Raw genomic sequence first — 121,896 nt, forward strand, 5'->3', positions numbered from 1 at the left:
TTGATAGTCTCAGGTATGTGTGTTTGTGTCCATGATACATGTTCTTTTAACCTCATAATTTTTCTTTCAAACCACTGACCTTTTTTTCAGCTTTATTGAGGTATAATTAGCGAACATTGTTGTGTATTTGAGGTGTACTGAGTGATGGTTTGATATTTGTACACATCTTGAAATAATTACCTCAATCAAGCTAATTAACATGTCACTCACATAGTGTGTGTTTCCGGGGGTGGGGGGGTGAGATCACTTAAGATCTAAGATCACTTAGAGGAAGGATTTCAAGTATGAGATACAGTATCCTTAACTAAACTTACCTTGCTGTACATTAAAGCTCCAGAACTTAATTCATCCTGCATGATTGAAACTTTGAAGAGTTTTCTTGGTTTATAGTTTCTCGTATCAATACGTGTTTCATTTCCTTGCATTGGTTTTCCTGCTACAAGAAACTTTTATCCATATTGCATCTTTGCTTTAAATAAGTACATAGTATTTGCCACTATCTTGCAAGCTTTATCTCATTTCTCTCTGTTACGTGTTTACTAATTCTTCACATTGCCTCATTTGTAAATTTTCTAATTTAGACTACTTTGTCATTTTCTTAATATAATTATCCTATATTATAATAGGATATGATTTTGATTGGCTTTCTGGGCATGTCTTCCAGCACTTTCATTGTGTTAATACATTATACTGTTCCTTGTTCACTGAAAGGTTTTTCTTAAGTTTTTAGGAGGAAGTGTTGTTTAGGATAACGCCTTAAATCTTCAACTCCTATTGGACACAATTAACCTTTTTCACATTCATTTTCGCATGGTACTTGCTTTTTTATCACAGCAACCACCCTGAAACAGCTTGGCGAAGGTGATGTCATCAAAAGGATGCAGAGCAGTCCTGTTAAAACTGAACAGCTTCAAGCTGCTCATTTGCCTGGAGCCTGACAGATGTCAGATATTGGAGCCCTTGTGAGTTTGCCATGATGCCCTGACAGATTGGTCTACTGTTAGGCTATTACTGATGCTGGAAACCATGCTTGGGAAAACAGTAGAACTTTTTACCGCTTTTTGCTGAACTAGAAGTACAGAAGAAAGATTTTCAAAGTTGTACTGCCAGCCAGGAAGAAAATTTCTTTGGACCCATGTACTCAGATAGGCAAGCAAATTGATTAAAAAAGAATATATTCAAGTCAGACATCCAGGAAACAAGTGTATGCGCGTGTTCATGCATGTGCCTTTGTGAGCACAGGCTTGCAGGCAGTTGCACATACACAGAAATGTGTGCTGGGAAAACTGGAGTCTCTTTGCCTCACTTTCTCACTGGGGAGTCCTTGAAAAGGAGTGATAGAGCATGCTTGCATCTTGATCTTGATGTTTAAGGATAGGTCCTGGGGGTGAACACTTGAATTGGCCTTTGTGACCTGCTGTGTAAGGTGAATTCAATGGCTTGCTAATTTCACGTGCAATCAGCTTGCCAAACAATGTGTTTTGTAAAGAAAACTTTGTGTCCTTCAAGAGAAGGCAAGGACTTGGATGAGGTCAGGAAATCCAGGTTCCTCCAAACCAGGAATCTTAGACATGATTCCAAGCAGAATCTGGCCTAATTTATACTGTAATGAAGAGAAAACAAGGTTGACCTTTAAAAGAGCAATCCACTGCCTCCTAGTGAGGTGACAGATGCCTCTCCCTTCATGTTAGCTTGTTGAAGATTGTGCTCTGTTGTCTTTAGTTATTATCCAGTTAGGTAAGAATCAGAAGCCTCAGGAAACGGACCTAGACAATGCTTCCTGCACCACCATATCCTCCCCTCCCCACCCCATCTCTCCCCTCCCCACCGCCAACCTCTCTTCTGATTTTTAAAAAATCTGGCAGTTAAGATTAGATTGCAGACTGTACTGCTCAGTGATGTTCTCAGAATCCTATAGAAAGCCAGAGCCTGGATTTAATCCAGCTGATTCTTTAATCCAGCGTAATAGGGATCCGAGTAGCTGACACACTAAGAGCCTGCTCTAATGCCATCTCGGAGTAATCAGGCTTTCTGACATCTGGCTCTTTAAAACTGGCCTTCAAGTTCTCGTTTAAAATACATAGAAAAAGGAATATGGATTTTGTTTAGCCATGCTTTCCTAAGACTGTGTCTACAAATTATAAAGACAAGTTTCAGGTTAGAATAAGCCATAAAGATCAAGGTATTTCAGCTGTAGTATTTCAAGTAGTTGTCCTCCTAGAAAGCTAGAACCTGGGCGCTCCTGTAATCCACCCCGTAGACCATGAACGTGGCAACATCGGCCCCAGCTTCTGTGGACACTAACTGCTTTATCTTGTGGTCGCTCTGAGTGAGAACTGGAGAAAGGCAGGAGAAGGCTGAGTGTGTAACACGTGTCTCCTTCCCCGCAGTGTATCCCATGGGAAACGGCACGAGCAGGCTCTACAGTGCTCTCGCCAAGACACTCAACAGCAGCGCGGCGTCCCAGCACCCAGAGTACCTGGTGGCCCCTGACCCAGAGCACCTGGAGCCCATCGACCCCAAAGAGCTCCTGGAGGAATGCAGGGCTGTCCTGCACACCCGGCCCCCACGGTTCCAGAGGGATTTTGTGGCTCTGCCAGCCGATGGCCCCAGTAGCCACCCTCCCATTAGGGTCATGCAGTGGAACATCCTTGCCCAAGGTAGGCCTGCTGCGTCTCTGCCCGAACCGCCACCGCCTCCCTGCTTCTGCGCATGCCCGATGCACCTCCGCATGTGCGCACATGTGCGGGGGCGGGGTGTCAGACGAGGGGTGCCGGCGGCTTCGCCCAGGGAGCTCTCCCAAGGGGAGGTGGGGAAAGGGAGTCATCTGGTTTTCACTGATAAATCCAGCGACTCCAGAGGTATTTCTTACTCACGTGTTGGTAAGTTGCATATTCAGTGACAGCTTCTGTCTCCCAGCACATCCAGATTTCAAGGCCCCGGTCTCTTATTAGCCTGAAACTTTGTGTTGTCTCCAGCTTTCAGTCCACAGCACTAAGATAACATTTGCCAGGGAGAAACTGAGTCTGCTGAGTGGGCGATGTAGAATCTTCTGCAGGAAATGGGGAGGGGGCGGAGTTGGTCTGGGTACTCTGGCCAGATTCTCTTCCAAACGCACCTTTATAATTTGAGATGTTGCCTCTCTTCTCTATGCTTTGAGATATTTGTTATGGTAGAAAGGACTCCTTTCCTGGGTCTGCTGGATTTAAAAACAGGTGTGTCAGTCAACTTTGTGCAGTGCTGCACAAAGATCACGGAGCTGTTGAAATTTTAAGAAGAAACCAGGGTCACCATTCTTCCCTCATTTTCTGGAATAGAAGGGCATACTGAATGACTTTCCATAATTTTGGATTCGTTTTTTCTTTTCCCAGATATAGGTAAAAGCTGCCCGTTTAAAATAGGTGTCATTTATGGTTTCTATAAAGGCCTAGTACTGGGTTAAATGTATTTAGTTCATCTGACATAGCTTAGATCTCTTAGACTACAAAGAACATTGTTTAAAGCCAAAACTTAATGTTTTATGTCCTGGAATATGTGGCTTTATTATGTCTTCTGTCCTGGAATAGACAGATAGTTTTAATGTGAAAATCAATTCCTTGCTTCATGTGGATGGTAAGAGGTAATTAGTTTGGAGGTCGGTGCAGTAAGAGAATCCCCTCCAGAGCAACTGAAGCAGAGAAAGTACTCTGAAGGTCTTGGGTGACGTCACACCTAAGGAGACACCCCCCCCCCCCGCCAGGTATTTAGCAGCTGACAACCGACCGGCTTTTTTATTTCAGCTCTTGGAGAAGGCAAAGACAACTTTGTCCAGTGCCCTATGGAAGCCCTCAAGTGGGAAGAAAGGAAATGTCTGATCCTGGAGGAGATCCTCGCCTACCAGCCGGATATCCTGTGCCTCCAAGAGGTGGACCACTACTTCGACACCTTCCAGCCCCTCCTCAGTAGACTGGGCTATCAGGGCACCTTCTTCCCCAAGCCCTGGTCGCCCTGTCTGGATGTGGAGCACAACAATGGACCCGACGGCTGTGCCTTGTTCTTCCTCCAAAACCGATTCAAGCTGGTCAACAGTGCCAACATCCGGCTGACGGCCATGACGCTGAAAACCAACCAAGTGGCCATTGCCCAGACCCTGGAGTGCAAGGAGTCCAGCCGCCAGTTCTGCATCGCCGTCACCCACTTGAAGGCACGCACCGGCTGGGAACGGTTTCGATCAGCTCAAGGCTGCGACCTCCTCCAAAACCTGCAGACCATCACCCAGGGGGCCAAGATTCCCCTGATTGTTTGTGGAGACTTCAACGCAGAGCCCACAGAGGAGGTCTACAAGCACTTTGCTTCCTCCAGCCTCAATCTGAACAGCGCCTACAAGCTGCTGAGCGCTGACGGGCAGTCGGAACCTCCGTACACGACCTGGAAGATCCGGACCTCAGGCGAGTGCCGGCACACGCTGGATTATATCTGGTACTCCAGGCAGGCGCTCAGCGTGCGGTCAGCCCTGGACCTGCTCACCGAGGAGCAGATTGGACCCAACCGGCTACCGTCCTTCAATTACCCTTCAGACCACCTGTCCCTAGTGTGTGACTTCACCTTTAACGAGGAACCTTGATGGATATTTATAAACGCTTGTCTGTGTCTTTTTAATCGCAGGAGTCTTAACCAGGGATGTTTCAGGAAACTGAAATAGAATAAGTTGACTGAGGAAGGGTTCCCAGTTTCTCTCACTTGTTTCCAGCATGCCCTTGGGAAGGAACCCCGTTAGCTCACATTAAAACCTTTTCCATTAAAACCTACAGCAAAAAGGTTTTTGCACTCCAGTATTGCTTTGCATTGTTTTCTTTCCCTTAGGATTAATTACATGTTGATCATTTAAGGGCATTATATTGGGCTTGTTTTGAAGCTTTTTCTGTTAGAGTCATTAAAATAGTAGACTTGCTTGAGTCTCCCATAATTAACAAGTATGCAGGAACAGTTTCTCTAGACATTTCAAGTTATTTATTTGTGTTTTTTAATATCAAGTTATGCATGGCAATATTTATTTTTTATATCTTCATGTAAAATTAAGTAAATTATAACATGAACATGCTAAAACCATGCAAAACATAAGTTATAGAGTAATTTATAGTAATTTTCTTAAAAGCTTTAAAGATGTTTTTATTGGAATCTAATAAAATAATAGTGTACAAAGGAACTATTTAGTCTTGAGGGGTTTTTGTTATTTAAGTGGAGATACCAGTTCTCTATGATCTCTTCTTCATAAATCTTTGCTATGCCTCTGTGTTCTCCATTAGTGTGTTTCTTGAAGAGATTCCATGGCTAGTCTTCATTATTTGGTCACTGTTACACATTTCCGGTATTCCCTTGGAGTGCTCTTGGTGTTTATTCGCAATCACTCTGCCATTATTTGTATTGAATGTGCTTTGCACAGTACATATATTTAGGTGTGTGTGTGTATATATATATATTTGGTAGTGGCTAAAGACAGTAGGACCTTCTTTTTAGAGATGGGAAACTTCCTGGTCTGTTCATGACGCTGTGGTTGAGATTTACTAAGATAGCCAGGCAACTGGTTTTAAAAGATCTAAAAACCAGAATATAAAAAGTTAACCTGAAATTCTCTTCGCTCAGAAATAAAGTGGTAAAGATAAAAGGTGAAACTCCTTCCTAATGAAATCCCAGAAAACAGCCCACTGGTAATAATATATTTTAACCCATGAGTTGTAAATATTTAAGATTAATAAATAGTCTTTTAAAGCTAGTGTTTTAATATCTTGTTTTTTTAATGCATAGGGAATCTGAGAATAAATTTGGTCTTTTAATACTGTTAATGTGGTGCTCACACAATCCTAGACAGTCAGACCTTGATTTTAAAGTGGACAAAGGTGGTTGAAGGCAGCATCTGGTGCTGTTTGTGAGGTATCACTTGGTGACAAGGTTGGAGTCCCCAAAAATAGTTCCTCCAGGTATTCTGCATTGGAAATGCTTTTGAAACAAATAAGGGTTTCAGTATATATTGTACACACAAAATATCTGGAAGGAATGGCAAGTAGGAAGAACATATGTACCAGCTGTCATTTGGTTCAGATCTTAGCAGTGACTGAATTTGCACATTGAGAAGCAGAATACTGATCTGGACAGGCATTAAATACTGTTTACCTACCCTAAAGCACACCAGTTTGAAATCATCATACCCATATCATAAGCAAATCTAGATGAGAATAAAAGCTAAAAAAAGTGTTTCAATTGCAAATGTTAATAGGCTATGGGAGAAGGGTGGGAGTTGGTGGGAATGCCTCTGAGCAAAAGGGCTCCTGGAAATATCACAAGTCAGTCACCCTTCAGCATTGCCATGGCGGTAGGCTAAACACATACTTCTGTATGCTTTTGTTGTATTTGTCTTCATTTAAAATGTAGTCATGTGAGCATTTTATGTAAAGTTTTTTTAGTAGTTTATAAATCTTGCTAGGTGGCACTTTTATTTCTCTAGTCTTTCTTTTGTAGACAGCTCTGCCTTGTGGACCATCAAGTTACCTGAATGCATAACGGCAAATAACAAATGTCGAAGGTAAATTGTCCAGATTATTGAAGACAGTGAGAATGGATTTTTTTATTCCTCCATGGCTGTATTTCATGAAATCCTACGAGGTGGTAGGGATGACATAGTAAAGCATAATGGTGTGTATAACATTTAAGTCCCTTATTTTTGGCTCTGAACTTTGCATATGACATAAAACTGCTCCTAATTTAAAATGGAGCCTAGGGACTTCCCTGGTGATGGAGTGGGTAAGACTCCCAGTGCAGGGTGCCCAGGTTCGATCCCTGATCAGGGAACTAGATCCCACATGCCACAGCTTAAAAAAGCTCCTGTGTGTCACAAGGAAGGACCTGGCACAGCCAAATATTTAAAAAAATAATTGGGCCTAAAAAGCCCAAAAAATCTGAGCAAGGTCCCAGTGGGACTAAATTCTAGAAAAGAAAATAAAAACACAAGCTGATAATAATAACTGATTTCAATTGGAAAGGCATCCAAAAACTGCTTGAATAAGGAGCTCTGAACCTTTTTATAATGACATGTATAAAAATACAGTACAGGCAGGCTTTTATCTAGAGTGGTTGGATACTGGAATGGCAAGAGGTCTGGAGCTGGGCTTATAAAAGCAAATTCTGTAGAAGGGCATGGGCTGTAAGTAAAAGGACTTAGCTGTGACCACTGTGACCCTCCCTAGGGCCTCAAGCATCACACCTATCTTGTCAATCTCAGATTTGTCAGATATTTGTAAAACAATATTGTAAATTTTAGGTAAGTCATCGAGTAAAGGTTTAAGGTTAAGGTCGGTGCTTAGAGTTCAAAGCAAAAAAGGAAAGGGCACTGTACTTGATGTCCTAACAAGCCACTCTTAATCCTTCCATTTGAAAGGGCAGATAGTGTTAATAGAAATTAAGACCCAAATAGGTGAGGGACTGTTGAGTGGCCAGATTTTTTCACCCGTTTCTCCAGACAGATATGAGGTTGTAGGTTAGTGATTCAGTTTCAGGACAGGATGTCAACCCTACTATGACTTGTAGAGTAGAAATACCTGCCTTTGAGAGATGAAACAACAGCCACAACTCCAGGCTCACCAGATGTCTGTGGAAAGCTCACCTCTAAGAAACTATTCGTTAGGACGTAGTTGTATCCATTCCTCTTGACAGAATGTTAGGAGAAGCCTTGCTGTTTCTAGGCTGCTACTGGTAAACCAAGAGGAAATCTCAGGATGAATTCCTGTTTGCTTTGGAGCATTCAAAACCTGAGACATTCAAAACCAAACCTTATAGCTGGATTTTCATTACTGTGACATTCTGTAGCATGTATTCCATTTCCTTTTGCGGTCCTGCCTTTTTCTTCATGTCACTGTCTTTCTTTCATCTGCTTATTTTTGTTGACTTTTATTTGTTCTTACAATATATAATCTAAAGCAGAGTCTAAACTGCCACATTGAGCAGATTCAGGTTTCTAGATGTAGACCACATTAGAATGCTGGAATATAATTAGAGTCCTGCATCACAGGGAGAAAAACACCAGTCAGGAGAGATGATGGAAAGCTGCATACGGGAGACCCCTGACATCTCAGATTGGTAAACCTGGAGATAACACCCAGCAAAATTCTGCAGCATTTTCTATTTAAGTTTATGAGAGCAGGGATCACTGCATGGTCAGATAGTAGATGGGAGGGAACAGAGGTTGAGGCCAGAGGAGAAGTTCTGTCTCTAGGTCTGCCACTGATTACCTGAACTGAAACTGAGTCAAGTTTTTCTGAACTTGTTTATTTACAATACAGGGAATAGACCAGGAAATCTCTTAGGTTTCTTAAAAGCATTAAAACTGATTTGCACTTCAAGACAATTTGGGTTAATTGCTGCCACTGCTCAAAAATATTTTTGAAACTTTTTGGAACAGTTTGGACATCCAGTTCTCTGAAGGTCTCAAGAAAAGTAGTGTGCACTTTAGCCGTGTTTCATTTTGCCAGGTATGGCAGTACCTACCTAGTTTAATTCACATCGGTTTCTTAATCTCAAGTGACTTCACTATTTCTAAAACTAAAACCTCCCTTGGTAGGAAAATTTGTCTCTTCTCCTTGCGTTTGTCACTCAGTCATGTCTGACTCTGTGCAACCCCATGGACTGTAGCCTGCTGGGCTCCTCTGTCCATGGGATTCTCCAGGCAAGAATAGTAGGGTGGGTTGCCATGCCCTTCTCTAGGGATCAAACCCAGGTCTCCTGAATTGCAAGGCAGATTATTTACCATCTGAGCCATCAGGGATTTACCATCTGTGTCCCTAGTTAAGTATGTATAAAAATTTAGGTTCTGCTCCAAGAAGCAATTCAAAAGTATTTTTTCAAACAATGGTAGCATTGGTGGCACTTAATATATAGCTTTCTGAAAGTACTTTCTTTTAAAGGACAAGGTACTAACGTAGTGTACTCTTTTAAGAATTTAAAAAAACTCATCCTAATTAACTCATTAAAATGTGAGAAAACGGCTTTAGAGTCAATGAAATATACAGTATATAATACCCTAAACTACCTTTTTCTGTTGAACGTTTTAGAAAAGCTTAGATTAAGACAGATGTCTAAATGTAAAAGTTGTGACACACGTGTCCAAACCTGGCTGCACAATGAAATCACACTGAGATTTTTTTTTTTTAATACCAATGCCTGGCTCCCCCTTCCACACATAATTTAAGTGATAGGGGATGTGACATCGGCAAAAAATCTTCACAGGTGATTTCCAGCGTGCAGCAAAGTTACCACTATTTCAGTGAATTCATGTCCTACAACTCAAGTAATTTGCAGATTCTGTAAAACAGTTTAGTATCCACCTTTCATGCACTTATCACATCATTAAAACCTTGTAAAATAAGCAAGATTTTTTTGTTTAAACATACAATGGGAGAAAACTGCTGTTACAGTCTAGAGTTTTGTTATGGAGCATTTTGCTTTAAATATTCATGTTTTTCTAAGTTCTTAACTTGGAAGTTGTATCATTTATTTATAAGTCCTGAACCCAGAGCATTACTGCTGAAGTGCACTGTTTAAAAAGATAGCTATAGGTACATAAAAAGTAGATAAATGTCAAATCAAATACAGCGTACCCAAAGATATTGGGGGTTTGGTTCCAGACCACTACAACGAAGCATCTCAATAAAGCATCATGTGAATTTTTGGTGACCCAGTGAACACAGAAGTGACATTTGCATGACATTAGTCTATTAAGTGCAATAATATGATCTCCAAAAAAAAAACTATGTACCTTAATTCAAAAATATTTTATTAACTCGTCATCATCTGAGCCTTTAGTGAGTCAGTTATTTTTCGCTGAAGGAGGAGGGTTTGAAATATGAATATTACCAAAGAGATGATTGCTGTTGGAATAAGGACAGTGACAGACACGTTGACAGCAGTGTTGCCACAGATCTTAGATCTGTATAAAGCAGTGTATCTGCGAAGTGCAGCCTAGTGAAATGAAGTGTGCCTGCAAGTCTCCCTGCTGCACTTGTGTTTCTGGCATGATTCAGGAGGCAGATCAGTGTACTTGCAAAGGTGGGGAAAGAGTGTCTTATTCTCAGGAGGACTGGCCGAGCTCTAACTGTGGAGGATGACAACAACGAAGGGACTGAAGGACAGGTGAACCACAAGTACAGAGGACTTGTACTATGAACAGTGAAAAGCCATGAAAAGGGAAGTTGCTGGAATGGCTGTGGAACTCAAAGTAGGGTTCCTCTTGCCTCCCCAAAGTGTGCTCTAATATAGATCACGTATGTAATGTCCTCACATAAAGTAGACCAAGAGGCTTAAAGGATCACGGGATAGGTACTTTATAAGCCCAAATATTGTTAAACCTGACTCATTTGCATACAGGGGTCAGAGTGGCTGATAATGAACCAGGTGCTATGTCCCTTACATTCTGGTTTCACAGTCATCCCCCTAATGGAACTGCCTCTTTATTGTCACTCCATCCATTTTGGTGGCTTTTTCTTTGACCTTACTTGCTTGGCCCTTCCTGGTACACTTTAAGAATGTTCCCACCATATCTTGAAATGTGACCTCATCTATCCTGTTGCCTTTCTGTGAACAATCCTTGATCTCCACTTGCTGATTACTTTTCCTCTCTCCTAGCCCTTTATATACTTGATGTTTTCAATCTTTTCTCAGAGTTCACTCAGAGTAGACTACCCCTCACCTTGAGTGGCTTCCAAGCCTATTTCAGAAATATTTTGATGTCTGTCACCTTCACTTCAAATTCAGGTGAAGAGAGTGGTCCAGAGAGAAGCCATCAATGACATGGCTCAACAAAGGTAGATACCTGAAATATTTGGGAAAATATATGTCAGCAGGTCTGTAGCCTGGAGATGCCTAAAATGGGACAGTCAAGAGAGTTAAGACCTGGGAATGTAGGCAGATGCCAGATCAAAGGACTTTGGGTTTTTTATCTTTTTAGCATGAGATGCACTGAAGAATTTAATGCAGTCACAAAGAAGTTTATGAAAATACTCATTTTAGAAACTCAACTGGTAGCATGGAAAACAGTAGAGAGAGGCTTGAGACGACAAAGCAGTAAGGTAGGGAGGATGGGAAAGGAAGTTATTTAGAATGAACTGTCAATAGGACTTGGTGACAGATTGGATGTTGGAAGTCAAATGTCTAGAATGGCCTTCAGGTTTCTTCTGGCAAGAGTAATTGGTTGCTGGTGTAGTGTCATTTATTGAGCTAAGAGGACAGATTCTAGAAGAGAGTTCAATTGGACATTCAGGAAGAAATAACCAGTAGGTAATTAAACCCATCTTGAGACTTTCAGTCTAGCCTAAGGCAATGGATTTGATAGTAAAAACCATATGCATGGATGAGATTATTGAACAGTTATGTTCAAGCAAAACCGTAACAGTAAATACAACTATTCTATAAAGGAAAAGACCCCATGGTAAATACTACCTTTAAATGGGAAAGCTGACATAACAAAGACTAAGAAGTCAGGCAGGAGGTACACTACAAGAGTGGTGTCACGGGAAAACAGAGGAGTTTTAAGAAGTAGGCTGATGACGTGGAAAAATGAAGTATCTGTTGGATTTGACTACTGGGTTCCTGGAGACCTTGGCGGGAACTTATTCTAAGCCAGAATTAACTGCAAGCTACTGAAGAATGACGGACTGTTGGAACAAAAAAACCAAGAAGTTGTGAAAGGGGAGGAGGTGTTGAATACGAGAGAACAGCACACCTGCCTCCTTCCCAAGGCAGGTGTTCAGGATGGATGCTGGAATAAGGAGATGCTCTTACAGCAAGCCGTCCAGAAATGGAGTTCACAGCTCAGACCTCGATTTTCTCTATAAAGAGGTCTACTGGCCAGCTGATAAGCAGGATGGTGGTGAACGGCTGACTGTTGCTGGAAGATGACCCAAAGAATAAATGGGCTGACTGCTAATTCATTGTTCAAAAGCCTGGCCAGACTGGAAAATGTAGTGGCATCAAGTCATTGCTATGTGGTTCTTTGTTACAGTGGACACAAAATGCAAATACAAGTTATAATGATTAACAGAAGAGTTGCAATTAAAAGCCATACCACTGACAATTCCCATCAGAAGAAATACTCTCGTCATTACATACTGTCAACATGTATTTCTAAATCGAGACCTTAGGTGAACTTACTCTGCAAGAGACATGGAAAATGTTAAGGTAGAGTGGTAGAGGTGAGCAAGCAGCCTTGGCTTAGCCTAATGAAAACCAATTAGTAATACAGCATAGGTGGAAAAGAAATGCTCATTTAAAATGTTTCATTAGCTATCTTCCATGTGACTTCTTGGGCTTCCCTGGTGGCTCAGATGGTAAAGACTCTGGTCTGCAATGCAGGAGACCCAGGTTCAGTCCCTGGGTTGGGAAGATCTCCTGGAGAAGGAAATGGCAATGCACTCCGGTATTCTTGCCTGGAAAACCCCATGGACAGAGGAGCCTGACGGGCTATACAGTCCATGGCGTCACAAAGAGTTGGACACGACTGAATGACTAACGCTTTTTCATGTGACTTCTTTGCCCTAGAATATTACGGGAGACATAACTCAAAAAATGAAACTGCAGTGCAAAAAAAGACAATTCAGTTATGTGTCAAGGCATATTTTGAATACAGATACAGATTTTGAAACATGAAATATTTAGGAAATGTTTTAAAAGGAGTAGAGATTGAGATTAACCCCAAATGGGATAAGAATCAATGAGCTTTTCTTTGCGCTTTTATTAAAAAGTACCATCACGTATGTTTATGGAAAAGATAAAAGATTACAAAGGGAGCTGTTATAAAAATCTGTCAACCTAAGTAGTGTCTAACCAAATGCACAATTAAAGGCCACAAATATTCAGTTTATTTAAATTTCTAAAAGATGTAAAAATAGACAACTTTTCTTTGTAGTAGAAACAGCATTATTATGTGGAGTTACGGGACCTAGTTTGGTGTGAAATGATGTTCCTCTGGTCCCTCCAGTTCCTAAAATGGCTAGAGTATTATTTGTTCTTCCTCACCCACAAAAGGTCTGATTGAGAAGCATATGGTCTGATTTGAAATATAAATTAAGTGTGGCCAACACTAAAATAGTAAACTCATTATGGTAAGTAGAACATTATAATTACATGACAATAATTAGGAAGTGGAAGCATGCAGGTTATTTGCCAAATATTAATGTAATGGAACAAAATAATTTCTTCAAGCAGCAGTTGGGAAGGAAAAATAGGACTTCTATTACTTCTTAACTAAAACAACATGTTTATATAGTAGCTTTTGAATATTGTTATAAATATCACCAGAGACCAAAACACAAGGTAAATTTCATTTCTATATTTCAGAAAACCTACTTGAATACACTTTGAAACAAGAGTACAACAAAATAGAATATACTTCAAATGTTGAATATACAAACTATTATAGTTCAAATCTGAACACTGGTACTTTCCCTCTTAAACTTCAACTAAAAAAAAAAGGAAGAAAGAAAACTCCAGGTATTAGAGTTACCTGACAAAATCATGCTGAGCCTTAACTTCCGAGTGACAGCAGAACTGAAACGGATATGTCTGCACAGATGCCAGGGCTAAGTGAGTGACAAACAGGCGTGTTATAGCAAAAGGCCAGAGCCAACTGTTAATTTGTCCACAATTAAGAAACTGACAGACTTAAACTACCATATAAAATGTTACATGTAAATTCTATAACAATACTGTGCTAGGTACAAGATTTTTAAAATTTTTCTTTTAATAAAAAAGCTTTACACAAACAAGCCATTAGCTTATTTCAATAAAGAAAACCGAAAATTAGTCTAAGGCCTTTGTTTTAAATCAGCTTAAGCTATATGATAAAAAAAAAAAAAAAAAAAAAACGCACTAGATCTTTTTTGCTAACCTCTTTCTGAAGCTTTTGGATCCATTCTTCAATTCACATTCTAAAATACCTATATTAGCAGTTTTCACATAGCACCAGTTAAGTGAGTTCTGTGTGAACACAGTAATAATTGCTGGTATGCATATAAAATGCATCAAAAATTGCTATATGTAACAACAAGATCACCCATCCCAATCCCTCCCCACTGAAAACTATATAACCTCTTACAGAGTGTTAGTGTTCCAAGTCTTAGTGTAACTTGATATTGTAGTGAGTTGCTTGGTCCCTTTCAGTCCTTTTCCTTATTGACGGGTTCAGTTGTTTCTATTGTAAGAGGCAGTTTTCTGTCAGCATCTCAATATGTAGTTCATTTCCCACTGAAACATGGGATAGGTAATTTATTTCCAGTAAGTTTGATTGTTTTCTTAAATGCATTAAAAATGTTTTAAAGTCTTCTGACTTCTGTCGATGACATCCTTGCAAATACTTATATCAGGACTATCACTAACATTCTAATGTCCATGGGAGCGTGGCTGTTTCATTTCTCACATGTTACCAATCCTTCCGTTTTCATTGTTACAGGAAGGGCAAGAGCTGAGGGCGCACTGACAACCACTACGTGGGTCACTGTCTTATTTCCATCTGCCGGTTTTTCTTCTTGTACCAGCTGCAAAGTTTTCACATCATGTTCCTGCTTTTTCGCCACTGCTTCTGATTTAACCTCTGGCCCTTTTATGACAGCGCTGATAACCCGGGGAGGAGTCTGGCCAGATGCCTGTTGAGGAGGCACTGATAGTCTCATTACAGGGGCCCCGTGAGCTATTGAAACCGGGGTGAGTGCTCTCACAGCCAGTGGGGTGCCCACAATGTTAATGCTTCCTGACCCAGTCAGATTCGACTTCGTCTGCAGTTGACACTGTGCAAGTTGCGTAGCTGGGATGGTAATAATTTTGGCAGGCTGCATGGTGATTTTGTCTCCATTTTCAGTAGAGGCTGGCATCACAGTAGGGATTGTCTGAATAACTACCTTTGGAGAGGCTGCTGTTGTCGGACTAGTGCTGGTTATTAATGGTGCACCTGCATTAACTGACTGAACTGCCACAGTTGAAATTTTCTGACCCAACGATGTCATTACAACAGGTACTTGCATTGCCACACGAACTGTCCTGGTTGATTTAAAAAAAATAAATTTGATTGTATGTCACGCTATATTATTAAATAGGTCTCTCTGAGAGAGAGAAAAAGGTGAATGCAAATCCAACATATGTAAAACTAGTGGACCCAATTTTACAGATGTACCAAAAATCTCTGAAGTTTACAGCATGAAATAACATGAGATGAATATATTTAAACATAAGCTAAATATATTTATATATATATTTAAAAGCCTACATTAAATTCCATCTATAATATCATAAAAAAAAAAAAGTCAATTCAAGTAAGAAAAGACATCTACTTTAAGAAGAATATTTTAATTAACACATTGAAAAATACCAAGCACTTTTCAAAGTCTTGACAAAGAGTCAGTTCTTAGAATACAAATATTAAAAAAGGAACATCCTAGTTTTGCCAAAGAGTTTTCTAAAAACTAAATACATTACAACTACTGGTTTCCCTCACTTACCTTGGGGCTGCTGTTGCTGATACAGATGTGGTAGTAGTGGGAGACCTGGATGAAGCATCATGACCAGGGGGAGTGATGTTCACAACTCTAGCTACACCCTTCTCTGCTCTGGAGCAGTTGAGAGGAGATGAGTTTTTCCCACCACGAACAGAAGTTGCTGCTTTTAAGAGACTTTCTGCAGACAATGATACTCGTTCTAATGATTTTTCATCAGTAGCTCCTGCTAAATCTTCACTACAGGTTTCACTTTTGTCATCATCTATAACCACTATGTTTTTGGGCATATCCTTGAACTGATATACAAGCCTCTGTCCTTCAACCTTTGCAAGGATACCCCTTTGGTAATAATATCTGTAAGGAAAAAGTATTAAATAAGTCAAGTATATTATGTTTGCCCCCCAACAATCCCCAAACAAAAATACCATGAAGAGATGCTAACAGAAACATTCACTTACTCTAGTAAGAGGTAAGGTGGGACTCCATTCAAAAGACTAAGAATTTGAAGTAGCTATGAAATTAGAACTTGGTACCATATGTCCTATAACCTTGAAATCTGTGAATTAGCTAAAAGCTCACTTTTTATTAAAGGAAGTCGTTTAACCTAAATACAGAATATATTATTGTACAGTTGGCCCTCCGTTATCTATGGGTTCCTCATCCATGGATTTAACCAACCACAGATCGAAAATGCTCAAGGAGAAAAAAACCTCCACAAGAGTTCCAAACAGCAAAACTTGGATTTGCCATGTGATAGCAACTACTTATACTGTGTTAGGTATTTTATCATCCACAGATGATGTAAAGTATATGGGGGGATATAAGTAGGTTACAAGCAAACACTACCCCACTTTATATGAGGGATTTTGATCATCCATGAATTTCTGGTATCCAAGGAGGGTTCTGGAGCCACACCCTTCAGATACTACTAAGGGACAACTGGATTTTACCGATACTGGTAACAATTTAGTTCTGATTTACATAGGGTATAAAAGCAACTTGGTATTATGTGGAAAAATTACCAAAACCATACTTAGTAAAAATGAATTTGTGGCATATGTGAACACTGTCACATAAACTATGTTCATTTACAAATACCCTTAATTAGAATAAGCTGTGTACATTACAAAGTTATGTGGACTCCTCAAACTGACAAAACTTAAAATTTTCATATCACAATAAATCCATTATAACAAATTTGCAAGAACTAAAGAACAAATTCAGTTTGGAAACTGTATTATGTTTGGGTTTAATTTTCTTAAAGACACACCGTTTTCCACAAATGGATTTTCCAATAGTGTTCAAATTTTAGCCATTTAGACTAAACCTCTCTCTCCATCTGCCTCCAAATCCAAGAAGTTCCTCTAGAAAATCCACCCAAATTAAAATTAAAAGCTATAATAAATAAGAGATTTTAAGAGTTTCTCTTTAAATATCAGGTTTCCCAGGTGGTTCAGTGGTAAAGAATCCACCTTACAGGAGACACAGGAGACCTGGGTTCGATCCCTGGGTCAGAAAGATCCCCTGGAAGAAGAAATGGCAACCTAATCCAGTATTCTTGCCTGGAGAATTCCATGGACAGAGGAGCTTGGCAGGCTATAGTTCATGGGGCTGCAAAGAGTTAAGACACAACTGAGCACTCTCACGCACTTTAAGTATTAAGAGATACATAAGTTTTCTTTGAAAACTCTTGTGTTCTTACCTCAAAGCTCGTCCCATAGTTTCATAGTTCATGTCTGGCTTGTTCTTATGCTTTCCCCAAAGCTTAGAGACAGCCTTTGAATCCACAAGCTTGAATATGCCTTTTTCTCTCTGAGTCCACTTAATATATCGAGGACAAGTATTTTTATCTTGAAGTAGATCTAAAAGAAACTCCCACAAATAGGTTGTGTTTCCTTTGAAAACAATTATAGACACTGATTAAAAATTCATCAACATAACTAAAAGCAAGTATTTACTTAAGCTGAATAAAAAAATCAATTTACTACTGATAAAGAACAAATGTACCAAGAGTCTGCCATTAAATACTTGACTATATTATCAATCATTTGTACAGTGCCAAACTGTGTTGTCTAGTGAATAACAGTTCAAGAAATAAATAACAGTTTTGAAACTATAGCTATATCATAAGGCCATGCACTATTTTATTTCAAATTAATGACAGAAAATAATGTCTGGGATCTCAGGAGTGAAAATAAAGTAGACTGGTAAGACATTAAGTCTTGGCAGATGGCTAAGATTTGCATACCAGAAGGAAAGGAAGGAATGTGGGTAGGAAAAATAAGGAATTTCATCCCAAAGAGAAGAGAGCATCACTCTTTTTTCTGAAGGGTGGGGAGGAGTAGTGGGCAATGTTATGAGAAGACTAAAGACAGGCTGCTGTTTTTCTTTATTCCCTCCATAAGCCTCAAGGTACAGAGGTTCGTAAACTGATGAAAGAAGAGAAAGAGAGTCCTGAGAAGAAGATTAGAATACATAAGCCATCACTGAGCCACCGGGTCATCTCTAGGCTCCTGCCCACTAACCCTTTACTATCCTCAAAAATTCAGATCCAAGGTTACAAGCTAGATGAGAAGACCCTTGGGGTGGGGAGGCTTCCACTACTCAATCTAAACACTGATGCTCTTCCTCTAGCATTTTCATCCTGAAATTTCCCCCAAAATTCAATAAATCCAATAACCCATAGTTGGGCCCTGTGTGCATTCTCTTGACCTAAAAAGATTAATCTTCAACTTTACAATGTTATTACATTTGTATCTCCGAAGCCCTATTACATCAGTGTCAATACCTAAAAACTCTTAGTGTTAAATCACAACTTTCAACTACATCAGTCTCAACTGAATCAAGAGGTATAGCTGGGGATTTTTATTCTGTCTATGACCTGGAGATTGTAAGAACTCATTCTAGAAGAAACTTTTGTGCAACAGACAATGCCTTGTACATAGTAGGGATCTGAATGCTCCTGTGTCTAATGAATTAGTTATAGTTAGACCCATTGACATTCTTCAGATTATCTTTAACTGCTTCATTCCAGTTATCATCCCTAAGTTAAAATGAACAATTCTATTTCTGGTTTTAAGGAAAACAGAATTCAGAATAGGAAGCCTTCTTTATCAGATAAGGTAGTTCATGGAGTCTATGCAGACATCATAATTTTGCAGAAGACGAAGCACTGACTGAATTTTTAATCCAGGTGTGACTATAATGACTTTAATCTTCACATGACAACATATTGCCTCAGGTTTAATAATACAAAACTGAAATTTTAATGAAAGATGATTTTGACTGGTAAAAATAGGTTACCACGAAATTTTTTTCCAGTGGTAAACATAAAGTCTTTGAATATAAGAGATACCATTAATGATGGGAGTAATTTTAAAAACAGTAATAACTGTATATTTACAGTTTAAATTTCTAACACTTACTACTAATAAAGTTTTAAGGTTTTCAATACAAATTAAAAGATAAAACCTAAGATGTTAGGAATGTAAAACAACCAAAGACAGAGAAGAAAATAAAACTATCCTAAACTTGTCCCAAACTGAATAACAGTTCCTAAGTAAATGGAGGTTTACATAACTGGATTTTTAAAAATCTAACCAAATTTCTTGGTAGATTCCCTGACTTAATTTTATTAAAGACTTAATCCAACAAATTAAGAGAGCAGAGAATGTAGAAGGCTTATTGTTATTTTTGCTTTTAACAAGAATATACAAATTCAATATACACATCAATTTTTTAAAAATACGTCAAACTTTTGTTTAGACATCCTTACTGACATGACTGAAATTGGTTGATTGGAAAAGTAAATTCACCTTGCTTCTATCAGTTAAGAAAGTATGTATCAGAAATGAAGTCTTAGTTTCATAAACCTTCTCAAATGTAAGTGCCTCCATTTGACTCTCCATGAGGATGGGTGTAAACACACACACATATCGTCCAAAACAACACAGGTGTGGATCAGACCGCACTTAGGGCCTTTTCCAAATCCAAATGCTTGCCCAGCTTCACTCCCTACAGTTTCTCTATGCCTACAGAGCCTCACTGGGTAAGGACCAGGCAGAGATAAGTTTGAAAAAGCTCCCCGTGTGATGCTCATACACTCTAGATTAAGAATTACAATCCAAGACAGCATTACAGTGCATACTAGAAGTAATTTTCCTACAAATGTACTTGACCGGGGGGAAAAAATATATATATCCATCTCGCCTACAAAACAGCCCTCCCCAAATTACCTTTTCCTTCTCTGGGTTTCTTCTTTATACCTAAGTCAGGAGACCCATTGGAAATTGGTGACTGCTGGGTCTTTGGTTTACGGCCAACTGAAAAAAGAAGATATTGAAACCATACGTGGAAAACAGGAAAAATAACAGAAACATGATAGCAGGCTTTTTGATAACACATTACTTTTGAAACTAGACACTAATTTATGGATTAATATACTGTGTATATAAAAGCTGCTTTTAAAAGGAACATTAAAAGCACTTCTGCAATATAAATTACAGCAGTTCAGTCGCTCAGTCATGTCCGACTCTGCGACCCCTCTTTGCGTTGATAGTAAAATCAATGTATATGGCAAGTCAGGTACTACTAACCTATTATTTACACGGTCACAGCCTCAATTTGCTAACCTTTTCCAATAATGTAGCAATGGAAACAAATTCTAGTATAAACTTTTGTTTTCTGTTCTACAGAATTGTTAGAAAAAGCTTTACCTACCTATTGCAGAAGATCTGATAATCTGCGAAGCCCTTTGAGCTCAAATGAGGAAAAGTAAAAAATATTATTTTAAACACTCTCTACTGCTCTGAGCCAATCAATTCACCAGAATTAAAGCATAAATTTCCCCACCTCAGGTATAAGAATAAAAAAAAAAATCTTCCAAGTAATTGCTTCATGTCTAAGAAATGTTTGTGCCCTTTCATTTCTCCTCACTCACTTCTGCCCTAAGCCGCGCTCAAGATAGTCCAACATCCACAATGAACAGAAAAGCAAGAGCTACACTTCTCTACAGTAAGGAAAGAGTATTTCTGAAATGTGTTGTGTTCAACCCTCAGCATTGAAGAATGAATGCTGGCAGGTGAGGGAAGTCTCAAGAAAGAGACTGGGAATATTAAGTATAATATTACTGATTTGGTGATTGTCATACACCTGGGATTTCTGATGTCTCTACTCTTCATTAACAAGGATTATCTAGAGCTAAATTAAAATGCCCTAATTTATATTTGAAAAAGCATAGCTATTATATTCTAGGATTTCATTATGGTAATTCTAATCAATAAGAAGTATGTTTTGGCAAAAATTAAAACAAAGTTCATCAGTCTCCTAATTAAAAATAGAGCTTAATTTCTCAATTTAAATACTATTTATATGTACAAAATATTTATATGTACAAAATATGCAGTCAGTAATAAGACCCAACATCTCTGTCTCCTAAATTCAAGCACAAAAGCCCAACTCCTTAATGGAAAGGTTAGTCCCCAAAGGCTTGTTTTCTTATAAAGCAGCATGTCCCAAATCATGTTATTTGACAAATAGGTTATTCATCAGTAGGAAATGGGTTCTACAGTCAAATTAACTTTCAGAACTGCAGATAATCATCTCTTGGAGATTTATAATGCACATTAGTATATTAAAAGCTCTGGAAATAAAAATAAGGCCCTACTATTAAAAATAACCTACCTAACTTTCTATGTCCCAAATGTCCTTAACCACAAATGAGTAACTGGTAGTGTTATATATAATTTTTAAATTGTCATTCATTAAGACCACCTATTTTCAAATACATAAGATTAGTATTAAATTGGCAAATTATTTTCTGGTTTATACCATACTATCATGTACACAGATCAACCTATTTATCTAGAAATCTTGGTTCCCTAAATACTCCCAGCTTTTCATAGTCTTTCTTCATTTAAATCTAAAATTTTCTTAGGTAATTTTTAACAGTTTGCATAAGATACAACCAGCCAAAGGCTACAGTGGGCAGTGGGTAAACAGGGTTATTTACATGTATGCCTTTTGTTTAAACATTTACAGGGCAAAGTAATTCTTCCTTCTAAATTCTCTCATCCATGCCTTATCTCAAATACATATATAATCTATATTATAGAGAGAAGGCAACTGTGTTATTCTGTTGTGTCCCTCACAGCAATGAGGCATAGACCTGTGAACATCAGAGCAATCTGAAATACTGCTACCTAATAAATGATTAGATAATACCATTATTCCTAACACAACTTTCCCCCTTATTTTTTGCCTTTGATTTTATCCGCCCCCCGCTCTAAAATGTGCAGAAAGAGGCAGAGAACAAAGTGGAATTAGGTGAGTACCCATTTACACAGAATTTCACTTCTTTCAAATTTTACCTTTGATTCAAACAGAAAAAAAGAACCCACTCAGGATGCTGGAGATGGACTGGAGCATTGTGTTCACCCCACCCCCCCAACCCCCAGGATCAGATGAACACAGGTTTCAGCAGGAGTCAAAGAGTAAGTGGAAATGCTCTTTACCCAATGGTGAGTTTAGTCTCCTCAGAATTCCCTATGGGCAATCTTGATGTTTTAAGGCCAAAGATAGTGGGGAAGAAAATTGGGCTTTTTATTTTAATGCCCACAAAAGAGTAGGAAGATAAGGTTATGAAAAACAGAGTCAAGAATACTTTTAAGTTACCAAGTACCTAAAAGGATCAGGAAGTAGAAAAATGTGCAGTGACTCCCTGATCTTCCTTCTGTGTTGTTCAGTCGGTCAGTCATGTCTGACTCTTTGCAACCCCATGGACCCCTTTGGTGTATCAAGCTCTTACTATAATCTCATTTTGGGGCAACTACTTTTAGGGCTCAACTACTAACTCCTTTAAACACTATGAACATGTTAAAAGACACAATTAAAAATCTCAATTTTTTGAGAATATCTAATCAGTATAACATTGATCATAAATATAGCATATATTTCCCATCTCCCTTGATGGAGAAAAAAGATACTAGAAAAAATTTCACCCAATTTCCCAGAAATTTATAAATACACCCTACCTTTTTTCTTTTTCATTGGTTCATGGCTATCCGGTGATGTAGGAATAGGAGAGGTATCCATTGGTTCAGATTCTTCAGTTGACACCTCCACTACAGTTTCTGTAATGACATCTGGCCTCATAGCAGCATGGATAAATTCTGGAGTTGATACACAAGGAGGGACAAACACTTCCACTATAAAAAAAAGTTGAAAAATTAAAATTTCCCACCCCTATTAATGCCTCTTAGCATGGACAATTCAATTTTTAGCAAAGGTGAGGTTACTAAGAATTCATCAAAGCAGGGTAAGAACCTGAGGCTAATTTGTTGAATATACGATATGATCTAAAGTATGTAAGTAAATAGATGCAAAGAAACTCGACCTGAAGGAAATGTTAATCTTCGGGGTAAAGAGGGAGATCATGAGAGTCAACCCTCTTGCTTCACACTTTAGGTACTTTCAAGTTCACTGTAAAAGACTGTATCATTTTGACAACTGGGAAAACAGTATAACAGTGAGTTAATAATTATTTTCCTTCTACTTACTCATCATTATTCTCTAACAAGGTAAAACATACACCTGGTATAACATTAAAATAATGAAAGCGTATTCAGTGAAAGTAATCACTTATGGCTCTCTCTCTCTCTTTTTTTTTTTAAATAACTTTTGGCTGCACCCCGAGGCATGTGGGATCTTAAGTTTGCCCACCAGGATCAAACCTGCACCTTCTGTATTGGAAGGCTGAGTCTTAACCACTGGACCACCAGGGAAGTTCCTACAGTTCATTTTAAATATGAAAAGAAAACCTGCTCATTATAGCCAAATGAATATCATCTTTCAATCTTTTATGTAACAGAACAGTCCCTAATATTTTGGGTCACTGAAATGGCGCATACATATTTTTAGTATTCTATTACGTACAATAATGTTACTCTGGCTTCCTTTCAATGCGCCTGAGTAACTAGGATATGACATTTCCATTTCAATTAATACATACTACTATAGATTAATACACTGACCAATGTGCACTAATTTTCTTCTCATATTCCTGAATAACACACAGGATTACTACTCTAATTAAAAAGTACAGTTGATCTTAGTATTTACTGTAAATCCCTAAAAGAAGGGTCAATCTTACCGTATTAAGTCAAATTAACATTTGGACATTAAAATTAGGGACAAAAAGATTCTCAAAGGCAATCTGTAAAGAGAGACCAAAACCAATGGAAAACCTGAAGCCTGAAGGGAGTGTGAAGAGAGGTGGACACTGCCTCCTGTCTCTTCCAGGGAGTGGTCCCAGAACTACTGCCCGTTATCACTGAAGGAAGGACTCGATGTGGCCATGGGTGGCAACAGCTCCCATCAGCCATTCTCCAGCCATGCTCTTAAGGTTTCTTATTTACCCAAAGTTAAGGAAATGAGACACAACAGTAGGAACAGCAATTTGACATTTATCTGTCTACAGTGGGCATCTTCTGATTCAATTATTTTGAAAATTAAGTATTTAAAGGATTTAAGACTTGTGAACATTGACAGGTAAAGACCAGTTACTGCTGTCATAGATATTTATGTACAATAGACTTTGAGAACAACAATTCCCTTGGATTAAAAAAAATTTTTTATTCTAGATACATGAAATGATATATCTTTAATATAATAAAGAACAGTTCACATACCAGGGCTTCTTGAATCTCTCAAGCAGGTAGGAGATTCCATATGAAGCAGGGCTTCAGCAGCTTCAATTGTCTTATCTGTACAGTGTGCATTACTGCTATGAACTGATGCTTCCACTGGAGGGAAAATAAGTTCCACTCAATAAAAATGCATTGAACACATTACTGAACTAAATGCTCATGTTTAGTTCATAACGCTAAATAAGCCATTAATACATATTAGTCTATACAAATTACAGAAATAATTTAAAAACTAAAACAAACCTGCCATTTATAAAATGAATGTTGATTCATTCAGCAACTATTGAGATTAATTAGAAATTTCTGAATCTTATCCAAAGGAAAACAAAGATAGACTCTTGAAATTTGAACTCTGTATCAATTTTAGGCCAAAACTAACTTGAGGTGTGTGTGTGGGGGGGGGGGATAGCTGTAGATTAACAATCGTATGAAGTCTATTGTAATTTTAACATATTGCTACTAAAACCGGGGGTTAACACCTACCAGAATCAGTCAGAGACTCATATTTCTAAATTACTTTAATGAATTAGTTCAATTCTTACAAACCCTCTTGGTGAGTGCACCAGAGAACTTAGAAATTTTCTTCATAATTATCTGCTTTCTTCTTCAAGATTTCACTGGCTTTTGCTGGGTTTCACCCAAGAAATTTAGAAAGACAAAAGAGAGTGTTCCTATCCCCCCCCAACCCCAGCCTTCATGAAGCCTTTCCTAATTATACCACCTTTTGTAAGTTCTCTAACACTTACTTTATGCTTTGCTGGTTAAATTATTTGTGAAAAAGCTTTGGTTCTAGTTTCTGACACTTATTTCTGTAACCTAAGGCCAGTAATTTAAATCCTTGTATGGCCCAGTTTCCTCTTTCACTAAATAGCAATATTACTTACCTCATATAGTTTTGAGAATTAGATGCAGTGATTTCCTTAAGAATTTAATAAATGGTGATAATTTCTTATCATTTCTATGTGATTATAAGCTCCATGAGATCAGGGAGGGCTGGCTCCGCACCCACCCCCCCAACTTTTTTAGCCACATGGCATGGCATGCAGGATCTTAGTTCCTAGACCAGGGATCAAACCCATACCCCCTGCAGTGGAAGCGTGGAGCCTTAACCACTGACTGCCAAGGAAGTCCAAGGGAGGCCTGTCTTAATCACCTTTATATCTGTTATAGTTCCTAACATAGATTCTTCATATAGTAGGTATGTAAGTATTTCTTTTATTTATTAAAGTTAAGGACAACCGAGAGACCTTACAGGAAAAGTAGCAATCCAGCACAAACTCATTATCCTAATGATATATTAATTTCACATCCTGATTTGAAATACTGAAATTCTACTTTGTAAGAGGATCTGAAACACAAATATGTTTAACAGTTTCTAATTTGATAGCTCTTTCTCAAGATGTCCTCTCAAGGACTAAAAGAAAGATACAAATTTCATAAAACCATTATATATTCACAAGTTCTACACACTTGTGAATATATATCTTTTCAAATTATTTCTAGTAAACTTCTAATTGAAAAAGATTTTTTCACTTAGTTTCAAAATTCAACAAGTGCTAAGGCCTCAGCCTTAAACACCAGTCATTTGGAGAACATTTATAAAAAATCCAGTGACTGCTTTACCACCTGTTGCACATCATCCACACTCTCAACCAAGGTACCGAGTCTCTCCAGTTGCTCTTTCCATTTATGGAAATCTGCTCAAAGCTAAACAGTTCCAGAGAGGCAGCCAAACCTCTAAGTAAATCTATCTTTAGGTGACCCTGCTTACTCTTATCTGCAGCTTCACTGAAGCAGAGGATTCAATCAGTCCTTCTAGCTCAACTTTAAGAAACTTACTATTAGTAAGTACAAAATGTATTACCATTCTCAAGTATTTTTTTTTTCAAATTACCTCCCTACAATACTCATGTGCACTAAAGAACCTTGGGAAGCAGTTTCAGGGTTTTAAAGTTTATTCTAAGAACTTTATTCTCTTTAAAGTCTGCTTGTGTTGCAATTTAGCTGTTGTCTGAGGTGCTATTAATAAACTACCCTGGGTAAACTAATTCCTTATGTAATTGTATTAAGACACACCCTAAAACTCTACCATATTAAAGTTAGAGCTCTGAGTATTTGATAATAATACATCAATAGAATCTTACCAGATATTTTAATGTTTTAAGTTATAAACAAAATTTCCCAACAGTTACATATTATGCTGCCCCAAATTCCTACATAGCTTGAGGTATATTTTCAAAACCATGATTTCATGTTAGTTATGTCAGTGAAAATTTCCCAGCTCTTATTTCCAACCTCAACCTCCCCTTTCTAAGTTCAAAATATTATTTCTCTAAAATATCGTACATGTACATAGTAAAACAAAGAAAAAACATACAAATTAAGAAGAATATTAACACATTTATACTTTAAATTTAGGATGAGAATATTAAAAATGCATAAATTCTCTATGAACTAATGATGAGATCTTATACTCTGCTATGTACAGTCAATAAATGGTTGTTTAGGATCTACCCTGTGCTACAAACCTGAGATACAAGTGTGGAAAGATCTCTGGCCTCATGAAGCTTATACAAGTAGTTCAGAAAGTATCGAAAAGATAAATAGGAGTAAAATATTTCAAAACAAAGATGCAAAATAATTTGACAGTTTCCATGAATACTTAATCCATTTTGTTAAAAGAGAACACTATCTCCTTTACTCTTCTCTTGTTGACATAAGTCAACAAGTAGTTTTGGTAACAGAAATTTAAGAAATATTTTTCCTATTCAAGTTTCCGTAATAATTGAAAACTTTTCAATATTATTTTATTCTTATCAGTAATTCAAATACAATTTGAATTCAATACAAATATAACTAAATAATAATTCAAATACAGCTAAAATTCTGCACAACTCTTAAGGTAAATAAAAGTGTTGTGCCATCAAAGTAAGCAAACTTACAAGTGACAGCTGAGAATTATTATCTCTTACTTAAAACTTGATTTACTGGTGTTTTTCTAGGCCTATGTATTAAATTTATGGGAGTTAAAAAAAAAAACTCATTTTAAAAATAGAAGCAATGAAGCAAAAAGTTATCTGACAGGCACATCATCAACTAGTTACCACTAGTAGTTAGGTTGCTGGTCAACATTCCTTGAAAAACTAAATGTATCAAATAAATTTCAAAACTATTTTGATCAGTGTCAAAATTAAGTTTGCTTATGCCTTCCTTTACTATTGCTAAGAGTCTTGTTCCATTTCTAGCTTTCTAATCAACTGGTGTTTGTATGGTGGATGATTCCAGACTCACTCAACAGCTGTTACTAAATACCAAACTTGGTAATTAAGTCTGACAAGAGACATACCTCTCAGCTTTGCAGAAGAGAATGCTGGCAATAGACTTAGCTCATAACAATGTTTTTAAAAGTCAAAAATAAAAATTAACAGCAATTTGACAGCCATAGGAAAAATTAGAAAACACTTCATTAGGTGATAGTGGTATTCCCCTACAAGACCATAAACTAGTATTTACAAGGCCATCACTCAACTACCACACCTGACTTACCACAGCTTATTCTCTGAAGTCCCAGGACTCTAACAGTAACAGATGAGTAAAGAACACAAATGAACACACTGAAAAGGAGGAAAGGTAAAGGTCTCCATCTTTACCTGTGCCCCTTTGACTTTCTACAGCTTCATTATAAGGTTAAGAACGGAAAGAGAATAAAATAATTTTCTAAAGTAGAGCTGTCTGATAACAAGAGCCACATGTAATTTTTAAATGTCCAGCAGCCACACTGAGAAAAGTTAGTGGAAAGTGAAATTAGTACCTTTGACTTAACCCATATAACCCATATAACCCAGTATATTCAAAACCACTGTCTTTTCAACATGTAAAAGAAATTTACATGGTCAAGAAGTTTTCTACTGTTAGTTTTTATGTTTGAAAAAAATTAAAAATTTGGTTTATCCATCGCATTTCAAATACTCAATCGCCAAAAAAGGCTAGTCGCTATGGTACTGAAAGTGTAGACTAATTAAACTATAGTACAGCTATTTGCAAACATCTTTGGTCAAAGAATCTTTTTACACTTTTGCTTATATAAGTCTCATGTTTAGATATTTATCCTATTTGAAATTAAAACTAAAACTTTTACTTTTATAAAAAGTAACTTTTTCTTAAAAACAAAAATTTAAAGAGTAGTTTAGTTCACATTTCTGCAAATCTTTTTAATACATAGTAGAAAACACTGGGGCTCTCATACTTGCTTCTTCATTTGATCTGTTACATCCAGCCATGTAGCCTCTAGAAAACTCCCGTGAACATTCGTAAAAGTGAAAAGGCATATGTCTTAGCGTTATCATGAAAATAACTTGATTCCACAGACTCCCCTGAAAGAGTCTGGGGGGACTCCCAGGAATTTCAGTTTTTAAGAACCACAGGTATAATTTAGTATCAAACATAATTAAGAACACCCAAATTCTTCCTCTTACTTCTGTAAGTTTTAGCTTCTAAACATAAAACCAATGTGTGGACAAAAAATTATAATTCCATTTCCATAAGTACAATAGTATTTTGTCAACTTACTTGCACATGAAGTTTTTTTAACTTTTCAAAAATCAGAAACACTCTCCTGCCTGCCCCTTTCCACCAGTTAAATTTGTCCCTAAAGGAAACTGATGGTGAACTACCTGGAATGACTATTTACATATTGATAACTTACTCTTTAACTCATTTTTTAATGAATTTTAGTACTAATGCTGCAATGAATTCTGAAGAGTAATTTCTTAAACACATTTTCAAATAAATTTTTTAAAAATTAATGCCATTCTTCCAATTTTATTTCAACACAGGCCCTCATCTTTTCACTGCCTGCTAAATTTTTTTTTCAAATTAATGATCTTTTCAAGGTTGATACTTGGTATTCCTGTTTATAATAAATTAGATTTTCAAGTTCAAATTTCATGATTAATTTTGACAAACTAGACAGATTTGTTCTGTCCGGGAAAATACTTAGGCTGCATTTCCAGAAAAATTTCCCCCTTCCCCCTTCCCTTCAATAACTCAAAGCAGAACAATACTTTTGGTTACCCTATTTCTCAATTCTCTAATTCTCCACTTTCCCAATTTTCAATTTCTCAAAAAAAGATGAAAAAAAAAAAAGTCAAGGAAAGCATGTACTTGATAATAAGGGAGAATATTTTAAACTTGAAGTCTTCAAAAAACACAGACCACATGTACAAAACACTTTCGCATAAATATTAAGGAATATTTATTTTTCCTTACAGACTAAACATGGGTCTAAATTATTAAATAAACTATATCTTGTGTCTTATTCAACATACAGACACTTACAAAGATTGGTGAAAGAAGTTAACCTCGCCATTACATAATGACCTTAGACAAATTCACTCACATGATGTAAATAAATCCAAGAAAATGAGAACCTTCACTTTCCATTAAATATATCTGAGCTGCCTATAGTTTTAGAGCTTTAAAAGTTAGTAGAGATCACCTAGTCAATCCTGTTCTCTTACAGAAAATGAAGCTTTAAAGCAGTTTAGGGACAGCTGGATGAAGATTCTTATCTCCTGACCTCAAGGTCAAGGCTCTTTCTCATATATCATGTTGCCAGTGAAAGTTTTTAATAAAGTATGTCAAGTCTCTACCACAAAGAAGTATTTTGTATGTTAAAATGAAAGTTATTTTTAATAAACAAGTGTATTTATATTTACTTCATTCTTCATTCAAACACCTCTGACAACATAAACACTGATAACTAAAGCTGAAGTTGATAGCTAAAGTTGACAGTTAAGTCTCTACAGGAGGAAAATAAAAGCAAAAATATATCCTCTAACATCTTAACATATAACAATAGTGGTAATTCTAAGTGCTTTGTACCTACTTAGAAACAACAGTTATGCTAATAATATTCAGTTTAAAGCTTATCTCCTCTAAAAGTTTTCCTTACTATCAGTTATTCTATTCTACACTTATCATAAACCCATACAGCAATCACTTTAATTAAATTTAACATTTATGTATTATATAGATTGTCACTTGTCTCAATTAGACTTGTAAACCTTTGTGAGGAATAATTCTAACATTTGATGACTTCGCTCAAGGGAATAAAAGTATCATTATGTCCATTTACAAATACAAACCCTTTTAACATTACTCTCCCAACATCATTGGAAACTGGCAGCAATAAAAATGTAGATCCATGATTCTTCATTTTCCAGGTCACAGTTCCTCCCCAACTTTTTTAATGAATAAACCTTGGATAAACTAGCAAACCTGTCTCAAATTTCCTTCTATTTATAAAGGAATTTCAGAGTACATGAACATGACTGAGGAAATATTTGAAAACAATTGTATTAAAATGTATTCTTCACAGAACACTATTATCACAAACTTCAATTGTAAGATTTGTATACACTCGTGAAATGCAGCAGAACTGGAAAACAGCATTTCACTTAAAAAAAATCTCGTCAAAAGAAGATAAACTTTTGTATTTTTAAAACTGTAGACTATCTGTACGTATCCACTCCTAGCAAAATACCTACAGATCACATTCGGTTTTGATAATGCCAAAAGCTTATAAAAAGGATCTTCTCTTGGCAAAATTAAGCCCTCTTATCTTCAAAGTATTTTTAAAAATTCTTACTGCATGGGCTATCCTAAAGTTCTCCTAACCACTAGGAACGTTTCTGAAAAGGTACATGCTCAACATGACAGACCTAAACAAAAGTATTGTTAGTACCAATAATATAAACCCAAAAATTCTATCCCTTAATTCACACAGTATTAATAGACCGAACTTACACAAAGGGACCAAGTTCTCATTGTACTCTGCCCCTTTTTCACTAATATTTAAGATCTTGCTCTAATCAGAAAATAACTGTCAAATGTGCTTTCATCACTACTCACTGTGATTTTTCTTTGGGACTGTGCAGTGTTACATTTTAAAGATTAAGTTCAGTTAAATATACATTTATGATTTCTCCCAATCGAATTGAAACAGAGTTTCCCCAAACTACTAACTTCACTGCCTAAAAACAATGGATGGAAAACAGACGGTAAGACCTTTCACAGCAATGCTCTTCGATGACTATTCCCCATCTTCCAGTTCCCATCGATGGCGATATGAAACAGAACCCAGGGAAAGGAACATTTATGTTCACTACAGTAAGTAAATCGTACTCAAGCACTGCTACGCCTATTCAGGACTCTCACTGCGCTGTCTGCTATTAAGTAAAGCTGCTTTTTCTATGTAACTTAAGTCCGTGCCCTTCCGCTGCAGCAGTGGCGCTGCACATCCCCCACCCCCGCAGCCACTTCCGTGTTTACACTCCTCTTCCCTCCAATTCCATGCGTACATTGTCAGCTTCACTCCCGCCCAATCTTCATTGGCCCAGCGCGGGCCCGAAGTCCCGCCCCCAGAAAGCAACGTTCTTATTTGGAACAACTCAGCGAGCAGATTGGAACCAGAGGCCTGTCAATCCCGTCCGTTCTGTCCTCTCCGAGGCGCTTCCGCTAAGGTGGGAGGCTTGGGGGGGAGGGGTAAGGGGGGCAATTCCTTGCGGAGACTTCCCTAGGGCCAAGACTCCCTCCCGCCCGCCCCACCTTCACCCACTGTTTACCAAAATAAACGTTCTTCTCTGACTCCCCAACGCTCCGGGGCAGGGGTACAAATACATTCCGTGTCTTCTCCATTCTCCCCCCGTAAAAAAAAACAACCCACGAGGGAAGGGGCATAAACCTACTTCTCCACTGCCGCCCACTAAACGAGGAAAGGGAGGCGGGCCCTTGAGAGAAACACCACCCCGGGCCGCTCCACGTTAAGTGACCCTTTCCAGAACCGTTACTCCTGAGACCGCACAAGGTGGAGATGTGAGGACGAGGGTCAGTTTTTTTTTTTTTTTTTTTTGGCGCGTATCGATCTACCGGACATGGCCCGGGGCTGCCTCGTCTATGCGGAAGTCGAGGATTTGTGGACCAAGTCTGAAAGAAGGACGGGGCGGGAGTGGCGAGCGTCCACGCGAGAAGCCGGCCGCCCCCGACCGCGGGCAGTAGCGGCCTCTCGGGTCAGACAGCGTGGCAAGCGCTGCCGGGAGACAACAGCCTCACTCACTTCCTGGTTCCTCAGCAACTGGGGTGAAGCGCACAACTCGTCCGCCCCCGAGTCCCCAACTTAACTGCGGTTCCGTTCCCCGGCACCCGCTGCCAGCGCTCCGCCGGCAGCTGCCACCGCTGCTCCACAAACCCACCCTGAAGCGACAGCGCCGGATTCGAGGCAGGTTACTCTCCAAGGTGATCACTTCCTGATTCGTCGCCTCCATTACTTCATTCACTACCCCCCTTTCCCCCGGCCGCCCCAGTGACTGATGGACATGGTCCCCCCTGCACTGACCGCTACAGGGGAGCCACCCCGCCTCCTGTGCACCCCCTCTCCTGCTACACTGATGCACCGGAGGAAAGTTCCCCTGTCCTTACCAGCCCGGATGAGCAGATCCAGCTGGTTCGTGGGTCCCTCATGCAGAGACGTCGCCATGTTTATCCCGGGGCTGGAGCTGCTGCTTCACATTGACTTACACCGTGAGCAGCGGCGGCAGGGGAGGAGGCGGAACCCGCGGCCGGAGACACACGCCGTGTGGCCGACACACACTCACGCACTCGCACACTCAGACGCCCGGATCCTTGCGCGTCCTCCGACAGGAAGCCGAGGCCGGCCCGCCTCCCGCCGCCGGGCTGAGAAACCCCACCACCTAACGGCAGGGGCGGCGGCGGTGGCCGCCTCGGCTGGCAACGCGATCCTTCCGCCCCGCGCCCAGACAGGAAGTCCCGGACGCCCGCCCCGGAGAGCGGCCGCGGCCCGCAGCCTAAGGGGACACCTGAGGCTGGAAGTCGCCCCGGGAGCCGCGGCTAGGACGAGGCCCCTCGGCAGGAAGAGGCACATTTCACGCTCTGCGAAAGAAAAGTCTGCAGTTGTCCCCACTCTAGAAAAGTCATTAATCAAATTTTCTTTCTGGAAGAGATCTAATCCTAGTCCTGCAGCTGTAAATAAAGGTAGCTGTTTAACTTGTTTGGCCGTGTCAAAGCTTATGCTACATGTAACCCGTTCACTTGAAAGGCTGCACTTTAAAACAGAATACCAACTAAAAAAAGTCATACCCGGAAAACATTATAAAAGCTTTCCTTGAACCAAGTAAGGAGCATCCAGTTACTCTCAGGGACCGACCTTGTCCTTTCCCCTCTGCAGAAGTGTTAGCACTCTACATAACTGTTTATTAACAAACAACAGAACATGCCAACTTCTGAGAGATTAGATTATCCTCCCCCAGTTTGCTAGTCATGAAGTTTATGTACCCTCTTATATTTGGTTCATTCTGAAGCAAACATATTTCACATCGTCTACTTTTAAAGATCTTTTTGATCAAACTAACCTTATTACAAATAACCTACATATTAAAATATAGAAGCAAGAGCTATATTGCCACTTAGTGACTACAAACTTACACACAAGAATTCAAGCCTATAAAATGACTTAGATGAAGCTTCATTAAACACACACACACACAAAATGCTTCCTTGGTTTCAGAGTTTCATAATATTAAAAAAAAAATGTTGCCGTATAGTTTCTACACAAAACATAAAACAGTGCCTCCCTCCGGAATAAGTGTTCAAAAAGTATTTGCTGAATAAACAAAAGAAAATTTTGTTACTTATTTTTAATAAGGTGTAATTCTTATGATCTAGATTTAATGAACTATGCTGATAACTATACAAAAACTTTTTCCAGTGGTAGTATTAATACAATGTCATTTTACAAATATTTGCCCAACATGTCAGTGCAACTTCAGAGTAGATTACACAGTCCATGACTATTTTCTTTTCTTCTAAATATTCACTGATTCCCTTGGACCTTTCCCCTAGTCCTACCACCATAATCCCCAGCCTCCGCAAAAAGAACCTATCTGCCATTTCCAAAGTACAACCTTCCCTTAAACCAAACAGGGATTTCTTTCCTGTAGTTAGGTAAACTTGCCACCTATTGGACAAAAAAACTGTATGACTGGTCGCTTTTATTTTTTTAAATTTCTAGTTAATTTAAAATAAGGACCATCAATCTACAGCCAGTATCATAAACTGAGAGTTTCCAGATGAGAGGATGATAAGGAATAGGAAGGAGCTAATTTCTAGCTTTAGACAGAACACTGAAATTGATAACAAACCTGAATTTCCACTCTTATCAGTCAACAGATATTAATATGTTTTGACAGGAAGAGAGTGAGGCAAACTAAAGGTTTATGTTTTCTAGAGGCAACAATCTGACTTGGCTCAAAAGGAAACAAATTATCTTCTCACTGTGGGAGTCACTTTGAAGCATCATACATAACTTTCATCTTACTATTTGCTTCTTGAGGTTTCTCTTTTAAGGAAGGTAACAGTGTGTGTCTTGTGTATTTTACTCGGAATATATCTTAATTAAGGGGATTCCCTAGCAGCTCAGTGATTATCTGCCTGCCAATGCAGGAGATGTGGGTTTGATCCCTAGGTAGGGAAGATCCCTGGGAGAAGGAAATGGCAACCCATTCCGGTATTCTTGCCTGGGAAATCCCATGGACAGAGGGGCCTGGTGGGCTACAGTCTATGGGGTCATAAAAGAGTCAGACATGACTCATCTACTAAACAACAACAGAATCTTAATTATACAGACCCATATCTGCCTTATATTTTAACTTCCAAGGGAACAGACACTGTGTCTATTTCTGCATAATACTTCAGTTAATATATACACATATAATATTTATGAAATATTAATACAAATTATGTAGAAAGGCTAGAAAATATTCCTATATATGTAAAGCTCTTATAGAAACATAATTCCCTAGAGTTTAATGCAATTCTGTTTGGGTCCTATAACTAGGCTTTCAAAAGCCACCAATAACAAGCAAGGTGAGACCAAGTTACAAAATGGATGAAAAGTTAAAATCCACTTTACTATTTTAGAAATTATAGCTGCTGGAAATATAAACTGGTACACACTTTCAAGAAAGCAATGAGTGTCAGATATCAAGAGTCTTAAAGAGGTAAATATATACTGATCTAGGAATTTCATTTCCAGGGCCTAGCTTGAGGAAGTAAGAAATTCAATGAACTGTTTTATTAAAAACATGTTCAAAGAATTTTTAACAACATGGTAAAATGTTAAATGTGGCAGGACTAAAATATAATGAATTTCTTCCATACAATATCACTCAAGCCATGTAGACTGTGAAAATATGTGTATATAATGCATATATGTGTGTATATATACACATTCACATACATACATCTGCATTTCTGAAGATTCAAGATAAAGCAGATATTCATAAGCAGAATTTTAAAAATTGAGTAAGAATAGTTAGGTTAGCATGATAGAAACTTTACAGCAAATTCATATCCTGCTCATAACATTGCAGAATGACATTCTTTATATCAAAGTATTCCTATGATCTAGTAGGGAAAAAAGGTAAATAATAACTTTTACTGAAATCAAAGCCACCAGGGTAAGAGCTTTACCTTAAGTTTTTTCACCTATTCTGCTTTACATTTCTGTAACAGATATTAACACTCTGCTCATTTTATAGATGAGGAATGTTGAGCAAGGTCATGGTGTTCAAGAGAGCAGAGCCAGGATTTGAACCCAAGAATTCTAACTTCAGAGCCCTTACTCTCAAACACTTCAGTTCAGTTCAGTTCAGTTGCTCAGTCGTGTCCGACTCTTCGCAACCCGTGAATCGCAGCACGCCAGGCCTCCCTGTCCATCACCAACTCCCGGAGTTCACTCAAACTTACGTCCATCGAGTTGGTGATGCCATCCAGCCATCTCATCCTCTGTCGTCCCCTTCTCCTCCTGCCCCCAATCCCTCCCAGCATCAGAGTCTTTTCCAATGAGTCAACTCTTCGCATCAGGTGGACAAAGTACAGGAGTTTCAGCTTCAGCATTAGTCCTTCCAATGAATACCCAGGACTGATCCCCTTTAGGATGTACTGATTTGATCTCCTTGCAGTCCAAGGGACTCTCAAGAGTCTTCTCCAACATCACAGTTCGAAAGCATCAATTCTTTGGTCTTCACAGTACAACTCTCACATCCATACATGACTACTGGAAAAACCATAGCCTTGACTAGATGGACCTTTTGGCAAAGTAATATCTCTGTTTTACAATATGCTATCTAGGTTGGTCACAACTTTCCTTCCAAGGAGTAAGCGTCTTTTAATTTCATGGCTGCAATCACCATCTGCAGTGATTTTGGAGCCCAAAAAAATAAAGTTTGATACTGTTTCCACTGTTTCCCCATCTATTTCCCATGAAGTGATGGGACCAGATGCCATGATCTTCATTTTCTGAATGTTGAGCTTTAAGCCAAGTTTTTCACTCTCCTCTTTCACTTTCATCAAGAGGCTTTTTAGTTCCTCTTCACATTCTGCCATAAGGGTGGTGTCATCTGCATATCTGAGGTTATTGATATTTCTCCCAGCAATCTTGATTCCAGCTTGTGCTTCTTCCAGCCCAGTGTTTCTCAAGATGTACTCTGCATAGACGTTAAATAAACAGGGTGACAATATACAGCCTTGATGTACTCCTTTTCCTCTTTGGAACCAGTCTGTTGTTCCATGTCCAGTTCTAACTTGCTTCCTGACCTGCATACAAGTTTCTCAGAAGGCAGGTCAGGTGTCTGGTATTCCCATCTCTTTCAGAATTTTCCACAGTATATTGTCATCCACACAGTCAAAGGCTTTGCCATAGTCACTAAAGCAAAAATAGATGTTTTTCTGGAACTCTCTTGCTTTTTCCATGATCCAGCGGATGTTGGCAATTTGATCTCTGGTTCCTCTGTCTTTTCTAAAACCAGCTTGAACATCTGGAAGTCCACGGTTCACGTATTGCTGAAGCCTGGCTTGGAGAATTTTGAGCATTACTTTACTAGCGTGTGAGATGAGTGTAATTGTGCAGTACTTTGAGCATTCTTTGGTATTGCCTTTCTTTGGGATTGGAATGAAAACTGACCTTTTCCAGTCCTGTGGCCACTGCTGAGTTTTCCAAATTTGCTGGCATATTGAGTGTAGCACTCAAATCTTTCAGGATTTGAAATAGCTCAACTGGAATTCCATCACCTCCACTAGCTTTGTTTGTAGTGATGCTTCCTAAGGCCCACTTGACTTCACATTCCAGGATGTCTGGCTCTAGGTGAGTGATCACACCATCATGATTATCTTGGTCATGAAGATCTTTTTTGTACAGTTCTTCTGTGTATTCTTGCCACCTCTTCTTAATAAATTCTGCTTCTGTTAGGTCCAGACCATTTCTGTCCTTTATCGAGCCCATCTTTGCATGAAATGTTCCCTTGGTATCTCTAATTTTTTTGAAGACATCTCTAGTCTTTACCATTCTGTTGTTTCCCTCTATTTCTTTGCACTGATTGCTGAGGAAGGCCTTCTTATCTCTCCTTGCTATTCTTTGGAACTCTGCATTCAGATGCTTATATCTTTCTTTTTCTCCTTTGCTTTTCGCTTCTCTTCTATTCACAGCTATGTGTAAGGCCTCCGCAGACAGCCATTTTGCTTTTCTGCATTTCTTTTTCATGGGGATGGTCTTGATCCCTGTCTCCTGTACAATGTCACAAACCTCCATCCATAGTTCATCAGGTACTCTGTCTATCAGATCTAGTCCCTTAAATCTATTTCTCACTTCCACTGTAAGGGACTTGATTTAGGTCATACCTGAATGATCTAGTGGTTTTCCCCACTTTCTTCAATATAAGTCTGAATTTGGCAATAAGGAGTTCATGATCTGAGCCACAGTCAGCTCCCGGTCTTGTTTTTGCTGACTGTATAGAGCTTCTCCATCTTTGGCTGCAAAGAATATAATCAGTCTGATTTCAGTGTTGACCATCTGGTGATGTCCGTGTGTGGAGTCTTCTCTTGTGTTGTTGGAAGAGAGTGTTTGCTATGACCAGTGCGTTCTCTTGGCAAAACTCTATCAGCCTTTGTCCTGCTTCATTCCATACTCCAAGGCCAAATTTTCCTATTACTCCAGGTGTTTTTTGACTTCCTACTTTTGCATTCCAGTCCCCTACAATGAAAAGGACATCTTTTTTGGGTGTTAGTACTAAAAAGTCTTATAGGTCAATAGAACCATTCAGCTTCAGCTTCTTCAGTGTTACTGGTTGGGGCATAGGCTTGGATTACTGTGATATTGAATGGTTTGCCTTGAAAACGAACAAGAGATCATTCTGTTGTTTTTGAGATTGCATCCAAGTACTGCATTACAGACTCTTGTTGACCATGATGGCTACTCCATTTCTTCTAAGGGATTCTTGCCCACAGTGGTAGATATAATGGTCATCTGAGTTAAATTCACCCATTCCAGTCCATTTTAGTTTGCTGATTCCTAGAATGTCAACGTTCACTCTTGCCATCTCCTGTTTGACCACTTCCAATTTGCCTTGATCCATGGACCTGACATTCCAGGTTCCTATGCAATATTGCTCTTTACAGCATCGGACCTTGCTTCTATCACCAGTCACATCCACAACTGGGTATTGTTTTTGCTTTGGCTCCATCCCTTCATTCATTCTGGAGTTTTTTCTCCACTGATCTCCAGTAGCATATTGGGCACCTACTGACCTGGGGAGTTCCCCTTTCAGTATCCTATCATTTTGCCTTTTCAAACTGTTCATGGGGTTCTCAAGGCAAGAATACTGAAGTTTGCCATTCCCTTCTCCAGTGGACCACATTCTGTCAGACCTCTCCACCATGATACTCCCATTTTGGGTGTCCCCGAAAGGCAAACACTTCCCCAAGCTCCAAAGTAACAAGGCTTGTTTATCCATTATGATGCATTTAGTACCTACTTTTCTGAAAATTCCTTAATATTCCTTCCTTCAAGAGGTAGAATATAATTTCCATCTCTCCCTTTGAGTGTAGGCTGAACTTAATGGCTCACTTCTAACAAACAGAACAGAGGTGAAGTGATCGTACGTGACTTCAGAAAGTGCTTGTTCTCTTGCTATTGAGTCAATCTGAGGAAGCATCTCTGTGGAGAGGCCTATTAGACAAGTAACAATGGCATCCTGCCAATGGTCCTATGACTGAACTCTCTAGGACACAAACCGTCCAGCCTTAATTAATCAAGCCCTCAGATATTCCATCCTCATGAAAGATCCTGAGTTAGGAACCATGCAGGTAAGTCAATCTCCAATCCTTAATCTCAAAAACTAGATAATATAATGTTTATTGTTTTAAACTGCTAAATTTGGGATGATTTGTTAATCAGCAAAAGCTAACACAAAAAAGGAGCAGTTTAAACTCCCAACTTGTCACATTTTACAGCTTAAAGAAAGAAGGGAAAAGTTTAAAAATGACCTGTAACTTTCAACTACAGAGTCCTGAGCAGTTCTTTCCATGTCTGTCTGTATAGTCTGAGCATCAATTCTTTCCTCCTCCAGCCTCTCCATTTTAAAAATAAGTAAGTCATCAAAATATAATCATTACCATTAAAGTCTAATATGAATGAATGAACGAATGAATGCATGTGTACTCAGACGTGTCCGACTATTTGTGATGCCATGAACTGTAGCCCACCAGGCTAATCTGCCCATAGAATTTTCCAAGCAAGAATACTGGAGTAGGTTGCCATGTCCTCCTCCAGGGGATCTTCCTCACGGAGGGATCAAACCCACATCCCCTGAAGCTCCCGCACTGGCAAGTGGATTTTTTTTTTTTAACCACTGAGCTACCTAGGAATCCAGGTCTAATATAACCAAAAATAATTACATACCCTTGGGTATTTCAATGATTTTATGGTCCTGGAATAACCAAGATGGTAAAAATTCTTTAGAGGTATGTAAACATACAATTGTGTCTTACACCACACCAATTTTAATGTTTTTAGCTTATTCTGGTTATTTCCTTTGTATCTTTTATCTAGAAAAGAGAATCATAAAATCTTATGGTTGGAAAGGTGCCTAGAGACCACATCACCTAGAGATTTTGAAAAAAATTAAGGACCTGAACTGAACATCATGATCTCTTTTCCTGACTTCCATGAATCAAATATATTACACTTTAAAACCAAATATGTAACTGTGTGCTCTATTAGATACAAGTACCAAGGGCAACAGGCTTTAAAAAAATTACAGGTAGGAATCAGATGAAGGAGACATTTTATCCATTTAATGTCATATACTTTTAACATCCTGTAATTTTGGAGAAGGATAAAAACTTCCTATTTTAGTGATAGTAACTTGATAACCACCAATGGTAGGGTTATTTGAGAATCACCGGCTTTATCCAATGCCCTATTTTACACATCAGGAAACTAAACCCCCAAGAAGTTAAATAATTTAACCAAAATCACATGGTAGCTTATGATTTCAAGGTTAAAAATTCTACAAAACAATATTCTATAAAACTTAGAAGTTACAACATGGGTGAAAATTTTCACCCATTTTACCATTTTATAAATTATAAAGTGTTGATGTTTTACTTTTTAATGTCAAAGCTAGCGCAATGGTTAAGAGTATTCCTCAGAAATTAAGAAAAAATTGAAAAAAAATTTTGAGCAATGAATGGTGGGAGAAGAATAAGAGGGGGTCAGTCTAAGTTTTTCTGATACAGCCAAACTAACAATGAAACTCAAAGCTGGGGTATGGTGTGTTGGGCATGTTTAGCAGGGAAAAAAAGAGTCATGAAAACTAAGGTTTAAGATAAATATATCTATCAGGACAACAAGCTGGAATCAAGAGATTTAGGACCTTTAAGTAAAGCTCAGTTTATCAATACTGGGAGACAAACAAATACATATAGGTGTGCAAGTCTGTAAATTTACAAAGAGAAAAGATAGACTATTTCAAATATTTTTAAACTACTGTGGTTAATCCTCTATTTTTAGTTATTTATTATACTGATACATTTTATTTAATATTATAGTTAGGTTTTATAAAATATTATTAAAATGAAGATGTTTGAACCCACATATTCATTCATTTATTCAACAAATAATTAACCAGCACTTACTTTGAGCAAGTAAGTATTGTAGGCACTCTGTACAACACTTTCTGTTGTAGGCACCTATACTACTGGTAGCATTGAATTAGGTAACAAAAGAAAAAAAATTAAGCCTTCTCAATTCACACAGAACCTCTATAAAAGGTGAAATTCTTAGACAAGTGTGATATACAAAATTGCCTATACATGAAATTATAGTAGTAATGAGTATATCCTATATTTACATGTATAAAAGCCTTCATAAGGTATGAATTTTTGATAGGGGGTTCATAAAGGAAAAATTGTTAGCAAAATATTTTGTTAGCAAAAAATAGCATTTTTTCCTGAAGAACTATGACTATTCAGATTCTCAAGGAGGTCTATGATTCCCAAAAATTATTTTATCATAGAACTTTCTCCACATATGCATTTATGGACCATAAAAACCTATGATGAGTAAGGATCCAACATGTACCATTTTTGAAGCTGATAATCTAGCTTAGTTTTATTCATGTTTTCTGCATTTTACTTAAGCTATCCCTGGGCCAAACTCTCTTTGAGCCTGCTGATTCTTCACTTTACAGTTTATACTAAGCAAAAAACTTTCTAATCCTTAGCAGCCACTCCTAGAACAACACATCAACTGATTCTTGTAGCTGGTCTTTTCTAATGGATGTTGGACAAATAACTGTCTTCCAAAAGCATTTATTAAGTACCCTTATGTGTATGATACCATACAAGGTGAGTTAAAATGGTTAATGATCTATTTTAAATAACATTTATAACAACTGATTTCAAGGACTTGAGTTCTTTATTATCATTAGGGAATTTATCTTGAATACTCTAGAAATTGTTTTAAATTCCTGTAAAAGTACAAGGGCTATGCAGGATTCTTGTTTGGCATATTTATGAGAATATTTACAGTGGAGTTCTTAACTAAAATATACTGCAACTGTAAGTCAAATTCTATTTTGATTCTAAAAGGAATATTCAAATTAACTAATTTCTTCTCCTATTACAATGTATCTTCTGCACCTACCCACTGAAAAGTTCTTCAAAAGTCCCTTCAAGCTTTTAACTGCCAAGCAAGCCCTAGGACCTCTTCTTAGTTTTCACCTGACTCTACCTCTTCAAACAAATGACATTTTTGACTATCCATTATTAACCTTCTTCCCTTCATATGACTTACACAATAATAGACAGTCTGATCGTGTTTTTTCCCTGTTTTCTTCAGTTGACTTAGCCTACATCTGCGCAACCCTCAAACGTGACTGTTCTTCCAAAGCATAAACCTTAGCCAGCTTCTCTCTTCATTCTCCACTCTCTGAAGAATGACAGTTAATATCCACGCACCACCATGACTTTCAATATTATTTCTGAACTAACTCAAAAATGAGCATCTCTAGGCTTAATTTTTTTTTTTTAGGTCTAAGTTCTAATTTCCAGTTGTATGGTAAATGTCTTTATTTGGATAACCCAGTGGTATCTAAAGGTCTTTTACCTACAAATCTCCTTTGTTTCCTCTATCAATAACATTGCATCATCCCAGGCTAGAAATCTTGAGTCATCTGTGTTCCTAGTTTAAAAAGTCATCTCTTAAGCAACTTAGAGGTCCATTGACAGATGAATGGATACAGAAATTGCAGTACATATATACAATGAAATATTATTTAGCTATAAAAAAAGAACACATTTGAGTCAGTCCTAATGAGGTGGATGGACCTAGAGTCTATTAGAGTGAAGTGAGTCAGAGAGACAATACCATATGTTAACGCATCCATATGGAAGACACAGACATAGAGAACAGACCTTCAGACACAGTGAGGGAATGTGAGGGTAGGATGCATTGAGAAAACAGCAAGGAAACATACACACTACCATATGTAAAACAGAGAGCAAGTGAGAATTTGCTGTGTGGCACAGGGAGCTCAGCCAGTGCTCTGGGCAACCTAGAGGGGTGGGGTGGGGAAGGAGATGGGAGAGGGGTTCAAGAGGGAGGGGATATGTGTATTCCTGTGGCTGATTCAAACTGGTGTGTGGCAGAAGCTGACACAATATTGTAAAGCAATTATCCTCCAGTAAAAAAAATTTTAGAAAAGAAAGTCATATAATTTTTAAAGAAATTTTAAAATGTATGTGAAATTACCAAAAAAAAAAAAATATATAAATATATATATAAACAGACAGTTCATGCCCCCACCATCCAGAACAAACAACTGTTATCATTTTGTTATTTATACTTGAAAGTGTTGTTTCTCCCTAAGAAACAGTACATTACAAATGAAGATAACAACACCTTTGAGAACTATCCCCAGTCTTCATTCAGCATTCTATCTCTCCAAAGAAACCACTATCATGAGTTTCTGTGTATATTCTTCCAGCCTATTTTGTATACTTTTACATGTTCACATGTGTGTGCATATATCCCAAAATGACATACAGTATTATTTTATACACTTTGTGTACATAAATGACATTATATCACATATGCCATTCTAAAATTTGCTTTTTTCATTCAAGATTTACATTCTATCCATGTTATTATAAGTAGATATAGCTATGCTTTTTACATACTTCAAATTATCCCAGGGCATAAAAATACCCCATTTTGTTAAAAAATTATCTACTAATAGGCAAATAAAGTTGTTTCCATTTTTTACTTTTATAAACAATGCTGCAAAAAAAGAATCTTATCTATGTTTTCTTAAGCATGCATGCTACAGTCTCTCCATAGTACATACCTGCAGAGAGAATTTTTAGGTCAAAAAATAAGTGCATTTTTAATTTATTTGTTACTCTTTCCAAAGTAGCAGTTTAAGTCTAAAATACTCCTAGTAATGTGTCAGAGTTCCCATTTTTCTTCCATCCTTGTCAATATAAAATATAATCAGACTTTTAAAATGTTTGCCATCTGCTGGATGGTGGGAAAATTTTCATTGCTGTATTAATTTGCATATACCTAATAAGTACTGAGAATAAACATTTTTTCATATTTACTGCCCATTAACGTTTCTCCTATGAATTTTCTATTCATATCCTTTGTCATCTTTCTATGACACTTTCTGTCTTATGTGTAGAACATTAACATCTAGTGTAATAACACTAATTATCTAGTGTATACTGCTACTGCTAAGTCACTTCAGTCGTATCCGACTCTCTGCGACCCCAGAGACTGCAGCCCACCAGGCTCCGCCATCCCTGGGATTCTCCAGGCAAGAACACTGGAGTGGGGTGCCATTGAGTGAAAGTGAAGTCGCTCAGTCATGCCCGACCCTTAGCGACCCCATGGACTGCAGCCTTCCAGGCTCCTCTGTCCATGGGATTTTCCAGGCAAGAGTACTGGAGTGGGGTGCCAATGCCTTCTCCGTAGTGTATACTAGATAATAATAATTCAGACAGGTGTTCCAAATATCTTCTGCCAGCCTGCTGTTCGACTTTACTTTAGTTGGTCTATGGTATCGTCTGTCCTACAAAAATTTTAAGTTTTGATACAGTCAAACTAATGTGTGCTATCACTTACAGTGTATTTTAAATAGCCCATAGAATAAAAGGGAAATCATAAAGTAGTTAAGAAATATTTAGAAAATAATTACAATAAAAATACAATATGTGAAACTATATGCAACACAGCTAAAACAGTACTTAACCAGGACATGAAAAGGTTTAAAAATAAATAAGCAGTATACTAACGCATATATATGGAATTTAGAAAGATGGTAACAACAACCCTGTATGCAAGACAGCAAAAGAGACACAGATGTATAGAACAGTCTTTTGGACTCTGTGGGAGAGGGAGGTGGGAGGTCATTTGGGAGAATGGAATTAAAACATGTATAATATCATATAAGAAAAAAAAATTTTTTTAACTGATTCATTCAAAAAATAAATAAATAAATTATTAAAAAAAATAAGCTAAACATTCAGCAATAAAGACGGAAAAATAAGAAAGAAAATAATAATAAGCAGGAAAAGTGAAATAGAGAGCAATAATTTTTAAAAATACAAAAGATTCACGAAATCAAAAATTGGTTTTGGAAAGGTTAATAAAACAGATAGACCTCTGCAAGAGTTACCAAGAAAAGGTACAAATAACCACAGATATAATACATACAAAAATAATAAATCAGGATTATGAACAGTAATTATACACTAACAAAGTTGAAATTTGGATGAACTGTATAAAGAAACTGTGTAAGGCGTATAAGGAAAAAAATTGAATAGAATAATAAGCAGCAAAGAAAATGTAGTCTTGAACCTCCTTTACAAAAACAAAAAAAAAATTACAGGCTTAAATGTCCTTTTAAGAAAATTCCAGCAAAATTTTAAATTAATTCTTATCTTATAGCAGAAAAATTAAAAAAGTGAAAGCAACCTAGATTATTTTATGAGCCTAGTGTGATCTTGATTCCAAAATTAGATAAAGATAATACAAGAAATTATAGTTCCATACTACTTATGAAAGGCCCTTAACTAACAGTAAAACAAGAGCAAGATGATGTATCCTCAAATGCAAGGGGAGTTCAATGCCTAAGAATTCTTCAATTAACTGATCATATTAATGAAGAAAAATCATAACTTATCAAAGAATGCTGAATAAGCACCTGATAGGATTCCATGAATAACTAACACAAAAGCAAAACCAGTGTCCTACATGGAAATTCCTTAACCTGGTATATATTATATACTAAAACCTACAACAAACACTAAACTTCAGATACACTCTCAAGATTTTGGAAGAAAACAGGAATGCGAATGAGAATGTAAATTGGTATAGCCACTGTGGAAAACACTATGGAGGTTCTTCAAAAAACTAAAACTAGAACTACCATATGATCCAGCAATTTCACTCCTGGGTATATATTCAAAGACAAAAACATTAATTCAAAAAGATACATGCTCCCCAGTGTTCACAACAGCATTATTTACAACAGTGAGGATACAAAGCAGTCAAAGTATCAATCAACCTATGAATGGATAAAGAAGATGTGGTATGTTTATGGAGACAGACAGACACACACAGAGACACACACACACACAAATATATATACAGGAATACTACTCAGCCACAAAAAAGGAATGAAATTTTGCCGTTTGCAACAACATGGATGGACTTGGAATGTTATTATGCTTGGTGAAATAAGTCAGAGAAAGACAAATACTGTATATCACTTATGTAAGAAATGCAAAATAAACTAGTTATTATAACAAAAAGAAACAGACTCAAAGATACAGAAAACATGCCAGTGGAGAATGGAGAGGGGGAGGGGCAAAATAGGAGTAAGGGACTAAGAGGCACAAACTACTATGTACAAAATAAATAAGCTGTTATAAAGCACAGGAAACATAGCCAATATTTTATAATACCTATAATAATTATGAATCACTATTGTACACCTGACACATACAATGTATAAGTTAACTACACCTCATTTAAAATTTTTTCTAATTAAAAAAATTTTTAAAGAAAATCCATTACCAAAAAAAAAAAAACCAAGAAATGCCAATTAATATAACTACTCTCTAGCATATTAGAGTTGCTTGATCAACATCTTAAGAAATAAAAAAGAAGATGATTGGAGATTAGAGAGGAGAGGGCTGAGTTGTCCCAGCTGAGACCATCCTAGGCCATTAAGCTCCCCAGTTGATCCACACACAACCACAAACAGGAGAATAAAATGTGGCAGATGTCTATCAGGAAGAACTGTGCAGCAGTTAAAAACAACAGATTGGATACATACAAAGCAACATGAATGGGTATTAAGAATAGTAAAAACAGACTTACTAAAAAACAGACTAAGATACATAATACCATTTCTATAAACTTTAAGTTTATACAACCAGATATATATACAGTTGTTGTTCAGTCACTAAGTCATGTCCGACTCTTTGCAACCCCATGGACTACAGCACGCCAGGGTTCTCTGTCCATCACTAGGCTCCCTGAGTTTATTCAAACTCATGTCTGTATATACAGTTAATATACTAAAAAAAACCATTAATCCAATTAAATTTGATGGCTATGAGGGAGGAAAATTGGATTTTTACATAAATAAAAGGGGTAAAGAGGAATAAACAAATCAATTAAAAAATAAATAAAAGTATGAAACACGGATCTACTAATATTTTACTTTTCTATAAAAAGCTAGCTGTCCTAATATAATTTATTGAATAATTCTTCCTTTCTGTAAACCCAGTCTATTATATACCAGGCATAAATGTATGCTTACTGTGTTTCTGGGCTCTCTAATCTTCTATTCTACCCAACTACTCATCTGTGGGCCAATATCACATTCAAAAATTTTATGAATAGGAGGGTAAGTATCACATATTTTGTTCGTTTGCAGTATAGACTACTTTTGGATCTCTATCTAACAGTTTGTCAATTCCACCAAAAACAGGTCCTCTTAGAATTTTGACTGGACTTGTATTGAATTTATACATTAACAGGGGAAAAATTAACAGCTTTACCATGTCCAGTTTTCCCTGTGTTTATTATGGGTTAAAGATTAAAGGAACCAATAAAATCGGTTTGGTCTGTTTTTCTATTGTTTCTTAAGGAAGTTGTGTATCTCTTCATTTAGTTATGTCACTCCATAAAGTAAAGTTCTTATTTTCATACAGGTATTGCATATACCTGTACCTAATTAAATGTTTAAAACCATGTGAATGGGATCTTTTTTTGTCTCATTGCTCTGGTATACACAGCAACCCTGATGAACCTTCTAAGCAATTTTAAAATCTATCTGTTGTTGTTGTTAAGCTGCTCAGTAGTTGTGGTGCACAGGCTTAGTTGCTCTGCTGCTTGAGGGATCTTCCTGGATCAGGGATTGAACCCATGTGCCCTGCACTGGCAGGTGGATTCTTAACACTGGACTACCAGGGAAGTTTGAAATAGTGTATTTTGAATGATACCGATGTTTCCAGACATTGTTGAGATTCTGCTATGACAGTCACTGTTGAGACTGTGCTATAACAGTTAAAAACTGACCTGAATATAACTGGAAAAAAATATACAAGGTTGTATTTTATTTAGTTAGGTACAATGTTCTATATATCTCTAGTTTATCAAATTTGTTAATCCTGTGTTTCAGTTCTTTGATGTCATTTTAAATTTTGTGTCTGCTTAATTTGTCAATTTTGACAGAGATGTTTTTAAAGTCCCAGTTTTGTAGACACATCAACTCAGCCTTGTAATTCTTTAAGTTTTTACTTTATTTTTTGGTGGTAGCTTGCACAGCTTGTGTTATCTTAGTAGATCTTCCTGCAGTGGAAGCAAGGAGTCCTAACCACTGGACCACCAGGGAATTTCTAAACATTTTTACTTTAAATGATATTACAAGGCTATGTTGTTAGATGCATATAAGTTTATGATGATTATATTTTCTGGAATGTTCCTCTTAGCAGTTTGAGAGCCTTTGGCCCAATTAATTTGTACTCTGAATTCTATTTTAGTACATTAGCTTTATTTGGTTAGTATTTCTCTGATAAAACATGTTTTTCCATTGTTTTTATTTAATTTTGTTTTGTGTATGTTAAAAATAGCAGACTTATGTTAAGATCACAATTGGTAATTTTAATATAATTGATGTTTTGGACTATTTCTACTGTCTGGATTTATGATTTGTATTTCCATAGTTTTTTCCTCCCCCTCTTCTGTTGCTTTTTTGTTAGATTGGTTAAAATTTTAATTTATTCCCTAACCTACCCCCCAACTTAGTACTTTGGACGCCATACTTTCTATTTATATTATTTTAGTATGCTCTAGTTACTTAAAATAAATGTTCTTTTCACTTCTCATCTTCTTCAGATCATGTTTCACACAGCTATTTTATTCAAAGGCCACCAAAATCTGGTTCCACTCTATCTTTCTAGGCTCATTTCTCTCAACCATATACATCTATGAAGCCTAATTAAACTACATTACTTACCAGTTTAAACTACATTACTTATCAGCTTCTAAATAAAATACAAAATTTCTGAAATTCTGTTCTGGTTCATGACGTTTTCTGATTCATTCACTCAATCAACAAATATATGTTACTCAAAACCCACTTGGTGCCTGGCTTTGAGCAATACCAGTAAACACAACAGATATGGTCTCTGGCTTTATGAAGCATGAAGTGAAAAGATTAAACAATAAATATAAATATAGTAAAGTAAAACTTCATGAATTCAGATAAATTTTAACTGGGAGTTGGCACCCATCTTGCACTCTATATTCTCTAACAACAGTCACTGGAGAACACAAATACCAGCAGGTGGCACCAAACCACCTAAGTCTGACCTTAGACTGATTTGGATACCTTATTCTGAATTCCACACACACATTTCCTCATCCACACAGACTGACTCGGGTCATTTTATTAAATTCACAATAATGTCAAATTTCAAATCACGTTTGTGATTTGAATTTTTTAGAATTACTTATTACTTTATCATGGGAGTTTATTGTATCATAAGTTTTGTAGGTGCTAATCAAAAAAGAAAAAAGGAATGGGAGTCTCCGACAAAATAACAGAACTGTCACAACTGAGACTGAAGAGTATCAGCTAAAGATCCTCTCTCTGAGAAAGTGACTTTCAAACTGATATCTGAAAGATGCCCAGGAATTAAAAGCTAAAAAATGGAAAGTAATATGTTCCAGAAAGAGAACAGCATATGTGAGCACCCTAGGAAGATAAAGTTTGATTTAAAGGAAAGGTATGTGTATGTCTGGGGTAAGGGTACTGGGTAATTCATCTGAGTATAATGCTTATGAGCTTGGGCCTTGGAGCCCTAGCTAACTTACCATCTGACTTATCATCTGCCTTTAAGTTCTTGTTCCACCACTTAAATAGCTGTCTAGCTTTAGAAAGGTTATTCAGCCTAGGGTTGCTAAAAGTATTAAATCTATTATATAAAGTCCTAAGATCTATTCCTGGCAATATAGTAAAGATATATTAATATTAGAGTTTTGGGTTTTGTTGCTATTATTGTTGTTATTGTTTCTAGATGGATGAGAGGAGACAAACTATTCTGTGTCTTGAAGGCCATGTTAAAAATCCTGAATATTGAGATTTCCCTGGTGGTCCAGTGGTTAAGAATCCACCTTGCAATGCAGGGAACATGGGTTCGATCCCTGATAAGGGAATTAAGATCCCACAGGCCCCAGAACAACGAAGCCCAACTGCCTCAACTACTGAGCCCAAAAGCCACAATTACAGAGTCCGCGTCTGTACACCACTAGAAAAGGTCTCACATGATGCAAGGAAGATCCCGAGTGGTGTAACTAAGACCTGACACAGCCAAGTAAACAAATAAATAAACCTGAAATTTATCCTAAGTGCAGTCAGAACCCACTAAAAGGTTTTTCAGGAAGGGAATATCACATTTCAATTTATAAATATATTTTTAAAATCAACATGAATGAATTGATTAGGGTTGGGGGCAGGGGGCAGCAGGCAGGAATGGAAACAAGATCTACTGGAAGACTAAAGGTCATCATAATAGCTCATACAAAAAATAACTACAGGTTGGACTAGGCTAGTAGCAATAAAGTTGGAAAGAAATTGTTAGATTTATGATACATTTTGGTGGTAAAACTGATGTGATTTGGTAATGGACTAGGAGGTTAAGGGAGGAAAGGGTATAAATGATGGCTTCTTACAATACCCAGCCCCAAATCTTGAATAAAGTCTTCCCTACTATATGTACTCTAATGACTGTCACTGTATTTTTTTTTTTTTAACACTTCTCAAATGAGAGTTATCTTCCCAGGCTCAGCTAAAATATGAACTTTCTATCACAGGAGCTAATAGCTGTCTCCTCCTCACAACACTCTGTACATTATAAAGAGCTCTTTTCCTAAATATATATTTTCCCTAATAGAGGCAAGTTACTTTACAGTCAGTCAAGGCTATATTTCTTGCTCTAGTCCACATAAAAAAAGTGCTACATGCAATACAGGCAGTCTTGAATAACCCCACAAATGGTCTCAAAGCCAAGGCAACTCCTCACGTTCTTTTCTTTCCTTGAAAGAAAATTCAGTTTGCTTTCTTCTCCTTTCAATTATTCTATCTTTGGGGATTCTGTTTCCCTTTAGATTAGTTGCAGAATTAACTAGTTTTTCACCGGCATCCCAATTTCTTGAAGCCACCAAAAACAAGTATTTAGGGATTCTTTTTGTTGAAGTGCTTGCTATTAATTCTACTGAAAAACGAAAGGTAACAACAAAATGAAACACAGGGTTATATTATCTTACAATAGTGGTCTTTAATTTACAGTTCCTGACTCCCTTTGTGAGAGGGTAAACTGAATGCCCCTTACTTTTATTCCCAAGGATGAGGTTCACCAAAAGTTCTTTCTTTTTTTGTGTGTGAAGGCCTTTCTTCCCAGAATATAGCCTGTAGATGAAGCCTAGACATAATAATCAGTGTCTTCTTATCTCAAGAAGATAACTGGAACTTCTAAGGGTCTCCTAAGGAGGCATGTAATGTAGCAATTGAATTAAAAACAAATGCTAAAAAAAAACAAAAACAAAAACAAATGCTATTCTGCCAGCCTTGTTTTTTCCAAACCAAAAGGCTACAGCTTACTGCTGTAAATCCAAGTAGATGCTAACTATGCTAACTATTTGAGTTCTTTCTCCTCTTCACCCAAATCCTTGGTTCCCTCTTCAAAACAATTTTGCATTTTAAGTTATTTTAAGTTATTATTCTAAGTCTAATTTATGAGAATTAAGTTGAAGGAAAAAAAGGTATGAAAAACAAAACAAAAACAGGATTCAGATTCTCCTAAAAGTTGCATCAAACAACATGCATAATAAGAATTCCTTTTTTGCTAACTGCTTTAGAGACATAACTCTTTTCTTTTTGATATAAAACTTTCTGGGTTTATCTTTTGTAAGTTCATCTAATCATAAGAAAATCTCTAAATTCTGGCTAATGAATAATTCCTTTTGTTCAAATATACTCTTAAAAAACTCCTGGAGGATAACTACTTATTATCATGACTCAGTCTTAGAGAAAACATATGAAAAGTATTTACATTAAATTAAAAAACTTTAATTGTTCATTCCTTTTAAGTAAGACATATATTTTGGCTGATTTAAAAAGTAAAAGGAAATCAGTTATAACCAAATGCTGAATTTAAACGTGGAGAATATGGGATATCCATTATAAAAATCTGTACTTCATTCATCTTAATAATGTCTAAGAGAAAGAAAGGAAATTAGCTATATTCCTTCTTCCCTTGATATACTCAAAAAATTTACAGAAATGTAAAAAAAATTTTAAATAAAAACTAGTCCTATCTCATCTCCTAATCCCACTCCCAAATTGTAACTAAGCACCGCAAACACACTGAGTTCTTAGCCCTATTCCCTGATTTTTTGTGAGTGGGAAGAAGTCACTTATGCTTCTGATGGCAGTATTTCCACACGATTAAAAAAAAAAAGGTGAGATTTACAAATGCTTAATTCCATTTGACTTGCTTCTCTGTTCCTAAACCCTTTGCCTTAAACAGTCAACTATGCCCTTATGATAAAACTTAAATATGATCCACCACAGTAGAAATAATTCAATCTGGAACTTACAGACTAACTATTATACTTGGTTATTTTTTGTCTTTCCTCACCTTTCCCCAAGCTTATCTACTTTAATACTATTATTTCCTCAAATGCTTGTTTTTCTCAACTTAGTTGGTAAGCTTCTTTGAGGCCAGCCACCATGTTATAGTCAACTCTGAATCACTTACTCCCTAGGAGCTGTGACAGTACTTTACATATAATAGGTACTTTGTACACGATAGATTAGTTCACCAGTATCACAACTACGCTTAAAAACTGACATATGGAGGAGGAAAAGGGAGAATTAACCTGTTGCTTCAATTGCTTGAAAAGAAATGGTTCATGAATTTATTATTTTAGCTTAACTGAAAATACTAACTGTAAAAAACAATTTCAGGAGTTGTTAATTTATGTAATCTGCTTTGTGATAAAGAAATTTTACTCCAAGGGGAATTTACATATTTTCTCCACTAGAGCCTAAGTATTGCATGAATGCAGACATTGCCTCTTTTGTCTATCACTCTAACCCCATGCTTTAAACAGTGAAAGTCACTCAGTCGTGTTCAACTCTTTGTGACCCCATGGACTATACAGTCCATGGAATTCTCCAGGCCAGAATACTGGAGTGGGTAGCCTTTCCCTTCTCCAGGGGATCTTCCCAACCCAGGGATCGAACCCAGGTCTCCCACATTGCTGGAGGATTCCTTACCAGCTGAGCCACAAAGGAAGCCCATGCTTTAAACAGTGCCTGATATATAGCAGATGCTCAATCAATGTTTACTGGTGAATTAATTAATAACAGTAATGCACTACATCATCTCATACAAACCTGAAAGAACTTTAGTATGTTTTCACCCTCAACAGCTGGAGAAGGCAATGGCACCCCACTCCAGTACTCTTGCCTGGAAAATCCCATGAACAGAGGAGCCTGGTAGGCTGCAGTCCATGGCGTCGTGAAGAGTCGGACATGACTGAGCGACTTCATTTTCACTTTTCACTTTCATGCATTGGAGAAGGAAATGGCAACCCACTCCAGTGTGGGTTGCCTGGAGAATCTTGCCTGGAGAATCCCAGGGACGGGGTAGCCTGGTGGGCTGCTGTCTATGGGATTGCACAGAGTCGGACATGATTGAAGCGACAGCAGCAGCACCCTCAACAGCAATCTTTGTGATGGGTAAAATACAACACGTAAAAAACTACAGTATTAACCGAGTTCTCACAGTGGCAGAAGCTCTTTTAGTGCTATCATTCCCAACAGTCAAGATAATGGTTCTCAAAGTATGATCCCTGGGCCAGCAGCATTAATATCATCTGGGGACTTGTTAAAAATGCAAATTCTTGAATTCCACCCCACTGAATCACAAATCCTGGAGGTGAGGCCTAGCGATCTGTATTTTAATAAGCACTGCAAATGATTATGACGTTATGCTCAAGTTTGAGAACCACTAGTCACAGAAATTTTTTTCATGGAAATTGAAGGGATCTCAAACCAACAAAAAAGTAAGGAAAGATTAGATGAGGCTTTTAAGAAATGTACTTGATGTACAAACACTAGAATGTTTTTAGAATAAGTTAAGTCAAGCCATTAAGTGACATGAAAAACTACCACTATACAGTTAAGAGGCTTTTTTTCTTTTCCTTAGCAGAAATCATAAAACTGTATTCAATAAGAAACATATTTAAAGTGGCTTTCAGATCCCTATTATGAGCTATTAAGGAAAGAGAACAGAAGCAGTGCAGAATATGGAGAAGAAAAGGAAGATAAGGTAGACAGCTAAAATAAGACATGAATGAGATAGAAGAAAATTGTTTTTTAGATCCACCTGAAATTTAGCACCTTAATTTTAAATAAAGTACAAACCATAGTAGTTTTCACAGTCACATTATCTGGGACCTCATGACCAACAGAAATCATAAAATATTTTCATATTGTATTATAGTTATTATATATTTCTCAAAATATAATTGATGGTCATCACCACCTTGAAATTATAGCAGTAAATTTGATCTGCCACTAAATCTCATTATTTAATACATTATTAAGGAAACATGTATTACTATATCACAATTAAAAACAGCCTAAAAGCTATATTTCAATATATTTGGTTCCTTGGTATTCCTAGGTATTTTATATATTTAAAAACGTTAAATATGAGAGAAGGTCCACAGGCTTTACCACATGGCCAAAAAGGCCCACAATACAAAAACATTAAAAAATCATGCAAAAGCTAATAGTTAACAGTTGTGTTAAAAGTGTTCTTGACCTCTTCTTAGGTTATGCGCCCTTTCACAAATCTGAGAAAATGTATAGACCCTTTCCCAAGTTTACAACAGGGCATGGGGCATGCAGAAGGGACAATGATTCCTCCTCCTGAAACAGCATTATATCAAAGCAGCCACATCTTGATTACTAAAAGAAACACTAGTTGTGCAACTACTTTAATTTCTATTAACTTTTAGCTTAGTATGGGCAATAAGCACATCTATAGCCCAAACCTGCAGAGGCAGACAATTTAGTGGAAAGTGAATAAGAATAGTCAACTAGCTTAAAATTAGGAAACTGTGAATGAGGAGCTAAGGACTTCAGTCTTTATTTCAGGTAATGCTTTTATTGTCTTACTTTAATTTCATTTACAGTACTCAATATTTTGGAAACAAATTTGTATAAAAAACATACTTTGTTGAAAATTCTTAAAAAAGCTTCCTACCACCTTTTAGATAAGGCCCAAAAAACAGATATAAAGGTTTCAGAGTCCTCACCAGTTAAGATTTTACTTCTTTCGCTTCATTTTAATCCCCTTTTCTTGTCATAAACCATAATCTAGCCATATTGAATACCTTTCTGCTAATTAAATAGACTATGTTCTCCTTCCTCCAGACTTTCAGACATGCTATTCACTACATGACTAATTACTTCACACCTTTCAAACCTGTTTAAATGTCACTTCCTCATGAAGGCATTCTGACCTCCTAGCCATTCCTCTGCTGTATGCTCTCTAAACCTTTCATTAATCCTACCATAACACTAACTCATCACATTGTATTGCAGCAGCAATGTGTTTAACTGTTCATCTTTTCCACAAAGCTGAAAGCCTGGTGAGGGCAAAGGCAGGGTCCTGCTTATCACAAGAATTTCAGCTCTGAGCCTGACAGGCTGTAGGTCTGCAGTAAGACCTGGGAGAGGAATGGATTTGCCTACAGTTTAAAAACATTCCTATTTGTATACCTAAGAAGCCTGAGCCATCCCTACTTTGTAACACTTGTAACCTTATGTGCTACTCATTTAAAATTTTATATAATCTGCATTTAACCCTCTCCACAGTCTGGTTAATAAAACTGTATTACTTAGATACATTGTTATATATAAAATTGGAAGTTATTAGTGTTTAAAAAAACAAGTCTGAGTACAAAGGAATGAATGCTACTAGTTTCCCAAACTAAACAAGTATCCTTTAATGATCTACTGTCTGGATATACTTATCTTTCCTTTTATATAAAACAGATGTTTCTTGAAAAGTATACAAATACCATTTAAATCATTCCTTTTCATTTATTAATTGATGGGGTAGTTCTTTGCTTTTGACCACTAGAAATCTGTGGCTATTTAAAAAAGCCTTTAAAGGATCCTGTTTTAAAATGATAGTTTAAAAGCTTTCTAGATCACAAAATTCAATTAAAAACCGCCAATTATGATAAAATTCTACTTTTTTTTTTTGGCCCTACAGTGGCTTGAGGAATCATAGTTCCCCAACTAGGGCCCCAGCAGTGAAAGCACCAAGTCCTGACCACTGGACCACCAGGAAATTCCCAAACTCTTCCTACTGAGTTAAGTAAAAGCATCATATTAGAATACTTTTTCATCTTCTATACCCTCCATAATTTAAAATTGTATCTTATGGTTATTTTGTATACTTTTAAACAATATAATTAAATGGTGCTTTAAATACCCTCTCTTAAAAGACAGTAAAGAATTTAGAGATCTTAGCATACATAGGGGAGAAGGCAATGGCACCCCACTCCAGTACTCCTGCCTGGAAAATCCCATGGACGGAGGAGCCTGGTAGGCTGCAGTCCATGGGGTCGTGAAGAGTCGGACACAACTGACCGACTTCACTTTAACTTTTCACTTTTATCCACTGGAGAAGGAAATGGCAACCCACTCCAGTGTTCTTGCCTGGAGAATCCCAGGGACGGGGGAGCCTGGTGGGCTGCTGTCTACGGGTCTGCACAGAGTCGGACACGACTGAAGCGACTTAGCAGCAGCAGCATATATAGATATCTCCACAACTGCAACTCATCTCATTTTTCATAAACCAGATATTTTGATATCTAATTCCCAGATAATGGGAATTTCAGGAAGATTCATAATTGCATGATAACATAGTTCATTAATTCTAAGACATTTTTTCACATTTTGGAATCTCTGAAATCGGTGTATTTCACAATTGGCAGCATTTTTTCTTTCAGTGGTCTAAAAATGTTTCTTACAATTGATGGCATCTCAGATTAAATGAAATACTGTCAATAAAATATTGAAAACTTTTCTCTAATAATGCTTTTTAACTAAATAATAGTATAATTGTAACTCAAACATTCTAGAATCAAAACTAAATAAACTTAAGATTTACACTTCACCTTTTTAGAAAACTAGTGACCAGGTTAAACTCAAGAAAATAGATAACTGAACGAAAACACTTCTTAAAAAGTTATTTTAGGAAAAAGTATAGATTAGTAGCAGAAATAACAGACATGGAAAAAAAAAAGAAACAGACTTGAAGATGTTCAGTCAGTAGTAACTTCCAAGCAAGTAGAGGCAGGAAATAGCCCTAAAGTTTTATCCATAAAAAGAAACAAGTATTAGGAACAAGACAGAGGATTTAATTTTAGATAGCAAATTATTTAGGAGGAAAAATACTATTTTAATCTTTCTCCTACAAGGAGGACTCACTGTCAGCCTTTAAACAAAAATATTGTAGAGGGAGTAGAAATAATTGTAATTAAATGTAAATGGCAAACATTCTTAATAAATTAAAGACCAACCTACCAGCATTGTCTTCCTTCTGGCTCAATCTGTTTCCCCTTCAGGTAATCCTAGGAAAGGGGCTCCTTTTCAGATCCCCAGTTTTTCATGTCGATCTTCTACCTCCCTGTGGCAACAATATTTTCTAATTAAAAGAGTCCTCTTGTGCCACAGGGAGGATTTCTGACGGTATAACAAATACAAACGTTATTCACAACTCATCATGAAGTCAACCTAGTCTTGAGATTCTTCAAGAAAGAAATTTGGTTCCTTATTTTTCAAGAGAAATCTGGTTTTTATTTTTTAAAACTCCATTTCAAAAAAGCTAATCTTTCATTTATTTTTTTAAAAAAAGCACTACTTTCTTGTTGAAGTATATAAAAATTCTTATATTCATCTATCTTTCCAGCTAATCTCTAGACACAATTTTGTTGATCATAAAAAAAAGCTTTCTGAGTTCTCTTGACAATTACTTTAACTAGTAAGACCAACCTTTTATATTTTGATACCTGGTTAGAAACCAAAGTCCTGTTCCCAATAATCAGAAGAGAGTAGTAGGAAGCTATCAGATCCCTTTCAGTCAATGTTTGTTAGTAAAGATTAATAAATAAATCTATGTGCATTATATAACATGATGCTAATTATGCTTAAAACATACATTAAAAAAAGATCAGCAGGGAATTTAGAAAAGTGGTAGTTACCGTCCCCTCACTGGAAAGATTACGGGTGATTTTCACTGTTTGTTTATTCTTTGCAATACTTTTTCAGTTTTTCCAGTGAGCATGTATTGCTTTTATAGACAAAAATAAAAAGTCAAATTTAGGTATAAGCAAGAATGAATAAAACTTACTGTGATTTTTAAGATAAAGGTAATCTAAGTATGACAACATTATGGCTTTGATATATTTTGGATGACAATAGTTATGTTTTGGATGAGTACCTTTTTATACTTTAAATAACCCAACAGTATCCAATAGCTTTTTTTAGCTTATATAAAAAAGAAAACACATTTAAGATTTTACATACATGATTCTTGATTATACTGCAATTCTAAGTCAAAACTCAATTTACTTCAGTCTATATTTCCTAACAGTTATGTGTTAAACACTATATTATATATTATATTCAAATAAAATAAATAGAATTAAAGTATGGGCCCTGTATTCAAGGGGCTTGTATGCTTACTTTGAAAACAAAAGGAGTATACACACAAGAATAGTATAAGAAAGTAAATGATCAAGTGCCTACATCCAGATGGTCTAACAGAAGATCAGGAGAGGCAGTGTGGGCAGTTTCATGTAGATGGGCCTGAAGGTATGAATAATACTTCACATTCTTGATAGAAAACTATATTTGAGCAAAAGCTCAAAAGCATAAATAGCACAGCTACGCAGAGGGCAGAAAGGAAACAGAGTATAGCGCTTCTGTAGAAAAGAAAGCCAGATTTAAAAGGCTCTACTTCTGGATGATTCTGTGGGTCAATGAATTTGGTAGAGGAGTGGACTTGGAAATCTGATAAACAAAAGAACTTCAGGAGAATGATAAATGTAGATACCAGAGCACAGTAAGTTAAGGAAGGAACAAGAAAGAAAAAGTACAGACTTATGGTATAAAACATTTGTCTTTTTAAAAAGTCAAAGTGAAAGGAAAGATAAGTACTACAACAGAGAAGTAGAGAAGTATTAAACAAATGTATGTTTCAATGTATAAAAGGCCTTCTCCATATCTGAAGGCACAAAGAGAGGTGTTAATGAAGTTAAGGAACACTTATGGAGTACTTCCATCACAAGCACTGTGTTTTATAGGTTTATTTTATATAATCTTCACAACCTTGAACTCCTATCTTACGACAGTAAGATAGACTCTGAAAAGGTTAATTATTGTCAAGTAAGTGATAAGCGGAAACCTGAAACCAAGACTAACTAACCCAATCAATATTCTTCCTTTTCCTATTAAAGAGAGCTACTTAAAAGGCTTAAAAGAAAAAAAATTAAGCTCAAGATCAGTCACCCAGGATTTTATATCATATTTGACTACTCTCTGGCTCTTGTTCACAACTTCAAAATGTACACATTCCTTAAGGTTAATTTCTTAATTCTGTGTCCTTTGTTCTCGATCACAGAATGACAAATATAGAATTTAAAATCTTGCCCTGAGGAAATCTTTCAAACTCCTCTCCCCTTGGAGCTTTCATTTATTTCTGTGGCTTCAATGAGGATGATTCTCCAATTAGTCTCTCTTTGACCTTTCTGTACTAAGCTTCAGTTGTACCAGATAAGTCTTTCATTTGTTCTATGGATCTATTCCCCACCCTCCACCCTGTTTTCTGTCCCAGGAGGCTGACTTCCCTGGACTCCTTCTATGTGGCACTGCCCTCAAGTCAGCTATCTCCTTTGACCAAAGGTTCCAGATTCTCTCCAGGTAACCCTCTCTCCAGGGCTCTATTCTTTTGGGTTCCAGTAACCCTTCCCTCTGGCCCTTGGGCCAAAGGAAAGAAATAACGCTATTATTGCTAGCTCAAGAGTACCACACTATCACTTATGGTCACTCTACAATCGCTGACATATTTGTAACTATCCATTTATTAAAACATTCTTTAAATTATCCTAATTTGAATATGCCCTCTCTTTTGTGATGGGACACTGACCATACACTTACATGTCTTTTTAAATACCTAAATATATCCCCTCAGATGCCCTGCTTCAAATCAAAATCAACATGCTTATTGTCAAACTTATCTGCTTTCCCCAAACTCCTTTATGATACTTTCATCATTATTAAGGTTAAAAAAAACTGAGTAATATCTTAACTGTTTCTTTCCATAATCCATCATGCCAAGTCTTATTAGATCTTACGTAGTATTGCTTATATAAGCCCCTTCTGTTCCTACTGCTTCTGTGCATGGGCTTGGACACTCAGTCGTGTCCAGCTCTCTGCAGTCCATGGGATTCTCTCGGCAAGAATATTGGAGTACAGTGCCCTTTCTCCTCAAGGGGATCTTCCTGAACCAGGAACTGAACCCAAGTCTCTTAGTCTCCCACACTGGCAGGTGGATTCTTTACCATTAGTGCCACCTGAGAAGCCCCCTATTGCTTCTACCCTGTCTCAGTACTTCTCAAGCCATCCCTACCTCATACTACAACAGCTAGTCTTTCTGCTTCATCTTTACAATTCATCCTGTATCTACTACTAAGCATCTATGATTATCTACTCAAAACCCTCCAAATCTTGCTGTTTCTTATATGCTTAATTATTAACTTAAGTTCAAATTACAAACTAGTCACAATTCTTAATGGAACCTATTAATATCTTATTTATTCAGTATCTCCTAAACGTATCTTGAATTTCTACATTCCACCCATTTGTTAACTCTATGTCCCTCATTCTTCATGCCATTCGCCTACCTCATCCAAATCCTATCATTTGTCTTCCTCCTTTACTTTCTCTAAAACATTCCCTAATCCTGTAATCGAACTTTCCTCTTCTGAACATTTCTTTGAATTTATAAATAGTGCTCAATTGATTTTATGTTGGCTTATCTTTTTTTATAATATATGTATCTTATCTCCACAAAATATAAATCACTACCTCCCTGTGGGAAACAAACATGTTGAACACAGTGCCCTGGCACATAACAAACACAAAATATTTACTAATATGTTTTCATAAATTGAAGTGGAGGGTAAATATAGTTTAAGTTAAGGTACAAAATGAAGAAGCAGATGCTAAACAGCTCGATCTTTTCAGGCAAGTCTTAAAAAAGTTTTCTAGGAAAACTTATTATTGATTGTATTGGTATAAACTTCTTTTTACATGGTAATCTGTAACAACCTTTTAAAATTTATATTATTTATATATATATACACATATTTTTAAAGAGTGAATATAAAAACTGAGTTTCCGCATCTTAGTAGGGAATCTAAGAGATGCCTCTCCACCCCCAACTCAACACATTAGTCTCTCCAGCAGCCTCCTAAAACTGCTGGAGTCTGTAGCCACCGGCACAGGTATTTCAGTCTGCCAGAGTCGAGACCACCCTTCATCCGTACTTTGTTACTATTCCTCCGAAGGTCCTTATGATTATTAAACTTTAGTTATCACCAAAAAGCAACTTATAGATTTAGATGAATATGTCTGCTTTTTTAAAGTTTCAAATATATTTGGGTTTTCCCTATATAACTTAAGAGAAGATTACTATTACACACAAGCAATGTGAGGGAAATGTAGATATTCAGTCTATAAAAAATGTGAAGCAAGACAGCCTATAGTTATCACTAACAAAATAAGGAATCATTTTATACACAAAATAATGAAAACAGCTAAATGTACATCATTATATGATTTTAGTACTCCTGCCTAGATGACACTATGAATATTGCGTCTCATACAGACATGTATGTATGGGTATACAGGAATAAAAGAAGAAAAACTTCAATGAAAACATGCAGAGAACTGATATAACAGACCAATAAACACAATTATGAACATTTGTAGACTAATGTAATCTAAATGATAATGTAGGATCATTCCAAGAAGTGTTTCCCAGATGTGCAAAAGGTACTCTTTTCTATACAGATCTCATTTCTACCAATTCACCAAACAGAAACTGCTGTAGCCATCTTATAAATATTCCTTTCCTTTCCTTCCCAATTATTTTTCTTCTCCAAAACCTACATATATCTGAGATTTAAATGAAATATTTATTATCACCACAAGAAATGAACCTGATCCAAATCCACTAAAAGGAAACATATATTACAGTAAGTCATAACAACCTTTATTCATCTGTGTAGGTTCTAGATATCAGGAAAATTAAAATTTATTTAGATTTTAACTCATGTAAAAACACATTTTAGTCTTTAAGAAAAAACATAATCCAGCTCAATTAACTGATTTTAAACAAATCTATGTATATTAACACTCTTATTAAGTTACTATGAGCCAGAGCATTTTTAAATAAATTAGTATATTGTAGTCTCCAAGTTCTGCATGCCTTATGATGAATAAATATGAGTGTTCTGATTATACATGTATGAGCAAGTAGTTTTCATTCTGAATTTGGCATTGCTTTTAAAAAAAGTTATATCTGAATGTTATATCTTAGAGTGTTGTTCTGTAAAGAGAGCCAAGAATAGCTACACTATCCTCTTCTATATTTTTAGAAGTAATATGGATTTCAGAAGTAAAATGACTTTTAAAATCCATGAGACAGAATGGAATTAAAAACAAAATGTAAGATGAACTTTTCAGTACTTTTAGTCTGTTTCAGTATATTTATTAAAATTTCCTTTTAGTGTTGAAGAAAAATAAATCTAAAAAATATTATCAAGTATTCAAAACCTACTTTCATAATGCCATTAAAGTAATTGTTCTTTTATCCAGACTTTGTATATCCTCTTTTTCAATATTATAAATAATCACTTTTTTTTTTCCAATTATTTTTATTTGACCGCACTGGGTCTTAGTTGCAGTATGTGGGATCTAGTTCCCTGGTCAGGGATCGAACCTGGGCCCCCTGCACTGGGAGCACAGAAACTTAGCCACCGGATCACCAGAGAAGTCCCTAAATAATCACTTTTATCTCTGTAATGCAAATTATATCATCACCCCTCAGAGAGTTCAAGAAGAAAATAAAATCTCTTAAATGGATTATATTCACTTCCTATTTGGATTCTTTTTGCCATATTAATTTAAATTAATGAACTGTTGACCATTAACTGTATAACCAGTAAGATCTGGTAAACAGGCTCTGGTGTTTTAATGTGAATTTAAATTTCTACTGATATAAATTTGGCATTGTAATTTTCATTTTTCCAAGTTTACAATTTACTACCAAAATCATAGTTTTTCTTATTTTTTTTGATCAAAACATTTTCCAGAAATTTCAATCGGTTCTATTCTTTTTTATTCAACTTAAACAATCACATTTTTCTGTTCCATTAGTTCTACTTAGTTATGCCCCTGTAATAAAATCAGTTACAATATCTACTTCAAAATATCATCCTGCATAATACTTTTTATAAGTGCTCTTCTTTTCCTCAAGAGGAAAATTCATCTCCGCCACTAAACTTGTAGCTTCAGACTGGAAAACTCTCCAAACTCTCAAAAAAAAAAAGTATCTTCCTGCCACTTGCACTGTAAATCAAGTATCACTCCACACTATAGCCACGAAGTCTTTATGAATGTTTAGCTATCTGTTTTAATAAAATGACTTGATTACCACTGTACACAGGGTTTGCCGGCACGGCTGTCATCACTGTACCTCCAAAGAGCAAGGTAAGTTTCAATCCCTCAGCTCAACAAAAAATAAAACTGTGGAGGAAGAACAGATTTAAGCTGGAGGAAGCTAATAGTCCTAGGGAATACAACTGGGCCTCAACAAGCAGAAAGACATCAAATAAAAATTTTTAATCATGGATTCTGCTACATTTAAAGAAATTTATCCAAAGTACTAGAAATTTTTACTAGGACTGTAAACCAAATACAAGGATTTCTTTTCCTATTAACTAATAAAGAAAAATTTTAATGTTTATTTTATAAAACTGTCACTATAATCTTTCTGGTAAAAAAATCCTTTTTTCTTTAGGGTCAATGGCAAAAAATAAAAAGGTTTCTCCAAGAATTATACATACCAATGCCCAACTAAACATACAGTTATCTCACCACAGACTTATTGAAATACCAAAATTTCTAAGAAGACCAAAAAGTAAAGAGAAATTTGATACACTACTACAAAGAACTTTTGAGCTAGAGAAGAAGAAATGATACTGCTCTAATGCTACTGGTTAAAAGAAACTCTACTCTGCTATGGAATGAGGATACTTTATTTTTTTAATTAAGAAAAATCATATACTGGTCTACTGATGTCTACAAATAAATAACAACTAGTCAATATTGCCACTCCCAGGAAAAAAATGACAAAAATAGTTTTATTATTATCGGTCTGTAATTTTTCTTTAGAAGTCAATGATATGAGATTGTTGTACCTCAAAGAATTATTATGTAGAACTTCATATATAAACTCTCTTAAGAAATGTTTCACTCGTTTCCAAGCTATACTAAATAGCATTAAAAAAGAGATTTTTTCAGTATATTATTCAATTGGCAATAATTATGTTGACACTTACAAAATGAGAAAGTTAAAAATAATGAACATTTTATGAGATGTCTACCTGTTTCCACATTCTCCGTCTCAACTTCTTGTTCTTCTGCCACATCTTGCATCATATAAGTCTCATCATCATAAACCAGAACCTGGGCTGCATAGCCCTGCTCTAATCTGGCACTTGGAACTGGCTCCACAATCACTGCTGGATATTCAGAAACCTTTCCACTTTCCTACAAGAGCAAATTTAAAAAAACAATCAGCCTCTTTATTCACAAATTCTGAATTCATTTATAAATCCTTGAGTTCATATAGTTTCAAGGAGTTCAAATGAGTTTCATGTATCATAAATATGAATGTAAAAACCAAAGCAAGGATGAAAAGGACTCATTTTAATAATCTTTTCAAGTCTCAAAAGGTGAGACATATGTTAAACATTTTAAATAGTCAGGGCTTTAGGATTAAGATGGCAAATTAAAAACATGCATATAACTTCACTCTCTCATGAAAGCCCACTAAAATGCAATAAAAGACTTTTAGACATAAACTCATAAGAAGAGATAAGAGCAACAAAATCTTGAAAGACTGATAGTGAATGGATGAATATTAATAAGTGGTTTAGCAGACCGAGGAAAGCCAAATCATAGCCTGGCAGCAAAAAATAAATGAGACACAACACACTTTACACTGGAGAATCCACAGAAGGCAATACCAATTACTTCTGGAAATAGAGGAGCAGCAGGTGGTGGAGAAAGAAGAGGGGGGTTAAAACAAGGAAGATTCCATTAAAGTTGTTTGAAAAGCACTTTTATTCCTAGACCTGCTCCCTCCTCCATGATGCTAGGCAACCGGCCCTTCCCCACCTCAGCAGAAGATTGGAGAGTTACTTTCTGGAGAGAGAAAAACAAGAGCATCTTTGAGGTACATAGGCACATTTACTAGTATCAATTCTGTACCCAAAGTAGAGTTCCCCAATCAGCTTCTTAGTCCTCCACTTTTAACCATGAGCAGACAGCCAAGTATTACTAGTCATCCAAGCAAAAGCCTCTAACACAAAACATACCATTTACTTACATATACATTTATAAATTTATATTCTTCACAGAAATAAGAGAAGATATATCCAAAAAGCAGGAACAAAATACAAATTAATAAAGAACATTAAAAAATAAAGAGTTCTGAGAAATTAAAAACACAACAGCTAAAATGAGGCATGGAGGATAAAACTGAGGCAGTCTCCCAGGAACCAGAGAAAAAAGAGGAGAGAATGGGAACACTACTAAAGCATCAATCCAGGATGACCAATGATCAATACCAAGCTCCTGAGTAACAGGAGTTTCAGAAAAAGAAACAACGGAAGAAAAAAGCTGAGAGAAAGAAAAAAATTTCAGAAATTTCATAGCGTGGAAGGATATGAGGCGACCATTTAAAAACATCTACCAACTGTTAAGTATAAACAAATAAAGAATAAGACCTACACTGAGGCACACCACTGTGAAATATCACAATTAAGGAACAAAAAGAGGATTCTATAAGATTCTTGAAAGAAAATACAGGTCATATACAAAGAATCAGAACTCAGACTTAAGTCTTCTTCACAGTCATACTGGAAGGAAGATGGATGACAATGGAACCATTTCTTCAAAATTATAAAGGAAAATTATTTCCAATCTAGAATTCTTCACGCAATCTTATGAAAAAGTAAAGATATTTTCTCAGACATAAAAGATCTCAAAATGTTTACCTTCCATGCATCTTTTCTCAAGAAGAAACTGGAGAGTGTATTCCACTAAAAAAGTAAACGTTTAATAAAGACGATAACCTAGAACATAGAAGGTCTAATATGGGAGAGAGGAAATACCAATGTTTAGGAGGATCGGACTGTGAGGAAAGGTTCCAGGACACCAGCTGTGCACTGGATCTGAAGGGCAACTAGTTCAGTTGCAGCAAAGTAACTCCTGAGACAGCAGGATAAACTGTCATCACCAAGATGACCACTGACACTGGTCCTAAGGACAGGATGCCCATAAGCCTATTCCAGATTTTTATTTATATTTGGCTTATCTTGCTATATTTACTCACCCCACCTTCCCTTGCTACCTGGATCAGCTGAGAACCTCCCAGATGTATTCTGCTTTATTTAATCTACTCCTAAGTTTTGGAAGACCACAAAGAGCTCAAAAACCAAAAATAAACAACAGCACAATAGCACTCTTTCCATATGACCATATACCTATTGAAGAAGGCTGCAATACCAAGCTCATACCCTAGCACTGCCATATGTCTGATCAAGATGGCCTTATGTTTCCAAAACTAACTCAATACACTGCTTAAGGATTACCTGACTAGAATCTCTGGAAGCTCAGTGAATCCAAAGTCAGACTAGTTAGCCTATCTCCCAGAAGCTTTTATTAACTATAGTAATGCTGTCCCTTCCTAACTCTAAAGCTAAGTACACTATGCATTTTCTCAAAGTAAATATGTTGTCTAGGAGATATCCAGAGAGAATAAAACTATAAAGAAAAGTAAAAGACTGTTAACACATTAAGTCAGGATCATGGCACCTCAGGGAACAGGTATGGGGACAGGAGGTGCAGCACACTTAGTGTTCTAAAATATCAATAATTTCTATTCTTTTAACCTGAATGATAGATAATATGTCCTCTTTTTGTTATTCTTAGATTGACACATAATATCTTATATACTCTTCACTTTGTATAAAATATTGCACAAATTTTTTAAATAAATTACAAAAGAAAGATATGGTGAATTTTTAAAAACAAAGTACATATTGAATATTAACCTTGAATTTCTTACTGTGTATACGGCAAGAAATGTGTCCAACTTACTAACATTAGAAAAAAATTCTTTTTCACCAATTGGATATAGTGATAGTTGAATCTTCATGCTGATCATGCTTCTTGACCAGCTTTATAATCACAGCCTGCCAACAGCACCATCCAGTTAAATAATAGTGATTAATGAGAAGCATGGGCTTCCCTGATGGCTCAGATGGTAAAGAACTTGCCTACAATGCAGGAAACCTGGGTTCAATCCCTGGGTCAGGAAGGTCCCCTGAAGAAAGGAATGGCTACCCACTCCTATATTCTTGCGTAGAGAATCCCATAGGTGGAGGAGCCTGGTGGGCTGCACTACCTGGGGCTGCAAAGAGTCGGACACAGAGAGACCATATCCAAGGCAAGGAACACCTGAAGCTGCCAAAAGCTAACAAAGAGGCATGGGAGACATTCTCTCTCACAGCCCTCAGAAAGAATCAACTCTGCCAACCTTGTTTTCAAACTCCTAGACTGCAGAACTGTGAGACAGTGTCTACTGTTTCCAAAAGTGAAACTTTCATGATTTTTTGCTTCCATTATCTGTCCAAACCCTTTTTATCCACTCAAGGCACAGCTCCACAGAGTCTTCTACAATCCTCTAATCTGAATCAATTTTTCCATACCAAATACTTTTAGAAAAAGTTGTTTCCCTATTATCACCACTGCACATGATCCTGTATTATAATTACCTGCTTACATATCCAACACCTTGAGAAGACAGTAAGATGACTAAGAGCAAGAGCCCATTTTTAATATTAAGAGTCAATTACTGTATCCTCCTCAACAATACCTCATATAAACTAAACTGTCACTTTAAGGACTTGTAGTTTGGTTAAAAGAATGATATAAATAAATCAGAGGGAAACGATTAACAGAACAGTACTACTGTATGATTCTATTTATAAACATATTTGTTCTACATATATATTAAAAAATCTGAAGAATATACCTCTAACTACTAATAACACTGTAAGAGAGGTGAACACATAAACAGAATTTTCATTTTCTCAGTGTATTCTGAATTCGTTTTTTACAATAATCCTGTATAAGAAAAATCAAAATACTTTTTTTCCTGTTTAAATATAACAATGACAAAAAAAGAGAACTGAAAAAACAAAGGAAAAATAACAATTACCAAAAAATATATATATATTAAAACTTATAGGGGTAATTTAAAAAGAAATACCATTTTGGTAATATAAAACTTGCAGGATAATATATCTCAACTAATAAAATAAATTATTTAGCTTTAATCAACTTTACCAATGTATTTTTATGCAAATACAATGCAACCATTTTAAGTGTACAGTTTTATGGATTTCTATAAATGTAGAAATCCCTGTAACGATCATCACCATCAAGAAACAGAATACTTCTATCACCCTAGGAGGCTCCCTTGCACCCCTCATACCAGTCAAACTCTCACAATCACCACCATACCACCATCTACTCCCCCATCTACACATCCACCCACGTGGTTAATCACCAATTTTCTATCTCTATAAATTTTCTTTTCCTAAAATTTCATATATATGGAGTCAACAGTTTTGCTCTTTTGCATTTGAGTTCTTTAAGTTAGCATAATGTTAAGATTTATACTTGTCATTGCATGTTCAGTAGATCATTTCTTTTCATTGCTGAGACTCCCACTGTACTGACAGATCTCTCTACGCAAGACTGTAACCCTCCTACTGGGGCTTCCCAGGTGGCGCAGTGGTAAAGAATCTGTCTGCCAAGCAGGAGGCACAGGCTCAGTCTCTGGGTCAGGAACAATCCCCTGGAGAAGTGCACGGTAGCCCATTCCAGTAATCTTGCCTGGAAAATCCCATGGACAGAGAAGCTTGGCAGGCTACAGTCCACGGAGTCACCAAGAGTTGGACACAACTTAGTGACTAAATAGCAGCAATACTCCTATTAATGTCTTGCTGTTCCCCTCCCTCCCTCTCCATTCCATATTTACCTACACATCAAATTACCAGATCATACGGTAATTGTACATCTAGTTTTAAAAGGACTGTCAAATTATTCTGCAAAGTGGTCACACTGTTTTACATTCCCACTAGTAACTGGCAACCCACTCCAGTACTCTTGCCTGGAAACTCCCATGGACGGAGGAGCCTGGTAGGCCGCAGTCCATGGGGTCGCTAAGAGTCAGACACGACTGAGCGACTTCACTTTCACTTTTCACTTTCATGCATTGGAGAAGGAAATGGCAACCCACTCCAGTGTTCTTGCCTGCAGAATCCCAGGGACGGGGGAGCCTGGTGGGCTGCCGTCTATGGGGTTGCACAGAGTCGGACACGACTGACGTGACTTAGCAGTAATGTATGAAAGGTTCATTTCCAGTTCCTCTCCAAACATGCTCTACAATTTTCACCATTCTCTAAGTATGTAGTAGTATTTCCTTGTGTTTTCACTTTGTGTTTCCCTGATAGCTAATAATATTGGGCATTTTAAAAGTGTGCTCATTAACCATTCATATATTTATCTGCTCAAATCTTCTTCTAATTTTAATGGATTATCTCCAACTTATTATTATATATCATCTGAATATAAGTCCTTTTATATAGTCTGAATACAGGTTATGTATTGTAACTCCTTTCCAATCCTTGGTTTACCTTTCCCTCCTTCCCCCTCACCACACAGCATGAAGGATCTTAGTTCCATACCAGAGATATAACCTGAGCCCCCTGCAGGGGAAGCCTGAAGTCCTAACCAAGGGACCACCAGGGAATTCCTGCCCTTTCATTTTATTAATGGGATATTTTTAAGGAATAGAAGCTTTTCATTTAAATGAACTTTATCATTTTTTTTCTTTTAAGGTTCATGTGTTTTATTATCAATCTAAGGAATTACTGCCTGTTTCAAGGCTGAGAAAATTTCCTCATTTTTCTCCATTTACACTATTTAAACATTTAATTATAAAAACATTTAGTCATTGTGTATGATGCAAGAAAGGACTGTAGTTCATTTATTTGCATAGGGATTAGTTGTTCCACCTCATCTGTTAAAATGACTATCCTTTCTCCACTGAATTACATTAGCACCACTACTGAAAATCAGTCAGTCTTATACGGGACTATGCGATGTTCCACTGATTCACAGGTCTGTCAGTATACCAACACCACACTATCTCAATTACTGGATCTTCACAGTAAGTCTTTAAATCAGGTATGTAAGCCCTCCAACTCTGTTCTTAAACCATAAACCTTCTGATCCACAGCTATGTTACATTTTTCCATTTATTCAGGTGTTTAATTTCTCTCAAGGGGAGCAAGGAGAGATAAGAAAGCTTTCCTCTGTGACCAATGCAAAGAAATAGAGGAAAACAGCATAACAGGAAAGACTAGAGATCTCTTAAGAAAATGAGAGATACCAAGGGAACATTCCATGCAAAGATGAGCACAATAAAGGACAGAAATGGTATGGACCTAACAGAAGCAGAAGAAATTAAGAAGAGATGGCAAGAATACAAAGAACTACACACAAAAAAATCTTCATGACCCAGATAACCACCATCGTGTGATCACTCACTTAGACCCAGACATCCTGGAATGAGAAATCAAGAGGGCCTTAGGAAGCATCACCACGAACAAAGCTGGTGGAGGTGATTGAAATCCCAGCTGAGCTATTTCAAATCCTAAAAGATAATGCTGTTAAAGTGCTACCGTCATATGCCAGCAGATTTGGAAAACTCAGCAGTGGCCACAGGACTGGAAAAGGTCAGTTTTCATTCTAATCTTAAAAAAAGGCAATGCCAAAGAATGTTCAAACTACTACACAACTGCACTCATCTCACACACTAGCAAAGTAATGCTCAAAATTCTTCAAGCCAGGCTTCAACAGTACATGAACCAAGAAATTCCACATGTTCAAGCTGGATTTAGAAAATACAAAGGAACCAGATATCAAATTGCCAACAGCCACTGGATCATAGAAAAAGCAAGAGAGTTCCAGAAAAATATCTACTTCTGCTTTATTGACTATGCCAAAGCCTTTGACTGTGTGGATCACAATAAACTGTGGAAAATTCTGAAAGAGATGGGGAATACCAGACCACCTGACCTGCCTCTTGAGAAATTTGTATGCAGGTCAGGAAGCAACAGTTAGAACTGGACATGGAACAACAGACTGATTCCAAATAGGAAAAGGAGTACATCAAGGCTGTATATTGTCACCCTGCTTATCTAACTTATGTGCAGAGTACATCATGCGAAATGCCAGGCTGGATGAAGCACAAGCTGGAGTCAAGATTGCCAGGAGAAATATCAATAACCTCAGATATGCAGATGACAACACCCTCATGGCAGAAAGCAAAGAGGAACTAAGCCTCTTCATGAAAGTGAAAGAGGAGAGTGAAAAAGCTGGCTAAAAACAAAACATTCAAAAAACTAAAATCATGGCATCTGGTCCCATCACTTCATGACAAATAGATAGGGAAACAATGGAAACAGTGACAGACTTTTTTTGGGGGGGGCTCCAGAATCACTGCAGATGGTGATTGCAGCCATGAAATTAAAAAAGACTTGCTCTTTGGAAGAAAAGCTATGACCAACCTAGCTGCTACTGCTGCTGCGTCACTTTAGTCATGTCCGACTCTGTGCAACCCCATAGACGGCAGCCCACCAGGCTTCCTGTCCCTGGGATTCTCCAGGCAAGAACACTGGAGTGGGCTGCCATTTCCCTTTCCAATGCATGAAAGTGAAAAGTGAAAGTGAAGTCGCTCAGTCATGCCCGACTCCAGCGACCCAGTGGATTGCAGCCCACCAGGCTCCTCCGTCCATGGGATTCTCCAGGCAAAAGTACTGGAGTGGGGTGCCATTGCCTTCTCCGACCTAGACACCATATTAAAAAGCAGAGGCATTACTTTGCCAACAAAGCTCCGTCTAGTCAAAGCTATGGTTCTTCCAGTAGTCATGTATGGATATGAGAGTTGGACTACAAAGAAAGCTGAGCGCTGAAGAATTGATGCTTTTGACCTGTGGTGTTGGACAAGACTCGAGAGTCCCTTCGACTGTAAGGAGATCCAACCAGTCAATCCTGAAGGAAATCAGTCCTGAATATTCATTGGAAGGACTGATGCTGAAGCTGAAACTCCAATATTTTGGCCACCTGCTGCGAAGAACTGACTCACTGAAAGAGACCCTGATGCTGGGAAAGACTGAAGGCAGGAGGAGAAGGGGATGACAGAGGATGAGATGGTTGGATGGCATCACCGGCTTGATGGACATGAGTTTGAGCAAGCTCTGGGAGTTGGTGATGGACAGGGAAGTCTGGGATGCTGCAATCCATGGGGTCGCAAAGAGTTGAACACAACTGAGTGACTAAACTGAACTAAATTTGTCTTAACAGTATTTTGTAGTTTTCTAAGTACAGATTTCACTAAACTTAACCCTTTGGTCTTATGCTGCTGTTAAATACTATTACTTTTTAAATTTACTTTCTGAATTGAACTTTGCCAGAATATATAAATACAACTGATTTTTACATAGACACCTATTCTACATTTACTTATTAGTTTAACAGTTGCACAGATTTCTTAGGAGTTTCTATGTATATGATTGCATCATTTAGCAATAAAGACAGTTTTTATTTCTTCTTTTCCGACCTGTAAGTCTTTTATTTTTCTTGCCCTGTACCAATTTCGCCAGTGCAGTGTTGAATAGCAGTAGTTAGAGCAGACACCCTTGCCTTGTTCTCAACCTTAAAAGGAAAACGTTTTCTTTCTCCATTAAGTATGTTTACTGTGAGTTTTTCACATATGTACTTACCAGACTGAGAAAGCTGCCCTTTATTACTAGTTTACGGAATTTGTATAATAGGTATTGGCTTTTAGCAAATGGGCTTTAAGTGGCTACTGATACAATCACATGATTTTTCTATTTTCCGTTGTTAACATGGAAAATTACACTAATTGATTAAACCTATCTCCCTGGGACAAACCCCATTTGAGACATATGATCCCTTTTATATGCCCTGGGATTCATTTTAAGTATTTTATCAAGAATGTTTGATTCTATGTTCATAAAGAATATGGATGTGTAGTTTTCTTTTCCTATAAAATCTGTCTGGTCTTGATATCAGGGTAATACTGACCTCATAAAATTCTCTTGTCCTCTATTTTCTAAAAGAGTTGTGTAGAATGGGTATTACTTCTTCCATAAATACTTAGCAGATCAAGAAAGCCATTTAGCTCTGTAATTTTCTTTGCAGCAAAGACCTTGACTACAAATCCAAAGGTTACTTAAATATCTTATTTAAAAGATACCTTTTTAAAAGACATTGATACCTTTTTAAAAGATTTCTTATTTAAAAGACAGAGGGCTATGCAGGCCTGCTTTTCCTTTTGGAATGACTTTCAAGGAATTGGCCCATTTCATATAAGTTATCAAACTTATTGGCCTAAAGTTCTTCTTAATGTTTACTGTCTATAATAATGCATCTTTCATTCTTTTAGTGTATTTTGCCTTTTTCTTGTGCAGTCTACTTAAGAGATTGTCCACTTTCAACTTCATTGATTTGTGTTTTTACTTTTATTACTTTGTTCCTTCTATTTTGGGTTTGATTTGATCTTCTTATTCTAGCTTGTTGAGGCAAAACCTTAAGATTGATTTTCTTTTTCCAATGTAAACATATGAAGCTATAAACTTTCCTCTAAGCACTGCTTTAGCTTCATCCCTCAAACTTGATATACTGTGCCTTCATCTTCATTCAGTTTGAACATCTACTTTCTCTTGTGATTTATTCTTTAATCCATGGGTTACACAAATATAGAAGTAGACTAATATGCAAGTATTAAAAAATTTTGCAATCATATTTTTTTGTTAATTTCTAACATAATCCTGCTTTGGTCACAGTTTCTCTATATAATTTCAATCCTTTGACAGTTTTTAAAATTACTGAGATGTGCAACCCAGCAGATGATCTACTTTCGCTTATTGTCCATGTGCACTTGAATATGTGTTCTAATACTGTTAGGCACAGTGCTTCATGGAAGTCCATTAGGTGAAGTTAGCTCATGCTGTTATTCAAGTTTTTGATATCCTCATTGATTTTCTAATTAATCTATCAATTACTGAGTGAGGAATGCTGCAAACTCCATTACTGTGGGTTTATCTATTCTTTCAGTTCTATCAGTTTATGTTTTATGTATTTTGAAGCTCTCATGTTGAATGCGAAAACATTTAGTTTTCAAGAAGACTTAACAAATGTTAAGTCTTCTTGAAAAGATGGTCCTTTTATCATTTATGAAATGTCTACCTTTATCCCTGGTCTTGTCTTGAAACCACTTCACCTTGTTTTATGATTAATATTTGCATGGTATCATCTATATCTATACTTTTACTTTTAAACTGTGTGGTTATACTTAACATGAGTTCTTTGGATGAAACTAACAGATGTGGCTTTTTAAAAAAATCGAATCTGCATTTTAAACAATATCTTCATTTAAATTGGGCTATTTAGAATACTTATATTTAATATTATCAATAAACAAGGTTTAAATCTACCATCTGCTCTGTTATTTACTTCATTTATTCCTTAATCCTTTCATTCTCAGTCTTGTTTTTAATTAAGAAATTTTTTTAGTATCCATTTTAATTCTATTTAATTTATACATAGTAATGGCTTACTATCTATATTTCTTTATTTTTTAGTGGTGCACTAAATCTTACAATGGGCTTCTCTAGTAGCTCATCTGGTAAAGAAGTGAAGTGAAGTGAAAGTCACTTAGTCCTGTCCAACTCTTTGCAACCCCACAGACTATGGCCTGCCAGGCTCCTCTGTCCATGGAATTTTCCAGGAAAGAATACTGAAGTGGGTTGCCATTTCCTACTCCAGGAGATATTCCCCATCCAGGAATCAAACCCGGGTCTCCCACATTGCAGACAGATTCTTTACCACTGAACAATCAGCTGGTAAAGAATCCATCTGCAATGCAGCAGACTCTGGTTCAATTCCTGGGTTGGGAAGTTCCCCTGGAGAAGAGATAGGCTACTCACTCCAGTATTCTTGGGCTTCCCTGGTGGCTCAGATGGTAAAGTATCCATCTGCCATGTCAGAGATCTGGGTTTGATCCCTGGGTTGGGAAGATGCCCTGAAAGAGGGCACGGCAACCACTCCAGTATTCTTGCCTGGAGAACCCCATGGACAGAGGAGCCTGGTGGGCCACGGTCTATGGGGTCACAAAGAGTCGGACACGACTGAGAGACAGCACAGCACAGAACAGATCTTACAACAGGCTTCCTAACATATTACAGTTTATATCCAACAATGCTTAATGTAAAAAGTTTACAGCACTGTAGTATTTTTCCAATACTGCCTCCCATCCTTTGTTTGACTGTTGTCATACATTCACTTCTTTTGCTTCACATTGCAAACCCCATAATTCAGCTATTATATACATACATATATATATATAATTCACTGTTATTTTTGTCTTAAACAATTATCTTTTTAATAAATTTAAAACAAATTTTGGAAAATATTTACCCACACATTAACTATTTCTCTAGCACTTTTCAATGCTTTATGTATAAATTTATATATATGCTTTAATTTGGTATAATTTTCCTTCTGCCTAAAGATCTTCATTTAACATTTATTATAATATGCATTTGTTGGTGATAAATGCTCTCAGCTTTTGTTGGGCTGAGAAAAACTTCACTTTGAAGCACATTTTCACTGGATATGTAACTGTAGGTTGGTTGACAAGTTTTAGTTTTGTGAAATTCAAGGAAGTCATTATCTTCTGACTTGCATGGTTCTAATAAAGACGTCTGCAGTCATATCTTTATTCTTCTGTAGGTAATAAATTTTTTCCTCTGGAAGCCTTTTCTCCCCATGCTTCTCACTACCTCTTTGATTGGGTCTTTACTCAAAATTAACTGTCCAAAATGATTTGACCTTTACAGAATAAACAAATTTGAGTTTATCCAGCAGACTTCTTTTCTTCTGTGTTGGGCTTCCTTTCTATGGGTTTCCTTTCAGTTGCTGTTTGTTGTTGTTGTTGTTGTTTTATCACTGCAGCCTCTTTTCCCCTCAACGCTTCTGCTTCTTAATGCCAAGAGCCTTCTTTCCTTTCTTCCCCACCACAGTCTTCTTGCCTGGAATCCCCTTTTCATCTGATCTGGCTTCTAATGCTGCTGCTGTCCACCTGAATTTTGTGGTTCTTGGTAGGGAGAAGAATGGTGTTTTGGCACATGGTCTTTGAATATGAGTTTAGTAGCTTCAATGTAAGGAGAAGGCAATGGCACCCCACTCCAGTCCTCTTGCCTGGAAAATCCCATGGATGGAGGAGCCTGGTGGACTACAATCCATGGGGTCGCTAAGAGTCGGATACGACTGAGCGACCTGACTTTCACTTTTCACTTTCATGCACTGGAGAAGGAAATAGCAACCCACTCCAGTGTTCTTGCCTGGAGAATCTTAGAGACAAGGGAGCCTGGTGGGCTGCCGTCTATGAGGTTGCACAGAGTTGGACATGACTGAAGAGACTTAGCAGCAGCAGCAGCTTCAATGTGATTCTCAAGTTTTTCAGTGGGTTCTTCTTCAGGCCTTTGCAGTGAGTCTTCCTATATGGTGCTTGGAGAGCTCTTTGGATCTCTGGGGTTTTTAAGATTCTGCGAAGGTCTATATTAAGCATCTTGTGAGTAGGGAGTTTGCAGTTACTCTTTACACCAAGTGCCAAACAGCTCATCTAACTTGTGGAAAGCATTTTCAGTCCAAATGCAGAAACATCCCGCATGCCTACCAGGAGTAAGTTTCAAATACTAACTTTACTTACACTAAGCAGAGTAATTCCAGGGATGTCTCTGAAGGCCTTGATGATTTCCCTGTCCTCATTAAAGAAGATGCAGGGTTCCCTGTGCTGGATACAGTGACGGCTTCTCATTTTGCCTTTGCCAGTTCTCATTCATTGAGAAGCACAGATCTTTTTAATATCATTCCACGCCTTAAGTTTCTTCAGAAGCAAAACAATCTCTTTGGTCTTATTGCAGCCTTCAACTTTATCTTCAGCCACCAAAGCAAGTTCAGGAACTTCCTCAATAAGATGACACAACCAGCGCTGGTAACGCTGAAGCACCCACTGCAGAGCAGATAAGAGTATCACTTCTGCATTGTGTTCAGTCTGAAGTGCCAACATCACCAGGCCTTGATTAGTGCAAACATGTGGCCTCCACAACATATATTTCCAAAAGCACCCTGGCCAGAACAGTGAGTCCCACCACCTCAAACTCTAGGAAATGGGAGTCACAGCTATGCCCAAGACTCAGAACTGGTTTGATGACCTGCTAATTCACTGACAGCATAGAGCTGTCCATTGTTTTTGTGCAAGTTGGTGTGAATAAAGTACACAATATCTGGTCAAATGGGAGCCTTGAACACAGCAGGAAAAGAGGCATTTTTCCAGATGACTCCCCCTTTTTGGAGTACTGGTATCAGTGAATGAGCACAGGCCATGGCGGGAGAGAAGGCCACACTGCTCTCAACCCTGTGGCTCCCACAGGAGAAGTTCTCTAGAAGCTTTTAAGACTTTCTTTGTGAAGTTTGCTTTCAGCAGCTTTATTGTGATGTACCTCAGTCTGTTTACTCTCTGCTTTATCCTATTTAGAGTTTAAGATTCTTAGATCTGTGCTGTGCTTAGTTGCTCAGTCATGTCCATCTCTGTGAATCCATGGACTGTAGCCCACGAGGCTCCTCTGTCCACAGGGATTCTCCAGGCAAGAATACTGGAGTGGGTTGCCATGCCCTCCTCCAGGGGATCTTCCCGACCCAGGAATCAAACGCAGGTCTCCTGCATTGCAGGCAAATACTTTACTGTCTGAGCCACCAGGGAAGCCCATGAACACTGGAGTGGATAGCCTATCCCTTCCTCCATAGGATCTTCCCAACCCAGGAATCAATCCAGAGTCTCCTGCATTGCAGGCAGATTCTTTGCCAGCTGAGCTAACAGGGAAGCCCCTTCTCAGATCTATGGGTTTCTATTTTCATCAAACTTGGGAAATTTTATAGCCACTACTTCTTTACATGCTTTTTATGTTCTCTTCTCTCATTCTGGGACTCCAATTACATTATATCAGACAACTTGATATTGTCCCACAGATAACCAAGTTTTTGTTCATCTTTTTTCTTTTTTCAATCTTTCTGCACTTAATGATATAGTTTCTATCCTTCAAATTCACTAGTTTTTTCTTATGCAGTACCTAATCTATTTGTAATCCTATACAGTGAATTTTTCTTTTCATATAGGATATATTTCATTTCTAGAAGTTTCACTTGGTTCTTTTATGTCATTTACACCTCTCCTCTGCGATTCATGTTCTCTTTACCTTTCTTGAGCATATCTGTAATAGTTGTTTTGAAAGTTTATCTGTTAATTACATATCTATCATTTCTATTTATTTTCACTGACAAATTTTTCTCCAAGTTTTAAGTTATATTATTCCTGCATCCTTGCATTTAACATGATTGGGTATTTCATATGTAAAATTTACATCATTGGGTACAATTTACACATTGCTGTCTTATTTTAATAAGATTTACTATGATAGTTATGTTACTTGTAGATCAATTTTCAAGGCTTATTTTGAAATCTTTCTAGAGCCAAGTTTGGACTCCCCTTTATTCCACAGCTAGTTTAGCTCCACTTATGTAGGCATGACCCTTCTGGAATCTCTAATGAGTGCCCTGGGCAGTTAACAAAAACCCACTTTTCCAACTGGTTGGAATTCTAGCATCTTCCAGCCCTGAGTGAACTATGTAGATTTTTTTTCAGTAGGTTCCTGAGTTTACACCTTTCTGATCATCCTTTGCTTGGCTTCATGCAGTTTCTTACTACACCTGGGAACTCATTCAGCTAAAGACTAGGGGAACCAAAGTCTGAGTTCTGAGTTCCTCCTCTGGGCAGCTTCTTCCTTTCAGATACTCTGCCCCTCAAATTAGTTGCATTAAGTTCAGTTCAGTTGCTCAGTCATGTCTTACTCTTTGCCACCCCATGGACAGCAGCATGCCAGGTTTCCCTGTCCATCACCAACTTCCAGAGCTTTGCTCAGACTCATGCCCATTGAGTCGGTGATGCCATCCAACCATCTCATCCTCTGTCATCCCCTTCTCCTTCTGCCTTCAATCTTTCCCAGCATCAGGGTCTCTCTCATTTCAATGAGTCAGTTCTTCACATCAGGTGGCCAAAGTATTGGAGTTTCAGCTTCAGCATCAGTCCTTCCAATAAATATTCAGGACTGATTTCCTTCAGGGTTGACTGGTTGGATCTCCTTGCAGTCGAAGGGACTCTCGAGTCTTCTCCAACACCACAGTCCAAACCATCAATTCTTCGGCACTCAGCTTTCTTTATAGTCCAACTCTCACATCCACACATGACTATTGGAAAAACCATAGCTTTGACTAGACGGAGCCTTGCTGGCAAAGTAATGCCTCTGCTTTTTAATATGGTGTCTAGGTTGGTCATAGCTTTTCTTCCAAGGAGCAAGTGTTTTTTAACTTCATGGCTGCAATCACCATCTGCAGTGATTCTGGAGCCCCCAAAAATAAAGTCTGTCACTATTCCCACTGTTTCCCCATCTATTAGTTGCATTATTTCTACTGTTTCCCCATCTATTCCATTGTTTCCCCATCTATTCCATTGTTTTCCCATTTTTAGTTACATTCAGATCAGATCAGATCAGTCGCTCAGTCGTGTCCAACTCTTTGCAACCCCATGAATCGCAGCACACCAGGCCTCCCTGTCCATCACCAACTCCCGGAGTTCACTCAGACTCACGTCCATCGAGTCAGTGATGCCATCCAGCCATCTCATCCTCTGTCGTCCCCTTCTCTTGCCCCCAATCCCTCCCAGCATCAGAGTCTTTTCCAATGAGTCAACTCTTCGCATGAGGTGGCCAAAGTACTGGAGTTTCAACTTTAGCATCATTCCTTCCAAAGAAATCCCAGGGCTGATCTCCTTCAGAATGGACTGGTTGGATCTCCTTGCAGTCCAAGGGACTCTCAAAAGTCTTCTCCAACACCACAGTTCAAAAGCATCAATTCTTTAGTGCTCAGCCTTCTTCACAGTCCAACTCTCACATCCATACATGACCACAGGAAAAACCATAGCCTTGACTAGACGAACCTTTGTTGGCAAAGTAATGTCTCTGCTTTTCAATATGCTATCTAGGTTGCATCAGCCTCTCCAAATTCCGAATTTTGGTTTCCTCAATACAGTGACACTGTCTACATTCTGCTTGAATTTCTCCTTCCCATGTTTTTCCAGAAAGTAGGTCCAAGCAGTAAGCCAGTGCAATCATTTCTCAGGAAGAACAGTCTTGCACCGTCTGTAGTCCAACTGTCTTAATCCATTCATGTTACTATAACAAATACCAGACTAGGTGGCTGAAAAACAGCAGAAATGTATTGCTCACAGTTCTGAAGGCTAGAAATCCAAGATCAGGGTACCAGAATGACTGAGTGGGGGCCTTCCTCCAAGTCACAGACTTCTCTTTTGTCCTTACATGGCAGAAAGGGCAAGGGGTCTCTCTAGAACCTTTTTTTTCCCTAGAGCCTTTTATAAAAGTATTGACCCCATTTGTAAAGGTTCCTTCCTCATTACCTAATCACCTTCCTAAAGCCCTACTTCCTAATACCTTCCTAATGATAATCATCTTTGGAAGTTTGGATTCAACATATGAATTTTGAGGGGTTCACAAACATTCAAGACCATAGCACAAATAAACACTGTGGGCTCATGTGTTTTGTTCATTTTCCTAGTTGTTTATGGTTGGAATACAAATCTTGTTTCAGCTGTTCCATCACAACCTGAAGTGGAAGAAGTCCCAATCTTCTTTGTCTGGAAGCAGATGCTCTCTAAAACTTGCATTCATTTTGTTTTTTAAATATATCTAAATCCTTTTTTATTTTTTCTGCATTAATTCCCCATTTCTATGAGACCTACCTGATACGTATTTCCTTCTCAAAACTGCTCTGGCTACTGCTCTATGTTTATTCTTCCATACAATCTTTAGGCCCATATGATCAATTTCCCCCAACTGGCCCTAACATCTTATAGACATGGAATTAAATATACAGATTAATTGGAGGACTGACATCCTCCACAATACTGACCATTCCCATTTCTCTTACCCAAATACAAAATATATATCTTTGTTTATTAAAGTCTACTTAAGTATCATTAGTTTCCTTCAAACAAGTCCTATATATCTTTTACTTTTATTCCTCAACAGTTTATTCATTTCTGTTAATTTTCTGAAATACAGTTTATTTCCATGATTTTTTTCTAACTAATTATAGTCCCTAAAAGAAAGCAAGATATTTTTATGTTAATTTTGCACTCACCAAACTATTAGGTGCTCTTATTAGTTCTAATGGGTATTCATGGATTTTCCCCTTGGTTTTCCCAGGTGGTGAGTCATATTATATTTGGTCTTTTTAATACTTACATATTTTTTTCATTATTTTGTCTGATTACAGGAAAATATTAAATAAATAATAGTGCCCATACTGACTTTCTCTCCAATTTCAGAGAAAATACTCCAGTATTTCACCATTAAATAGGATTCTAGCTCTTGATTTATATATTTTTTTAAATAATGTTAAGGAAATATACACTTATATTATTTAGAGTTTTTATCAGGAAGGATATTGAACTTTATAAAATCCTATCTCATCAAGTATTTCATCCTAACCATTATATCATATGTCATATTAGTAGGGGTATATATTACTTGTTTTCTTAAAACTGAATATCCTTATGTATCTAAATCCTATCTGGTAACTGGATTTTTAAATATATGACTATTTTATAAATGTATTACTATTTTATTTATGATTTTTGTATCCACACTCATTAATAAGATTACAGTCTACTTTTTTTGCCATCTTTGTCAGGAACAGAATTATCCTAATTTTATAAAATATTCATATAAAACATAATCAAGAATAAAATGATAAGAAATAAAGCCTAAACATCACTAATAACTCTCTAAAATGCCCACTACTTTTTTAATAATTAAAAAAAATGTGTTGGGGTATAATTGATTTAAAATGCGTTGCCCATCATACTTTAAACATTTATTTTTTCTTCAGATTCTGAAGCTAAGGTCATTTTTTTCCCACCCTAGCCTACACTTTGAAGTATAAGTAGTATAGATATATATTATAAATACATTATAAAGACAAAATTCTATCTTTCTAATACCACTATCCCCAAAACTCACTTTAAAAACTTGGGAGATATTACAGAAACTAGTGGCTTTTCTTTCTTCCAGGAATTTTCTTCCCCAGGTGTTTCTACAGCTCAATCCCTTATGCTATTTAGGTCTACACTAAAATGCCACCTGCTCAGAGAAGTCTTCCTTGTCCATTCTAATCAAAATACCCTACCAATTCTCTATCTATCTCTAGCCCTGATTTATTCTTCATAGCCATTCTGAAATACTTTATCCCTAGTGCCTAAAACAGTAACTGACATTCAGTAAAAGGTCAATTAATGTTTGTTGAAGGAATACATGAAATGAAAGTAAGTAGGTATCCACATGACATAATGTAAAGAAAAAGTTCCTGAGAATAGTTTCCTCCTTTCTGGTGCCACTCTTCCTAAAATGCCTATGACCGCCTTTGAAGACTACTGTATAAATCATTAGTCAATAATGTCTTGACAAAATTATTTTCATTTGTCAGATTCTTTCTTTGGTAACAAACAGTTTGTCAAGCCATGAACACATGGGGTTCCATGTAAATGAAGGGAGGTATAGAGGGTCTTCCAGAAACAAAGTGTTCTATTCATTTTCCCATAATGGTGGTACCCAGTCACCACAAGGTAAATATATTCTACCAATTGTTCTTAGCAGCTTCCCCCATAGAATTAATATCAACAGAGTAAAACCATGGGGCAAAAGGAAAGTACTTGAAGAAGCAAGTCCTGGATGATACTGGAGGGGATAGAAATCCCGAGTCCCTCATTTCTTGGGTGAATCATACTTGGAAGTGATCATACAGAAAGTGAAACTTCAAGAAGGAAGCAGAACTTGATTATGAGAATAAAACATGTTCTTTACCTTTGTTTCTCTCAGTAGATTTTGAAACAGTTTTAGATTCAAATACTACAGGGATATTTCAGTTACCAGGTCCACTGAAAACAAACCTACCAAATTTGCCCATCGCTATCTCAGAGGACTGAACAGACCTCTGAACAGATACCAAGCAAGCAAGAAAAAGAATCCAGACCCAGAACACACAGCCTGACATCCTAATTTGTATCTCAGTCATAATACTAAGTACCAGTAACAGCAGTATCTTTCACAGAATGTAGAAAAAACAGACTTTTTTCCTCCATTTTCCCATCTTATCTCTGGCCAAGTATTTGACCATTATTGTGACAGTATTATTATATTTTAATTTAGATAATTCCCAATAGTCAGTCTTTACCGAATGGTGAGAATAAAAGCCAGGCCCTGAAAGTCCATGTATTTCAGGTACTGCTGCTTTCTACTTCTATCTCTTATTCTTTAATGTTATCAATAACAACAACAACAAAAACCAAATACACTAACATTGCAAAATTCTTCAAGTATAAAATTTCAAAACCAAGTTTCTCTTCTGATTTACAAATTATCTAAATTAAATTCTTAAGTATAAATAATACGTACTTAAAATACAATGGATTCCCACATGAATTAGAATAATCAAAAGACAAAGGTAACAACAAGAAGAGATACAAAATTCTAAAGTATGAATATAATTTAGGTATTTAGATACAGTATTTACCTATATACTTTAAAATCCAAAACAATGGATTTTATCAGAGATTTAAATCTATTTCTCAACTAATACTATTGTTTTCTTTCTTTTTTCCCCTCCTAGTTCATTCCAATATATGGAAGTTCCAACAACTCAGGCAACTCAGGCCCAGCACTACCTCCCTCAATGCTCTAGAACCTAATTATATGAGGACACATGACAGAGATATACAGTCTCATGCACTATACATTTCTATTCTCAAATACCTGTTTCCCATTAAATTCATTAGTTCATGCATCGATTTTATGAACAAAAAAGAAATGCAATACATTGGATGGCTAACCTCTTGATTTTCTACTCCATTGCTGGGAAGCTCCAAAATAGAACCTCCACTGTCAACCACTGCTGATGTCATTGTTTACTCCCTGAGGAAGCTTCAAACGCTACCAGTCAATGTAATTAAAGGTTCATGGATGATTGTCAGTGTTATAGGTTTGCATTATCATATTTTAAAAGTCAATAGAGATGGAGTAGAGTTGATATCCAGAAATCCAGTCTTCTTAAGATGATTAACCAGAGAGCCTAAGAAGAAGAATTTGAAAAATTATTTTAAAAAAATACAAGGATATAAAGCAGCACAAACTATTTTGCAATAAAATTTTTTAACATTTTTATAAACTGAGAAAAAAAGAGCTAGGCTTATACAGCTCTGTGTCAAAAGAGGGCAGTTATGAGCATTTCTCTTAGAGCAGTCAAGTTCACAATCTGCAGTTCTTACCAAGCTATTGCACACTGGTGACCTTATGATGTTTATATTCTAAGAAATAAAATGTTACAACTTTCTCCCCTTATGAAGATGTACTATTATTCCTGAAATATTTTGGTAAGAATTTCTGAAATTAAAAAAAAAAATTTATGCACTAAAAACATAAAATGTGCTGGACCAAGACAACTTCTAAAATTATTCACCTATTTAACAAATTAAAAGACGTACTGGTTTGTAAATATTTCAGTCTTCCTTGGTTCATTTGGTTTGTTTATGTATATGAATTTATGTTTATGTTGTTTATGTATGTATATAAATAACTAATTAGAATTATCTTTTGCTTACAGTAGCAGGCTCATTTTGTGTTCACATTTTGTATACTCTACAAGATCTGTAAAACAGATTAATTTGAGTTACTTATACTTTCAATAGTTTGAAAATAAAGTAGTGAAATGACTTGGAATGCCTTTAATATTACTTTCTCATTCTTTCTTCAATAACTTTTTTGGTATTGATTCAAAATGCAATATAGCAAATGGTTTCAAGTAAATATAATTCAAGTTTTTTTCCCCTAGTGGAGATGAACGGCAATATGTACATCATCTTGATTTATGTATTAGATTATTTCTTAAAAAGTTACGTTTTATTTTATTTTTGTGTACATTAAATATTTCACAAAGAAATCACAGGGCTTTTTAATAGAATTTTTCACACAAAAATTTAAGAGTACAGAAAAACTAAGCATATTTAAAGAGAAAATAATTATTTCTAATTAATCATTCCATTAATAACATGTCCTATATTAAATATGAAAATAAAATAATAAAGAATTTCCATAAACTTCTATAACAAATAGAAAATTCCTGAAAAAAAGCAGAAATTTCACCTCACTACCTAAGACCTATTCAGTATTATTAGTCTTCTTCTTGATCTTATCAACAGAAAATAGGATAGGAAATATTTGTATCTTAGGAATAAAAACTAAGAAAAATCCTCAATCCCATCACACTGAATCTCACTATTATCACATAAAGTAACAATTATTTTCAATTTCTGTTTTCTAATCATACAGATAATAAAAGCAGAAATAAATTTTACTTACAATTTGAATGTTAAGTAGTCTAAGCATCCTTCACTAGTTTCACAATTTGGCAAGAATTAGAATATAAAACAGCAGTTCCCTGGAACTACTAGTGGGGGGAAAAAAACAGTATTAATATAACTCTATTAAAAATATTTTACTCAAAATAGATGTGATTCAGACAATATGTACTTATACTACAACAAATCATCTCCAAGCCTGATGGCACATATTTTATAATGAACATAATAAATTACTTCTAAGCTACTGAAGAATCAAAAGATTTTTATCAGACTTAAAGTTTTAAGTCATCACTAAATGACAATTATTGAACAACAACAGATTCCCACATACATAGCCTATACCCCACATTATGGGCTATATTTCAATCAGCCAATAGGAGGATTTTAACCCATGGCTGCAAGTATAACTTCAGAACTCCAGGAGTATTAAATCAAGTTTAAAAAGACTAATTTCAATAAAAAAAAAAAACAATTAATTTAAACTTAAACAAATTTTTAAATTAAAAAAAAAAGACTAACCCAGAAAACTACTATTGAACAACATTAATATATTATTGCATGTTAAACTTTCCTGCCATTCACTTTTTTGCTCACTCTTCAAAAGTTAGCATTCACACAAAATCCAAACACTCCAAGCCTCCTCAAATAGCCCTTCTGCTTTCTAAAGCTGATCTACTGACCGATGCACTGGATCTTAGGCCTTGTTCCATCAATTATTCCTTCTTTTTCCTTATTTTTCTCTTTCTTAACACTGGGTTCTTTTCCTCAACATCCAAATATTTATAAGACTCTCTCTTTTTTTTTTTTTTTAATTTCTTGGCCATGCCACACAACATGTGGGATCCTAGTTCCCTGACCAGGAATCTAACCCACGCCCCTGTAGTAAAAGCATGGACTCTTAACCACTGGACCGCCAGGACAGACAAGACCCTTTCATTGTAAACATGACTCCTCCACGACCCTGCATAGCCCTCTAGTCCCTTCCTTTCTCAGATACAGTTCTACTTAAAAAAAAAAAAAAATCATTTAAACTGTGCCTCCACTTTCTGATTTCTCAGGTGTTCCTTCTACAGAAGTTTAGTATCCATCACCACCAAGTGAAATTTTATTAAATTCTGGTTATCAAATCCAAAGGATACATTTCTGTCTTCATAGGATTTAATGTCTCTGAAACACCTGACACTGTTGTTCATTCCCTCCTTGAAACTATCTTATCTTCTCCCTCTCCAGATACTCTTTTTCAATTTCCTGTTGCAGGCCCACCCCTAGTTTTCAAGGAGCTTTAAGAGTACAAATGTAAGCCCATATACCATATGCCTAAATATTTTAAAGCTATAAACCAAACTAACAAGCTAGTAAATTTTATTCTATCCCACTATCTTGACATATATACTTTTATAAAAACTTAAAAGGCTGAGTTCTGATTTGGCATTCTCAGACTCAACATCAACTGGGGGGAGGGGATAGGGAATGCGAAGACCATACTCCCCACTGCCCTGCAGCCTGCCTTTTGCTCATCCCATCTTTGGTTCCACTCCATACTACAAGGAGCCTCATATATATACATGTGGACATCCCAGCAACATGTCTAACCTCTGCCTACATGCCTGCAAACAGCTGCCACTTGGCCATCCCTTAGGCCAGGGATACATACATGTGGTACAGTCTAAGAGGAGAGAACCAGGGAAGAGACCTGTGAAGGACCACGTGGACAGGGAATTTGAGGATACAAATACTCTTAGCTTGATCTAGATACGGGTTCCAGATGGACTAGTCCCTCAAAATCTTCATCCTATCAGGAGCGGGATAGCTGGAAAAAGGCCAGATGAGGACCTCTAAAGCACAAGGCCCAGACTAGGGTTCCCGCCTGGATAACTCTAAGGAGAGAGTAACTCTCTAGTCAGTCCTGGCAGGTATTTCCAGGACGCCATCCCTCCCTAGTCCTCTTCAGATCTTCACACTCTCTCTAAACTATCCTAGACACTGCACTGGCTTCACTCAAATCTCTCTTCCAGTCTAAACCATTTTATGGGTGCCAGTTTGTCTACTAGATATTTTCTTGCCTATACTTCCCTGCAAACTTAAACAGCAAGCATCGATTCCAGGATATCCCAAGGACTACGTTAATTAATTCAACCAATCAATAAATATTAATTGAGCGCCTTTTATGTACTAGTAGTTTTCAGTTAGAGTTACAGTGGTGAATAAAGCAAAAGTCCTGGGCTTCCCTGGTAGCTGAGTGGTAAAGAATCCACCTGTCAATGCAGGAGACAAGGGTTCAATTCCTGATCCAGGAAGATCCCACAAGCCACAGAGCTAAGTCTGTGGGCCGCAACTACTGAAGCTGTGCCCTAGAGCCCTGGGAGTCGCAACTACTGAGTTCACATGCTGCAACTACTGCAGCCCCCTAGAGCCTGCGCTTTGCAACAAGGGAGCCACCACAATGAGAGACCCACACACAACTAAGGAAGTAGCCCCCACTTGCTGCAACCAGAGAAAAGCCTGTGCAGCAACAAAGACCCAACACAATAAAAAATTAATATATTTTTTTAAAGCACAAGTCTTTATTCTTAAGCATCTTAAATTCCAGTGTGGAGAGAAGAAAATAAGCAAAATATGTATTACACATGTGCAGATGGTGATAAAGGCTAAGGAGACAAATGAGCCAAAGGGAGAGAATATTCAGCAAGGAAGAGGGTTGCAATTTCAAACTGGGTGATCAAGGAAGATTTCACTGAAAAAGTGACACATGAGTGAAAACTCAGGAAGTAGGAATGAGCTGTGCCAATGACTGGCAGAAGTCAGGGCAGCTCCCCAGTGAAAGGAAAGGGAAAATTCAAGATCTTAAAGAGGGAATAAGCCTGAGTAGTTCAAATATCAACAAGAGAGCTGGAGTGAAGTGAGTAAAAGGAAGACAGAAGATGATGACAGAGAGGAAAGAGAAAGGGATGGTGGGAAAAGGGAAACCCTCTCTGAGGACTCCGACTTTTATCCAGGGAGAAGGAGGATTTTATGCAGAGAGACGCCCTGATTATTAAAAGGATCACTCACCAGATGCTGGACTGAGAGCAGGCAGGAGAACAAGGCGGAAGCAGACATCAGTGCAGAAGCCAATATCACAATCAGGTGGGAAGCGACAGTGGTGAGGGCCGAGTGGTAGTGAGTCGACAGCGAGCTTTCAGAAATTTTTGTAGATAAAAGAAGCAAAATTGGATAGCAAACTGGATATGGGGTGTGAATGCAAGAGAAGAGTCAAGAATGACTCCAGAGAAACCAATCAGAGCACTTGGATTAGCCATTAAGTGGGATGAATAAAAATGTGAGAGAAACCCAATATGTCCCAAACTAAATTTTTTCTCTGCTACCTCCCCCAAAGCATGACCTCTCCTACTGTGCTTAGCTCTGTAAACCACACCATCGCCTACACAAGTTGCCTAATAAACAGAGGCTAAAGGCATCTGTGGCTTCTTTTTCCATCATCATTATCATCTTCTTTCACTCTTGACTCTTCTCTATAATCTCATAAGATCTGCCCTAGCTGAGGTTCTTATCATCTTTTTGAAGTTGTAAGAGCCTCAGAATTTGCCTCTTGGCCTCTAATCTCCCCTCCTTTCCAGTCCATCTAACTGCACCGGCAGGGTAAACCAAGACTGAATAATGTCAAGCCCCTCTCAAAATTCTTCAACAGTTCATCATCACCTACACGATGAAATTTCAATCTTTGCAAGCATACTGATTTAGTAAGAACAAGTAAGGGGTCTAAGTCTCTTTTTCAGAAGTTATGAAATGTTCATTCTGATATGCATGGGGATGGAAGTCACAAACCTAATCCATGCTCCCTTGTCCAGCCTCCTCTTCCCTTTTTACCCCCTCCATTGTGGTTGTTTAATGCCACAGTTGTTTACAGCTCTCTATTCTTCTCTCTTGACATCCTTCCTCTGTTTGCCCATTTGGCCAATTCCTAGCTGTCTTAACAGGTCTCAGCTTTAAAGTACCTGCATCACCAAAGGGATCAATATTCTCTGTAATTCTCTCCCCCCAATCCACATTATATACCTTCCTCAGAAAAACATCAGGAAAATAACAGTTTCCAGCAGATCATCCACTTACCACCTCCGATGAACCATATCAAGCCCAACACTTAACGCCTTTCTTCAGAGGGCTTCTCTACCATCTTAATATTATCTTCTTACTATTTTCTCAAAGCACCAAGTTTAAACACCTGTGTATCCAGGTTTTAAAACTTTGTGATTTATACCAACTAAACCAGGGGTTTCATACAGCAGATACACAGTAAAGATGTGGTGAATACAAGGATAAACAAACATGTCCCAATAAGACAAATATCTTCACTGTTCACTACACAGACCAAGCTCATTCCTGTCCCTATCCTTTTGCTGGTTCCCTTCTCTCAACAGGAATGCCCTCTTCTTTGGTTCTTCAAATTCTACCTGTCCCCCAAGGACAACGTTTCCCCTATAATAACATCACCTCTTTCTTCTCTCTACCATACCAGTTCTTTCAGTAACATTTATTAAGCACTTAACTATATACCAAATACAGCACTATGCCAGGAACACAAAAATAGAAAGCTAGGACTCACCCTTCAAACAGATTAGAATATGGTAAGGAGAAACACTTAAAGCAATTACATTAATGTAAATGCAAGGAAACTACAAAGTACAGTGGAAATATTTTAAAAAGGAACACCCAATCAGCCCTGGGGGGTGGGAAGATTCAAGAGAGAATTCATTAGAGAGTCACCATTTGGCTTGGAACTAGAAGAAGGGGTGGAAGTTGGCATAACAATAAGAGAAACATCTTTGAATAATGAACACTAACTGAACTCTCCAGATTAAAAAAACTCTGAGAAATGATAGCAAACTTAAGTATCACTCAGAAAAAATTCACCTCAGACTATAATTGAGTTGCTTAGAATACAGATCACATTCTCCCCCCAAAACAGTTTATGTGTATGATTTTATTTATATAAAGTACAAAAACAATGAAAATTCAATCTATGATATTGGAAATAGGATACTATATCACAAAAGACTACTAAAAGAGAGAATTTTTTTATCAGCAACCTCAGATATTAATCTGCCTGAAATGCAGGAGACCTGGGTTTGATCCCTATGTTGGGAAGATACCCTGGAGAAGGGAAAGGCTACCCACTCCAGTATTCTGGCCTGGAGAATTCCATGGACTGTATATAGTCAATGGGGTCGCAAAGAGTCGACACGAATGAGTGACTTACACTTTCACTTTTTCAGATATGCAGATACCACTCTAATGGCAGAAAGCAAAGAGAAACTAAAGAGCTTCTTGATGAGGGTGAAAGAGGAGAATGAAAAAGCTGGTTTAAAACTCAACATTCAAAAAACTAAGATCATGGCATCTGGTCCTATTACTTCATGGCAAATAGATGGGGAAAATATGGAAACAGTGACAGACTATTTTTCTTGGCTCCAAATCACTGCGGACAGTAACTGCTTTCATGAAACTAAAAGCTTAGTCCTTGGAAGAAAAGCTGGCATTATCTAGAGAGTATATTAAAAAGGGTCCATATAATCAAAGCTATGGTTTTTCCAGGAGTCATGTATGGATGTAAGAGTTGGACTATATAAAGAAGGCTAAGCATCAAAGAATTGATGCTTTCAAACTGTGGTGCTGATGAAGAGTCTTGAAAGTCCCCTGGACAGCAAGGAGATCAAACCAGTCAATCCTAAAGGAAATCAACCCTGAATATTCACTGGAAGGACTGATACTGAAGCTGAAGCTCCAATAATTTGGCTACCAGATGCAAAAAGCTGACTCACTGGAAAAGACTCTGATGCTGGGAAAAACTGAAGGCAAGAGGGGGGGCGACAGAGGATGAGATGGTTGAATGGTGAAGGACAGGGAAGCCCGGAATGCTGCAGTCCATGGGGTCGCAAAGAGTCGGACACAACTTAATGACTGAACAACAACAAAATAGAGAATTAAGGACCAAAAAAAAAGAGAGAAATATGAAAAACACACAATTCACAAAACCAGATATAAAAGCAGCCCTTAAACATAAGATGTTCAAATTCACTCACAGAAAAACGCAAATTTTTTAAAAATTGAAATACCATTTCTCTCATCTATCAGATTGGTAAAAATTAAAAAGTGTAACAATAATCTGTTGGTAAAACTGTACATTTATACACTGTAAATGTATGGGAATGCAAATTGGCACACTTTGGGAGGGAAATTTGGTAATATCTAACAAAACTACATATGTACTTACCTTTTGAAAAAGTTTTATTGAGATATAACTCACATATCATGGGCTTTCTGATGGCTCAGAGGGTAAAGAATCTGCTGCAATGCATGAGACTCAGATTCAATCCCTGGGTCAGGAAGATCTCCTGGAAAAGGGAATGGCTATCCACTCCAGTATTCTTGCCTGGAGAATTCTATGGACAGAGGAGCCTGGTGGGCTACAGTCCATGGGGTTGCAAAGAGTAAGACACGACTGAGTGACTAACACTAACACCTACATATCATACAGTTGACCAACTTACAGCATATAACTCAAAAGTTTATAGTACATTAATGAAGTGATGCAATCATTACCACAATCTAATTTTAGAAAATCTTTAGCACTCCCTCTCAAAAAAAACCTCATGTCCATTAGCAGTCCCTCCCTATCCTTCCCCAACCCCTAGTCCTTGGCAAGACTAACCTACTTTTCTCTCTAGAGATTTGCTTTTTCTGGCCACTTCATATAAATAGGATTTTAAATATGTGAACTTTTGTGACTGACTTTTTCACTTACTATGCTTTCAGTATTCATCTATTTGTAACATGTATTAGTATTTCAATTCTTTTATTGCTGAATAAGATTCCATTGCAGAGATATATCACATTTTCTCTAGCCATTCATCAATTGGTATAAAATTGTTTCTACTTTTTAACTATTATAAAATAATGCTGCTATAAAAATTCATGTACAAGTTTTTGTGTAGACATGTTTTCTTTTCTCTTGGTATATACCCAGGAGTGGAACTGCTGGAACACATAGTAACTTTATGCTTAACATTTTGAGAAAATGCCAAATGACATCATTTCACATTCTCATCAGTACATATGAAGGTTCTAATTTCTCCACATCCCCATCAACACATGTTGCAGGTAATCTGTTGTGTAGTAATAATTAATACATCATCTTGGTAGATACAATAAAGATCACTTGATAAAATTTTATAATTAAAAGAAAAAAGCTGCCAAGACGCAATGGCAAAATATTTAAAACTTTCCCCCAATACTGGGAACAGAACAAACATACCTACAATTGCCACTTCAATTCAAAACCATACTAGCAATCCTGACCAGAAGAGTTTGATAAGGAAAAATTAAAAAGCATAAGAAATGGCAAGGAGGAAATGAAGCTATCATTGTTTATAAATGATAAAACTCTCTACATACTGTAGAAAATCCAAAAGAACCTTTTGATATTAGAAGAGGGTTTGCAATTTGTGTGGATACAAATCAATATATAAAAATCAAGTGTCTTTTCTATATACCAGCAACAAACAGCAAGTGTAATTTTTAAAAAGGATATAATTTACAATAACTACAAAAATATAAGATACTTAAGACTTAGGAATTCACTGGCAGTTATGGAATTTCAGCAGTTAGGAATCAGTGCTTTCACTGCCACATCCTGGGTTCAATCTCTGGTCCAGGAACTAAAATCCCACCAGCTGCACAAAGATATCTAAGACTCAACCTAACAAAGACCTCTATGGAGAAAATAAATAAATCTATTGAAAGAGATTAAAGAAGTCTTGGGAATTCCCTGGCAGTGTTGGATAGGTAAGCTCAATATCTTAAAGATATCAATGCTCAACAAATTCATCTAACAAATTCAAATATGTGGAAGTCGCTCCATCATGTCTGACTCTTTGCGACCCCATGGACTATACAGTCCATGGAATTCTCCAGGCCAGAATACTGGAGTGGGTAGCTGTTCCCTTCTCCAGTGGATGTTTCCAACCCAGAGGTCAAACCCAGGTCTCCTCCATTACAGGCAGATTCTTTACCATCTGAGCCATCAGGAAAGCCCAAGAATCCTGGAGTGGGTAGTCTATTCCTTCCAGCGGATCTTCCAAACCCACAAATCGAACCAGGATCTCCTGCATTGCAGGCGGATTCTTTACCAGCTGAGCTACCAGGGAAGCCCAACAAATTCAATATATTTCCAGTCAAAATTCCCAAGAGGGTTTCACAAAAAACTTGCAAAGATAGTTAAGAGGGGGAAAGTATACACAAGAGAAACTGGCAAAAGTGAACAAAGCCCCCGGAAAAGAACTGTCCTACCTAGTCTAGTCTAGTAATCAGACAGTAAGTAGTGGTGTAGACATAACCAAATATAACAATGTAACAGAATACAGAGGTCAGAAAAAGACACATGCATATTGGAAACAATGTACAAAGAAGCAGTGTTAAAATCAATGGGAAAAAAAAAAAAAAAAGACTATTAAATGATGCTGGGACAAGTGATTATCCATACAAGACAAAAATTAAATTACGACCTCTCACCACTCACAAAATAAATTACAGGTATACTAAAGACCTAAATACATAAATTTTTTCAAATTAGAAGGAAATAAAGAATATCTTCATGAATTCACAGTTAAGGAAAAATTACTAAATACATGGAAAGCAAGAAATAAAGAATTACTAAACGTGACTACACAAATTTTTTTTTAATTCTTAACAGAATCCAAAAACAAAACTGAAAGACAAGAGACTAGGTAAAGTAATTCCCCTCCGTCCAAAAAGGGGGGGAAAGGAGAACTCCTACTAATAAGAAATATACACAACCAAAATCTATTACAGACTTTTAAATATATTAAGGCACACACAGATAAATGTGATGTAAATTCTTGTCAAGGTTCTAATTCTCAGGCATTCCCTGGCAGTCCCGGTGGTTAGAATTTGGGATTCACTCAGTTCAGTTCAGTCGCTCAGTCGTGTCTGACTCTTTGCAACCCCATGAATCGCAGCACGCCAGGCGTCCCTGTCCATCACCAACTCCCGGAGTTCACTCAGACTCACGTCCATCAAGTCAGTGATGCCTTCCAGCCATCTATCTCATCCTCTGTCGTCCCCTTCTCCTCCCGCCCCCAATCCCTCCCAGCATCAGAGTCTTTTCCAATGAGTCAACTGTTCGCATCAGGTGAACAAAGTACTGGAGTTTCAGCTTTAGCATCATTCCTTCCAAAGAAATCCTAGGGCTGATCTCATTCAGAATGGACTGGTTGGATCTCCTTGCAGTCCAAGGGACTCTCAACAGTCTTCTCCAACACCACAGTTCAAAAGCATTAATTCTTCGGCGCTCAGCCTTCTTCACAGTCCAACTCTCACATCCATACATGACCACAGGAAAAACCATAGCCTTGACTAGACGAACCTTAGTTGGCAAAGTAATGTCTCTGCTTTTGAATATGCTATCTAGGTTGGTCATAACTTTCCTTCCAAGGAGTAAGTGTCTTTTAATTTCATGGCTGCAGTCACTATCTGCAGTGATTTTGGAGCCCCAAAAAAGAAAGTCTGACACTGTTTCCACTGTTTCCCCATCTATTTCCCATGAAGTGATGGGACCGGATGCCATGATCTTCGTTTTCTGAATGTTGAGCTTTAAGCCAACTATTTCACTCTCCTCTTTCACTTTCATCAAGAGGCTTTTTAGTTCCTCTTCACTTTCTGCCATAAGGGTGGTGTCATCTGCATATCTGAGATTATTGATATTTCTCCCGGCAATCTTGATTCCAGCTTGTGTTTCTTCCAGTCCAGCGTTTCTCATGATGTACTCTGCATATAAGTTAAATAAACAGGGTGACAATATACAGCCTTGATGTACTCCTTTTCCTATTTGGAATCAGTCTGTCGTTCCATGTCCAGTTCTAACTGTTGCTTCCTGACCTGCATAAAGATTTCTCAAGAGGCAGATCAGGTGGTCTGGTATTCCCATCTCTTTCAGAATTTTCCACAGTTTATTGTGATCCACACAGTCAAAGGCTTTGGCATAGTCAAGAAAGCAGAAATAGATATTTTTCTGGAACTCTCTTGCTTTTTCCACGATCCTGCGGATGTTGGCAATTTGATCTCTGGTTCCTCTGTCTTTTCTAAAACCAGCTTGCACATCAGGAAGTTCACGGTTCACATATTGCTGAAGCCTGGCTTGGAGAATTTTGAGCATTACTTTACTAACGTGTGAGATGAGTGCAATTGTGCGGTACTTTGAGCGTTCTTTGGCATTGCCTTTCTTTGGGATTGGAATAAAAACTGACCTTTTCCAGTCCTGTGGCCACTGCTGAGTTTTCCAAATTTGCTGGCATATTGAGTGCAGCACTGTCACAGCATTATCTTTCAGGATTTGAAATAGCTCAACTGGAATTCCATCACCTCCACTAGCTTTGTTCACTACTGGGGCTCAAATTCAATTTCTGGTCAGGGAACTAAGATCCCTCCTGCAAGGTTCGATCTCTGGGTTGGGAACATTTCTTGGAGAATGTCACACCAGTGTGACCAAAAAGAAAAAAAAAAAGTTCTAGTTCTCATCTGAATGATGGACTCATGTGTGATCACAATAAACAACAATGACTGGGTAAATCATTCTGTGTCATGAATCACGGATGATTTATCTAATTGTGGACAAACTGATAAAGCACAAGCTGCAATCAAGATTTCAGGAGAAATATCAATAATCTCAGATATGCATATGACACCACTGAAGAGCCTCTTGATGAAAGTGAAAGAGGAGAATGAAAAAGCTGGCTTAAAACTCAGCATTCAAAAAACTAAGATCATGGCATCTGGTCCCATTACTTCATGGCAAATAGATGGGGAAACAATGGAAACAGTGACAGACTTTATTTTCTTGGGCTCCAAAATCACTGCAGATGGTGACTGCAGCCACGAAATTAAAAGACGCTTGCTCCTTGGAAGAAAAGCTATGACCAACCTAGACAGCTCATTAAAAAGCAGAGACATTACTTTGCCAACAAAGGTCCATCTAAGCTGTGGTTTTTCCAGTAGTCATGTATGGATGTGAGAGCTGGACTATAAAGAAAGCTGAGCACCGAAGAATTGATGGTTTGGACCGCGGTGTTGGAGAAGACTCTTGAGAGTCCCTTGGACTGCAAGGAGATCAAAGCAGTTAATCATAAAGGAAATCGGTCCTGAATATTCATTAGAAGGACTGATGCTGAAGCTAAAGCTCCAACATTTGGAGGATGAGATGGTTGGATGCCATCACTGACTCAATGGACTTGAGTTTGAGTAAGTAAGTTCCAGGAGTTGGTGATGGACAGGGAGGCCTGGCGTGCTGCAGTCCACGGGGCTGCAAAGAGTCGGACAAGACTGAGCAAACGAACTGAATCTTGTACAACTGAGGTTGGTCAAAGGAGAGGTTTAAAACTGATTTTATTAGTTTCACATCTACAGTGTAGGAGGAGAAGGGAGTGAGAAAGGATAAGATGGTTGGATGGCACTAGTGACTCAATGGATATGAGTTTGAGCAAACTCCAGGAGATGGTGAAGGACAGGGAAGGCTGGCATGCTGCACTTCATGGGGCACAGAGTCAGACATGACTGAGTAACTGAATAATAATGACAACACCTAAAATGTGAAGTCCATTCACGTGAATTGATTCCTTTTAAATATATTGGGTGGAGAAGGCAATGGCACCCCACTCCAGTACTCTTGCCTGGAAAATCCCATGGATGGAGGAGCCTGGTGGGTTGCAGTCCATGGGGTCGCTAAGGGTCGGACACGACTGAGCGACTTCACTTTCACTTTTCACTTTCATGCATTGGAGAGGGAAATGGCAACCCACTCCAGTGTTCTTGCCTGGAGAATCCCAGGGACAGGGGAGCCTGATGGGCTGCCGTCTACGGGGTCGCACAGAGTCGGACACGACTGAAGCGACTTAGCAGCAGTAGCAGCAGCAGCAAATATATTGGGTAAACTAAATAACATTTATTAATACTAAACCATTGACAAACTTGTTTCCAATTTTCCAACAGGCTGTGTCACTTTTTCCTGATTTAGTTACTTCTTTATGCAATCCCTAATTTGTAACAAAGTTGTAGCAGCAGAGTGTCACAGATATCTTACTTGCTAGTGCAGCAACTATATCTAAACAGCCTAACAGGTCAGTAAGAGGAAGGGCAATTTCATTTAAAGAAAAGGTCCTAAAGGAACAGAAAACAGATCAGTGGGAAGGAGTTGATCTTAAAGGGCACAAGGAACTTTTGGGGGTGATAGCACTGTTCACATCTTGACTGTGGTGGTGACTGCATAATGATACAAATTGAATTTGTCAAAATCATGGAAATATAAGGATAAATTTCACTACTTGTAATTAAATGTCAGTAAACTAGACTTTAAAAGGAGAGGACAATGCTACAAATTTGAATTTAACCCATTAAAGAGACATTCTTATACAGTATTAACATTATCATCATAATAAGAAAAACTACAGCTTGATAATCTAAACTTATATACAGTTTAACTCACAACTAGTTCCCCCCAAAAAAACCCTTAACTGTTCTTAGCCATTTTATTGGTAAAATTAATCCTTTTAAATTTGGAACTCAATTCCTAAAATAGTTTTGATTCATATTTCATTGTTCTATTTTTTTAATTATCTACCAAGTCTGATGGGAATTATATATGTAGTTTATAATGCTAATATAATGACAGGCTCAATAGTATCAATATCTATTTTTTTATTTCTTTGTTATGAAATCATGCATTTTTATGCATTGTCTTCTCATTCTTATAACTATATGAAATAGGTATACTTATCCGCATATTAATGATGACTATTTTAACAGAATTCTTTATGTTTAAGAGCATGTGCAACTTAAGAGCCTGTTGGCCACTGTATTCCCAGAATACAGTAGGTACTCAGTAAGAATCTGTAGACTGTTGGCCTCACCTCTATGTGACCTTGGACAGTTATTTATCTCTTTAAATTTCAATATTCTCATCCATAAAAAGATGGTGAAACAATCCTAGGAAGTCAGTGTGTTCAGTTCTTTTAAGCCTTTATATAAAGCACCTGGCACACTATGAATACTGAATGAATGTGACCTTATTACTATCTCTTTGACAGCATTAATCAGAGTTGTATCATACTGCCAAAGCTTCATATTAAGAATAAAGCAGTATCAGAATAGATGATTATACCTAAAACCTAACTGCTCCTCATGCCAAACTGAGATGTTCAGTGTTATTTGTTAAAACAAAAATCAGTACAACATTTTAAAGGGATAAAAAGTAAACTAATGAATATTTTAAGGAAAGAAGAATCCCCTTCTGAAAATGGAACTAAGTGTAAGAAGTATATAGTTTACAAATATTTGGGCCCATAAGTCAGGGCTGGAAATTATCTGGGCAGCAAGAGGTCATTGTCATGGTACTTACTTTAGGGCAAGGTGAGTCATCTAGATATTATAAATTGGATGCCAGAAATTGACAAGACAAAAGAAACTGAATTAAATTACTGAAAGAGATCTCAGAGCTCATTTTATAGAAGAAGAAATAGATTGAAGAGGCTAACTGGAAAATCAAGTATGATAACTAGCCAAGCATAAAAACAATTCTGCATTTCAAGAGTCCTGTACCAGGGATAACAATATCTTAAAATCCACATTTACTCATGGCCCTCAGTTTTGACACACAGAAAAAGACACAGAATCACACACAGATAAGAAGTGAACTTAGATAATTTGTGACATCATCCAAGTTCTGTTCAAGGTATTTTGATGCTTTGCTTGCCAGGCATGTTTCAGTTGGTTTCTTCATCAACCAAAGAACTACAATGGCCAGGTTTCTGGGCATAATGTAACAAATGTTGGTTTGTTCAATTTATTTTAGGATGGTGAAAATCTAGGAGGGAATTATCATCTAAAAATACTCCAAATAATCAAACATTAGAGTTATTTAAAGAACTGATGAGCAAAGAAACAGCAAGACAAAATCAAAATGACTTGGCTGCCCACAGTTACCACTGGAGCCAAAATTGATACTGCTGCCTAGCTATACTCCTTTAATATTCTTTCCTCCTAATCTCTATTACAATTTCACATATGCTTAAATTCCAGGACAGTAATAAGGAAATAAGCATAATAAAGGAGGAATTGATCACATTAAGCACATCTTAGAATCCAACCTATCTTGAGGATGCAGATAAGCAACAAAGGTCTGATTTTTTTTTCCGGCTGCACCAAGAGGTATGCATGGAACCTGAGTCCCCAGCAGCAGAAGGGTGGAGCCTTAAGTACTGGACTGCTAGGGAAGTCCCCAAAGATTTGATCATTAATCAGTAACCCTAAACTTAAATGAACATTCATTTCCATTCTTACCCCACAAACTATCTGTAAGAAATACTATAATGGTGGAAATAAATGTTCAGCCACATACATTCTATGAATAAGGACATTTCCAAATCAAGCAAGAACCAGATAAAAGAATATGTACTTGGATGCTTGGTTAGGGAAAAAGTAACAATCAAAAGTCACTGGCGTGGGACTTCCCTGGTGGTCCAGTGGCCAAGACTCCATGCTCCCAAAACAGGGGGCTAGGGTTGGATCCCTGGTCAGGGAACAAGATCCCACACACCACAACGAAGATCGAAGATCCTGCCCGTGTGCTGCAACTAAGACCTGGCACAGCAAAATTTAAGAAAAAAAGAAGGTTACTGGCTTATCCCATGACCACTGGGCAGATGTTTAAAAAGTCTTAAGCCTGGTCACTCTAGCTCTTGCACATCCAAAAGGAGATACTTAAAAGACTTGTTTCAACTGGATTAAGGTAGTCAAGCAACTGCTTTATGGGAAGCTGAAGCTAGCGGTGATCTGAATGTATGGCAGATTCCCAGTCAAGAAGAAACCTCAAATCTACTTAGGCTCTATTCAGCAAAGCAAACTGGGAAAATTTTTCTTTTTGAAGGAGAGACCCTAGTATAGATCATTCTAAAGCCTCTGCCAACTTCTTCACTTTTGTGATTTAAAAGGAAGCAAAGAACTGCTCTTTACAACAACCTTTTTAATATTCTGATTCAACAGGATATGAATTCATTAGTGTGAATTTATCCTAAAGGAAAGTCAATAACCAGCCTAGCTTAAGAGTATTTTTTCTTCTTCCAAACAACGAAGGGATAATAGTAGTTAACATTTATAGAGCACTTACTCCATGCCAGCATTATTCTAAACTTGCTTTATGTATTCATCCAGTAAATCTACACAATCCTACAAAACAAGTATAATTCCCCATTTTACATCTGGGGAAACTGAAGCACCAGGAGTTTGTTTGTTTTTTTAAAGGAACTTATTCAAGGTCAAACAACAAACAAATGGAGAGTCAGAATTTCAACCTAAGCAGTCTGGATCCAGAGTCTATGCTCTTTAAGTTTTTCTGCCTCATGATTATACAACTGTTTTTAACATTAAAACTGTGAAAGAATCACAAAGAACCTCTCCCACCCCACCCTGGGAGATTTCTCTACCTACTTACTTATTGGCTCATAACATAGGCTAATCAGAAAGGTTCAAATATGGTAAATGGGAATTATATATATCACATCTATATAACCATACTGTTTCTCCCTTTTCCCCCCAAAAAAGGGGGAGTGGGGCAAGGAGGGAATTAATTATTTAACTCACAAATTCTCTCATATTAAGTCCTGCAGGCCTTAGGGAGAAACTGACAGCATGAGAAGTTCTTTCTCCTTTGCTCTCTCTAGGGTTGAGCTTTTTTTCTTTTAGAAAGCAGCTTTGGCCTGCAACTCTGTATTAGTAACAAACAAAGCTTTTCAGGCATAGGCTTTTGATCTTAATTAAGATTTGACCATATGTATTATACCTGGAACCAAAATATAAACTTTCTCATGATATTAAATAAAAAGGGCCCTGCAGAAGTAGTTAGGGAGAAAAGTGCACCCAGTCTCTCACTCTGAGGCCTGAACTACTTATGAACAAATGCATGCTTATTTTAACTTGACTAAATATCGTCTTCTCCATTGCACCTGGAACTCTAATTTCTAGGCAAGAATCTTTGCCACTGCTACAACTGTACTACAAATTCAAAGTTTTACAGATATTGATTTTTTTTGTTGTATTTTTCAGTAAATTTCAAGGAAGAAACAGGGAAAAAGCTACTTTCCCTTCTATCCTTTATAAAGCTAAAATCATTTATAAAAAACCCTTCAGAAATTTACTCACACTCAGAAGTTGCTAAAAAGAATAAAACCATATCAGTTCAGTTCAGTTGCCCAGTTGTGTCCAACTCTTTGCAACCCATGCCAGGCTTCCCTGTCCATCACCAACTCCCGGAACTGGCTAAAACTCAAGTCCATAGAGTCAGTGATGACATCTAACCATCTCATCCTCTGTCATCCCGTTCTCCTCCTGCCTTCAATCTTTCCCAGCACCAGGGTCTTTTCTAATGAGTCGGTTCTTTGCATCAGTTGGCTTCAGGCTTCAGCCTGTAAATTAACTCCTGAGTTAAAAATGTAAGTCACTGAAATATTTTTCCACTGTTTTCCCACCACACTTAGAAAAAACTCTAAACTCTAACATGGTCTTTATAAAGATAACCCAGTGGAAGCCCACCCCACCTCTCTGATCTCATTCATCCCTTAATTTCTTTTTCACTGGCTTGCTGAGCTCCAGCCACACTGGTCCTGCTCCTGTAACACTCCAAGCTTATCCTGCACCTTCTATTCTCTAGGCTACAAAGCTCTTCCAGGTTATGAACAGACTGAATCCTCCTCACCCATCATGCAGATCTCACTTCAAATACCACCTCTTCAGAGAGACATTTTCTTCATGGCTCCCCTCCCACCAAAATTATATCACATTTCCATGTAGCTGCCTCATCATTCTCTATTTGAGATCACATTTCCCTATTTTGGGCTTCCCTTGTGGCTCAGTTGGTAAAGAATTCGCCCGCAATGCGGGAGACCTGGGTTCCATCCCTGGGTTGGGAAGATCCCCTGGAGAAGGGAAAGGTTACCCACTCCAGTACTCTGCCCTGGAGAATTCCACAGACCGCATAGTCCATGGGGTAGCAAAGAGTCGGACACAACTGAGCGACTTTCACTTTACCTTATTTTATTTGTTCATTATATTTATCATTCTCTAAAATTATCTTGTTAATATGTTTAACCTATGTCTCCTCTAACAGACTATAAAGTTCCATGAAAACAAGTGCTACATTTATCTTATTTACTATAATCTCTCAAGGAACTAAAATGAATAAATACTCTACTACTAAATGTGCAGGCTCATATACAGATTTTTATATTTTATAACCATTCTAACACATTATATTGCTCTCTTTGGCTTCTTCTGCTCTTTTCTACCCATTAGCACCTACTGTGAGAGAATTAAGCAGCAAGAAATACAAATAAACATGTAGACTTTATATTATATAAGCAGTTCAGAGAATGAACTAAGGTTTCAGAATTAATAGCATGTCTTTCAAATTGTACACTGATCCTACTTATCAGTAAACAATAGTATTGTAAGTAAATTGCTAATTATGTTTAAAAAGAAACTATCAGATGAAATTTAGCATTTATGAGTAATATACTTTTATGTATATCATGAAATACAGATTAACATATTGAATATAATTTAGAAATAAAACAACCTTCATTTTAGTATTTAACATAGCAGTGATATCATCTTCTACCTAAAATTTAATTTCATCTCCAAAAAAAAAACCATGTTTAAAAAAATTAAAGGAAAGTATGACAACTATAACTCATAAAATAGGCAATCTCAATAAACATACAGATATTATTTTTTTAAAAAAGAATAAATGGAAATCCTGGAGTTAAAGTATTAACAATTCTAGAGTGGAAAAATATTAAGAACCAAAATTTGAGGAAATTCCCTGGATATCCAGTAGTTAGGACACAAAGCTTTCACTGCCAAGGGCTCTGGTGGGGGAACTAAGATCCCAAAAGCCACTGGGTGCAGGGGGGAAAAAGAGAAAGAACCAAAATTTTAAATTCACTAGCAGAGTTCAAAAGTGGATTGGAGATGACAGAAGAAACAGCCAATGCACTTGATGCTATTACAATGCTGTGTGAAAGTCGCTCAGTGGTGACCAACTCTTTGCGACCCCATGGACTGTAGACTACTAGGCCCCTTTGTCGATAGGGATTCTCCAGGCAAGATACTGGAGTGGGTTGCCATACCCTCCTCCAGGGGATATTCCCAACCCAGGGATCGAACCCCGGTCTCCCGCCTTCTAGGTGGATTCTTTACCATCTGAGTCACCAGGGAAGCCCACCAATTATGAAGAAGAGAAAATAAAAAAATTTTAAATGAACAGATCCTCAGAGATTTAAGAATACCATGAAGCATACCAACATACACATAATGAGAGTCCTAGAAAAAAAGGAGAGAGAAGAATAGAAAAAATATGTGAAGAAATTATAGATAAAACTTACCAAATGGTTTAAAAAAGTTAACCACCACATTTAAGTTTACTGAATCCAAAAGAGGATTACACAAAGAGATCCACACCCAGACATATCACTGTAAAACTGTTGACTAAGGACAGAAAATTTTGAAAGCACAAAAAGAAAAACTACTCATCAGAAACAGTGGAGGCCAGAAAGCAGAAGATGACGTATTCAAGATGCTAAAAGAAAAAAAAAATGCAGCAAAGAATTCTATATCCAGCAAAAGTACTCTTCAAAAATAAAGGCAAAATAAAAACAAGCCCAAGAAACAAAGACTGAGATAATTCATTAGTAACAAACTTTCCTTACAAGAAATCCAAAAGGAAGCCCATGAGATTGAAAGGAAATAATCAGCCCATAAATCAATACATAAAAAGAAATAAAGAACACATAAACAGTAAATATGTGATAAATATTTTTAAAACTTTATGTTTTCTTCTCTTAACTGTTTTTAAAAACATACAATTACATTAAAATATTGTAAAATTGAAAAAAAAAATAAATAAAATATTGTAAAATTATATTGTTGGGCTCCTAAAACATAAAAATTTAATATGTATGACAATATTGACAGGACAGGAAAAAAAATAGAGCAAAGTTTTTGTATTTTACTATAATTAAATCAGTCAATTCTGAAGCAAACTGATAAATTAAGATACACACTGTAATCCCTAAAGCAACCTAAGAAAATAACTTTAAAAAATCCAGTTAAAAAACTAACAAAGGAATTTAAATGATAGCTGGTAAGATAAGTATTAACTCCAGAATAGGCAGTAGAGGCCAAAGAAAGAAATAAAAAAGAAATGAGACACATGGAAAATAGCAGAACTGCATAAATCTGACTCTCAATGATAACATTAAATGTGAGCAGATTATGAATTCTCCAATCAAAAGGCAGAAGTGGTCACATTAATTTTTTAAAATAAGCATTTTAACTATATGTTGTCTGTAAGATACACTTTAGATTCAAAACAAAAGTAAAAAGAAAAAGATATGCAACGCAAACAGTAAACATATGAGAGCTGGAGTAGCCACACACTAACACCAGATAAAATACTACTATAAAATGTATGTATGTGTATTATTATATCCATATATCACATCTAACACCAGTCCCAAAAATATGAAGCAAAAATTAACAGAACTGAAAGGAAAAACAGATACTTCAATAATAATAGATTTTAATATCTCACTCTCAATAATTAATAGAAAAGCTAGACAGAAAATCGGAGAAGGCAATGGCACCCCACTCCAGTACTCTTGCCTGGAAAATCCCATGGGCAGAGGAGCCTGGTAGGCTGCAGTCCATGGGGTCGCTAAGAGCCGGACACGACTGAGCAACTTCATTTTCACTTTTAACTTTCATGCATTGGAGAAGGAAATGGCAACCCATTCCAGTGTTCTTGCCTGGAGAATCCCAGGGATGGGGGAGCCTGGTGGGCTGCCATCTATGGGGTCGCAAAGAATCGGACATGACTGAAGCGACTTAGCAGCAGACAGAAAATCACAACAAAAAACCAACTTGACCTGATACCTATAAAACATTCCACCCAACAGTAGCAGAATACCTTTCTAGTGCACACAGAACATTATTCAGAATAGATTACCTACTAGGTCATAAAGATGTTTCAATAAATGTAAAATGAGAAAAAATACAAAGTATGTTCTCTTACTACAGGGAAATTAAACTAGAAATTAACAATAATGAAATTTAGGGAATCCCCAAATAACTGAAAATTAAATAATACATTTCTAAATAACCATGGGTCAAAGAAGATATCACAAAGGAAATGAGAAAGTATGAATTAAAATTTTAAAAAGCAGAGCATATAAAAACATATGGTCACTAAGAGTATTTGGAAGGAAATGTATAGTTTTATATGCCTGTATCAGAAAATAAGATCTCAGATCAATAACCTAAGCGTGTACCTTAAGAAACTAGAAAAAGAAAAGTAAATTAAATATTAAGCAAACAGAAGGGATGAAATTATAAAGATTAAAATGGCAATCAGTGAAGTAGAAAACAGAAAAACTTTTTTCTTTGAAAACGAAACTGATAAATCTTTTCCTAAAATGACTAAGTAAAAAAGAAAGAAGAAACATGCTACCAAAATTAGAAATGAAACAAAGACATCACTCCTAGGCTTGCAAACTTAAAAGCATACATAAAACTATTACAAAGTACATGCCCAAAATATTAAATAGCTTAGATGAAACAGACACATCCCTAGAAACACAATTACCAAAACTAGTAACACAAAACTTAGCAAAAAAATCTGAATAGGTCCAGTGAAGAAACTGAATTAGTAGTTTAAGAATTTTCCAAAAAGGAAAATCTAGGCTCAGAATATTTCATTGATGAATTCTATGAATATGTTTAAGGAGGTAATACCACCAATCCTTCACAAACTCATAGGAAACAGAAGAGGGAACAATTCTCAATTTATTCTGGGATTAAAATGTATAATTACATTACAAAATCCAAAGAGATCACAAGAAAATTTCAGATCAGTATCTTCCGCAAGTATAGACACAAAAACGTTCAATAAACATTAGCAAAGTAAATCCAGGAGCATATAATAAGAATTATATACCATGATCAAGTGGGATTTACCCCAGGAATACAAGGCTGGTTTAATTGTTAAAAATCAGTTAATATAAAACTCTATATTAATGGAATAAAGGACAGAAACCACATGATGATCTCAGACATTAAAGTGACCAACCGTTTTGTTTTGTCTGGGACTAAGTTTCCCAAGAAGCAGGAGTTCCAGTACTAAAACCAGGATCAGCTTGAGCAACTGCACCAGTTTGTCATGTTAAGAGATGCAGAAAACACATTTGCTGAACTTCAGTAAAATTTGATTAAAAAAAAAAAAAAAAAAAAAAACTCTGAATAAAATAGAATTAAAAAGGAACCCTCTATCAAATAGAGAAATCTGTTATACAACATTTTGTCACAGTTAGCAACAGTATACTGTATTCTTAAAAAATAAAGAAAGGATTCCCTGGTGGCTCAGTGTTCAAGAATCCACCTGCCAGTGCAGAAGACACCCTGATCGGGGAACACCAGATCCCTGGTCCAGGAGGATCCTACATGCTGCAGATCAACTAAGTCCATGGGCCACAACTATTGAGTCTGTGCTCTAGAGCCGAGGAACCAAAACTACTGAAGCCCATGCTTCCTACAGCTTGTGCCTCGGCAACAAGAGAGGCCACAGAAGAGGGAACACTGTAACAAGAGTAGGCCCCACTCGCTTCAACTGGAGAAAAGTCCAAGCAAGAACAAAACTACAGCACAGCCAAAAATAAATAAATTTTTTTTTAAAATCAATAGGGTAGATCTCATGTTAAGTGTTCTTACCACAATTTTTTTTAATTTAAGTAAAAGATTTGTACACTGAAGATTTTAAAACATCACTTAGAAAAATTAAAGATCAGTAAATAAAAAGAAAGTTTCATGTTCCTGTATTTAAAAATTGAATATTATAAGGCAGCAATTCATCCCAACCTGATCTACAGATTCAATGCATTCCCCATCAAAATTCCAAAACATTTTTTTGCAGACAATGACAAACCAATTTTTCAAATTTTACATGTAACCCAGAATAGCCGTAATTTTAAAAAATAACAAAATTTAAGGATTTACACCACTTGGTTTCATAAATTACCATAAAGCACAGCAATAGAGACAGAGTGGTACTAGCACAAGGACAGACATACAGATAAAACAGAGTTGCAAGTCCAGAATTAAATCTTTACATTTACAAGCAATGGAGAAATGACAATCTTTTCAATGAATGGTGTTAAGACAACCCATTATGTGCGGGCTAAGTCACTTTAGTCATGTCCACCTCTTTGTGACCCTATGGACCACAGCCCGCCAGATTCCTCTGGTCCATAGGATTCTCCAGGCAAGAATATTGGAATGGGTTGCCATTTCCTCCTCCAGGGGATCTTCCCATATACAACAGGTGAATTTAGACCCTTATTTCGCACCATACTCAAAAATTAACTCAAAACAGATCATAAATCTAAGAGCAAAATCTATAAAATATCTAAAAGAAAACAAAAAAGAAATCCTTACACTCTTGGATGAGGTAGAATTCTTAAAACAACAAAAGCATGATCTACAAAAGAAAAATTCGGAAATTAAAACTTTTGTGCTTCAAAAGACTCCAATTAAAAAGAAGAGAAAGAGAGAGAGAGAAAAGCCACAGACTAGGAGAAAATATTTGTAAATCATGTATCTAAGAAAGGACTTGCATCCAGAATGTTATTAAAAACTCTTTCAAGTCAATAATAATACAACAATGGGCAAAAGACGTGAATGGCTTTTTCCACCTAAATGGATATATGAATACCATATGAAAAAATGCTTAACACCTTGCATCTTTAGGAAAAATGCTATTTAAAATCACAAAGAGTTAAACATTTCATAGTACAATGGCTATAACAAAAAGGACAATAACAAGTGTTGGCAAAGGTGTGAAAAAATTTTAACTCTTGTACACTGCTGATAGGAATATAAAATGTAAGGCCACTTTCAAAAACATTTTGGCAGTTTCTCAAAAAGTTAGATGACCCAGAAATTCTATTCCTAGGCATCTATCCAAGAGAATGAAACCATATGTCCACACTAAAGACTTAAACTTTCAAGCTTCATTATTTCTAACAGTCAAAAACTGGAAACAATCCAAATGCCCATCAACTGGTCAACAGATAAACAAAATATGGTATATCCATACATCAAAATACTATTCAGCAATAAAAAACAAAATATTGATGCATGCTGCAATATGGATGAATCCTCAAAACATGTTAAGAAGCCAGAAGAAAAAGACTACATATTCTATGTTTCCATTTACATGAAATATCCAGAAAAGGAAAATCTATAGAAACAAAATACAGATCAGTAGTCGACTGGGGCCAGGAGTGAGAATAAGGGTTAATTGCAAAAAGACTAGAAAGAATTTTTAGAAGTAATAAAATGTTCTAAAATTGGCTTGTGGTGATAATTTAACAACTCAATATATTTACTAACGAATTATTAAATTTTGCATCCAGAATTAATTTGGGGTATTAAATAACTCAAAAAACTAATTTTTAAAAAAACTGTATATACTCAGGAGAAATGAAAACATATCCACACAAAAATTTGTACAAAAATGTACATTGCAGCATTACTTGTAATAGCTAAAAAGTAGAAACTCTAATGTTCATCAACTAATCAATGGATAAATAATATGTGGTATATCCATCCATACAATGGAATATTATTCAGCAATAAAAATGAAATGAAATGACACATGCTACAACATGAATGAACTCTGAAAGCATTATGCTAAGTCAAAGAAAGCAGTTATGAAAGATTACACACTGTAAGATTCCATTATGCAATTTGTCCAGAATAGAGACAGAAGGTAATTAGTGCTTGCCTAAGGCTGAGGGTTTTGGAGGAAAATGGAGAGTAACAGTTGATGGGTATGAGGTTCCTTTTTGGGGATAATGAAAATGTTTTAAAATTGATTATGGTGATAGTTCCACAACTCTGTGAATATATTAAAAACCACTGAACTATACGCTTTAAATTGGTGAATTGAATGGTAAGTTAATTATATCTCAATAAAGCTGTTACTATCATCAACGACAATAAACCTTAGTGTACAATCTGTGAGCAGGTAAAGCCATCAACAATGATAAGGGCCTACCACAGCCACAGTTCCAATCTATCTACTTAGGATATAAAAATCTCAAAGTTACAAATTCTTTCCAACCTACTGTGATTATTTTGTAAATGAGTATATATGTCTGAATGGAAAAGTAATGATTTAACAAAGCAATTAGTTCAAGTCACTAAGTTTAAAAAAATACTGACATTAAACTGTCCAATTTCAAATGCCCAAGATATATGAATTTTCTACTTCATGTTTTTAGAAGATATCTCAGTAATATTCATATAAACTCACTTTGTAAACTATTACATCATATTTAAACCTTATTCCTAAACCCCTTTAAATGTAATTAGCTTCCAGTCTTATATAAAGTCATACTACCTTCTGAAGAAAAGAAGAAATTCTGAAACTCAAATATCCAATCCTATCTTGGTAAAGAAGACATTATTCTGTGCATTCTGGCACTATTCTGTGACCACAGCACTAGACAAAGTGCATAATTTACCTCACGATACAGACTCACAGTTAAAAAGAAAGGCAAATCTGATTACTAAACACCAGATTACTGTTCTATCATCACTGGATTAAAATTTAAACCACACAGTTGAAATAAATGTTGATGAACACAAGATAGGGGGTGAAATTCATAGTTGTACAATAAAGTGTTCACCTCTTCTTTCATGAAGTACGATGAACTTAAAGGCTATTCTGCAGCGTAGCTAGCTCCTACAAAAAAAGAGCCCAGGATGCTGGCACATGAGAAACGTTAGAAACTATTCAATCTAGATTACTCTTGGGGTAATGGAGTATTTTCTCCGTCCTCTATTGACATGGAATAAAAATGCTCAAGTAGAGAGGGGATTCGGCTGCCCAGCTCGCAAAGCTGCTCAGGCAGTCAGTTCCAGCCCTAGCCAAGCCTTCACCGTCCTCTTGCCGCGTCCCCCCCACCCTCCAATACCCAGGAACACGGTCCCGGAGGGCCAGCTTCGCGAAGAGAGGCTCCATAAGGCGGTCACTGGACGCGCGTGTTACAGAGCCCGTTTTTGTTTTGTTTAAAAAACAGATTCCTGTCAGAGCCCAGCCTCCCCACTCCCGCGGGAACAGGGGGAAGTGGCAGCAGGGGGCCGGTGTGGAGTGAGAGAATAAAAGAATGACCGAGTACAACCTGCCGTGCCAGCTAGCAGCAGAGGGCAGGAAAGGTAAGAGGCGGCTAGGAGGCCCGACGGCGGAGGAAACTGCTCTCCAGCCGGCCACGCCACCCCACGCGGCCGCAGCCGCCCAGGTCCCGCCCCGGACTCGCCGCCCTGCCCCGGCGCCGGCCGCCGCCTCCCGCCTTACCCGACCCTCCCAGGACGCGTTTCCTCTAGGGCCGGACTCCCGCCCTGGCCTCCTCTCGGAATAAGGCGGGTCAGTTCAGTCCGCTTCTCGGCAGAGGTGACTCGCGCGGCGATGTAAACACAGCGAGACCAGCTGCGCGCGGCCCATCCCCCCCGCCGGGGTCTGTAACCTCTTCCCTCAGCCCTGCTCCGCGCCCCGCGCTCCTCGCGGGCGGGCGCGCCGCGCGCCTTCCCCTTTCTCCAAGTCCAGCTCCCCAACCGTTGCCCCGGGGCACTCAGCCCCCTTTCCCAGCTCCCGGCCGGTGTCACCGCTACAGCCTCCGGAAACCCTCCGCAAACCCCGGAGCAAACAACACAGGCGCCGGGCGGGGGCGCGGAGGGAGGCGGTGGCACTCGGGACGGCAAGGCTTTCTCGCCGCACCCTCCGCGCTCCCTCCCTCCCACCAGCCTCGGCGGCCCGCGCTCTTACCTGCTCTCCGCGTCGCTCAGGAAGATCGCCGCGTCTCTTTCCCTCCCGGCAGGGCCGCGGACTAGCCGCCGCCGCCGCCGCCGTTGGCCAGGCGTCCGGAGGGAGCCGGGGCCTCCCCGGCTGCCCGAGCCGCTCCACTGGGAGAGGAGGAGACAAAACAGCGGCGCGCCGCCCCGCGCAGAGCCCCCCGCCCGCGCCGCCCCACCGACCCCCCAACCGCCGAGGCGACGGCGGCGACACTGAGCCCGGCGCGGGGAGCAATGGTGGCCCCCGCCCTCCACCCCCCGCCTCGGCTCCTCCCCCTCGGCCTCCTGCCGCCGCCACCAGGACACTCGAGTCCGCCTCCCCCACCCCGCCCGCTCAGAGCGCTCCTCCCCTCCCCACGCGGCGGCGGGGAGGGGGGGTACGGCGGCACCGCCAGTCACCGCCGCGCCTGTCAAACCCGGGCCGGCTATTTATACCCCGCGGGGCCCCGCCGCCCTCGACCCACACCAGCCCGCCCAACATGCTTCCGTGGCCGTCTCGAATCTCGCCCGCCCTGTAGCCCCCCAACTTCTCAAACCCGCCTTCTCAGGTAAAGACTCTCGCCACTTGTCCCGCTTCCTGCTCGGCGCTTCGCCAGCCTGTTCCCGACTCTGACCAGGGCCCGGGACTGGCGCGGGGGCTCCCAAACGCGGGCCGGCGCGTGGGGGGCAGCGGGGCCGCGCGTGCACCTGCAGCGGCCGCCGGCCCGGACCGCACTCACACACCCTTGCCCCTCTCTGAGGGCCCCCGCGGGCCCGGGCTGTCACCCCATCCCCAAGTTCTGGACTCCCGCCCTTCTCCAGGGACGGCTCGGCCCTCGGGCAGCCTGACAGTCACTGAGGGTTGGAGGTTGTGAAAACTCCTAGCCCGGGTCTCTGGCATCTCCACTCCAAGCCTGGACTAAGTGGAAGGCGGGGGCGCGGGCGGGCAGGAGCGCGCCGCCGGCCCCGCCCCCGGTGCCTCCCCGGCCAGTGACCATCGTGGAGCCACGCCCCTCCCTGCCCGCGCCCCTCCGCGCAGCCCGCTCCTCCTCCTCCCGCTAGCCTGCAAACGTCCGGCCTTGTACCCTGCGGACCCCGCCCCATTCCCAGAAATTACCACCCGCCCAACGGCCGGGCCGCGCGACGGTTGGTGCCCGCGTTTGCTGACGGGCGGGCGGCTGGGCTCAGCGCGCAGCTGCGGAGCGCGGCGGGCCGTCCCCTGGCTCTGGCCCCGGGGAGCTGCGGGTGTCCGCACCGAGCCATTGTCGCTCCTCGCTTGGTCGGCGACGGACGGACAAGTAACTGAAGTCCGAGGATTGTCGGTGCGGAAATGCGGGAGAGTGTTGATGCGGGAGTATTTGAGTCCCTGCGAATTCGAAAAAAATGAAAACCCAGTTGTAGCTGCAAGCTTCTGGTTTCCCCCGTTTCACACAAAGAGGAATCTCTGAGCAGGGCACTCACGCGCTTCCAAGTACACAAAAGCCAATGACACGGTGCCCAGGGTTGTCCTGCGTTTGTAGCGCCTCATTAATGATCTTTCTTACGCACAGTTATGCGTATAAACGCCTCAACGTATTCCCCCACCAACACACTTGGCCGCCGCCGCATTTTCTTGTATTTATTCAACAAAGAACCGAGACTGTCCCAGTGCGCATGGGGACCGATTCTGGTCCCCTCCCGGGCTCCTGCAGCCGCGCTCCGATGGACCCGTCACAGTGTTCAGCAGGTTCGTTTCCCGGCTCCAGTCTTACTCTTTTTGAGGCTCCACCGTCAGTCCTGAACGAGGGAAAAACCCTGAGGATTATAAGAGATAGCTGTTCTTGAAAGTAACGTGGGAACCGTGGAAATAACGCTACAGTAAGGCTCAAACTTCAAAGAATCGCAGAAGGCCCTCTGATAGAAGTCTCTGAAGAGCGAGGAATTTAATGATCTTCTCTTTTTTAAAGCTAATAATGCCTGTATATTTACTGGGAAGCCAAGAGGGTTGTGAGGGGATTCTTTCCTATCTGAAAAAGCAACTCTGGGTACTTTTTTCTTAAGAGATTTTTGCTTTTAAACATAGGGGAAATCTGTATAGCAAATAGGGTCAAAGAGATCCTCTAAACTCTGATGAAGTTCTATAGATTCCTGAGTTTTAAAACAGCGACTCTTGCCACTTTTCTAAATTAAAGAATTTATAAAGCCCATTCGAGTCTTCCTTTGTGGCTCAGCTGGTAAAGATTCTGCCTGCAATGCTGGAGACCTGGGTTCGATCCCTGGGTTGGGAAGATCACCTGGAGAAGGCTACCCACTCCAGTATTCTGGCCTGGAGAATTCCATGGACTATATAGTCCATGGGGTTGCAAAGAGTCAGACACGACTGAGCGACTTTCCCTATAACATTCAAATCTTTCATACCCATTAAACAGGATACTATAAACAGCATCCTTTCTAGGACGGTATTTCTAATGCCCTATTTTCTGTAAAATAGCCTATCACTTAAGGGAACTGTAAAGAATTGGCCTGCAGTGCAGGAGACTCAGGTTCATTCCTTGGGTTGGTGAGATTCCCTGGAGTAGGAAATGGCAACCCACTCTAGTATTCTTGCCTGGAAAATCCCATGGACAGAGGAGCCTGGCGGGCTACAGTCCATGAGGTTACAAAGAATTGGATAGGACTTAAGCGCCTGAGCATAAGTTCACTATTGTCCATTTTTTATATTTGTAAGGAATTAATATTCAGTACTACTGTATCTCCATGACCATAACATGGCATATTAAGGAGTATGCAACAAGCCCTGATTTCTAAGTTAGGAACAGATTTGGTCTGTATATATAGAGACCAAATATTAATAAGATTATATGTATGTTGCTGCTGCTGCTGCTGCTAAGTCACTTCAGTCGTGTCCGATTCTGTGCGACCCCGTAGACAGCAGCCCACTAGGCTCCCCCATCCCTGGGATTCTCCAGGCAAGAACACTGGAATGGGTTGCCATTTCCTTCTCCAATGCATGAAAGTGAAAAGTGAAAGTGAAGTCGCTCAGTCGTGTCCGACTCCTAGCGACCCTGTGGACTGCAGCCTACCAGGCTCCTTGGTCCATGGGATTTTCCAGGCAAGAGTACTGTAGTGGGTTGCCATATGTATATTAGGTAGAATAATTTTGTACTTTTCTCTCTTTCCCTTTTGTTTTCACTAAGAAAATCTCTTTTTAAGATCATCTTAGACTACTCAGCCTGTCTTTAATATGATAGGCAAAATAAGAGAAGAGGATATCATCACTTTTATATCAGAATGTTAAATGGAAGAAGGACCCCTTAGCACCTGTTTTAAGGGTGGAAGTGGTAATCAACATGAGGAATGAAGGACAAGACTAAATTCTCCAAGTGGTAGCCTGTAAATAATTTGTCCCTCCCAAATTGAAAATTCTCTATTTCGGGCAAATCCTTCAGCACTGTGAGTTATAGTTGATTAAATAAGGCTCTATTCCCTTTCAAAGTGAGTAATCCAAGAGAACAAAGGAAGGCCATGCTGCCTTTTTTAACCAGTATTCTACTGGTCATACAGACCACTCCTAACTCAACGTGGGATGGCACTACACAAGGACATAACACCAGAAGATGAACATCACTAGGGCCATGTTGGAAGCTGGGTATCACAAGGCCCTGACACAGTAGTGAATTTTGAGTGACTGACATAGGTTTTTAACTTGTTGGATTCCCTCATTGCAGCTGGGCAAATCACAGGTTACCAGCAACTATGTAAACTTTATAAAACAGCCAGAAAAATGTCTTCTTTTGTCTCTTTAAAGAGTAAGGGGTTCTGGGCAACTGTCCAGTTATACTATGGTGTTAACCTACCTTGTTGGTGAGTTACTGTATCCATCCCTTCCACCACCCCTTTCTGGGTGTCTCCAAAGATAATTATTCATAACTCCCCCATATTCTGTGTCTGCAAAGAAACCCAATCCCCAAACTCATGTTTTGTTTTAGATACCATCTTGCCTTTTATAAGTCAGAATCACTTAAACATTGTATGTTTATCAAGTTATAATAGGCCTGCCTGAGAGAATGATGAAAACCAAAATAATTTTGGAGGCACATGTAAAGTTTCCATAATCCAATGAAAGAGTTCTTAAGAATGAAATTTGTACCATCAAATGCAACCAGATAAGCAGAAAGTATAAAGATTTTAATATAGAATGGATGCCAAATCCTCATGAGTTGCATGTGTAATTTTACCATGTAATGTTTTCTTGTAAAATAAGTACTTAAAGTCGTTTCATAATTTGAGTTCTTGATATAGTTACAAAGTAGTCTTTACTTTAAAATAGTGCTTTAGTTGGAAGCATTGTATTTATTCTAACCACATATAAATTACTTTCAAAGAATATCTTATTATTTTTTAAAAATATTTGAAGTATTTAGCATGGATTACACTTTATTCAGGGATCAAGACCATCCCCATGGAAAAGAAATGCAAAAAAGCAGAATGGCTGTCTGGGGAGGACTTACAAATAGCTGTGAAAAGAAAAGAAGCAAAAAGCAAAGGAGAAAAGGAAAGATATACGCATCTGAATGCAGAGTTCCAAAGAATAGCAAGGAGAGATAAGAAAGCCTTCCTCAGCGATCAATGCAAAGATATAGAGGAAAACAACAGAATGGGAAAGACTAGAGATCTCTTCAAGAAAATTAGAGATACCAATGGAATATTTCCTGCAAAGATGGGCTCAATAAAGGACAGAAATGGTACGGACCTAACAGAAGCAGAAGACATTAAGAGGTGGCAAGAATACACAGAAGAACTGTACAAAAAAGATCTTCACTACCAAGATAATCATGATGGTGTGATCACTGACCTAGAGCCAGACATCCTGGAATGTGAAGTCAAGTGGGCCTTAGAAAGCATCACTATGAACAAAGCTAGTGGAGGTGATGGAATTCCAGTTGAGCTATTCCAAATCCTGAAAGATGATGCTATGAAAATGCTACACTCAATATGCCAGCAAATTTGGAAAACTCAGCAGTGGCCACAGGACTGGAAAAGGTCAGTTTTCATTCCAATCCCAAAGAAAGGCAATGCCAAAGAATGCTCAAACTACCGCACAATTGTACTCATCTCACACGCTAGGAAAGTAATGCTCAAAATTCTCCAAGCCAGGCTTCAGCAGTACATGAACTGTGAAATTCCTGATGTTCAAGCTGGTTTTAGAAAAGGCAGAGGAACCAGAGATCAAATTGCCAACATCTGCTGGATCATTGAAAAAGCAAGAGAGTTCCAGAAAAATATCTATTTCTGCTTTATTGACTATGCCAAAGCCTTTGACTGTGTGGATCACAATAAACTGTGGAAAATTCTGAAAGAGATGGGAATGCCAGACCACCTGACCTGCCTCTTGAGAAACCTGTATGCAGGTCAGGAAGCAACAGTTAGAACTGGACATGGAACAACAGACTGGTTCCAAATAGGAAAAGGAGTACGTCAAGGCTGTATATTGTCACCCTGCTTATTTAACTTATATGCAGTGCCGGGCTGAATGAAGCATAAGCTGGAATCAAGATTGCCCGGAGAAATATCAATCACCTCAGATATGCAGATGACACCACCCTTATGGCAGAAAGTGAAGAGGAACTAAAAAGCCTCTTGATGAGAGTGAAAGAGGAGAGTGAAAAAATTGGCTTAAAGTTCAACATTCAGAAAACGAAGATCATGGCATCTGGTCCCATCATTTCATGGGAAATAGATGGGGAAACAGTAGAAACAGTGTCAGACTTTATTTTTGAGGGCTCCAAAATCACTGTAGATGGTGAGTGCAGCCATGAAATTAAAAGATACGCTTACTCCTTGGAAGGAAAGTTATGTCCAACCTAGATAGCATATTCAAAAGCAGAGACATTACTTTGCCAACAAAGGTCCGTCTAGTCAAGTTTTTCCGGTGGTCATGTATGGATGTGAGAGTTGGACTGTGAAGAAAGCTGAGCGCCAAAGAATTGATGGTTTTGAACTGTAGTGTTGGAGAAAATTCTTGAGAGTCCCTTGGACTGCAAGGAGATCCAACCAGTCCATTCTAAAGGAGACCAGTCCTGGGTGTTTTTTGGAAGGTTTGATGCTAAAGCTGAACTTCAATACTTTGGCCACCTGATGCGAACAGTTGACTCATTGGAAAAGACTCTGATGCTGGGAGGGATTGGAGGCAGGAGGAGAAGGAGATGACAGAGGATGAGATGGCTGGATGGCATCACCGACTTGATGGACATGAGTTTGAGTGAAGTCTGGGAGTTGGTGATGGACAGGGAGGCCTGGCATGCTGTGATTCATGGGGTCACAAAGAGTCAGACACGACTGAGTGACTGAACTGAACTGAACTGAACACTTTATTCTAATTAGGATTTCTTAACATTGTCAATGTTAAAAACAATTTTTATAAGCAGATTTTGCCTCCTTATCTTTATTATTAAATTAAATAATTCCATAGAATTCTCCAGGCAAGAATACTGAAGTGGATTGCCATTCCCTTCTCCAGGGGATCTTCCCAACCTAGGGATTGAACCCATGTCTCCTGCATTATAGGCAGTTTCTTTACTATCTGAGCCACTAAGGAAACCCATAAAATTAAAAGTTCAAGTGAAATGTATATGAAGATATTTTATTAGTGATTTAGGATTATATTTAATCTTTAAAGTTTCTGATTTAGCACTTCTCAGGTGGTGCTAGTGGTAAAGAACCTGCCTGCCAATGTAGGAGACATGAGAGACCTGGGTTCGATTCTTGAGTCAGGAAGAACCCGAGGAGTTGGAAATGGCGACCTACTCCAGTATTCTTGCCTGGAGAATCCCATGGACAGAGGAGTCTGGTGGGCTACAGTCCATAGTGTTACAAAGAGTCAGACACGACTGAAGCAAAACAAGCAAGCAAAGTTTCTGAATGAAATTGATTTCTTAATAAAATTCAGGATAAATGCTATAGTAGTTAATTAAAACGCAAAGATAAATGTCTTCCGTGGAGAAAGATCTGAAATAAATGGCCATATCTTCAGGATGACTAGTTTTCAAGGACACTTAACTGTTTTTTTCATGCTACTAAGATAAAATGAGTTAGTAGAAATTTTTCTTTCCATTCATTTCCTGCTGCTAAGTCACTTCAGTCGTGTCCGACTCTGTGCAGCCCCAGAGACGGCAGCCCACCAGGCTCCCCTGTCCCTGGGATTCTCCAGGCAAGAACACTGGAGTGGGTTGCCATTTCCTTCTCCAATGCATGAAAGTGAAAAGTGAAAGTGAAGTCGCTCAGTCGTGTCAGACTCCTAGCGACCCCATGGACTGCAGCCTACCAGGCTCCTCCATCCATGGGATTTTCCAGGCAAGAGTACTGGACTGGGGTGCCATTGCCTTCTCCGTCCATTCATTTCCTGGAGCACCCTAAAGATTACAAAAGCATACCAAAAGCCATGTTTTTCCCATTATTTATTTACTTTCTTCTGTGGTGGTTTTTCCTACTGGTCAGCTAATCAGAAGGGGTAGCATCATATTAGCAGTAAATAACAGCAATGATTACAATAATATATTATTTTTATTATTATATATAACATATTATTATTAGATTAGATAGATATAATAATAGCAATAATATTGGCCCCTATTAGTATACATACAAATGGATACTGTGTTCATTAATCTTATGAATTCTGTGTAATTATCCCGTACTACAGTTCATGTTGAAGGTATGAGAGATTAAGCCACTTGTTCAAAGTTACATAGTAGAGGGACTTCCCTCTACTATGTGTTTAAGACTCTGTACTTCCATTGCAGGGAATGCAACTAAGATCCTGCATGCTGTGTGGCGAAAACATTAAAAAAAAAAAATTTATAACGTTATGCAGTAGATAGTGGAGTTGGAGATTTACTCCTCCAGAGCCTGTATTCTCAACCACTAACATTGAATACACCTAAAATGCAGCCTTGTTTCAACTGTTCTTGTCCAAACATCAACGATAAAAAGTATTGCCCTCTGCTTCAGCCTTGACAGCCGCCTCCTGTCCTATTTCCCCCAAATTCGTAGGGCACTGCCCTTGCAGCCCTACTCACCTCTGTTTGGCATCCCTGTTCTGCCTAACACAGCAGGCACTGCTGCAGACAGTTGAATGTTTCTGGCTGTGTTCCCTATCTGCCTCTCCAGATACTCCCTTTTCCTCTGGTTGCCAACATCTTCTCTGTACACTGGCCTGTGGCTCTTGTATCCTGTTCTTCCTGTCTGTCTCATTGTGTCTGAGTAGACTTTCCATTATCTGCTGATGACACTGACTGCTAAGCAAAAAGAAAGAGGGAAATTTAAGGCCAGGATAAGAATCCAATCAATATGGAGGATAAAAGGTCACAGGACAACCATAATTAAAATGTGAATGCCAGACAGAAAAGAATGGAATAAATGGGAAGGGGAGAGTTCTAAAATACTGTGAATGTATATGAAAGACTGGACACTCTCATTTTGTAAAGGAGAGAGGGAAACAAAAATAGTTCTGTGGTTCAAATTAATATTCAGCTGTCTATGAATTAGTATAGTAATTGATAATATCTGTACTTAGATGTGGTCAGAATCCTGTGTGTGTGCTCAGTTGTGTTTGACTCTTTTGTGACCCCTGTGGACTGGCGCCCTGCCAGGCTCCTCTGTCCATGGAATTTTCCAGGCAAGAATACTGGAGTGGGTTGCCATTTCCTACTCCAGGGGACGTTCCCAACCCTGGGACCAAACCCATGTCTCCTGTGTCTCCTGCATTGGCAGGCAGATTCTTTACCACTGAGCCATCTGGGAAGCCCTGGTCAGAGTCCTAAATACCAACAAAATGCTTTTGAAATTTAGCACCATCCTAATAGTGTAGATCAAATGTGTATTTTCTTTTAAGCTTTTTTTTAGTCCTCATAACAACACAATCAGGAAGGTATTATCATTTTGCAGATTATGAAACTGAGGCAACTGAAGGTGAAGAATAATTTTTCCAAGACCAGCAGCAAGTGAGTAGTGGGGCCAGGTAGGAAAACTAAGCAGACTGGCTCCAGATTCCCTGCTCTCAACACTCTACTCAGCTTCCTCCTGCTCCTCCTCCACAACATCTCCAAGACTGAAGGCGACGGGTCAGGCAGGCTTCTCCGGATCCTGTGCTCTCCTGTGAGTTAAAGTAGGTGAAGGAGCCCAGTTCACAATTCAACAAACCTAAAAGGGCTTACATTCTGCTAGAGAATTCCAGGATCCACTTACAATGTCTGCATTGTTATTTGGTTGCCTGAATGGAGAAAGAAAATTAAAATATACTCTCTTTTTTAATTAACTACTTGATATGCCAATAAAATAATTTTCCTACATTCATTGGTTACATACTCTCTTCTTTCTTCATATGATGATTTTGCAATATTAGTTTCATGGAAAGAATAGAAAGATCATTTTTTTCCTCTAGCTTAGAATATTAAAATTTGGTTTTTATTACTGATGCTTTAGAAATGTTTCTGTTAGCCTTATAACTTATTATTGATAATATATACATTTTAGGAAAGTTTTCAATTTGCAGG

At 37.9% G+C, this 121,896-nt stretch overlaps 2 protein-coding genes and 1 pseudogene across 12 annotated transcripts in view; 1 reads left to right on the forward strand and 2 right to left on the reverse strand.

Annotated features, from left to right (window-relative positions):
- Positions 1–5,761, forward strand: part of NOCT (nocturnin) — an 18,953-nt gene extending 13,192 nt beyond the window's left edge. The window contains exons 2-3 of the mRNA XM_027567369.1: positions 2,391–2,660; positions 3,780–5,761. Of these exons, the coding sequence (XP_027423170.1) occupies positions 2,391–2,660; positions 3,780–4,603 (1,094 nt within the window). The 3' untranslated portion in view covers positions 4,604–5,761. The remainder of the gene's footprint in view (positions 1–2,390; positions 2,661–3,779) is intronic.
- A 6,973-nt stretch (positions 5,762–12,734) lies between these two features.
- On the reverse strand, positions 12,735–112,591 carry ELF2 (E74 like ETS transcription factor 2). Of its 11 annotated transcripts, none has more exons than XM_027567370.1 (11): positions 112,359–112,591; positions 86,358–86,445; positions 84,833–85,071; positions 64,971–65,136; positions 24,197–24,310; positions 22,541–22,714; positions 20,229–20,267; positions 19,745–19,831; positions 17,212–17,404; positions 15,513–15,863; positions 12,735–15,054 (listed from the first exon to the last, which is right to left on the reverse strand). In XM_027567370.1, the coding sequence occupies exons 3-11, from the start codon at positions 84,902–84,904 to the stop codon at positions 14,427–14,429; spliced, it is 1,824 nt and encodes a 607-aa protein (XP_027423171.1). In that variant the 5' UTR covers positions 84,905–85,071; positions 86,358–86,445; positions 112,359–112,591; the 3' UTR covers positions 12,735–14,426. The 11 variants fall into 11 exon arrangements, with proteins under 11 accessions (XP_027423171.1, XP_027423172.1, XP_027423173.1 ...); XM_027567371.1 differs by having other exon boundaries at positions 86,358–86,442; positions 112,359–112,512; XM_027567372.1 differs by having other exon boundaries at positions 22,541–22,678; positions 112,359–112,512.
- Positions 75,908–78,433, reverse strand: LOC113907774 (annotated as a pseudogene).
- Positions 112,592–121,896: the final 9,305 nt, after the last annotated feature.

The sequence above is a fragment of the Bos indicus x Bos taurus genome, chromosome 17, assembly GCF_003369695.1.
Source record: "Bos indicus x Bos taurus breed Angus x Brahman F1 hybrid chromosome 17, Bos_hybrid_MaternalHap_v2.0, whole genome shotgun sequence".
Lineage (NCBI taxonomy): Eukaryota > Metazoa > Chordata > Mammalia > Artiodactyla > Bovidae > Bos > Bos indicus x Bos taurus.

Excerpts from the sequence above, each read along its gene's own strand:
- ELF2 (XM_027567370.1), bottom strand. The coding sequence starts at position 84,904 with ATGACATCAGCAGTGGTTGACAGTGGAGGTTCTATTTTGGAGCTTCCC. Across the intron at positions 22,715-24,196 it reads GAGAGATTCAAGAAGCCCTG|TGGAAGTGTTTGTCCCTCCT; the intron begins GTATGTGAACTG and ends TTTTTTTTATAG. Across the intron at positions 17,405-19,744 it reads GAAACCCAGAGAAGGAAAAG|GAAACACAACCTATTTGTGG; the intron begins GTAATTTGGGGA and ends TTGTTTTCAAAG.